Source organism: Mesoplodon mirus (genome assembly GCF_964341445.2).
Source record: "Mesoplodon mirus genome assembly, chromosome: X".
NCBI classification, from domain to species: Eukaryota; Metazoa; Chordata; class Mammalia; order Artiodactyla; family Ziphiidae; genus Mesoplodon; species Mesoplodon mirus.
In genome coordinates this window covers 40,699,868-40,821,763 of record NC_138981.1, presented here as the reverse complement: position 1 = coordinate 40,821,763, position 121,896 = coordinate 40,699,868, and the positions used below count along the sequence as shown (strand labels likewise).

Here is a 121,896-nt window from a genome sequence, read left to right as displayed (position 1 = left end):
GAAAAGAACCTTCCAGAGAGAGGCAAGTGAGACAGAAAAGGACTGGCTATGTCTGAGGATTTATAAGCAGAACTAGATGGCTAGAAGGTTCTGAGGGAGAGAGGAGGGATAGGCGAGGATAGGGAAGCAAGCAGGGGACGGAACACGCGAGGCCTTGGGAACCATGATCCATCACGTCCAAAGTGCAACAACAGCTATTGAAGGGATATCGTCTCTGACTGAGGATCAGATTTGCACTTTTAAAGAGATCACTCAGGCTACTGAGTGGTGTGGTTTAAAAAAAAAAAACAGGGCATTTTGATAGAAGACTAACGGGAGACATGATAGATAGCTAGTGGGAAGCAGCTGCATAGCACAGGGAGATCAGCTTGGTGCTTTGTGACCACCTAAAGAGAAGGGATAGGGAGGGTGGGAGGGAGGGAGACGCAAGAGGGAAGGGATATGGGAACAGATGTATATGTATAACTGATTCACTTTGTTATAAAGCAGAAACTAACACACCATTGTAAAGCAATTATACCCCAATAAAGATGTAAAAAAAAAATCACCCACCCCAAACTGAAACTTATAAACCCTATAAACCTATAAACTCTATAAACCTATAAACCCTGCCCTAATTTCTGCACTTTGAGACACTGCTGAGACCCTGTCAATGTGATATTCGCCCTTACAGCAGTGAGTCTAATAAACTTAGCTGTGCTTGATCGACATGTTTCCTGGTGGTCTTTTGGGAGGTCAACAGTTGACAAGTGTCTGGTAGGAAGCTCTGTTACCTAAAGGGAGACCTGAGAAGAAGGTTCTCATAAGAGCACAGTATTCAGTTGTGTGCAGAATCTGAAAGAATTTGGATTAGAGAATAGAAATTTATTTGGATTGGAGAATAGAAATTTCTGTTCTCTAGTTTATTAAAGGTGCAAAATTGGAGTCTAGTTTTGTGCTTATGTAAGACAAATACACTTCTCAGGACCACAGATTCCGATCTTTTTGTATCTAAAAAGCAAAACTGGGAAATGGCTATATTCAGGTGCGTGGTGGGGCGGGGGATGGGGCATTGGTGGGAGCAGAGGACAGCCCATGTGGTTTTAAATCATTCAAAGTTCTACTTAATGCTCCAAATTCAGGTGCCTGAAATAGCAGGAATTTGAGGACAGGCCAATACTGGCATTTAACTCTTCGCTTTCAAGAACATCAAGGCCCACGTGGTAGGCTGAATAATGGCCCTGGCAAAGATGTTCACACCCTAACGCCAGAACCTCATGTGGGAAAAGGGATTTTGCAGATGTGGTAAGTTAAGGATAGTAAAATAGGGAGATTATCCTGGGTTATCCGAGTGGACCCAGTGTAATCCTAAGTGTCCCATAAGAGGGAGGCAGGAGGGTCAAAGTGAAGAGGAGGTGATGCGTTCATGGTAGCAAGAGATTGGGGTGATGTGGCCATGAGCTAAGGAATGCTGGCAACTTCTAGAAGGTGGAAGAGGCAAGGAATGGATTCTCCTCTGGAGCCTCCAGAAGGAACCAGCTTTGTTGACACCTTGATTTTAGCCCGGTAAGACCCATTTCAAACTTTTGACCTCTAGAACAGTAAGATAATATATCTGTGTTGTTTTAAGCCACTAAGTTTGTGGTAACTTGCTACAAGAGCAATAGGAAACTAATGCAGCCCATAAAATTAAATGGCTGACATAGCAAAGGTATTCATGATGATTGTGAGAGAAGCTGATCTGCTCTCACTCCCTTTGGCACACTTCCCAATGAACTTGACTTCAGGATGCACATTATGGCCTGCTCTGCACAGTTCAACACCAGCAGATGGGCGCCCATCTGCACCTCCTGTGTTCCCTGGCTGATGCTGATACACTGACCCATGGTAGCTGGCTGAAGACACTTACAGGACAAGCAGAACTCCTTTACTCATTTTCTTAATAAAATCGAATTCACTGCTAGACCTATTTGGTGTCTATTTAGTCTGGGGTGCACGGTTTACCAGCTTAGGTGTCGGTCTTTTCAGGGTGGAGTGGCTGAGGTTCTTTATGTTTAGCTCTACTGAGATCCCATAAACGGAACCTACAGGACTCTTAGGCATCGTTCAACATGTCAGGCACTATTAACCATATATTTTTTGAATTCATATAGCCCAGAATAATATAGGCTGTTTGGGGGACCTCCAAGTTAATCCCAGTACAATATAATGTGTAATCACAATTTTGACTCCCAGTGCTTAGAGAGTAGTTGCAGAAGTTTATTGCACCAAATGACTCCAAGTCAAACTTCCCCAAAACCCTCCTTACATTCTGTCTCGCTAGGCTGTCAAGGCAGCTTTTGAAAACCCCTCCTTCTCTCCACCTGCACTCCAGAGCCCCAAATTGATTTTCTAAATTTTCTCTTCTTCTCCCCACTTCCCTTCTCTTGCTTTTCCCAGATTAGTTCCCTACCCGATTTAAGGTAAAAGCCATTCCACCTCTATCAGCTCACACCAATGTTCTTCCTTACCCATTACCAAGATGGACACAACAGAGGCTGAAGAACCAAGCAGTTCTAACAAAAAATCTTACTGGGAGATTAGGGCAGTGGAAAGGCTGTAGATACTAGGCATTAATATTTTTGATCCGTGTCACAACCGGAAAGTAAGAGAATCACAGGTAGATGTGTTTGGAGGAAATTCTGGAGGTGACGCCTCTTTAGTTTAGCGAAGGATGAAATTGTCTCGAACACTTTAGGTTTTCCGTTGGAAGGAAACAGCAGTGTTTGGCCAGAAGATGGCACTCTTTTAAAACAAATTTAGGCAGCCCTTTAGCACAGGGGCCTTGGGAGACAGTGAGTCCTAGTTGATAAAGATCTCGGAGTGCGGAGAAGGGCCAGGTAGAAGGGAACAGATGACTGTAGGGGTGAACAGTAGTCAGTGGAGCAAAAGGGGTTTAATATTCAGCACTTACTGATGCTTGTTGTGGTTTTCTTTAACATTTAGCCATGCCATCTGCTGTGGTCTGAATGTTTGTATCCTCCCAAAATTCATGTTGAAATTCTAACTCCGAAATTGATGGTATTCAGAGCTGGGGCCTTTGGGAGGTGATTAGGTCATGAGGGTGGAACCTTCATGAATGGGATTAGTGCCCTTACAAAGAGGCCCAGCAGAGATCCTTTGCCCCTTCCACCATGTGAGGACACAGCTAGAAGTCTATGAACCAGAAAGCAGGCCCTTATCAGACGTCAAATCTGCCAGTGCCTTGATCTTGGACTTCCCAGCCTCCAGAACTGTAAGAAATAAATTATTGCTGTTTAAAAGCCACCCAGTTTATGACATTTTTGTTATAGCAGCCCGAACAGACTAAGATACCATCTCATTATTTTTTATTTCCTTTCTCTGCCCTGTGTAGTGTTCTTACCGACTTGCTCCACAGTGATGCTTATAGAGGTGTGAGGACAGATCCTCAAAACCTCCCCTTAAATCTCATGTCCTTCTGGAAACTCCCCCTGCATTCATAGTATCTCAGGCTTTCCTGCCATAGCCACAGTGAATGTGTTGGTGTCTACAGTAGGCTGTTCTCCACGGGGTAGGCTCTATCTGTCTTGTTCACTGCTGAATCAGGGAACAGAGCCCTAAGTTCTAATAGAGGAGAAGAAATTCTTACTGTTACCCAACACCTTCCTTTGTTTCCATCCTGGTCCTCCAATGTCTCAGCCAGCTTCTCCTGGCTAAGGGCTATGTCTTGCATTTTTACCACAATCTCGGTGGAAAGCGGACAGTGTGGTTTTAAAAAATTAAGCCATTCAATATTGATGTGCTGCTTACTAGAATGATATCATAGTCAGCAGAGATTATATGCTGACAAAAGAGCTACGATTTCTATCTTATATAGTGAAGGTGCAGTTTTTCTAATAAACTTTGGCACTGCTCTTATCATCATGGCATTGACACAGCAGAAGATAAGAATTGTCTTGGGATGGGCTGCTGGAAGGGTTATTTCTTGAGGGGAATTTCTGGTCTAAGAGGGCTTTTTTCTAACTTTTTCGCCCCTATCTTTTTGCCCTTAACCAGGTCTTTCTTACCCATTCCAGGTAGTTTTACAAAATGGTTGCTGGCCTTGGTACTCATTTTTCAGGAAATCAAAGGCATCCAAAAAGAATTTGTCATTCACATGATGTAAAAACCAAACCTTGCATTTATTTGAGACCTGAGAACAATTTGGACCTGTGAGTAAAGCCTTCATATGTTTTGCTCGGTTAGGAATCTTTTAAAGGAATTTGAATATAAACATTCTTCTGAGGGGCAGATACTTCCCAGGTCAACCACAGTCCCTACTACTCCCTAATGTCTCATGCCTGCTGCTGTTCATTTTTAGCTGCCTGACTCCTGAAGACATTGGATTTTGGACTCCTGCTTATAAATGCACATTCCCCACACCTCCACCTTTAATTTTTCTATTAGTAACCTGTAGAGGGGGCTCCTTCGTTGAGACAGAGTTTGAATCATTTCCAGAGTACCTTCCAATTTTGATTTTTGATTTTTCTTCCACATAAATAGTGAAGAACACAATCTTCTATAATACAAAAATAGTGCAGAAATACAATCTTCTAAATGCAACTCTCTTACCTAATAGGGATATGTTCAGAGAGAGCTCCATTTTACCTGTAAAATCAAAGCTCAAGTCCACAATATCTTTTACCTGACAAAGGGCAACTCTCTATATTTTTGGAACGTGTAAAGCGGATACTGTGGGTGCCCCTCTCTGGATTCCCCAGCTGCAGGGATTCCAGGCGGAGCTCAGTTCACAGCTGCAGTTCCTCACCCAAGGTAACACCCCTTCCTAGAGGGGGATACAGAGGCCAGACCCCTTTGCCTCAATGGGGGACAATTCTGAAGGGCCTCCCCAGCTCCCCTTTAGGATCTGCTGAGGCCCCGGCTGCAACTGCTTCGTAGGTCAACTCCTGCCCAGTCCTGCCTTCCTCACCCCCTTATGTGTATTTCCTGAGAGCCATCCCCAATAAACTTTCTAACCTGACTCTGCATGTCAGAGTCTCTTTCTAGAAAACCCAACCTAAGACAAGCAGTGAACCGAGATACAGAAAGGCTGAGTGACTTGCCCCTGCCGTACTGATAGGCAAACATAAATAGAATTCTGGCAACAAATGCATAAATCACATAATGTTGCTGTGAAAAGAATCCTTGGAAGCTATCAAAGGCAACCCACCCTTTTCCAGACAGGGAGACTGAGGCAGAGAACCAAAGCATTTGTTCAAGGAATCATAAGCTAATTAGGTGAGAAAGCTCTGATCAAACCACATTTTCTGTGGACCAGTTGGGCAGACAATATTCTAGCATTTAATCAGCTCCCAGGAAACCTTGAAAAAAATACAAGTCAAACTGAACTTTGAGAATTTGGAGTCAATACCAGGTGGCTTTTTAAGCCCATCCTCCATGGACAAAGTCTCATTGTGACCTCCTGCTATATGAAGCCATTTAACCTTCAAACCGTCACCTAAATAGAGGAGCCAGGTCTGAATCAGAGGTGATAGTGCACTTTATTAACAAACAAAACAGTACCACACAGGCAAAATCGTACTTCAATGGCAACACATACACACATGTGTACTCCCACGTGTAGCACTGGGGCACGTTTCAGACAGAACATTAGGCGCCAAGTTCACAAACTAAACACAGTTCACAATCCTTCGATATTTTGTCTTCAGGCTAATATGTCTTTATTTAATAGCTGTGACAAAAAGGTTAACTTTTCAAATCTCATTCTCAACCTTACTATGGAGTGAGGCTGACTCAGCCTTCAGAGCTGTGAAGCGGCTGACTTAACAGGGCCAGGTTCGATCAGCTGCCTAAACTGACTTGAGTATCTCTGGGTGGAAAAGAAGACCTATGGCATCTTGGCGCTGGACCACCTCGTGTATGTTGGGAGTTCTCAGCTCCAATTTCATGCCTAGGCACACCTGGGCTGGCATTAATTTTTGATAATCTGTAGCTTAATGGGGCTGATCTAATTAGGATGAATTAATTGGTTTGCTAAAAAGTTTGAGAAGAGGGTAAATCACATACTCTGGAGTCCTTCAACATTCGAGACTTAGATATGTTAACAAGCTGATGACTGTTAAAACCATTGCCAGTTAAGTTGAAGTCAGCATTTCCCAAAAGGCATGTCAGAACCGAGTTATTCAGTAAGCAAACAGAAACGACTGAAATAGATCAGGGATGTGATTTCTCAAAGCAGTTTGGTATAAAGTGCAGCAAGTCCTTATGTATTGGAGCATATCCAAGACAATACCATAACTCCCAAGTTAGCTAAAACACTTTTCAATTGCAAGGTGAAGAGTGGCAGAAAAATCCTGCTCTTTGCTTTGAGGATGTAATTTTGGATTTACAATAAGGTTAATTATGTAATAAACTTGGGTTGGCTCCTCTGGAAATGTTTAATTCCCATTCGATAAAAAGTAGACAGCGGATTAGATTGCGTTATGGGGAGATAATGGAGATAAAAAGAATATGAAACAAAATACTGAATATGGGAGAAGATAGAAGCAGCAGACTCACCAGCTATAAAACAACTTTAGTTGTTTTAGTACAGGGGCAAAGACAAGGGTATCACTATTAAAAATGGTATCATTCTACTATAAACAGTATACTCTATGATAAAAGTATAAAATAATCCAGATGCAGAATGATTGACCTGATTAATTTTTAAAAAGGAATTTGAATCTAGCTTATATAATAAATGTGTGGAAGTAGGTCCATCAAAATTTTAATTGATTAAAAAATTTTGGCACATAAAGAATAAGCTTCAGCTAGCTAGAAACTTCATTTAAAATGAAAGGCCTCATTCATCAATGATGCAGGATAAGGTATTACTGGGTATCTACCACATGGGTAGCTGAGTCCACAGAATCTTCTCAACGGCTTTATTTGATCACATCTGTGTTGATTTCCCCCAGATATTTATATTAAAAAAAAGATACTTTATGGCTGAAACCTTTGGAAGGGGTTTTTAAAAATCTGACAGTCTTCTTTTTTTGGCTGCACCTCAGGGCTTGCGGGATCTTAGTTCCCCGACCAGGGATCGAACCCAGGGCCCCCGGCAGTGAAAGCACCGAGTCCTAAGCAAGGGACTGCCAGGGAACTCCCCTGACAGTTTTTAAAATGGGAAAGATAAGAGGTGAGCACTGTTCTGAGCCCACATTTCTCCTAAGACAGAGAACTTAGTCTTGATATATAAAATCACTCAATTTCATGTCTTTTATAAATCTTAATAACTAAGGCAAGTGGGGTTATAGTAAGAGCCCTCATTTCCTTTCAGTATTTGACAGTCTCAAGAAATAACAATCACTCTCGGTGCCCCCTCGATGCTCTTAGCTGAGTGTCCCACGGAGCCCAAAGCGTTTACTTTGAAAAAATTAGTGTTCAAAGCAGGCCCGAAAAAAAAACAGAAAGAAATAACAATCAGAAATTTGTCGTGTATTTCAGTACTTATTTGAGAGAAATTGGCATGATGGTATTTAAGGTAACCACGTCGAAGACATGTTTAAGTTAACAGATCTGCCTAATTTTACTATGGCTGTAGGAAAAAAAGAAAAAATATATGCCACTAGGGGCCTTCAGAAGGCCAGGGTGTACCTGAAAAAAGGAAACTACTGCTTCCCTGGAATTGGCAGAGAATGTTATCGACAACAAGCCAAGTGACATCTTCCTTCCAGGAGGACGAGAAGAAGCCTATTGCAGTCGGTCTCACGCAGAGCGAGTCAGGGAGGCCTCCTGGGGGACACTCTTGCCACTATTTGAGTCTGCTCACCTGGGGAGCTACAGACAAGTCACAGCAAGTCAATTTATGCATTCTACCTTGGTAAACACTGTCCTCTTTAAGAAGAAAAAGAGGACAAATACAAACAAACCAGCACGAAGGCTAGATGTCTAGAAACTTCACAGGAATTAGAAGTGGTCAGGAGATTCCTGAGGCAGCCGCCCACAAGATGTTGTCCCCTCACTGGTCTGAGGGCCTGAATCCTACCTCCACTGCTTTCCCTCATCCAAAGTGGGAGCTGCTCACCCCAGGAAGCTGTGAGTCTCTGGGGTCTGGGCCTACACTTCACCCTTTGCTAAGGACTTCAAAGGACAGTCACAGGCTAGGCCTTAACCTACTCGGCCTCTACAGGGAGAAAGTTAAATGCTTCATTTCTGCGTTCATCAGACGTTTTGTGTTAAAGGGGAGAAAAACAGGACACAGAAACTGTTTCTTATGAGCATGTCAACTTTAACTTCTTGAAATTAAGAAATTGATCACAAGGTTATCTTCTACCAATCAATACGAGCTGGTACAGACAAATCACAAGATGGAGTTTGATCTTACGGAAATTAAGGAGGTGATACACTGAGATTAAACTGAGGGGTTAAATCAGTGCACTTAAAGATGATCCGATGACACAGCCTTTCAATTTGTCAACATTTTGCTTTTGATGATGCTGGGAAAGAGTAAGCAGAAAGCATGAAGCTGAAACTTCAGCATCGGGTCAGCAGCCTGAATTTGCACACCGCAAACCACAGGGCAGTTATTGATGTGGAAAATCCGATGATCTTCAGCAGGCCTGTCACGGAAGGCAGGTTCCTCTCCCAGAAGGTGTGGGTGATTTCTACAGCTGGAACATCCTGGATGAATGAATATAGATCTTTAGCAGAAAACTCTTACACGGACAAGGAGGGGCAAAACATATCTGTAAAATCAGTGTGTGGATCTTCCCTGGAGAGTGGCATCTACAATGACATCAGAGGCTAGAAGATGAGAGATTTTTACGTGCAATTCCTGGTCTATGCAGACGGAGCTGCCAAACTTACCTCTGATTCAGGTTCTTGGACCCATATGTCTTTCTTTGCCACCTTCCCCAAAGCATTCAAGACCTGAAAGAAAGTGGCCATGGTATTATGAAATGAGGTTCTGTAGCTTCGACAGATTTAAGGCCCTGCTGGCCACAGATGAGCCTCGTGCGTGGAGTGAGGGACAGAGAAGTGGACATATAGACCATCAGTGGTAAGATCTGGAAAGAGATGCCAACTATGTTGCTGGACTCGGGAGGGAGAGCGACTCGGCTTCCTGTCTTACCTCTCTAGCTGCCCGTTCTCCGGCCTCTACTGCTCCTTCCATGTAACCGCTCCACTGTGTGGCCGTCTCCGTGCCAGCAAAGTAAATCCTGCCCGCGGGCTGGCGGATCACCCTTCAAGGGAACAGAGAGGTCACACAGAGTTACCTGGGAAGGTGCTGAGGATCAATGACCCAATCACTGCCCTCATCTACCCCGCAGAAGACAAGGAAACTCAGATTGTTTCCAAAACTCCCATGCAACTCAGCCAAAGGTGAAAGGTTCCTCCTTGTTTCCTGGGCCTGCACCAAAGGATCTGGACTTTCAAGCCAGAGAGAATCAGGCCGTCAGTTCATCAATCACTAAAGGTGATGATGACCTTTTTCTAGCCAGCCAGAATTAGAAATATAAGAATGTGCATTAAGATCACACTCAGATCTATGTGCTGCATGTTTCCGGTTTGCAGTCCATTCTGCTACCTACAGTAAGGGGTGAGTTCTTCACGAGATCACATCTGACTGCAGACCCCAGCCATGCAGATACTCCTAGGGTGCCGGGAGGAACCGTGGTGGCGAGTGGGAAGACAGGGAGAGAAACTGATTTCTAGCAAAGGAGAGACCCAAAGGATTATATGTCTATCTCCTTAAAAAACAACCTCTGGTGGGCTTCCCTGGTGGCGCAGTGGTTGAGAGTCCACCTGCCGATGCAGGGGACACGGGTTCGTGCCCCGGTCCAGGAGGATCCCACATGCCGTGGAGTGGCTGGGCCCGTGAGCCATGGCCGCTGAGCCTGCGCGTCCGGAGCCTGTGCTCCGCAACGGGAGAGGCCACAGCAGTGAGAGGCCCGCGTACCGCAAAAAAAAAAAAAAAAAAAAGATGTTAAAAAAAAACAAACCTCTGGGAGTTTGGGGTTAGTAGATGCAAACTCTTACATATAGAATGGATGGACAAGGTTCTACTGTACAGCACAGGGAACTACAGTATATTCAATGTCCTGGGATAAACCATAATGGAAAAGAATATAAAAAAGAATGCGTATAAGTGCATAACTGAGTCACTTTGCTGTATAGCAGAAATTAACAATGTAAATCAACTATACTTCAATTTAAAAAAAACCTTCTGTACAGTTAGTTTCTATGGATTTATCTAGAGACTGCCTGAGGGTAGCAAAGAAGGCCTTCTCTCCCACAGGCCTTCACCTCAACCCACTGTCACGCCTTTTTCCAACTCAGGAATCCTTAGCTTCATCTATTCCTGATCCTAATCCCATCTTCTAGAGTCCAGAAGCACTCCAGTTCATCAATACAGTTATCCCTAACAAAGGCTATTCATTCTCAGCTTGAGATTTGACACAAATAGCCGATGCTAACTGCCCTTTGGAAAAGGAATTGTAAAAAGCACCCAAGACCTAAGTAGATTTTTCCATGAATCATTTAATCTTTCATCAGATATTGATGATTTTCACTGAAATACTGCACAAGTCTAAAATGATTGATTCTGGCATAAACCTAAAATTGAACTAAAATCATTGTTTATTTAATAATTCAATCAAGAAAAAACAAAAAGCTCATGTAAGATAAGGGTTAACAAACCCTTCTTCCTTCTCTGTGGACACACGTGACCTTGAGTTAACTTTCTAGTTCTGTTCCTCTAGAAACCTGATGAAGGTATAATGCCATATATGTTGCCAGGCAGCACTGCCTATGGTAAAAATGGCTCTCTTGCATCCCCACATTGGTAAATTGTATCTGGGATGGGAAAACTGTCATGAATTGTAAATATCTGGGAAGAGTCTATAACTTTGGGCTTTCTTTTTTTTTTGCGGTACACGGGCCTCTCATTGTTGTGGCCTCTCCCGTTGTGGAGCACAGGCTCCGGACGCGCAGGCTCAGCGGCCATGGCTCACGGGCTCAGCCGCTCCGCGGCATGTGGGATCCTCCCGGACTGGGGCACGAACCCGTGTCCCCTGCATCGGCAGGCGGACTCTCAACCACTGAGCCACCAGGGAAGCCCTGGGCTTTCTTGAGTGTGGTACATCTTGTAACTGGGCATGTCCCTTGCGGGGACCCTGGACACTGCCTATGAGGCTGTTATAAGAGACCATGGCTCCTGTGACGCATGGGGCTTCTAAGCTAAGGTGAACTCTCCCATCTTGCACACATGTCAACTCCCCGTGAGTGAGGATGCTTCCCCGTGAAGAGGAATGTCTGATGCTGCTCTGCCGGCAAGACGTGTTTAGCCCATGTCCTTCTATGTAGACTGGTGTCCAGGAGCCTAGAGTAGTTGTGCGAGACTAAATGTTTAGTTGAGCTCAAGAAGGCCCCTTGGAGGACACTGCAGCTTGCAGAATTCTCACACGTAGCGCTGACATCTGAAATCCTCACCAGTGTTCTGCGATTATTTTATATGCTGTCAGCTACTGTCCTATGTACGGACATACTTCTTTTCCTGTGGACATCCAGAAGTATACAAACTATCTGGGACATTAGAAATAAGAATGCTGATTGCCATTTTTTAAATTCCCATTGAGCTTTGCTTCTCTATTTTTTTTTTGTGCGGTACGCGGGCCTCTCACTGTTGTGGCCTCTCCCATTGTGGAGCACAGGCTCCGGACGCGCAGGCTCAGTGGCCATGGCTCACAGGCCCAGCCGCTCCACGGCATGTGGGATCCTCCCGGACCGGGGCATGAACCCGTGTCCCCTGCATCGGCAGGCGGACTCTCAACCACTGCACCACCAGGGAAGCCCTGCTTCTCTATTTTTAAGTTTGGCTCATGCCTTGTATCAACTGGTATAGTGTCTGGGTAGTACCTTCCATACTGAGTCATGATCCCCGGGGGGAAGTAGGCCGTGTAGCAGCCCCCGGAGTACTGCTCCTCACACCAGTTCTTCTCTTCATAGTGCACTGGCTGCAGTTAAATGGGGAGAAAATTTCAAAGGGAAGACAAAGCTGAAAGGCCACCAGTCAACAATAAAGGCTCTTATGTGCTTTACTTTAACAGGAAGTTTACATGAAAAAAAAGCAGCACTGCTCCTGGGCTCTGCGACCACGTGTGCTAGAATATTTAGTCCCCTTCTCAGGGCCACCTCTTCCTGTCTCTCATTTACAGATTCAAGGCATGTGTATGTCTCCTTGTTAGAATCTGCACTGCTTAGGAATCTTGAGAGATGAATTTTCTCTACCTCCAGAAAGAGGGACTTTAAATGTGGGAAGTTAATAAAATATAAGGAAAGTATTCAAAGACGTTGGATAGCTACAGATGATTAAAATCCATGAGGGTGAAGATTTTAAGTGTTCTGTGAGAAATAAAATTATAGTCTGTACCAAAAAAAAAAAAAAAGCAGCGCTGTTTTTCTAACTTAAGGGGAAACACGACAGTACCAAGTAATGGCCTTTTGTGAGGTACCAACTGACAAAACGTGTATACTTTGACTTTCTCAACCTCTTGCCCAGGAGAGACGTGAAGTATTCCAATATCTGGAAGACAGGGCATCTCCATGCAGATTCTGAAGTCTTTAGGACCCCATCAACAATCAGGTTCTGGAAAGGTCTGCTCCAATCTCCGCATTCTCTAAATAACAGACTTTACTTCCCCATCTACCAAGGCATTACTGCCGAAAAAAAAGGCTGGGAGGGAGAAGGTAGAAGAAAAGCACAGTGTCTAAGAAAAAGGCTTTTTTCAGAACCCCTTCTCTCAGCTGGAAACGTGAATGATGGGAATCCTGCTAAAAAGGGAACAATTAAAGATGAAAAATGTTTCCCAAGGGACATGAGAGACCCTTCTCTGATTTCCCTAACACATTCTGCAAGTTTATTCTTTGAACAGTTCAGAGATAATCCCCTGAAAGAGCCCCCAGCTATCTGGTAGGGCCTTTAAAAAGAATTTCATTCTCATAATTGCTTTCAATGGTGGATTGAAAGCACTGAAATTTCTAAATGAAGTGTGAATTGAGTCTGCAGATAGAAAAGCAAATTAGTATGACTTTGACCTGGGCAGAGTCCAGATTCAGTCTATCTTATCAAGTATATACTACTGTGTCTTCACCAACAAATGACGATACAGCTGGGATTTTATTTTGCAGCAGTCATTTGACATTGACAAGAGGGCAGGGCCTCTGTTCTGGGAACTTATCTCAATCACCCTGGAGATAATACCTGTAGCTCCTGCCTGTCATTACAACCGGCTGCCAGTTATCCAGTGAACATTTAAACAGCCCAGGAAACTGCTGCATCAGAAATTGCATGCACTGACAGCACCTTTTAATGGTGTTTTGTGATTGCTGAAGTTAAGCCTCCAGTAAGCATATTTCTTCTCTTCGTAACACCGTCAGGAACCCAGAATCTGCTTTGCTTTACCACTTAGAGCAAACAGAGCAGAACCTGCTAGGGATTAAAGCTGGGGATTTCTTACTTGTAAAGCTTCTTGGGATCCTAGCACTTTGGCGTACAGCTCACAGATTTTCCTCTTCCTATAAAAAAGAACCAAAAAATGTTAAGGAAGTAATGACTGATGAGTATAGAATAAACACAATGAGTTCCAGGGCTCTTGCCAATGAACTAGATTTATTAAGGGAAAAATTAAAATCAGTGGCCTTCTGTATGAACAGTTCCATGAATCTCTGCACTCAGATTAACTCTTTTCCTGAATACAGTCATGTGCTTTGAAGATGCAACAGAATTTTTCTTCTCTTTTACATTTTTGCCTCTTTCACTACCTAATACCATATCTATTCAGTTAAAATGGGGAAAATGAGATTAAATTCAGTTTTAGGAATTGATTCTAAGTCACTTTTCTGGAATATGTAAAATTCTAAAATAATCTCTTTTACAAGTCTACAGTAAGTATGATGGTGTCTTTTAACTATTCTATATTTATGTTTTAAAGATCTATGAACATATAAAACTCATTTAATCTTTTTTTGTGTGTGTGGCACCGCATGGCACGTGGGATCTTAGTTCCCCAACCAGGGATCGAATCGCACCCCCTGCAGTGGAAGCGCAGAGTCTTAACCACTGGACTGCCAGGGAAGTCCCCATTTAATCTTTTAAACATAACGTAAAATATGCTACATCAGGAGAGGCCTACGGTTATTCTAAGCTAATAACCTGTCATTTGACAGAATGGTCTGTGGACACAGTACTGCGTCCAAAGGGCATCTGGGGGGTGGGTGGGCATGATGTGCTATGTGATGTTACCTCAAACAGTCTTTGGTCACCTGCATAATTCATTATGTAAATGACCAGCACAGAACATGGCACATCTTATATCTTAAAAATCAGTAGCTTAATTTATCTAAGCACTTCTTGAAACAGATACATTTTAAACTCACAACCACTCTTGGTGAAATTAAAAAGTTCTAATTTACTAAAATCACCCATTTTAGAAATGAATGGTTCTATTTCAGGAATTGTTTGAACAGATTCCCACTGATCCAGTTATATACTTTAGGTGTTTACCTTCTTTAGTCTTTATATAGTTTAAATACTGAAAGTGCTCCAACATAATAAGGAGCTACTGTATAGCACAGGGAACTCTACCCAAAAGTCTGTAATGACCTATATGGGAAAAGAATCTAAAAAAGAGTGGATATACACCTGAAACTAACACAACATTGTAAATCAACTATACCCCAATAAAACGTTTTTAAAAAGTGCTCCAAAATATTTTTTACAGGCTAATAAGCAACTGTAAAAAAATATGGCAAAGGGTTTAATTCAAATCTGTAAGACAAGCATTAGAAGCTAAAGAGACAAACGGCAAAACATTGTTGAGCCGGGAAGAAAGGGGGGAAGGGAAAGTTATAGTTATTAGTAATAAACAGATTTTAAAAGACACCAATTTTGGAATTCCCTGGAGGTCCAGTGGTTAGGACTCTGCACCTTCACTGCATGGGGCCCAGGTTTGATCCCTGGTTGGGGAACTAAGATCCTGCAAGCCATGCAGCACAGCCAAAAAAAAAAAAAGATGCCAATTTAATGTTGCCAAGTTATATTAGAAAATATTTTTTAAATGTGTCCCCAATCTCTCTGAATAATGTGGGACAAAAATGTAACTTTATAAATTTATCCAAATGCTCACACTTACACCATTTATACAGCTCCTTCAAGGAGCTGTTCATACTACAGATCAATAATGATAAAGGAAAGGCAGAACTGGAAGAAGTCTCAAGACTACTGTCCACCTGACTGTCTCCCTCTGTCTAATCCAAGCCCCTCATTTCAGACATAAGGAGGCTGAGGCTCAGTGCACTGAAGAGACTGGCTCAATATCACTCAGCTAATTAATGGCAGGTCGAGGGTCTACTCTCCTGAGCATCCCTCCTATAGTAAGTGCTCAATAAAAATTTACTGAATCAAAATCCATCCTCAGCCAAGTATGGTACCATCTTTCCTATGCTATAATAAGATAGGTGACTGATTCTTACCTACTTCACATGAGTGTTACAAGAGATAATTCTGACATTTTGAGTCAATTAGAAAACAAAAGTATTGACAATCATTATTCTGAAAAACTTAATAATGCTTAACTTATTTTCAGTATATAAAAAAATAATAAAATCTTTGTTAAAACAGAGTGAACCTTAAAATCTAATCAACCTACTTCGTAGGCAATTTTTCATTCATGAACAATAAACTAGTAATAACAGAAATATAAGCCATTATTTACTATAGTTCACATTATTAAATGAGTCAAGGATTAGTTCATACAAACACATCAGGAAATTATCTTCTCCATCCCTTCCTCCCATTAATATAAAAATTTTTTAGAAAAGTCATATAAGATAAGGATGTTGGAGCAATGCACTGATTGATTAGCTGGACTCTAAAAATATCACAACATACTTTACTATTTTTTTTAATTAATTAATTAATTAATTAATTTTTGGCTGTGTTGGGTCTTCGTTGCTGCGCGCGGGCTTTCTCTAGTTGCAGCGCGCGGGGGCTACTCTTCGTTGCAGTGCACGGGCTTCTCATTACGGTGGCTTCTCTTGTTGCAGAGCACAGGCTCCAGGTGCACGGGCTTCAGTAGTTGCAGCACGCGGGCTCAGTAGCTGTGACTTGTGGGCTCTAGAGCGCAGCCTCAGTAGTTGTGGCGCACGGGCTTAGTTGCTCCGCGGCGTGTGGGATCTTCCCAGACCAGGGCTTGAACTTGTGCCCCCTGCATTGGCAGGCAGATTCTTAACCACTGCGCCACCAGGGAAGTCCCAACAGAACATACTTTAAATGATGGCCAAAAGAGGTCATTGTGCAAGTTGAATTTACCCACGGGTTTCTAAATCTGGCTGCTCACCATAATCACTCAAAAGGCTTGTTAAAAAATACAAGTACTCGGGCCCCACCCCTAACCTACCAAATCATAATCTATCAGCCTCAGAAAAATTTTCCAAACATTCTTTAGGAAATGTTGATGCAGTTGGTCCTGAGAACCATTACTTTAGTCAATGACATTCGGAGTTCTAAGGGTTTTTGCCTTATAAGAATTTTGAGAAGTTTAGCCGCTATGTGGAATCATAACCAAATGTCTACATTCAGGCTGGTATTTATTTTACTATTAATAAGGAGGGAAAGCAGGAAATCCAAAAGAAAATGTCAAGCTTAGTGTGACGTAATGAAAAAAAGCACACATTAGATGCTATTTCTGACTTTGTCAGAAGCTAGCTGCGGAGCCTTGAACAAATCATTCCCCATCACTGGACCCCCAAATTCTTCCTCTATTGAGTGAGTAGGTGAACAATAAAAGGGTTCCCCCTTCCTGACATCAAATCTCATGGCTGCTCAAATAAACAAATCCGTGTGCAAACATGGGAACTTCTGCAGCCTTTCTCTGACTTGCAAAGTCATCAAAGTAACTCTCAAAGCAAGGGCTGGTAGTGGATTTGCTGCTTAATTTTTAAATCAAATGCAGAGAGAAGTATACATTTGCATGCGTATTGGCCCTCTTCAAAAGCTAACAAAGGATTTAGGGTTACCCTAAAGAAGGGAAGCCCAGAAATGTCCAGAGGCAGTCCCCCAACAGCCTAATGAGTGTTTCCAGGTAAGAGTTCCAGGTAAGATTTTACTTGAACAAAGGATTCCAGTGCAAAACAAAGCAAAACAAATACAACAAAACAGAAAGAGAGAAAGGGAGAAAAAAAGAAAAAAGTCATTGTCCTAAAATAATTGTTTTCTACTAGGAAGCTCTTGGGAGAAGGGAACATCAGAGCTGTATCCCAGATAATCAAAGGAGCATACTTTTATGTATACAAGTTGGAATAGGTTGGAAGACCTATGTATGGATTTGCTTTTCAGAAAAAGTACATGTCAGAGAACCTTGGAGAAGGACTAACGGTCTGGCAAGGTGATTGGGACTTGGCCTCTTAAGCTTTATTCACAGCTAACTTTTTTTTTATGATTTTTCTCCATCCATTTACTGGGAAAGCCTACCTCTCAACCACTGTAAAATGAACACAAAGATGTGACACTAAATTGATAGACGCATATGGGCAAGGACGGAGTCAAGGGGGCATAGCGAAATACAAAAAGGTTGATTTGTTGGGATTTTGAGATTAATGAATTATTGCGTTTTTCATAATGCCGTTATCCTGTTGTTAGTGCAACAAGCACAATATGAAGCTAACCTTTTATACGTTTCAGGTGTAAATACTTACCTTAGTTCTTTATGGACTTTAGCAAGGCGGTCAGCTTTTCGAGCAAGGATGAAGCTGGAGAGAGAGGTTACATTTGAATGATTAGGCGACAGTGGTTTATCTTAAGAGTTGTCTCTTTAAGTGTTCTTGCCTCCACCTACTCAGCATTAGTAAACTCTCCCACACCCTCCCATTATTTCCCTCTACTAGAGCAAATGCCAGACTGTCTTCATCTGCCTCTCTGTCCTTCCTGCTAGCCTGTGGGATCCTAAAGGACGGGTCACCTCCTACTCAATATTTTACCCCAAAAGTTTAGCACAGTCCTTGGCATACAGTAGGAAATGAACTGTCAGATGAATTAATGTTGCTTTAAATGATTATCCTGGTAATGACTGTTGCTGTCTGCCAAGTACTTGATAAAAGCTGGAAAAACAAATATCAATGAGTGCTTGTTGGGAATTCCCTGGCGGTCCAGTGGTTAGGATTCTGTGCCTCCACTGCAGGGGGCATGGGTTTGATCCTTGGTTGGGGAGCAATAAGATCCCATATGCCACGAGGCGGGGCCATAAAAAAAAAGTGCCTGTAGTGGCTGCCATGGTGGGCCACCCAGATCCCTCTTCAGGACCAAATGCTCATTACCCTCAGCTCACAACCAAACCCCTCCCTAGCAATTGCACTCTGTAGCAGAGAACTGCCTGGCGCAAGGTCCCATCCCTTCCCAGAATGACTGGCTCCGGAGTGTGGTGGGTACCAAAGCCCACCCCCTCGCCTCAGTGCAGACACCTCTGAAGGGCCATCCCCGCTCCAGAGCTTCCCAAGGGATGGCTTTGGCCTCTGTTGGGGCAACACCGGAGCCCAGCCTCTCCCTCTGCGCAATCCTGATTCCTTCCCTTTCCCCCATAGCAGTTCCTGAAGAACCTCCTGCACCCAAATCTCCATCTCGGAGTTGGCTTCCTGGAAAACTGGCCTAGCACGGTCCTCAAATTCAGTGACTCAGTAAAACTCAGTTATAATCTCTCTGCTTCCCTTTAATCAAATAGATTCTATTTATTATACTGATATTACTAATTGCATGTATATTTTAAAGAATTGAATTGTGACAAGAAATCCTTAGTTATACTATCATTAGAAAGCTTTCAAAAAATCCAAATGAGCTAAAGGACAATGAAATTATTTCTCCATTTAAAAAAAGTTTTAGGGCTTCCCTGGTGGCACAGTGGTTGAGAGTCCGCCTGCCGATGCAGGGGACATGGGTTCGTGCCCCGGTCCGGGAGGGTCTCACATGCCGCGGAGCGGCTGGGCCCGTGAGCCATGGCCGCTGAGCCTGCGCATCCGGAGCCTGTGCTCCACAACGGGAGAGGCCACAACAGTGAGAGGCCCGCATAGCGCAAAAAAAAAAAAAAGTTTTAAAATTGTATTTTTTTGTTCTAGACCGAAAAGACAAGTAGATCAAGACTGAAAATGCGAGGGCTGAAAACAGGTATTTCATCCTCTCCCTCAAGCCCCCCTCCCAATTAAACTGTTCCTCAATTTGATTGGCAATTCCTTTAGAGTTGTTATTCGAGATCATTCTGGGAAGCAAAGATACAAAGCTGTGGACTGTTTAAGAAATTTGAACCATTGAACTTCTGGGGACATAGTCATGATTTTGGTTGATTTAACTAACACTTTATGTTGTGGCTTGCTGGTAATGATTTTAGTTAAATTTTAGGTTTCTGCAAGAATCAATCATTTTAGACTTATGCAGTATTTCAATGAAAATCACCAACATCTGATAAAAGATGAAATGATTTATCTGAAAACCCTTTTAGATCTTGGGTGCTTTTTACAATTTCTTTTCTAAAGGGCAGTTAGGGTTGGCTATATCTGTCAAATCTCAAGTCATGAATGAAATAACCTCTTTGATCTAATTGTAACAATGGACAACTATCATTGAACTTTCTTTGGTGTTTTATTGGAGAAATTAAACATCCTGGCTTTGGGTTGGGAACATTTCACAGCTCTAAAGTACAAGGTCCTTTCTAGTTTCCAAAAGGCACTAGTTATCATAAACAGTGCTGGGCAATTATACCACCCCTGTCTTCAAGGCTTTCATTGCCTAGGGCAAAGAGCAGGGTAGAGGCAATATAGCTTCAAGGCAAGAACAGGGTGGAAGCAATTGTCCAGATAAAACAGATCAGAGTATCACGTTCTAGGAACTGCCTAAATAAGCCCATTACCACCTAGAAGGCTTCCGCAATACATGTCCTTTTTAATAAACGTAAAGAAACGCCAGAAGAGCAGATGCCACAATATTTAATACCCAGGGCAAGAACAACATCAATATTCTTTCATCTACAGTTGGATTGATCTTGACCGACAAGTCTCCTGAAACCTCTTCCTCAACCTCCTGCATTTCTTTGGCACATAGAAGGCGATGGCAAACTGCCCAAACAATCTATGTATTTTCTTGCCCGGGGGGGTCAGAGATGAACAGGGTGCAATGTTCCTATAGTCTTTACATTGTGAGCACCTGCCCTTACCAGGGAGGCTGGTGCTATTTCTTATATTTTATAGCCAGAGAAGTGGTTATAAAATGTCTTGTTGGCAGTCCAGTAGCATAGCCTTTTTCTAAGTCCCTAGGGTCATGGGTCTGCTCCTTTTGATTTTGTAATTTCCCTTCAGTGATGCAATGCACATGAGCTCAACTCTCCTCGGGGTGAAGGGGAAAACCACTGGTTTCTAAAAGTCACTGACTGCTATAGAAGCTGTGCTCTTTTATTGCAATGTGGTAGAATAAATAGCCCTTTTGTTTGTATTGCTTTGAGGAGGACTAAAAGACATGGCAACTGGGAGGCTACGGCACTCCTTAGAAATTTCTTTGTGGGAGCCCCGATTCCCTCTCTGGACCCCTAGTCTCCAGAGGGCAGAGCAGCTGTGTGAGGAGAGGGTAGGAGAGAAAAAGAGTCCTCCTCTTCCAGACACAGAACCTTGCCCTGGCCCATCCCTGGTGAAGTAGTCATAGAGTAACCTACTGGAAAAAGTGCCCTACACTCAAGGCCTGGCTCTCCTTTGAACTGCACTTTCTCATTAGTCATCCATCTTATCTCCCAGGGTAACAATTAACATATTTTTCTTCCCTTTTTTTTGGCTGTGCCACACAGCTTGTGGGATCTTAGTTCCTCGGCCAGGGATCGAATCCGGGCCCTCAGTGGCAAAAGCGTGGAGTCCTAACCACTGGGCCACCAGGGAATTCCAACAATTAACATATTGACATTTGCTAGGTAGTGATGTCTAGAATGGAGAAAGGAATAAAGCCCAGAAAACATAACTCTGGAAGATTTTACAGGATAAAGCAGTTCTCATTCCAGAATGGTTGTCAACATCCTGTAGGCAAGGTGGTCTACCATCCCACCTGTCTAGCTGCGCTTTTCACTCTGACCTCCACGTGTAAGTTTATGGGGGAAAGAAACATATGGGCACAAGTTCAAAGTGGTGTTAATTTTAGTAAAGTTTCTCAGTGTTCTTGTGCCACATACTCTATTACTCTAATATTTTCATACATGGAAACATGACATAAATTGTCTGTAGGGTTATTTAGCATTGCTTGAGCTCTAATCCAAAACAACATGTTCTGTCAGCACACACACCAATACACCAACAGAGTTTGAAAAATGCAGAACACCCAGCTCTAACTTACCCCATGATGGCGGGCAGCGATCCATCTGGTTTGGTGTCATCCAGGGTAATTGAAATCGGAGCTTCCTCATCTTCGATGATCATACAGCCACAGTAATCTTAACCAGAAGAAAATCAATAGGAGATTGAGTAACCTCACCAGAGATTTAAGAGGGAGATTATATATATATATATATATATATATATATATATATGTATATGTATATGTATATATATATATATATATAAAAAACTCTTTTGCTAAGAGGAAGGCAAATCTTAAACTATTGGTCTTTGCCCCAACTCTAGAAGTTATTTCCTATTAAATACGCACACTGACCATACAAGGATGTTTGGTCGGTCACCCAGACACATTAGAAAATGACCCATCTCGATGACCTTTATATAAAGGTCAGGTATGATCAGTGTATGAGTAAAATGAAGATGGCCCTGGAGTCCTGGAATACATGGGAAAGAGGGGGGTGTGTTAGAGGGAATCACCCCTGTGAAACCATGGAAGAAGTGGCAGGAAGGAATCCTTTGAGTATGAGCTGAAGGCTTAGCAACAACAGACACCATATCTGCCCAGACTCTGCCTCATTTTATCCTCACAACACCCCAACGGCAGGTCTTATTGTTACCATTTGACACAGAGGCTGAGGCTGAGAGAGGTGAAGTATCATTTGAGGCCACACAGCTAGTAAGCAAGTGGAGACCAGGGATGTGTAACTTCAAAGGAGTGCTCTTTCCATGGTGCTCCTTTGTCTCTGCTCACGAGACATATGCCGGGGTTCTGGTCAATGTGGTCCTGCGACCAGAGGGACCTCTTCCTTCCCCCTCACTGCCATCAAGCGCTCTTGGGGTCATTTTGTGTTGCCTGGGGCTATGAGGAGTGGACGGACTGAGATTTCTGATCCTTTCTCTACCAACTGGAAACACTTATCTTTTTTTCTGTTCAGTGTGTAGCATAAAATGTTCCTAAAAGAGCACGGTCTTGGCTTAATACAATTTAAACATGAATAAGTGCAACCTACCCTTTTTCTTCCAAAAGGCCTCCTTGTAATACATCATGCACTTAATGATAGCCCCCATTGGAAGACGCTGAATTAACTGGTTTCTCTCTGAAGGAAGCTCTGGTCTGAAGTGTATCTTGGCAGTCAAAGTTGGAGGGACGGCACTAATTACGTATCGGCACTAAAACACACAGACACAAGATACCATCTCAAACGTTGAGTCGCAATCTTTGCAGGGAGAGTGAAACATCACATTTGCCATTTTGAATGACAGTAAGCGGTAACAATGTATAGTATGAGGCCACTGTGAGGCAACAAAACAGAATAAGGCAGTCGACCAAGGCTGGTAATTTGGAAGACCGAGTCAGAAATACGCCAGCATTAATTACGCCACTGCTTGGATTATATTTGGTTAGAAGCTGCAGAAGACAGGAGACCTATTTAATATAAGGTTCTCTTTTTTTTCGGCCTTGATGTGCAGCATGCAGGATCTTAGTTCCCCCACCAGGGATCGAACCTGTGCCCCCTGCTGTGCAAGCGGGGAGTCCTAACCAATGGACCACCAGGGAAGTCCCATTATATACGCTCTTTTTTGACAAAACTGAATTACCTCATAAAGTTGATGATTCAACGTCTCTATCATGATGTTGTCACCTGACTGGTCAACACAGGTGACAGGACACCTCAGCTTCACTCTGTCCCCGAGGAGGTGCATTATCCGCTCGCTTACTTGACCAGATCCACCTACAAACTTCCGTTCCTACAGGAGAAGGCAGGCAGGAAAGGAAATGTTATAAAAGCCCAAGGAAGGAAGATCATATTTACTGCTGATCAGAAACCTCCAGAAAGTCACAGGCCATACCTCCACCCTCTGCACCCTTAACTACTGGAAGAACTTATTAGGACAGAGGCAGTCTACCAAGATACCTCAATCATCATGCTCTACACAGCGTCTGGTGACGAAAAGCTCTTACCAGCTTATAAAATCACAGAATGGCGGGGGAGGGATAAATGGGGAGATTGGGATTGACACATACACACTACTATATATAAAATAGATAACTAATAAGGACCTACTGTATAGCACAGGGAACTCTACTCGATACTCTGTAATGGCCTATGTGGGAAAAGAACCTAAAAAAGAGTGGACATATGCATATGTATAACTGATTCACTTTGCTGTGCACCTGAAACTAACACAACATTGCAAGTCAACTATACCCCAATAAAAATTTAAAATAAAATCACAGAATCAGAAGGAAGGTTCCCCTATACCACTGGCACCTTGACCGAATGCAAATAACAGCAAGTCTGTGGGCTTCAAGTGCCCAAGAGTGCAGTGCATGGAGGGAACCCTGGGACAGGGAGGATGCTGCGCTTCTCCCAGGGGATGCGGTTTCTTTCCTTCTTTCTTTCTTTCTTTCTTTCTTTTGATATTTTTAATAATTTAATAGTGAAAAAGTGAAATATATAAACCACTTATACGGTATAATCTTAATGAGGAAATACATTAAAATGTTAACAGTAGACGGGGCGAGATTATGGGTGAAGCTTTTGTCTTTATTCTTTATGTTCCAAGTATAAACACAAACGATAATGACCTTCTCTTTGCTAAAAACTGTTCAACTCAAGACAACAACCCTTGATTGATCTCCTTCAGTGGGCAAGGCCCTGGCATTAGGCTCATTAGAAGACACAAACAATATAGCAGACATGAAGTTGCGTGATTTTTGGAACCAAAAAGGCCCACATGTGACCCAGCAGCCAATGGGTAGGGGGGCCTTGGCTTCATAGTCTGTATGGGAATCTAAACTTTCAGAAGATTTCTTTTTTTTTAATTAATTATTTTTTTCTAGTTTCACTGAGATGGGGATGTGGTTTCTAACTCCCCTTGGTTTCTTAAAGTCCCAGCCCAGGGTTGTCTAGGCAGAACAGGCTCATGGTGCCCTCAAGGCTCACCTGGTCATCACCAAATGATGTTCTAAGAATCCAAACCTCAGCTCTTGAGAAATTTTTGCCAAAATGCCTGGAAGTTTCACTGCGGGGGCCGAAGGGTGAAGACTAAGCATCTGCCTGTTCCTCCAGACATTGTGAAACAGTTCCCCTGAGCAGCTCTGTAAGACCACAAGTGCTACACTCACCATGGTCATGCTTCCAGATTAATCTAAGGTCAGTTCTTAATACAGTGCATCTTGTAAGAACCAGGGGGAATGTTTTTAGCCTGCTGTAGAAGATTCTTTGAATGGTTACAAATACACGTAGGTAGACTGAAGAACAGCCAGACATTTGACAATCACCTTCTTCCAGAAAGCCTGTGTCAGCAGCCACAGAATGATTCTTACACTTGAATAACTGGCTATTGTTCTAATGACACAACCACAGTTCTTTATAAAAATATTCCCAAAGCAGTTTAGCCCTAAATTCATGATCCATCCTTCCTCACAAAACTGGGACCATTTAATTTATAATGTGACTTCTGTTTTCCAAGAGTTACTTTGAATGTTAGTATAGTGGAAAGACCATGAACTATTTCCATTTGTGTTCACTATCCACTCCTTCACGTCTAGTATTTCTTGAACTAAACTATTAAAGGATAAGTCTAAGTTCTTTGTAAAGATACTGTGATAATGGTCTGAGATTCATAATGTGAACTGTGCCCTCCAAAAGGTCATGTGGAGTTTGCCTAGAAGTATCTTGGCTCCCCTGAATGAGGGATGTAAATATAAAATACGAGTCATGATATCTCAGAAAGTAAAATATAGGTTAAAAAGAATAATGTGGGATTTCTAAGTGTAAAGACACTTAAAAAATGCAACTGCCTTAAGTTTGCTAAAGCTAAGGGTCAAATGGGCAATAACTCTTGGGACCACAAGAACAACTTGGGGACTTCTGGAGATCTCCCAAGGAGAGGAACATTTCATTCAGTTGACAAGGACTCTACACCTCACACTATGAAACAGAACATAAGTTAGAAGTAAACTGATCCTAATTAAACCTTAGCCCATCGAGGCATAACATTCCTAGCAAAGAGATATCCATTTTTTTCCGATAAAGGATAGCCTTGAAACAAAGAATCTCAGAATCTGGAAAATCAGGGAATTAAGAATCTGGTTTCACCACTGGTTTGCTGTGTGGCCAGCCAGTGAGTCAAATGAGTTCATTCATCAGTAATGGAAGTAGTATGGAAGCTGGGCAAATGCTAGTGGGCAGCAAAAATTTAGCAGCCAAGATGTAGAATTTACTATTGAAAGAGTAACCAATATATCACTTGAATTAGAAGGAAGAATAGTCACTTCCATTCTGTAACAGTCAACATAAAATAATAACTCCGAGACACAGAATGGGACAAAAAAGCCTCATGTCTGGAACAGAGATGACTTTAAGTACAATTTTACAAGTACAAGAAATTTTTGGAAATAAGATGATTTTAGTAATTTAGCTCCTCCTACATAAATAGTCTAATTTTACCTTCTTCCAAAAGGAAGGAACTGAATTCCTCAAACCTAATGAATTCAAAATGAAACATTCTTTAGTTGTGAACTTATTTTCAGGAACAAGAAAAGGAAATGAGAAATTTTGTTTTCAGAAAAGTTTTTTGGAGATCGTTTCAAAAATCCATGTTTCAAATTCACTTATGCTTCAAAATATAGAAGCAAGTATTAAGGCAATGAGGGCAAGATCACAAATGAAGTTTAGCGTGAGAATGGACACTCCATACCTGGCCCCCATTGGTAATGGAGAATATCCGAGTGGTGCCTCCACACTGCTTCACGTACCACAAGAACCACAGGGCAGACACCTCGTGGGGTTCAGAGGTCACATTGATATTCACAAAGAGAGATGCAAACTGCCTAGCAGTCCTGGTCACAGAACAAGAGCGGAAGTCAGGAGTAAATACGTACATGCTTCACAGGACATTACCTTTTTAAAACACAATTTAGCATGGCTGGAAAACAGTTCTATTGTTTTTGAAAAAAAACAACTCATGGACTCAATTTCTGAAGGAATGCAGATTTTAACTCTTGGGGAAAATAAACTTTTCCCTTACTTTTAGGAAATTATGGGTTAGTCCAAACATGCTATCCCAATGCAATCTAAAGGGTTAATATGCTTGTCAGAGTTCATTAAGGATATTGTCTTCATTTATTTGAACAAACTTTCTCTCCTTAACACCCCCCCTGCTCCCACCCTGGTCCAGGCTACCACTGTCCCTCACCTGGCTTAAAACAATGGTGGCTGCTCCTGGGCCCTCATGATCCTTCTCTACATTACAGCCAATTAAGCCTTTTAACAGTCCAAAACTTAAACAAACAAACAAATAAAACCCCACTCTGCTTAAAATCCTTCAGTGACATTCAGAGCAAAAGGCAAAAGTCTTGAATATGGTCAATATATCTTGCACCATCAACCTGTCAACAAGTTCTCCAAACTCTCATTCCATCACTTCCTCATGGCATCTTTATGGTCCAGGTATACTATCCACTCATTGCTAAAACGTGTCAATCTCCCCATCTCAGGGCCTTCAGAAGCTGTTCCCTGTTCTCTATACTGGGGGGGGGCGGGGGGAGCATTTCCCACACTATCCAACCTTCACATTTCCCGCCATTATCTGTGGCTAATAACTGGAAAATACCATGCCTCAACCATTTATCCTTCCATCCATCCCATCATTCAGGATTCATTCCTGAAAGAAACCATCCCTCCCCTTCATTATTTTTCCCCATCTACTAAGGCTCGCTACTGGAACATCATCCCCCCACAGTGGATGAGTGGAGATCAGACATGTGGGTATGGGGAGGATATATGTTCCAGAAATGAGTCACAATGAATTGGATAAAACAGGACCAATAGATGGTGTGGGGTGTTGGTATCTCACAGGGGTGAGCCACAGTGATGGGGGAAGACAGAAAAGATGGATGATGTAGTGAATGGTATCTTTCAGGAATAAGCCATAGTGGATAGAGGAGACAGGAGATATGGTTAGTGAGGGGGATGATGGTTTCTGTTTAAAGATTGCTTCAACAAGGAATCTCTCCTTTGCCATCAGACAGGTCAGGTTCCCAGTTTCAGTCTCTCCTAGAATTATGTAATATGTGTATAATGACAGTCTCTCCTGCTAAAAATATATCAACTCCGTGAGGTTAGGGGCCATGCCTAACAAGTTCACCACCATTCCTCAGTGCTTCATACTGTGCCTTCACATAGGAGCCCCAAAATGCTGGCTGAATGATCTGTAAGTAACTCAGCTAATAACACAGATTCTCAGTGAAAACATATAGTTTATATTTTTCATTAATATAGACTAGCTTCCCTCCAGTTCTTCTATATTTATATGAAATTACTTTAATATCTTTCCAAATTGCTTCTGTAGCTGACCTCTATATTATCTGAAAACACAATTACTTCTTTTATTGCAAAGCATACAACCGTTTCATTAAAAAAAAAGTTCAGCTTGCTTCACCTACTTTTCTTCTTATGTTTTAGATTCATTTTATGTTCAATCCTGCTCTGAGTGTCTAAAGGGCCCCCAAAGTTGCTACTGATGGAAAGGTCATTAAGTTTCCTCTTAACTTTTTTCCTATAACGTATGAAGAAAAACACTGCAGTTCAAGATAGGATAGGAACGATCTGAAGGGAAGATAAAAAAATGTTTTAAATAGTCAAGGTTACTTTGTCCAGCAGATTTTTTCGATGAGGTCTTTCATGGTCATCTTATCCCATTCCTCCGCATGTGGTGCCTCCCATGGTGCATCAGCTGGAATCTGCAGAGAAAGAAGGGCCCACATTTAGGTCTGATGGTTACTGCTCACTGCCCTGCCAAGAGGCCCTCAGGAGAACCTCTGAAAACTGGTTTCTCTGTCTATGTTGGACTGTGATTGGCATAGAATTCTATGTATAGATAGCGGTGGGTTTGGGATGGATAGCTCTTTGGATTCTATGCCTTAATGCTGTTGCCAAAATAATAATAATAATACATAAATATATGTATAAGTTAATATGTAATTATGATGGTCAACATCATAATTATTAGTGAAAGCTAACACCCATTTTAAAACTTTGGGGAAACGAATCCTTCTCTCCTTTACTATCTCAAGTGGCATAACATATGGATAAGATCACTATATGTAGGACTCCCGACAAAAATATGTCACATAAATTCTCAGTGGCAGGGCTTCCCTGGTGGCGCAGTGGTTGAGAGTCCGCCTGCCGATGCAGGGGACGCGAGTTCGTGCCCCGGTCCGGGAGGATCCCACGTGCCGCGGAGTGGCTGGGCCTGTGAGCCATGGCCGCTGAGCCTGCGCATCCGGAGCCTGTGCTCCGCAACGGGAGAGGCCACAACAATGAGAGGCCCGTGTACCGCAAAAAAAAAAAAAAAAAATCTCAGTGGCATAGGTTGAAAACACAGGCACACACATTAGTATCAGAGACATGTGGGTTTGAATCCTGTCCCTTGTTGTGTGGTCTTGAGGAAATTATGCAACCCCTTGGCACTGATTTTCTTCATTTGTAAAGTAGAAATACTAACAGCTTGGCAGAGTTGTTGGGTACACTGGAAATGATATGCATCAACATCCAGAGCAATGTTCCCTGCACTGTGGAAGGATGAATACTAAACATTTGCTATTGATATTTCAGTAACAGGTCATGTGCAAGCTGCACACACACTTTACCTCCTTTCCCATGTTATCCATTGTCCGCCACAGATTGTTGTAATCCAGATAGGCAATGGGATTCCACACTGGAGGGAAGGCACCCCGAAATGGATAAGTTCTCCCCTGTAACATTTAAAAGCAAAGGATAATACCTTAAATTAGGATGACATTCAAAAAATCCCAAACCAACCAGCCTAAGAGCCATTTTCAAGGAAACAGGATTCTCTACTGTGTCAAAAAGATCACCTTTGATGGACAGTAAATATATTTGACCTATACAGACCCCAAATTTTAATTAGATTAGCAAGATTTCCCTGGTGTTATATTACCCGTTTTTAATTTACAGGAAATAATAGCCTTGAACTTGTTTCTACTTACATAGAATAAACAAACAAACAAACAAATAAATAAAGGTAGCTCATCCTAGTGTCTCATATTGATGCCACAATATTCTCAGCTCCTGAGTTCCTATCTAATCTCTTTGAAAGGATGTTCCCACTCAGATGAGAGCAGGATGATGACATGGAGGACTGTCTTTGGACCACATACAGGACTGGAATAACAAAGTGGAATATCTCAAACTATGTCTTAAGGTTCACACAGGCTAAATAAAGACTGACTAGACTATGGACCATGCCCAAAGTCAAGAATCAAAATATTAGAAACGTAGAATAATGGGCATTTGCCGTTTTGGGTTGTCCAGCATCTGTTCCCCTTTCCTAGTAAGCACTTTGGTTTCTTCTTGGGAAACTGAATCTTCTCCTCTGTGAATAGATGTGTAGAAAGGACAGTCCTGGGTACCATCTCCCATTACAGAAGGCGATGGGTTAGGTTCTTTCTCCCGCCTCGGCCAGGCTGTGAGTCTGTGATATGAGTTTGGCCAATCACACACTCTCAGAGGACTCTGACCCTGCAATGGGTGACCCAAGCACAGAAGAAAGTTGACTCTGGGTTCTCCTTCCCCATGGCAGCATGCTGAGCAGATGCTTCCTGCTATAAAGACCATGGTTGTGGTTCCTGCCCCTAAATTGCTAGAGTTTCCCTGGTCTCTGCCCATTCCCAAGTGTGGCCCTTTAGCCTCCCATTGATTTTGTGGACCCTCTGATATCCTTTCAGTAAATCCTCTCTTGTGAGCCTGAGTTGGTTTCTATTGCTTGGTACCAAAACCTCCAACACAAAGACAGCTAATTATTAGCGGCCATTTACTTCATTTCAGTTGTGTGACAGGCACTGTGATACTGTGAGGGGAGGGTGAATCCTTAGGAAAAGAGAGCATGTCTAGATAGTTTCTAAGACTTTATTCCCTTTTTTTTTTTTTTTTTTTTTTTTTGGTCTCACCGCACAGCTTGCAGGATCTTAGCTCTCTGACCAGGGATTGAACCTTTCCCCTCTGCAGTGGAAGCACAGAGTTCTAACCACTGGACTGCTAGGGAATTCCCTTTATTTCCTAATTTAATTCCTTTTTCTTTAAAACATCCTGTAAACCTTCCTAAGGTGAAAACATTGTCTATTAATACAATTTTCCACAAGATTTTGATTTTATCAAATAGAAACATATTCAATATTTGTAGAAAGGCTACTGTGTGCACTGAACAATATTAAGAGCTGGATTTTAAAAAAAGGGCTAAAGCAAAACTCCTGACCATCAAGGTAGGGACATGAGACATAAGAGCATTTGCATTCATGTGCGCACATTCATACACACACACTCCAACTGAGTAAGAATATATGGCAGATATTAAGTGACAAAGAAGTAATTTTCTCTTCCACAGTAGCAAATTCAAATAACCTTGGCAGATTATGTGACCTGATTTCTTATCTGAAAATGCTATGCTGCAGTGCTCCAATATAACTTTTTAAGACTCCAAATCCTTTATCATCATCACTACCACCATCACCGCCATTATTACTAACATTTATTGCGATCTTTTTCCATGCCTGGTACTGGCCTAAGCTCTTCATGTGCGTTATCTCATGTAATGCTCACCCCAACCCTCTGGAGGCAAGAACTATTAATATTCCCATTTTATAAATGAGGAAACTAAAGCCCAGGGATATTATCTAGAAAACAGTAGGACAGAGATTTCCTGCTCCCAAAACCCTTGTTTATAAACCTTGAGATTTCCAGCTTCCTATATGGTTGATGGAATGTTGAGATAGCTTTGTCCTAGAGACATCTTAAACTTCCTGATTAAAAGAAAAAGAACTTTGAAATGTGAAACTTATAAATCGTCCACACATCTTTTATGTTTCTAAGGAATAAACAAGGAAACTAAGAAGCTCTGGGGTAACAGGGTCAACTTTGGAAAATGCAGAAGCATGTTCTGAGAGAAACAGGCAGACACAAAAATAACTAGGGAGAGGAGAGAGACTGGGTTAAGTAATAGATCACGGGCAGCCTTCAGAACAGTTGGTTCTTGTTATAATTCTTCCCTTAATTGAAATCGGGAAAAACCTATATGTTCCTTATGTTCAAGTAATAGTCTCATACCAAAGTGATCTTTGCTTTGAAAAAAATTGTTTAAAAAAACCTTCAATATGCTTAATCATCTGGGGACATTAAGTACTATAAATAAAATTCAACAAAATGTGTCCCACATTCCCAATGAACTTCTTCATGGGATGATACCAACCAGAATATGATTTCACACAAGGTCCTAAAGACCCCATGATCTGAGCTTTGATAAACAAAGAGAGGTGGCAGGAGAGGTGAAGAGTTCAGGGAAAGAGAAAGGTCTAGCCTGGCAATCTTTTTTAGAAATGGGAGCCATGGAATATTTTAAAGAAGATCATAAAGGCCCACCATGACATTAATTTTTATGCTGTTGACAGAGGCACCAAGTTGATAAAAGGATTTCATGAGTGTTTCACTCTTAGCATGCTGTTTTTGGTTTTTCTACTCTTTTTTGGGGGGGGGCTACGTTGGGTCTTTGTTGCTGCGTGGGCTTTCTCTAGTTGCGGCGAGCGGGGACTGCTCTTTGTTGAGGTGCGTGGGCTTCTCACTTTGGTGGCTTCTCTTGTTGAGGAGCACGGGCTCTAGGCGAACGGGCTCAGTAGTTGTGGCTCGCAGGCTCTAGAGCGCAGGCTCAGTAGTTGTGGCGCACGGGCTTAGTTGCTCCGCGGCATGTGGGATCTTCCCGGACCAGGGCTCAAGCCCGTGTCCCCTGCATTGGCAGGTGGATTCTTAACCACTGCACCACCAGGGAAGCCCTGGCTTCTCTACTTTTATTCCACAGAAAAATCTAAGTTTGCTAAAGAAATGCATGTATGTGGGAACAGGCACGTACCTCTTCCTTTCTCACAAGCTCCTGGAATGCTTATTTCCTCCATGGCCTGCGTCTAAACTAAACAACTCAAGACTACTTTTTGCATGTGTAAATCTCTAAAGTAGGGCAATGGGAGGGCCTGGAGATGGCTCTTGGCTGCGTGAGAACTGCTTGCGAACAGACCTTCTCAGTATCTTAAGTGTGGTTCTAGTTTTCTCACAAAAGTGTCAGCTGTTTTGCAATCCTAAACCACTTCTCAGCAAGAAATGCCTTTAAGACCTAAGAGTGTGAGGCAGGATCTCCTGGAATACTTCTACATGGCTACTGCTCTCTAAAAATAAAAATTAAAAAAAAATCTTGGGTAAAAGTCAAGTTCCATTTTGTGCCTATAATATGAAACCTCCCTACCCTTACTAAGTGGCCTTTAATCTCTAAAATGTCTTTGACACAGCAGAAGTTGATGTCGAGTAGAATACAGTGTCCCTGGAACTGTGCCCCAAATACTTAAGCTCCTTTGAGAAACCACACCTTCAATCTACCAGTGTTCATAATAAAGGGAGACTATTGCCAGGAGAGGACAGTTTTTTTTTTAATTTAATTTTTTTTATTTCTTGGATGCCCGCCCAATTAGGGCAAGGGGAGGGCGTTCTTAACACACTGATGCTACTGAGCAAGCTATTTTATGATATTAACATTTTATTATGAAATATGCCATATATGATAAAAATAGATAGCTTAAAGAGGAATAATAGAAATGAACAACCATGTGCACACCATCCAATTTGAGAAGCGTGATATCACCAGAAATTTAGAAGTACACCATGTGCTTCTCCCCATCACGTCCAGCTCCCTCTGCACAAGAGGGAGCCACTGTAGTGAATTTTGTGTTTACCATTCCTTTTCTTTTCTTCCATCTGCCCTGTATACATACGTAGATGATACACTGCTTTGTTTTGCCTATTTTTGAGCTTTACATAAATGGACTAAGACACACACTAATGTCCATTGTGGAGCAGTGAAAATGAATAAACTGTGAACAACACCAATCAACATGGATGTATTGATATCTTTAAAATATGTTGGTGCAGGAATTCCCTGGCAGTCCAGTGGTTAGGACTCGGCACTGTCACTACCGGGGCCCCAGGTTCAATCCCTGGTTGGGGACTAAGATCCCACAAGCCGTGCAGCATGGCAAAAAAAAAAAATGTTGGTGAAAGAAGCAAGTCAAAGAATACATGTAGTATGAGTCCATTTATATAAAGCTCAAAAATAAAGAGAGGATAGTTTGTGGCTCCCACATCATTCTTTGTTGTTGGTCCTATAAGATAAGCCAGCAAGTAGCATTCACTGATTGGCATGTTGGAGAATTTCAGCTCTCTGTACTTTTATAGTTTAGTTAAACAAAAGGAAATGAGTGTTGGGACTTCCCTGGTGGAGCAGTGGTTAATAATCCACCTGCCAATGCAGGGGACACAGGTTTGAGCCCTGGTCCGGGAAGATCCCACATGCCGTGGAGCAACGAAGCCCACGCGCCACAACTACTGAGCCTGCACTCTACAGCCCGCAAGCCACAACTACTGAAGCCCGTGCGCCTAGAGCCCATGCTCCGCAACAAGAGAAGCCACCGCAGTGAGAAGCCCGCGTGCAGCAATGAAAAGTAGCCCCTGCTCACCACAACTAGAGAAAGTCCGCGTGCAGCAATGAAGACCCAACGCAGCCAAAAATAAATAAATAAATAAATAAATAAATAAATAAATAAATAAATAAATAAATTTATATATTAAAAAAAAGGAAATGAGTGGTATTAAAGAATATCATAGGCCAGGGAGGAAAGCTGCCAAATATTTTTCTTTAATCATCTTGAAAATAAACAGATATGTTCTGCATCGATTTAGGAACATGTCTGCCCAACCCATATGAATCCCTTGGCACCCTTCTAGTCCCACTGTTTTGTGACAGGCCTGTAAGAGAAATCTTTTGGTGGTTTATTTTCTATAGTTCATAACAACGCTTTAAATAAAGAAATCATCTAAAAAGAGACCCATTAAATAATATCGTGTTGTATTAGTAGTTAAAAAAATCATCTTCTTCCTCTTTCCATATGCAGGTAGACAAACTCTTTTCAAACATTATACATAGTGCTACTTTACCCAGAAGAAGCCATCATAATCGACATGGAAGCATCTATCCTATCTTTTTTTCTTTTTTTTTGGCCATGTCACAAGGCTTGTGGGATCTTAGTTCCCCAGGGACCAGGGATTGAACCTGGGCCCTCCACAGTGAGAGTGCCGGAGTCCTAACCACTGGACTACCAGGGAATTCCCATATCCTATCTTAATGTATTGGTTCTCCCAAGTAGCCATCTGGTTCCTCTGTTCTTCTTTGCAAGACCCTTTCTTCTCTCATCTACTGACTCCCCTGGGGTCTGATCCTCAGCCTTCCTTGGCCCACCCATTTACCTGGGGAACTCATCCATCGCCTGGATTTATTATTATTATATTTGCACAGTCTCATGGTTTGCATTTTTCATGCCTCTGCTCCCTCTACCTCTCACACAACTTCAAGAGCTAGTAGCACATTCCTAAGTTCATGACCTGATTTTCATCTTATGCTCAGTCCCCTCTCTTAGGACTTGTACAGCTAAAACAATTGAGTTGTGCAATCTCATCCCTGGAAAAAGAGAACCATTACATTCGGGTATAAATAATGCCATAACATCAGAATAAAAGGTTTCAAATGCATTGTCATGCCATCTTTCCCAAGGGACTCTAGGTATATACAGACATTACAAACAAACCATTTAATATAGAAATAATATGAGTTCTTCTGGATGCTCTTGGGTAAAGATAACTGAGAGGGCATTGAAAAAAATATTTTTCCTCTTTCACAAATGCCATTAACTCAGGAGAACTAGGCAGTTAGAAAAAAGATGAAAATATTACACTGGGAGGATGAGCGGCTGTTTTTCTTTAACAGCTTTATTAAGATATCATTCACATACTCTATAATCCATCCATTTGAAGTGTACAATACAATGCTTTTTAGTATATTCACAGAGTTGTGAAACCATCACCACAGCTAATTTTAGAACATTTTCATCACCCCAAGAAGGAACCCTTACTCATTAAAAGTCACTCTCCATTCTCTCCTACCCCATTTTGAAGAACTGCCAAACTATTTTGCAAAGCAGCCGCCGCCCTTTTACATTCCCACCAGCAATGTATGAAGGTTCCAATATCTCCATATCCTAGTCGACACTTGTTATTGTCTGTCTTTCTGATTCCAGTCATCCTGGTGGATGCAAAGTGGTATATCATTGCGGTTTGGACTTGCATTTCCCTGATGATTATTGATAGCCAAAAGTCAAATCTGGCTTGGTGAGTGGAAGGTCATATTGTTGAGCCCATACATTGTCTCTGGCCTTGATGCCATGGCCACTTTGTATGTGGGCCCACTGAGCAAGTGATAGTGGAAACAGATGGTGTGATGGCTTTGTACTGTGTCAACTTGTTCAGGCTGAACTGGATTTCCCGCAGTTTTCTTTCCTATATATTTCTGGTTAGGTTCACAAGAGAGATTCTTATGGGAAATTTAGAGAGTAAAAGTGAAGCAGCCACTCATTTTGTAGTTCACACACATTATTGCTGATTTTCATGGCATGAGATAGCATCTGGGCCTGCAACTACTCCACCCTTCTGGGATCCTCCTTCAGCTTCTACAACTCCTAGGCCTGGTATATGTATTTAGGGTCCTGGCTTCTGCAAGACATCCACAGTGTCAAGATCAGAGGCAACAAAGACTGACCTGGACTCCAGCTCACACTTGTGGGTTCCAGCTTGTTCTTGCCTTCCTCCATCATACATCTATCTTCCCTTCCTGACTGCCTGCCCTTCAAGCTCCAGCATCAGATGCAAAGACAAGAGCCTTACAAAGACTCCCACAATTAGGTAAGGCCAAATCCCTACAATAAATCCTTTAATAGTTTTGCTTATCTCACTGAACTTTGACTGATTATCCTAAGGATGGATCATCTTGCACCTGATTATTAAAGCTTACTCTGCAGCAGATGGCCAATGGTCAGCATTCAACATGGGACACAAGGGCAACCCCAGCCAGTGAGGGACAAGGATAAATTATCTCAGCTTCTCTGTTCTTCATGGGGCAATTCTTTGGCACATTCCACACAGTTCCTCAGGGAGAACTAGGGGGAATTGAGCCTCAGTTGCCCACAGCTATAACAACTCATTAACCCTTTATTGGCATTTATTCCCTTCCCTCCTATAACACTGTCTTCAGGCTCTATATCTGGAGGTTGGTAAAGTGCTATATTGAGATCCCTTGGATATTCTGAGTGATATACACTCCTATAGAGAGTCTGGGGGGAAATGTGTCTTATACGGAAGTCTACGTAAGTTGCTATTGGTGTTTGATGTGTATAGCCCTTGAGTGGAATAGCTGAGACATTAGAGGGTAGGTGGACAGACCCTTTTGAGAACTTTTTCTTTGGGGACCTAGAGTTTTTAGGGAAAGGTACTCTTCACTGTTACCAGATTTGATCTAGAAAGATCAGTATCACTCTCTAGTGAGAATGAAGGGCCTTTGGTCCCGGTAGAGTAGTGGTTCTCAACCAGGAGTGATTTTGCTCCCCAGTTTATATTTGGCAATGTCTGGAGAAAGTTTGCGTTGTCACAACTGGATGGGGGATGCTGCTAGATATCCTACAATGCACAGGACAGCCCCATTACAACAAAGAATTATCCAGTTCCAAAAGTCAATAGTGCCCTGGTTGAGAAACCCTGCTGTAGAGTAACATATAAATGTGAGTGAGTATCACTAACTTTTCTGGAATCCTACCCTTTCCATTTGCAAGATTCCTGGATTTGTAGCAGAAGTTGCCTCAGAATAACTCAGGGTGCAGGGTGTAGGGATCCTGCTGTCAGGCCTACTAAATTAGGGGTGTGTGGCCAGGCTATCTATGTTTTTAACAAATTCCAGGTAATCCTAATGTTCACTAAAGCTTGGGTCTTATCACATAATAGTGTTTGTAAAAAATTCCTCTTATTCATTTAGCTATGCATGTTGTCAAATTGTTTGAATGAAGAAAAGTAAAAATAAAAATACCTACACCATTTCTTTTTAATCCTTATCTTTATTAAACTTCAAAAAAGACTAAATGAAATGGGGACTTCCCTGATGGTCCAGTGGTTAAGACACTGCACTCCCAATGCAGGGGGCCCGGGTTCAGTCCCTGGTCAGGGAACTACAGCCTGCATGCTGCAACTAACAGAGCCCACATGCCACAACTAAAGGAGCCCACATGCCGCAACTAAGACACAGCTCAGCCAAATAAATAAATAAATATTTTTAAAAAATTTTAAAAAAAGACTAAAGGAAATGATGATTTTTGTTATGGTTGTCCATTTTCTTCATTAATATTTATTTCCTCTTAAATCTTTTTCTTAAAAAATCATTTAGGGGGCTTCCCTGGTGGTGCAGTGGTTGAGAGTCCGCCTGCCGATGCAGGGGACGCGGGTTCGTGCCCCGGTCTGGGAGGATCCCACATGCCGCGGAGCGGCTGGGCCTGTGAGCCATGGCCACTGAGCCTGTGCGTCCGGAGCCTGCGCTCCGCAATGGGAGAGGCCACAACAGTGAGAGGCCCGCGTACCGCAAAAAAAAAAAAAAAAAAAAAAAAAAATCATTTAGGGCTTCCCTGGTGGCGCAGTGGTTGAGAGTCCGCCTGCTGATGCAGGGGACACGGGTTTGTGCCCCGGTCCGGGAAGATCCCACATACTGCGGACCGGCTGGGCCCGTGAGCCATGTCTGCTGAGCCTGTGCGTCCGGAGCCTGTGCTCCGCAACGGGAGAGGCCACAACAGTGAGAGGCCCATGTGCCGCAAAAAAAAAAAAAAAAAAAAAAAAAAAATCATTTAGTTACTTTACTCTTCTTCCTTACATTTTTGATTTTACTATGCCTGGATTCCATGTCTGATTTCTCTTGCTTTTCACTGCTCCAAGGTAAAATCTTGTGATCATAGTAAGTGAGATGCATCACAGGGTGGTACATTTGGACAGCTTTTGATAAATTTAGCAAGTTCACTATGTCTTTGAAGATATTCAGAGGTCCACATTATATATGTATTAAGTTTTTAATATATATGTAGGTGTACAGTAGGCATACCTTTGTTTTATTATGCTTCACTTTACTGCACTTCACAGATGCTGTGTATTTTTTTCTTTTTTTTTACAAATTGAAGGTTTATGGCAATCCTGTGTTGTCAGATGATGGCTAGCACTTTTTAGCAAAAAAATATTTTTAAATTAAAGTACGTACTTTTTTTATACATAATGCTCTTGCACACTTAATAGACTACAGTATAGTGTAAATATAACTCTTATATGCACTGGGAAACAAATTTGTGCGGCTCACTTTATTGTGATATTCACTTTATTGCAGTGGTCTAGAACCGAACCCGCAATATCTCTGAGGTATGCCTGTGTGTGTGTGTGTGTGTGTGTGTGTGTGTGTGTGTGTGTGTGTAATTTGTTTAAACCCAACTGGTACCTGGCAGAGGCAGAGTTCATGTCTTCATGCTTTTGGTTCAGGCTTCCCCAGCCCCTACCTCTGTGCCTCAGTCTCCATGTTAGAAAGATTGGACCTGCAGTGCCACTGAACTGGATCCTCCATCGAGAGCCTATTAGGATGTGCTTCTAGGCCTGGAGGTTGTAGGCATGAGTGAATATTGATCTGAGAGAGACATGGTCCCAAAGATCTCACCTAGCTGCCTAGGTTGGAAACCACTTCCGCTTCCTTTGATGCACTAGAGCACTTTGTTCATTGCCCATGGCACTTTGCCCTTTTCTACAATGTATTAAACGAAATTAAGTACATGTCTTACCTTCTGGACTAGTCTCAACACACCTGAGAAGAAGGACTACACCTCATTTCCTACATTGCCTTGTAAATACCAAGGTTCTAAGAAATGCTTATTAAATGAAGGAATAAAAAGAAGAGTGGAATTCTTGCTTTTTTATAGCCCATCTCATATCACATCTAGTTCCCCCAGGCCCCAGAAAGGGTCCAATCTCTTTCTACACAAATGACCCCCTCTTTTCCCACCTCAGACAAGACCTTCGAATGAATGCCAATTTTGCACAGATTTTTCCTTATCAATTCACAGGCATACCTTTTCTAAAATAGCCATAATCAATATTACCATCAAATTTACTAGAATGCACTATGTGTAAGGTGTGAAGGGAAGAGAAAGATGGGAGACTCACTTTCTTAGGGAACCTAAATCCCTAAAACCATTTTCTATGTTTGCATTTCTCACTCTGATCTTTCTGGGTGCTATATGAAAATGAGTTCCATGGTCATAAATCTGGGGAATCCTGGTTTATAGTTAAAGAGCTTTTTTTAAAAAAATTGCTGGTCCTCATAAGACTCCTAATTTGCTAATGGACATCTTGGCTCTCAAAGACAGGATTAGAATGTGGAGCACTTGCAAAATTTATCTGACCAACAAACCTCCTCTTTTGCAAAGCACTTTTGGGATTAATATCGCTTGGAAAATATTCCCTTAGGCATGCTTTCTTCATATTCTGGCTAGCACTGGTAGGGGCCTGAGAGAACACAGGAAAACATAGGCTAGAAAGAAGACCTACAATAACCAGAATATTTTCCAAATGCTACAAATGGGAATAAATTCTCACACATACCTCTCCTGCACAAAAGGGTACATCATCCCACAATACTGAGTCAAATAGGAGAAATCAAATGAAGTTGTTAGGGGAACCACTGACCGAAACTGCCTGCCCTGGCCAGGCACCATAGTAACCACTTGCATGAGTTATCTTACAGCAGGAGGTCCTGGTAAGGAACGCAGAACTAACAAGCTACCACCAACTAGAAGAATTCGGGAAAGGTCAAAAGGAGAGAGGAAATGACAGTCCACATGGCCTACCATCTTCCCAGAATCCTTCTCGCTGGAATCCATCTTGGCTGAGTGATGCACACGCCACCAGGAAGGACCCTGAGTCAGAATGATTAGCCAGAGACAACCGGAAATGAAGCCCATTACCATAAAACCCAAGACTGCGAGCCATGTGGCAGATCAGTTCTCCTGGGTTCCTTTACCCTCCTGCTCTTGGCCCGGCGCCCCTTCCCAATAAAGTCTCTTGCTCTGTCAGCACATAAGTCTCCTTGGACAACTCATTTCCGAGTGTTAGACAAGAACCCACTCTTTGGCCCTGGAAGGAGTCCCCCTTCCTGCAACAAAATCACTTGTACGTCTAGCTAAAACTGCAAGTGCTTTGTGCTGAGTCTCAGGTCTGGGCTCTGCCCCCTTGGAACAGGGCAGTACAGAGGAAAAATACATCAGAGCAGGTGGAGAGGGTCCAGGGCAAAGCAAACTTCTTGCCAGAGAGGCTGTTAACTGAGAGCATTCACTTTGTGTATCCCAGTGACTGGGTAGATGCAGCCCTGCCCCTCTACTGGATGGAGTTACCTCGGTGATGGCTCATGCGATCACGATGGTAGAGATGTGATAAGGGCTTGCACTGGGAGGGAGGGTGGACCAGCAGCCATAAGACTCTTAGCACAATCTTCCCAACATTGGACATCAGAAAAGTATTTTTTAATACACTACAGATTGGGGGAAAGTCACAGATACTCAGGACTTCTTGGGTGGGTGCCCAAATAATTATGTAGATTAGCGAGTGACTGCACCCATGTCTGTGTCTCAGGGTTTCCTTTTATCACTTGCTGCTGGTCAGGAAGTGCGAGCCAGTAGTGATTTCCTCCCATGTCTCTAAAGCCTGATGCTTTTTTCAGAGACATTTATCTGTTGGATATGGCTGTGGAAACTAGGCCACTGGGTACTTTGGCAAACACACAAAATTAAATCTCGGCCTGAGGTTCACTGTGTATCGTTTGAGTCTGACAAATTACATGAGAGCTATGGGAATGAAAGCAAACAGACTAATAGTTCGGTAATTATTTTCTTTGTGTGAAAAACCTGATATGAGTAAAGTCTTTTAAATGAAAAGGACCCAGTTCAGCAGCTTTTGGGATCAAAGTGTTGATTACATTTAACTATAATTAACACTTAAATTTTCTGTGATTCCACCTAGAATTTTCTTCTTCTAGTTGCACTAAACCCAAGCACAAGGCAAAAAATAAAATGAAGTGCTATGAAAACAATACTGGGCTGTTCAGATATAAAGTATCAACATTATTTCCATTATTTGTCTTGTCAGTTCCAAGTTCTGTGTCTGCTAAGGTTAATTATCAACTAGGCTTTCACATCTGTCTGTCGTCTGTCTGTCTGTCTCTGTCTCTTTCTCACTCACTTCTGTAGGACCTTGAACCAAATACTTGCATTCTTACAACTTTCTCCTATCTCTAAAGTAAGAATAACTGTCCCTAAAACTCTGAGATCCACTAGGTTTTCAAAAGGTATTCGTTCACTGAGTTTGATACACAAGTGAAAAAGCTTGGAGTCCACACCTGAGACAGAAGGCTATATAGTAGCATCGATCTTCTTAAGTGGCAGGACAGGGCGATGACAGGAAAGACTTTCTGGCAGGGTCAGTGGGACAAGAGAACTTCCCTTCTTCAGGAGGCCCAGAATGGACACGATATGGGATTTGAAACTGAGCAGGACCCTGTGGGGGGGTCCTCCCTGTAACAAATCCTTTCCATGGCTCCATTTCTACTTCGTAGGAAATAGGCTTCATTCAGCCTCCTAGACCTTCCCTAAGTTCCAAAGGGCAGATTCAAACAGTTGCTAACCAGGGAAGGAAGGGGGATGCAGAAACAAAGGAGGAGCAGCCAAGAAACAATAGTGCATACTGAACCTGCGCTCTAGAGCCCGCGAGCCACAACTACTGAGCCTGTGTGCCACAACTACTGAAGTCCGTGCACCTAGAGCCCGTGCTCCACAACAAGAGAAGCCACCGCAATGGGAAGACCGCGCACCACAACGAAGAGTAGCCCCCGCATGCTGCAACTAGAGAAAGCCCGCATGCAGCAACGAAGACCCAACACAGCCAAAAATAAAATAAATGAATAAATAAATTATATATATGTTAAAAAAAAAAGAAACAATAGTGCAGCGATGAAAGCAGGGTCCTGGTTCCTGCTCAAGGAATATACATAACAATATCTTTGAGTGCTTCTGCAGGAACTAAGGTCCCCACCCAGGTGGAGGATGGTAACTTCAGGCTGAGCACGAGATTCCCGGAGCACTGCCCTGTTTCCTCACCACCCACCCATCAGGAGAAAGTCACACACCCTGCAGCCCTCACTCTAAATTTTGCCTATGAAAGCTTCTACCCGAAAACCATTGGGGAGTTCGGGATTTTTGAGCATGAGCCACCATTCTCCTTGTTTGGCCCTGCCATCAACCTTTCTCTGCCCCAAACTCCGACGTTTCAGTTTGTTTGGCCTCACCGTGCATTGGGCCCTGGAACTTGCGTTTGGTAACAGATTCATAGGACATTAGGGGGTTTTTAAAGGTTTCAACTATTAGAAGGCTACTCTGCAAAAGTTTATGATTAAGCCTTTGGGTTGGGGTATTTGGGTGTGTGCTCTGAGGTGGGAGTAGGGGCTACAGAGGGAGGAAGTAGAAAGCAAGGACGGGGGAGGCTGGGGGAGATATGAACCTCAAACTGGCAACTACATTCTAACCTGAAAGGTCAGAACCTCTAGGAGTTGCGTAATCACAGAGACTAGAGCAGTTTCTCTTGAGGAAGCTGCTTTTATGTTTCATTCTATTCACAGGGTTCTTTTTGCCGTTAACCAAAATGCCAGGGCCCCACTTGAGGAGGTGATCGAAAAGTTCCACAGCCTCAGTGAGAGAAATGCTTTGTGTCTGACCTAATCCCCTTTCTATGCTGCCAGTGAAGGCCAGTCCAAGGCAGGAGGGTGACTTTAGACTACTTCTCAATGAATGGCTAGAAAATGCCTTCTGTAGTGAATTACTTCCTATTAAAAATGAATGAAAGGAAGATGAAAAGCATTCTGTGGATGGTAGCACAGCAACATGAATGTACTTAATGTCGCTGAATTGTCCACTAAGTATGGTTAAGATGGTAACTTTTATGTCTATTTTATCACAATTAAATAAATGAAAGGGGAAAATCGAATCATTAACCTGACTTTGCTATATATTGGGCTGTCACTTCAACTGAGTAGAAACTTCATTCTCTAGAAACTAAATCTGAGATTTACTCCTGAAAGTTTATAGGAAAAAGAAAGGAGCCTTTGAGCCTTTCCTATGATCCACAGGAAGTAAATGAGGTCTTTTAAAAATGGAGAGGAAAAAAAGAATGGAAGTTACTAGCAACTGGTTTTTGCAAGCTATGTCTATATATCTTTATACTGAATACTTGATAGATTAGAGTGAAAATATATAAACATTTTGAGTCTCTCTGCTTTTAAAATCCTATGTATAATTATAGTTTAGAGAAAAAAAATCCCTTTTGTATTACTTCATTTCTATGATCAACAAAGAATTTTTTATCATGAACACAGGCCCATTACCACTTGGCTGTCCTTACCTAATTGTCTTTCTTCATCTTCTACTCTGACTTATACAAATTACTTTAAATCCTCTTTTTTCTTTTTTAAACCAGGCAGAGTATAATGGCATAAAATAAAATACTCTTATCTAGATCATACTTTGATTATTAAGTTTACATAAGTCACTTATGAAAAAGAATATACAGCCAACAATTCCAAGCCATGCCCCAGACCTCTAGCCTGAGTATTTTAACACAATAATAGAATCCGTCTTCTTCAGCCTGCTGAGCCTAACTGGGCTGGCCTCGGGGTTTCTCAGGAGTCACTCACTCACTGAAGGCCAGAGGGGGACCAGATCTATGGCTCAGGATACAAGAGAAGAGGCCACTCTGGTGAACAGTACCACATATGACTCCTAGGCACACCCACTCCCCTCCAACCGCTGGAGTCCACAGGAGCCCTCACAGCCAAAGTAGCATCTTAGGACTCCAAAGCCTGTTGGGGTAAGGTGATTGTTGTCATATCTTGGAGCAGTTTATTAAAGGGGTTCACAAGTTAACTCTGCTCACAGAATAAGGAACGATGTGCTATAACTCACAGAACCTGGGCTCAAGAGATGGAAAGCCTCACTTTGGCTCCTAATCTCTCTGAGTCTCAGTTTTCTCATTTGTAAGATGGGAGAAATAATGCTTATTACCTCAAAGGATCATTGGGAAGCTCAAATGTAACACAGGTATAGGCACATTACAGATGGAAGGCAACACCAATGCATAGAGCCAGGAGGGATGAATTCAGGTGATTAAAAGAAAGACACGAGGGCTTCCCTGGTGGCGCAGTGATTGAGAGTCCGCCTGCCGATGCAGGGGACGCGGGTTCGTGCCCCGGTCTGGGAAGATCCCACATGCCGTGGAGCGGCTGGGCCTGTGAGCCATGGCCGCTGGGCCTGTGCGTCCGGAGCCTGTGCTCCGCAACGGGAGAGGCCACAACAGTGAGAGGCCCGCGTACTGCAAAAAAAAAAAAAAAAAAAAAAAGACACAACAATCAACATCCCTACAAGAGCCTAACACCTTTGGCTTCTTGAGTTTCCTACTGAGAGGGGTTGAAAGTGAAAGTATAATTTTCTTTGACAAAAGAAAAGAGTTCTATGAGTTGGTATGGAAAGGTGTTAAAAGCAGCTTAAAAATACATTGTCCCCAATCCAAAGGAAACACCCTATTAGAAGCAAGAGGTCAAAGACGCAGCTATATCTGGAAGCATTAAGACAAACTGATAAAAAATACATCCTCTGCTTTCAATACAGCCTACTGGCTAAAACAAAGTTCACCTCTTAGCAACAACAACAAAAATTACTTAGTATTCCAGAACACACACGTTCTGAAAAGCCTGTGATTTCAGTCGTTGGCATAGAAACATGGAGTAAATGGCTGTGGGAAGAACAGAACCAATACTCGGAAAAATTGCTTGCTGAGCTGTTACTATCAGGAAAGCCTATGTTGTTTTAAATAAATCTTTATCACACCATTCTCTAAAAACAAATGTGTGGTCTATATTTATAGTCTTGATTTTTATTTAGAGAGGATGTGAAAAGCAGGGAGAAAGTAAGAATGCATGAAAATGTCAATGTCTCCTTTAAAGTAGTTCCTGCAAAATGCCTTGCTCCATCTCTGGCAGTGTTCTCCCTCTTGACACCCTACCTGCATTATTATGATCTGGAGGAACCCATGGAAAGAAAAAAAAAAAAGAGGAATCAAGTATTTCTTTCTTCTTCTCCAAGACCTGGCACTGCTAAATTTAAGTCTCCACAACTCAATGAAACTAACTCATAAAACGATCGTAATGATGGTGCATCTTCTTTACTAATGCAAGTAATCAATCAATCGATCCAAGAGGCATTCAAGTCCACCTGCTTCCTTTACACCTTCCAAAAGAAAGGAATCCATAGAGAACATTTTAAACATATCTAGCTGACACCACTTCAAAGCCACCTTTTAGGTTAAAGACATGATTAATTTATATTAACGTCACAAATCAGATGTAGTCTCCGAAATAAAGCCGTATTGAATTCACAACATTCATAAAGCCTGCTCACTGTAGGAACCAGTCAAGAACCCTATTACATGAGAATCAGGATCTACTAAACCAGAATTAGAATAGAGATTCTATTCACAAGATCCATGAAGGATAAAGGCAGAAATGTTAGCCAATATTATTTATTTACTTATCTCCTCCCTTGAGATGGCAAGCTCCATGTGAGCAGAAACTTGGATCATGTATCCACCACTGTATTTCCAGCCTACAACAATATCTGGTACAGAGTTGATTGTCCAGTAATGACTTACTGAAACAGTGAATGAATTTAGCATAACCATACGAACCTTCTAAGAATGAAGCAGATAGACTTAGTCTCTGGGGGAAGGGACAGGTTGGAAAACACCACCTAACATCTGTCCCCAGTGCTTCTGAGGCTCAGGCTTGGAATGCCACATAGTCATGTCAAAACTTGCACTGTAAGCACAATCTAGCAAAGGTCAAGAATAGTTCTCTGGTGAATACTAAAAATCATCCTAGAGTAGGTTGAAACTGGATGCACTACAGTCTGCTAACAGAAGAAACAATGGAGGCATTCTTTAAGGCTGCACATCAGGAAAATTTAAGAGCTGAAGCAATCTGGATCATAAAGAATATGGCTTGGTTTAACTAGACAGTGGCAATCTTCCAGTGATTCACCCACTTCATTTCAGTGTTACAGAAAAGAATACACTGTATTAGATTACAGAAGCTGGGGTTGTCACGAGAGCTGATGCAGAAAGTGTCACAAAGACAATTTGCACTATTAACCCAATCCACTATCATGCCAGGGGGAAAAGTCCTTTTTTTCCCTAGAAGCGAACAGAACAGTGAGAGTTGAGATATTCTTAAATAAGTGGAATTATTTTTTGCTATACAGTTTATCATCAGTCTTACCTGGAATAGTTAGATGAATATCTTTCTGCTTTTTCCCTAATCTGGCCTCCTCGCTTTCTAGTTTCCTGGTCATTATAAAAACATCCACTACCCTGAGTATTTCTCATGGCAGAAATGATATGATTTATTAGAAACACTAGCAGAAAGGCACTTATTCAGATAAAATAAATTAACCTCTAACTGATGCAGTAGTTTTTTTACCTTAACTTTGCTGTCTACCTTGGGTGAAAATATGTGTTCCTTGGCAGGGTAAAGTATGTGAGAGGACGGTTTTAATGGTAAGTATTTATTTATTTATTTATTTATTTGCTGCGCTGCACGGCTTGCGGGATCTTACTTCTGCAACCAGGGATCAAACCTGGGCCACGGCAGTGAAACCACCAAGTCCTAACCACTGGACCGTCAGGGAGTTCCCTAATAGTATTTCTATTCTCCACGTTTTTATTAGATGAGATTGTCTTAAATGAAAAGAACAGTGTTTAGCATCTTAAATATGTGCTTATTTGTAAGTAAATCCTAAAATTCATGAAGAGCATATGCTCAGGGGGTAGGCAGACCACTACTAGTTTTATACCTTTGTTCAAGTCACGTTACCTCACTGAACCTCAGTTTTCTCCTCTGTAAAGTAGAGCATAAGTTTGCTCAGATTCCAGGATAATCATCAGACTCATATGCTTCCCAGTTGGACTAGACAGTGAATTTATACGACCGTTTAATTAGCAGTTTAAACTAAAAGCAAAGCATATTGAGTGCAAAGGATTTGGTTTCTCTCCCTACATCAAATATGATAATACAGGTAAAAGTGCTCCATAAAGGTTAGTTGCTATTACTCTTACCTTTGTTATAACTTACTAGTCCGGGTAAACAACATGCCGTGCAGAGATGACAAAGTGGGGAAGCAAAGGAGTTTTTCCTTTTTGATCATGGCCTATTGAAGCCAGCATTCGTAAACACTTTGTATAATTCTTTTGTAGTTTCTTCATTTCTCCCTTGACCTCTGAACCTAGTTTTTCTAAAGGCTACTGGTTTGTTTTTTCATGTGTCTCACTGCCAGACTTTCCCAAGCATCCCAAACCAACCCAGACCAGCTATCAGAGTTTCCCAAGATTCCTGATCTCCCTGATTGCACATCGGTGTGCATATGCTTCAAGTATCCTTCATTCCCTGCTCTGAAAGGCCCTGAAGATGCCAGACCCACATGATTGCTGGGGTGGAATGGAGGCTTAAATGTGTCCGTTGAGAGTGATGTGCTTACTGGTGTGGGAATCCTGGCATTAGAATGAGTAAATAACCCCAGTCCTGATGACTCTAGTTCCAGGAAATGGGCTACAATGTCAGATCGGAAACTTGATTTCTCAAGGCACATTTCCAGACTCCAGCTGTTCCATGTTTGGCTTCAGTAAGAAAGAATAACATGGGCAACAGCTGCTGTTTCTTGAGTGGATATCAGCACTTAGAGTTTAAACAATCTCTTGTTTAAACAGTAGGAAACTGCACAACTGAGCTAGACTTCCCAGGAGTCATGGCTAGGTGCAGAGAAGATTATCAAAGTGTGCAAAGAAATGTCAGGTAAGGATGAGGATGAATGACCCATTCAAAGTCTTAAGAAGTGGCCTCAAACTGTTGTGTTCCTTGGGGCCTTAGAACTGCCTCATAGGTGCCTCAGGGGCTGCCTGGTGTGTGTGTGTGTGTGTGTGTGTGTGTGTGTGTGTGTGTGTGTGTGTGTGTGTGTGTGTGTGTGTGTGTGTGTGTGTGTGTGTGTGTGTGTGTGTGTGTGTGTGTGTGTGTGTGTGTGTGTGTTTCTGGTGCCTCCCCCACCTCCAGAGGGAGGGGAAGGAAGGAGCCTTCCACTCCTACTCCAGTTGGACTAGAGGTGGGGCTGTAGCCTTCAAGGGCCACAGTGGGTGAGGTGGAGGAGAACCAAGCTGAAGCATGACCACTTGCAGTGATTCCAGGAGTCTGAAGGGATTTTTTAAAAAGAAGAAGAAAAGAAAGGCAGAGTACTACTTTAAAGCTGAGAACCTACTTTTATGATTGCTTTGAGAAAAAACAACTAAAAGCAAAACCAAATGCTTTCCCAAATAAAATGCTCCCCTATTGGTCAGTTGAGTAAAACATCAGGCTTACCTTGACATATTGAACAAGACGCTCATTTACGTTCACTTTGTAAGTTTCTAAACCCAGTTCCTTAGATAACCGTAAGATCCTGTTCTGGGTTGGTCCCACATAAGCCCCGCCAACGTCTACGTAATCAACATGTTGGTTCTGTAGAAACAGAAAAAGTGTCCAGAAGACTTTAGTTAGAACTCTAAAACAAATGTTTCTATGTCTTATAAAAAATAACCCTGTTTATTTTTTACAATTTAAATGTGCCTTACATCTCTCGTATAAAGTGCCACTGAAAATAGCAAATCTTTCTCCTCCACTCTAACCCTATAGTACACTCATCATTAAGCAATCCCATTTGTCGAGTTATTGGTGAGGCTGATTCAGCAATAACACGCATAAAGAATAAAGAACACTATAGTAAGCCCTGACGATCCAGATCCTTTTCAAAGCATTTAGCTTTATTTTCTATGCTTTTCTTTGGGGTTGTTGCTGGAGGGGTCACCCAGAGTTTTATTAGACCTAATTCTCTGATTTCCAGCAGATGAAATCTTCAATCAGCCCACACTGGTGGGCTCCTGATCCTATTTTAAAACACTTGCAGGGAAGAATGCATCATAGGAAAAGAGTACCAAAAGGTATGAAAAGATTCATATACCTAAAAAATATTTTATAAATATGCAAGCCTTCCTCCATAAACCAAAATTTACTTTCCACTTCTTAAATGCACTTTTCCATTTTCCCCAGCTTTTTTAGTAACACATTTCCCCATGATTTAACCAATAAATTGTAAAAAAAAATTAATAAATAAAATAAAATAAAATTGTGCATTGGTGAGTAATAATTCCTCCATGTGTTTGTAATAACTTCTTATGGGTCTGTTTCTACTTTGTTGTTTATACCAGTTCTAATTCGCATTGCTGTTTCTCCTTGTTTGCCTGATTATTTTTTATTGCGCCCCACTGACTGAATTTGAGAAAATACAGAAATTATCTGAATCCTGGGAGGATTATATCTTTCTCAGAGAGGATTTATGTCTGCTTCTGCCCAGCATCTGGGGACGCTAACAATACTAGATAACTTTATTGCATTTTGTGTGCCTGAGACAATTTGAAGGCAGGTTGAAATGCAACGTGGCCTAGTCCGTTTGCTGTTCACCCTTAGCGCTAGGATGCAGTCCAACCCAAAGCACAAGTTTACCAACACATCCCTCCATATACACACACTTTGGTGGGCTCTGGACTTGACCTTCAGTTGCCCTAGCTTTGTAAGACTTTTGAAAAGTACTTCTCAGTCTCTCACTTGCGTCTTCAGTGGTCAGCAAACTCCCACCTCTCCACCCCCAGGGGAAAATGCAGGTCAATGTTTTCTGGATGTTGGTCTAGTGATTCTTCACTATCTTGTTAGCTCTCTGATGCTTTGAAGGTGTGTGTGTGTGTGTATGTGTACACAGTGTAATTTGTCTAGTCTCCTTATATGTAGTGGGAGGGTTGGGATAATTTACCTAATCTGTTATTTCCAGAAAATCGATTGTCTAGAATTATGCAACCTTGCCTTCCTGGGGTAATATAACCTGATATTATCTTTCCGTTGCAAGATATGCTTTGCTAACATTTTGTTTAGAATTTTTATATCTGTGTTTATAAGTGAGACTGAGATTGCCCCATGATCCTCCTTTCTTCTTCAGCCCTTGTCTGTTTTCTTGTATTACAGTACTGTTAATCTCATGAGTTAGAAATCATACTTTCTTCTATTCTCTAGAAGGCGTTCGTATATAAATAGAATAATCTCTTCTTTGAACATTAGGTAGAACACACCTGTAGAGCTATCTAGGCTTAGTGTTTTCATTGTGGGAAAAATTTAATTTACAGGTTCAATTTATTTTGTGGTTAAAGCACTACTCACATTTTCTATTTCTTGAATCAGTGTTATTTTTTATAAATTATATTTTCTCATCATATATACATTTCATATGTTTCAAAACTATTGCTTTAAAGTTCATGACCTCTTCTTTTCATTTATTTATTGTTTATTGTATCAGTAGTTATATCTTCATTTTCATCCCTTTTATTGTTTAGAGATGTCTCTTTTTCCTTTTCCTTGAAAAATCTTATCAGACACTTGTCTAGTTTTAATAGGACTCTTCAAAGAATCAACCTTTGTTTCATTGATCATCTTTATTGAGTATTTTCTATACCATTGATTTATGCTCTTTTTTCCTCTTTTTTGGATTTTTTATACTCTTAATTTTCTAATTCCTTGCATGCTTAGCTTATTCATATTGAGTCTTTTGTTCTTTTCTAATAGAAAAATTTAGGCTATGAATCTTCCTCTAATATGGTTTTAGCTACATCCACAACTTTATTTTAGTATTTCCATTATTGTGCGGCTTTAAGTATTTTCAAATTTCCATTACAATTTCTGTCTAGATCTATGTTTCTAAAAGTTTTGTCATGTTTTAATTTCTACAACTGGAATTTTTTTAGTTATCTTTCTGTCATAACTGCATTGTGGTCAAAGAATATGGATTACATGATATCAATCCTTGAGGCTTACTTTATGACCTAGCACATGGTTGATTTTCAAAATTTTCCATTTCTGCATGAAAAGAACATAGTCTTCTGTTAGGTAATATGCATGTTTTATACATGTCCATTAGAAAAAGATTAACTGTGCTCAGCCTTTGTTTGCTTCATTTATTATTGACTTAGAAAAGTATGTTAAAAATCCCCTACACTATTGGGCATTTATCTTTGATTCCTGTCAATTTTGCTTTATATTTTGAGGCTACATTATTCAGTATATACAAGTTTAGAATTGTTCGGTCTTCTGGGTCTTTTATCACTATGTATTGAAACTTAATTCAATGAAACATTTTTTTTGTTTAAACCTTATTTTGTCTGATATTAATATAGGTAAAACAGCTTAGATTAGTATTTGTATACTATCTTTTTCTATCTTTCAGTTAGAGTTTTCTTTATTCTGACATTTCCCCCCTTTTAACTGAGACATCTAACCCATTTATATTATTATTTCTTTTAAAATGTCTTAACTTTACTTATTTTATTATGGCTTTCTATTTGTCCCACTTTAACAGTTTCACGCCTGATTTCTTTTCTTCTTTTGGATTAAGGGTTTTCTTCCCTTTGTTTTAAGTTTTTCTTCTACTTGTTTGGAAGTTATACTGTCAGGCCTATTTTTTTTCTAGCTATATTAACATGCATACTTAATATATTCTAAAGTTTATCAATATATTGTCTTTCTATTGAAAAATACAAAACCTTCATGCATCAACTGTGATCACCCTTCTTCTAATCTGTAAACCATAAAAGTACCTTGCTTCAGGTTTATTTGTCTCCCAACAAATTTGACATTATTTTGTTTTATTCTGTTGATGTTGCTGAATTTTATTTAAATATTTACCAGTATCTTTGCTCATTGTCTCCTCTTAAATTTCAGACCTTTTATTTGTTATCATTTTCCTTCTTCTTAAAACACAGCCTTTATAACTTCCTCTAATCTGGGTCTTAAACTCTCTATTTTTGTCAGTCTGATAAAAAGATAGTTCTAGCAAGTAACAAATTCTGGTCATTTTCTCTTTCTCTCTCAGAACAGTGAAGATATTGTTTATCTTCTGGCATCTATTTTTGCTGTTGAAGGGTCACTCATAAGTCTAATTACTGATTTTTTCAGAGTATGCATAATTTGTCTTTCTCTTTTTTAAAAAAAATTACTTTTAGACTTGAATTTTTTTAAGATCTCTTTTCTTTGGTATACTGCAGCTTCTGTGTCCGGGTGAGAATTTCTTTTCCTTTTTCATGCTGTGGATTTGTTAGGTTTCCTGGTATCTTCCAACAATGCTGGAAAATCCTCAGCCATTATTTTTTCATACCATCATAACACTATCTTTCATGTCTTAGCTGCTCCTGCCCTTGCCCCACATAACGTATTTTCCAATCTTTATCTCTGAACTGCATTATAGATAATTCCTTCTGATCTAGTTCACTCATTCACTTCAGCTGTGTCTAATACACTGTTTAATCTGTCCCTGAGTTTTTTCATTTTAATCAGTACATTTTCATTTCTAGAAATTATTTTTAAACTACTTGATCATTTTTTTAAGTTTTTTTTCCCTGCTGCTAATTTTAAGCACGTCTTTTCTTTAAAACATGCTACAGTAATTTTTTATTCTGTGTATACTTCAACTATTGCAAAATCTTTCTGGATCATTTTTTCTATTTATTTTCCTTTAGTGCCTTGTTTCCTTGTAGGCTGTCACTTTTGACTATGAGTTGCTGATTTTCCTTAGAACTTTTTCTGTGTAAGTTATTTGAGGCCTGGGTGGAAATGATTTGAGTCTATTTCTGCCAGCCACCTTGGCACTTTAAATATTCTGTCCAAGGTTTTTCACACCATATAGGTAGTGTAAATTTAGATTGAAGCCATGGATGAAGGCAAGCTTTATTTTTCTCCCTTTTAGAATGGTAAGGTTTATTTCTCTTTCACTTTCATGTACAGAATATAGCACAGGGGATTCCAATTTAGAGTGTTTCCTATTAAATTTGCTACCTTCAACAGGTTCTGGATTTTATTTCCTGTTCCCTGCATGCCATACAGTCATCACAGTGGAATTGCAGAGTCTTCAGGGTTCAGTAGACATTCAAGGTGAAAGTCAAATTTTGAGCTCATTTAATCCCTAGGCTTCATGTTTTTACTTTGCTTTGGGGATTCATTAGTTCATTCAACAACTATATCTTGAGTGCCTACAAGGTGCCAGGTACTGTTCAAGAAACTTCTGTTACATCAGTGAACAAAATAAAAATCCCTGCTCTCAAGGGGCTTTCAGTTAGTCGGAAGAGACAGAAAATGAACCACAAACATAATAAATAAGTATCTTAGAAGTTGATAACAACAGTGAAAAAGAAAAAAAAAAACTAGAGAAGGACAAGGCAGATTGAAACTGCAGAGAAGTTTCAGAAGATTTCAGCTTCAAATACAAGGGACAACATGTAGGCCTCTGAGAAAAGGTGATATTTGCGTAAAAGACTTGAAGGAGGCATGGGAGTTATCTATGTGCATATTTGGGACAAGAGCATTCCAGGCAGAAGAAAGAGCCACTGCAAAGATTCTAAGGGAGAAATCTGCCTGGTGTGTTCAAAAAACACAGGCCAATGTGTCTGGAACAGAGTGAGCAAGGAAAAGAGAACTGGAGATGAGAGTAGAGAAGTTGCAGGGCAGGGGTGGGGGGGGAAGGGGGCAGATCATGGTACGCGTCACAAGACATTGAAAGGACACTGGCTTTTACTGTGAGTGAGAACGGCAGCCTTTGAAAGGTTTTGAGCACAGAAGTGCCAAGATCTGACTTAGGTTTGAAAGGCTCATTCTGGCTGTTGCACTAAGGCTAGATTATAAGGGGCAAGGGTAAAAAGCAGGGAAATTATTTAAGAGGCTATTGCAATAATCTGCCCTAGAGATCATGGTGGCTCCCACAGGTGGGCGTCACGGAAGCAGAGGGAAGGGTTGAATTCTGGGTATATTTTGAAGGCAGAGCCAAAAGAATTTCCTGACAGAATGAATGTGGGGTCTCACAGTGTTGAACATGACTCCCGAGTTTTTTTGGGAGTTGCCATCCTCCTTTACCAGGAAGGCTGCTGGAATAGTGTTCTTTTTTTTTTAAATCAGTTTATTGGATTTGTTTCTTTTTTTAATATAAATTTATTTACTTATTTGTTTGTTTATTTTTGGCTGTGTTGGGTCTTCTTTGCTGCACGCAGGCTTTCTCTAGTTGCGGTGGGAGGGGGCTACTCTTCGTTGCGGTGCGTGGGCTTCTCACTGTGGTGGCTTCTCTTGTTGCAGAACACAGGCTCTAGGCACGCAGGCTCAGTAGTTGTGGCTCGTGGGCTCTAGAGCGCAGGCTCAGTAGTTGTGGCACACAGGCGTAGTTGCTCTGCGCGGCATGTGGGATCTTCCTGGGCCAGGGCTCGAACCCATGTTCCCTGCATTGGCAGGCAGATCCTTAACCACTGCGCCACCAGGGAAGCCCCTGTTTCTTTTGCTTTATTTTGCTATTGAGTTGTATGAGTTCCTTATAATTTGTTATTAACCCCTTATCAGATAGATGGTTTCCAAATATTATCTACCATACTGGTTGGCTGCCTTTCATTTTGTTCATGGTTTCTTGTGCTGGGGATAAGCTTTTAATTTTTATTTTATTTTATTTTATTTATTTAGGCCATGCCACACGGCATGTGGGATCTTAGTTCCCCAACCAGGGATCGAACCCGTGACCCCTGCAGTGGAAGTGCAGAGTCTTAACCACTGGACCACCAGGGAAGTCCCTAGAATAGTGTTCTTGATGAAGAAGAAAAGAAATTCAGTTTGGATGTGTGAAGTTTGAGATGTCTGTTCAACATCCAGGAGATCTGCAAACTTCTAACTTCAGGGCAGCACAGTATATATATATATATTTTTTTTTTTTTTGCGGTACGCGGGCCTCTTACTGTTGTGGCCTCTCCCGTTGCGGCCTCTCCCGTTGCGGAGCACAGGCTCCGGACGCGCAGGCTCAGCGGCCATGGCTCACGGGCCCAGCCGCCCCGCGGCATGTGGGATCTTCCCGGACCGGGGCACGAACCTGTGTCCCCTGCATCGGCAGGCGGACTCTCAACCACTGCGCCACCAGGGAAGCCCCCCAGCACAGTATATTTTATTCAGCATTTTATTTTAAGAGGGAGAGTCAATCAGGCTTCCACTCTGCCATAATACCAGAAGTGATCTGTTCCTTTGACTTCTTTCATCTGTCCCTCATATAATCCTAACTCTCCCTTTTACTGACTATTGGTGTTGTGCTCCAAACCTTCTCTAGTCTCCAACATCCTTTTTAAGACAGGAAGCACAAAACTGAAGTCAGTATTCTAATAATATTTAACAAAGACAGTAATAGAATTCTTGGGAGTTTCCAAAAAAGATGTCTTTAGAACACAGACACTATTTAAAGTAAATAATCCTAAGTGAAGTAGTAAAAAGCATGAGGCGTTTTACAGAATGCTTCTTTACAAAGTCGAAACATTTGAAAGGAGGTGCCCCAGATTCAGCATGAATATACTGGAACTGTAATACCATATTCTGCTATGTTGCCCCTCAGTCTTTAGGGTCTTGCGTTTGATCTCATTATTCAGTCTTTGAAGAGGCCACAAACATGCAACTATATTAGGAAACAAATACACCAACCCTGTGGTAGCCTTGCAGGCATTTCAACTTAATTAATTTGGTCCTGAAGAATTATGGGGGAATCACACTAGGAAAAATTGGGAAGCTCTGAACAAATAGAAGATCTATCTGAACAGTTGCCAAGTGACAATATCAAATTTGACATTTCGATACTTAAAGATCCAGAGTAATTTTTATGGTATCTCCTCCCCAAATCCTAATTGATTATGCTAGTAGAAGCAACTGTAAGAATATTAAATTCAGTTTCTGATTAAATACCATTTCTGTCCCTGCTTTGTAAAGCCCCCCCGCTTTTCCCTTTTATTTATTTGAAATCTTATAGATGTCAAGTCCTACTTTCTAAGCATTTCAGAGTTCCTCTCTCACATACCTAAAGGGAATTTTAATATGATGCCTAATACGCAATAGTTCCTGTATGGTGCTGACATATATAAATGATGTAGCAAGAAAAAGCAGCCTGGAACAATAACATAGATGGGGCTAAGCATGTTGGAATTCTCATTTCCCTTGTACAAAGAAACTTGTTCTTAACTGAAAAATCCGTAACACGACGGATGCTCCTATGTAATAACCAAACGGTTTTAGAGGTAAGAAAAGTAGGGCAAAGGGACAACTTAATACCTATCTCCAAAATAAAGGAATGTTTTTCAGAAAATGACAGGAGAAGCATATCTAACAAGCTGGTACAGGCAGAATATGCAATCTTTCTTTTGCACTACAACACATTGCCTTCAATTAGAACTTGAAGTTGGAGGGAGCTTCAAGTACATTTAGATTATATCTCACTGCCCAGATGAGAAAAGTGACATGTAAAGTGCTAATAGTACTTACCCAAGGTATGACAGTGTGTTGGGCCAGTACAGGGGCCAGAATCCCAGTCTCCTCACTCCCAGACCAATAGTCTCTCAGAGGACTACATCTGAGGAGGTACTCAAATTCTCCAAATGCAATTAATCTGGATTCACATTAATTTAAAGCAAGCGAGCATACACCAAAGAGCTGTACTTCTGTAGCATACCCTATGGATCTTATCAAAATGCAGAGTCAGATTCAGCAGGTCTGGGACAGGACCTGAGATTCTGCATTTCTATCAAGTTCCAGGGTGATTCAGAGGCTGCTGGCCCACAGGTTACTTTGAGTAGCAAGGCTGTAGGGTACTCTTAGAGCTGAGCAAGGTAAAAATAGGCTTATGATACATCCCTGTACATCTAAAAAGGCAGAAAGTGAATGACAGAAGGGGAGCTTGGCTTGGTGTGACTGAAACGGCTGGTACAATATCCTAGTTCAGATGTTGGTTGGCTATTTCATATCCATTAGGCTTATGATACATCCCTGTACATCTAAAAAGGCAGAAAGTGAATGACAGAAGGGGAGCTTGGCTTGGTGTGACTGAAACGGCTGGTACAATATCCTAGTTCAGATGTTGGTTGGCTATTTCATATCCATTTATATTCCCCCTTTCCCATGCCTGCTTCTATTATGCAGCCTGGAAATGTTAAAGACTTGCTTTCCCAGGCTCCCTAGCAGCTCAGGGTAGCTGTGTGCCCCAAACCTAGCCAATGAGACTAAAGCAAATGTCTGCTGGGGTCTTCTGGTAAAGGAAAGGCTTTGTTGCAGATAAGACTGGGCCCGCCTCTTCACGCTCTTTGCTGCCTTGAATGAGGACTTGATGCTGACAGATGCTGCAGCCATCTGGTTACCATTAGGCAATAAGCCAACATTAAAAGAATGGCTGAGCAGAAAGACAGAAAGAGCCTAAAGATCCGATGACAAAGCTGAACCCCTGCCCCAGCCTGGACTACCTACCACCAGACTTCTTCTTATGTAAAATAACTGAATGTTTGTATCGCTTAACCCATTGTTATTATCACTGCATAAGCCACTCTGTTATAAATCTGACACATCTTCTAATTAGATAGAGGCTTCCTCTCCTTCCAGTCACTTCAACAGTCTGGTTTTGTCCTTACTGCCATCCCCAGCCTTGAGCGCTCTGTTTCTGTGCTCTAGCAAGGGGGCTCATTAGTGACCTTCTCAATGCCAAACACAAGGGCCGTACTCAGCCTTCATCTTGTGTCAAATGCCCCTGGCATCTGATTCGATTTATCATCCCTTCTCTTTCCTCTGCTGATTTTCATGGCACCGCCCTAATCTGGTCTTCCTCCCCAGCCTCCACTGCTTCTCTCTGGCTCCTCTGCCTCTGCACCCCCTTTAAATCTGCATGTTCCCCAAACTTCCATCTTTGTCCATACTTCCTACCTTACATCCTTCCCTGTGTACTTTCATCAGTTCCAGATTTTAACATCCTGCAACCATTTCTTCAAATAGTAGTAAACACCAGTTGGCATGCATTTTTCCAAAATGGTGATGTAAGCCCAAGTATAAAAAGGCAGTGATGTAGCAAGAACTGGGCTTCCTTATGTCTAGCTGACCCCACCGGAGCAGCACACCTCTTAGGGAACAAGGACTAAAGAAAAAGCTACACAGAAATATGCTACATTTGCCTCTGCTTACTGTGGTCACACTTCTGTTAAGTTGTGGATTCTTGGATAAATAAATAAGGAACCTATACTGTGTGTGTGTGTGTGTGTGTGTGTGTGTGTGTGTGTGTGTGTGGTGAATGTACAGTCACTTCAAGTCCAGCCAAACCGTAACCTCACCTGAGACGCTATATACTCTATTTAGGTCTCTAGTATGGAAATGATGACGCTGTATTGAAGTTATTTGTTCACGTTTGTTTTCTTCACTAGAATGTAAGCTACTGAAGGTCAGAAGCTGTCACTCTTTGGTGGGTGCTTGTTGAAAAGAACAGATACTTATTTAATGCAGTAGTTTAGGGTTATGGAGGACCAACGGCTTAACTGCATAAACTCTTGAGATTTCCTCCAGCTCTGTGACTTCCAGTGACCCCCATCTCTAGTTTGTGTGAGATTTTATACGTAAGTATTAAAATCATTTACCCTCACTGTGTATGTTCTTCCTCCAACTCTGTCCCGGGCTTCTAAAACCAAAACATTAACTTCATGTTCTGCTAAGAGTTTGGCGGCAGATAATCCTAAAAGGAAAAAAAAGGAAAACAAAGTCGAGGAACATACTAACACCTACATGTGAAACATTCAACATTTAAACAGGTCTACATATAATATAAATGCAGGTATCAGACACAATTCATTGATTGTGCTATCTAATAAATTCTGAGCACACTGTGATGAACTAAGCCACCAATTTTATAATCTAGCATATATTACATTATGTATCATAAGTTAATTTTATTATCTATCATAAGGTTGGTTGAAAAAATGTAATAATTTAAAAAATATATTTTGGGGTTTTGGTGATAATCATATGTAAGGGAATTTGTTGAACCCCTAAATCAACCCTTATCATGCCACTCTTCTAGAAATCCTGATTGTATAAACAGAAGTATGTTTTCCTGGAAATTCCCCCTGGCTTACACCAGCCCCCAGTATCTCTGTGCTTTTTTCAATTTAAAACCCCCCTATAATGACCTCCTATCATTTATACCTGGATTACATGCTTGCTATATCATGTTTTCCCCACTAGATTAAAAGTTACCAAAGGCAGGAACCATGTTTCATACTTTATTTATTGGCTCAAAGCTGAGTACAGCCTTTCACTCATAAACAAAAACCTTCATAAAAGATAGATTTTTTTTTTTTTTTTGTGGTACACGGGCCTCTCACTGTTGTGGCCTCTCCCATTGCGAAGCACAGGCTCCAGACGCGCAGGCTCAGCGGCCATGGCTCACGGGCCCAGCCGCTCCACGGCATGTGGGAATCTTCCCAGAACCGGGGTACGAACCTGCATCCCCTGCATCAGCAGGCAGACTGTCAACCACTGCACCACCCGGGAAGCCCGTAAAAGACAGGTTTTTAAACCCAGTATAGTAAGGGAATCCCCTGGCAGTCCAGTGGTTAGGACTTGGTTCTTTCACTGCCGTGGCCGTGGTTCATTCCCCGGTCAGGGAACTAAGATCCCGCAAGCCACACAGTACAGCCAAAAAAAGGCAAAAAACAAACAAACAAAAGTATAGTAATACCAGAAAAGTAGAGGAAAATGTTGTGGATTAACATTATATCAAGGGTACATGCTATCAACATGAGTTATCACTGATGTTAATCTTGCTCACCTGGCTGAGGTAATGTTTGCCAGGTTTCTCCACTGTAAAGTTATTCTTTTTTTCCCCTTCCATGCCATACTCTTTGGAAGGAAGTCTATGTACAGCCTGCACTTAAGAAGTAGGGAGGTATGTCCTACTTCCTTGAGGGTGGAGTATTGACATAAATGATTTGAAATTCATCTGCACAGGAGATTTGCCTCTTCTCTCCCATTTATTTATTTATTTAACCACTGACTTATATCCCCATGGAGTCATACATAGTTGTTTTATACTTTGGGTTATAGTCCAATACTATGTTATTTATTTTGTTGCTCAAATTGTTTCAGCTTTGGTCACTGGGAGGCTCTTGTGTCCCTTTGACGTGCCTTCATCATTTTGTGTGTATGCGTGTGTTTGAGCACTTCCTTACTTTCTGGCATTAAGAGATGTTCCAGGCTCATCTTGTCTTTCTCTGCCCAGCCCTACTATCAGCTATTTCTTCAGTGAGTCTTGGTTCCTTTTATTGGAGAACAGTATTAGAAATCAAGATCTGGGGGGCTTCCCTGGTGGCGCAGTGGTTGAGAGTCTGCCTGCCGATGCAGGGGACGCTGGTTCGTGCCCCAGTCCGGGAAGATCCCTCATGCCGTGGAGTGGCTGGGCCCGTGAGCCATGGCCACTGAGCCTGGGCGTCCGGAGCCTGTGCTCCGCAATGGGAGAGGCCACAACAGTGAGAGGCCCGCATACCGCAAAAAAAAAAAAAAAAAGCAAGATCTGGGCTCTAGGTGTGCCCATCACTACTGGGCTATCATTGCTTGTGGGACTGCTCAGCTCACAGAGTAAGGAAATAAATGTCTGTATACACATTTTAAAATCTATCAATACATTTTTGCACTTCAAATGCTATCTTATACCTAGTTATCTTTATCCTCCTATTACAAAAAATACGAAGCAGACTACACAGATAAATATACTTCAAGGAGAAAAAAAAAGTTAGAATATTAGGGTGAAAGAGAAATAAGAATGACACCAGGGATAAGTTTAGTAAAATGATACAAATGATACCTAAATATGTATACCAGTGGTTGAGGAGAGGAACTATTCTTAGTGATTTTAAAACTCAGTAACTTGACAGTTCTAATGGTATATATCCTAAAGACAAAAAAGAGCTGCAAACATTTTGTTCAGTAATCATTTTGTGGGTGCTAGGATTAGAACTATTATTTTGAGGCCATTATGTATGTAATGTGGAATAAAGCAAATGAGTAATCAGGCTGCTGTCACTGAGATCCAGGGTTTTGGGCCTGGAGATCAGGAAATTTAGATGAAAGAACAATGAAATTAAGTGCAAATTTAGGGCAGGAAATGTACAAGATGGGTCTGGAATCTCAAGTCACCAGAAAGCAAGGAGGCTAACAGAGACCACGAGGAGTATGACAAAAAGGCTCAGAAACCTACCTAGGTGAACTCTCACTGGCTAGAGATGGAACAATTTGAGTATCAAGTAAAAATAACAGGGACTTCCCTGGTGGCACAGTGGTTAAGAATCCGCCTACCAATGCAGGGGACTCGGGTTTGAGCCCTGGTCTGGGAAGATCCCACATGCTGTGGAGGAACTAAGCCTGTGTGCCACAACTACTGAGCCTGCACTCTAGAGCCTGTGAGCCACAACTACAGAGCCCGTGTGCCACAGCTACCGAAGCCCGTGTGCCTAGAGTCCGTGCTCTGCAACAAGAGAAGCCACCACAATGAGAATCCCGTGCACCGCAACAAAGAGGAGCCCCCACTGGCTGCAACTAGAGAAAGCCCGCGCGCAGCAAGGAAGAGCAAACGCTGCCATAAATAAATAAATAAATAAATAAATAAATAAATAAATAAATAACAACAAAGGCAATGACTTAAATCCACTCGTAATAATACTAAACAAACAAACAAAACCTCTCACTGGTCACCTTTGGAGAATGCTAAGGAACCAACTTATCATTAAAAAAAACAAAAAAGGAGCTTCCCTGGTGGCGCAGTGGTTGAGAGTCCTCCTGCCGATGCAGGGGACACGGGTTCGTGCCCTGGTCTGGGAAGATCCCACATGCCGCGGAGTGGCTGGGCCCGTGAGCCATGGCCGCTGAGCCTGCACATCCGGAGCCTGTGCTCCGCAATGGAAGAGGCCACAACAGTGAGAGGCCTGCGTCCCGCAAAAAAAAAAAAAAAAAAAAAAAGAATTTGGCATTCATTCTACCCTACTTATTTGCACCAAACCTTGAAGCAACCAAATAGCTAACAAAGGGAGGTTTCGCCGTATAAAAGTATGCTAGCTAATAAGTGAAGACAGGAATAATTAGAACATCAGCATTTTGCAACCCCTAATGAATTAATAGATCTGGTGCAATGATTGTCAACAGCTGCTAACATGACAAAAAAAAGAGATAACCACATGTTACTTGCCTCTTAATGGAAGCACATACCACCATGTATGAAGTAGTTAGAAAGAAGGAAGGAAGGAAGGAAGGGAGGGAGGGAGGGTGGGGAGAAAGGGAAGGAGCAAACAAACTAAATTCTAATGTGATCCAGCCTCTAGATCTGATACTTAGGGGCCAGAAAAACATGTTAAATAATACCACTGGGATGCAATCAACAAAATCTAGATTATAGGATTTATACAGGAGTACCCTGGGTTTTTCTGTTTGTTTGCTTTTTAAAACAACTTGCCCCCTCCTGCTCTCTCTCTCCTTTACCCTTCACCAGCTTTTCCTACAATAAACCTCTTACATGGCTAGTTATGTCTTGATGTCTGCTCTCAGAGAAGCCAGACTGATAACAGTATTTTGTTCATATGCAGAATGGTATGAAATATACATAGCCAGAGTCAAGGATGAGTTTGGGTCTGTAAGATCTAAAATGCAGGGAGGCGGGGCCTCCCTGGTGGCGCAGTGGTTGAGAGTCCGCCTGCCGATGCAGGGGACGCGGGTTCGTGCCCCTGTCCGGGAGGATCCCACATGCCGCGGAGCGGCTGGGCCCGTGAGCCATGGCCGCTGGGCCTGCGCGTCCAGAGCCTGTGCTCCGCAACGGGAGAGGCCACAACAGTGAGAGGCCCGCGTAATGCAAAAAAAAAAAAAAAAATAAAATGCAGGGAGGCTAAACCATAATATCCAGCACTGCTGTCTGCTAATGTTTGACTCCTTCAAGTACAGTGTACCCTTACATTGCTGACATCCACCCAAGATTTAGGTGTGCAACGAATATTTGGAATCTGCTCACAAAGAAAGGCATCCCGTGACCGTTTAAATAAATGCAAACTAATGTCTGCAAACCTTGGTGCAATGTGTTTTCTGGGACACAGCCAAAGGCTTCTTCTGCTGACCATGATAAAAAAAAAGGATGAAGGTGTGATGAAAAACATGTTTATGCATAAATCTTTGTTGTTATGTCTGACTATTTCTGTAGGATTAAGTCTTAGAACGGAGATTACTAGGTCAAAAGATTTGAATAATTTTTAGGCTCAAAGCACCACTCTATATTTAAAAGCAGAGAAATTCAAGATGCAAAAAGTTGAATTTCTTCCCAGTTCCCCTTAGTCAATCTAACCATAAACCAATTAGATAGATAAAAACACCCTTGGGTTTGCCAGAATTACTCGAGTAGCTCCTCTTCTAAAGAGAAGCAGAGGTGGCTCTGAATTCCAGCCGCGGTGGGACCTGCAGCTGTCCAGCCCCCAGAGGCAGCCTGGCAGTTGGTTTAGCACTTTACATCCTACAGATCAATTTCAGGTGCCTTTCCTGTTGCCTCTCACAACCATTCTTCAGAATAGATTTCATTACCCCATGTTCCAGATAAGGATACCAAGTGCCTGATATGCCCACAACAAAGTCTCCTGAAAAGTGAAAATTTTTACTTCTTACACCCTCACTTATAAGGCTGCAGCCTTAATAAAATTGAATCTACTGTGTAATTCTCAACAAGTTTGGTGAGTGGGGTTCAGTGCCAATAGTAAATAAACACTACTCCAGAGGCTAAAGGAGGAGAGGGAAGCAGGGCTAGCTGAGCCAGGACAAATGAGCACACCAGTGACACAGGTCGTTTTGCATTTTGGCATTTAAGGATATAAACAAAATTAAAAAGGTGGATGGACCTAGAGTCTGTCATACAGAGTGAAGTAAGTCAGAAAGAGAAAAACAAATACTGTACGCTAACATATATATATATATGGATTCTAAAAAAAAAATGGTTCTGAAGAACCTAGGGGCAGGACAGGAGTAAAAACACAGACGTTTTAGAGAATGGACCTGAGGACACGGGGAAGGGGAAGGGGAAGCTGGGACGAAGTGAGAGAGTGGCATGGACATATATACACTACCAAACGTAAAATAGATAGTTAGTGGGAAGCAGCCACATAGCACAGGGAGATCAGCTCGGTGCTTTGTGACCACCTAGAGGGGTGGGATAGGGAGGGTGGGAGACGCAAGAGGGAAGAGATATGGGGATATATGTATACATATAGCTGATTCACTTTGTTATACAGCAGAAACTAACACACCATGTAAAGCAATTATACTCCAATAAAGATGTTAAAAAAAATTCCCAAAATAACAAACAAACAAACAAAAAAGCTGAAAAAAAAATGGTTGTCTCTGCATTACAGGAAAATGATTGGCCCTATCTTGGCAAGGAAAGTTTAAGCTCTTAGTTTGAGAAATAAGGAACATGTTTAAAACATTTAAAAGGGATTCCAGAAAAATGGTTTCCAAAAGGTCTTGGAATTTGAAGGGGGAAGATTTAAGTCATTTAGAAAAATATTTTTTTTAAGATGCTGAATAAATTGGGGGGGGTAATGTTTCTGTTTGCATGTTTATTGTGAAGAAGACTCTGATAAGGAACTTCCATGATAATTTAAAGCTAGAAAATACAGAATATGGAAATACAATCAAGATGCCATTAGAAAAAGTTATTTTTGAATAATAACTAATAACTAATTTTGAATAAATAACTCAGTAAGTCATAAATAAAGCACAGGCAAACACTTGCAGTCCAGAAAGGCTTTTTCTAATATATTGACTGTGGCTGTCTGTTGATTCGAATGGAAAAAAAAAAAAACTAAGATAATGTCTGCTTACATCTTGAAGCAGGCATCTTGAATTATATTCCTTAATTCTTTTTTGTTATTATTCTGTGTATCACTATGCATTCTACCCTCCCCTCACTACAAACTTCAGTAATCACTTATAGAAAAAAAATCATATGTCAACTCCACAGATTAGTTTAAGGGCTTTTGACATAAATTTCAAAATAAATAAATAAAAGCCTGTCTTTTTTTTTTGGTAAATGGGATAAAATTGTTAGAAAAGAAAAAGTTTTTAAGTCTGAAGATAAGTCACCAAATACAATGTAGCTACTAAAAAACAGATTTTATAATCAATTATTTTTTTACTTTCAAATCAAATATTTGTTATGAAAAGAGAAAATCTCATATTAAACCTATTTCATCTTGTTCCAAAGAAATATAGATTAGCCAAAGTTTAGAGCACTGTGCATTATAGCTCTTCCTGTCATTCATTTTCTATCATTTAATGGCCACACAGAATCTAGGACAATAGAAGAAGCCTGCTTCCCACCCACCTCTCTTGGCACCCTTCCCCACCTCCAAGACAGGGAAAGGGTTTAGTACAGGGGCATGCTGGTAAATGGTTAACAACCATCCCTGGCCTCAGGGGATGGAGGGGACTCCTGATTTGCAGCATTTGGATTTCCATGGTGTATATACACTCTCCACATGGCTGATTCAAAATCACCAGTGTGATTACTACCAATGTGATATCATTGACCGTGAAACTGGGAAGAGAAGTGTTCAATCAGGATCAGTCCTTTCATGACAGTAGAAGCTGGCTCCAACACACACTGTCAGACCTATAGACTCCTGGCCTCAGGTCAGAGAGGGGAAGGATAAACAAGTTTGGGAGAGAGTCTATTAGATCAGCAAGTGTATGAGATTCATTGGTGTCCTAGACTCTCAAGTGCCCTAGTGTCTAGCCTGTGAATCTCCCATGGGTGTGTTTGAAGGAAGAGGTCTAAGTGGGCACTGGCAAAATATCCCTGCCCCTGCACCAAGAGCTCTTCCTCTCCCAAATCATGGCAAACTGAGCCCATTAGGAGGAAAAGAGCCCCGAACTCCCAAATGTCCTGTGGTTTTCTGTGACAGTAGAGAGCCTGGAGAAGCTAAATGCACAGAGTTTGTTAAACCCCTATTATGTATATAAGGATCTGATCACTTTCAAAATGCAAAATCCTGAAATAGGGAAAATAGCAGATTATGGCACAAGAGAAACTTTCATCACTTTGCAATTAAGTATTTTAAATAGGAATAATGAGTTTAAAACAATATGGGCTTCCTTGGTGGTGCAGTGGTTAAGAATCCGCTTGCCAGTGCAGGGGACACGGGTTCGAGCCCTGGTCCGGGAAGATCCCACGTGCCACGGAACAACTAGTCCCGTGCGCCACAACTACTGAGCCCGCGCTCTAGATACCGCGAGCCACAACTACTCAAAACCGTGCCTAGAGCCTGTGCTCCACAACAAGAGAAGCCACCACAATGAGAAGCCCGCACACCGCAACGAAGAGTAGCCCCCGCTCTCTGCAACTAGAGAAAGCCCGCACCCAGTAACGAAGACCCAATGCAGCCAAAAATAAATAAATAAAATACATAAATTTATTAAAAAAAACCCAACAATATAATTCCTCTTCTGATTTCTCTCTCTTCAACCATTTGGGTTTTAGAGAAACCAACATAAAATAGGTCAATGGATTTATTAGAGAGGCTTAAAAAAAACAAAACCAAGTCTGCTAAAAGCACACCTCATATGAGAGTTCAGGCAATTGTTAATCCTGGTTTATTAGATCAGGAGAGCCTGGGTGAGATGATGTATCCAGCCAGCAGTGCTGTTGCCATGGCAACCTCAAACCAAGCTCCAGCTTCTTAAAGCCACTGCCCATGGAAACTGTGTTTCCACAGATTCTGCAGTGCTTCCAATGTCCTGAGATGGTTACATCCCCACAGAAATGGGATAGGAAATGATTTAAGCCACACAGCACACCTGGAGAAGGAATTAATATCAGCAACAAAGGCTTTGAGGAAATGGTCCTTTGCTTCCTGGGCTATAAATCTGTACCCCTGCCTTCTCTACCTCACCAAGGGCTCTTTCCTTTACCTTACTTCTTCAAGTACATTCACATTATGAAAAAAGAGAAATTTGTCCATTTGACTCGTGCTACCCTTCAACTATTGATTTTCCTTCTACAACAAATGATTAGAACAAACCTTGAAATGTAGCATATTCCCCATGAAAAATGTCCAGTGACCCCACTTTCAATACAGACAAGTGATATAATCATCTGTCACAAGCTGCTGTATTTTTCTTCTTAGCACACATCACCACCTGGCACTCTATATACATCAGCTGCTTCCAACCACTGCAATCTTAGCCACTCTTGTCCAAACCATTGTGGCCTTTTGCCCTTGTCCAAGGCAACATGACCTCTTGCCCAGAGATCTGCCTCTTAACTAGTGTGTTATATGTGTTAGACACCTTTGCATCCCTAGAATAGAGCCTACCGTGTTGCAGGTGCTCAAACACTCATTGCAATGAACAGAGGAACCACATACCAAGAAAAGAAAACCATGCTCACCTGGATGAGGGCAACGGGGAAGTTTCTAATGCTACTTAGATTATATTTATCTCAAGCAACTAAGAAAGACTGACAAGGACAGGGTGTCTGGTCATTTAAACCTTTATGCCCAAGTAAATTCGCAGATTCTTCATACTACTAGTACATTTTCTGGTCTCTGAACCAGTATTATGCTTTTTTAGCAAAAGACAATGGAGAATATCAATGTGCATACAAACTTGTCCCCAATACCTACATACATACAATACAGCCATTCTTATTATCTATCACCTATCTATCTATCTACCTATATCTATATCCATCTGTATTTTGTGCTTCCTTTCAGAGAAATAATTACCTGCTTTTGAAAATGCCAAATCTTCTGATCCCTTTGATAAGCTAAAAAGACAGAACTGTCTCAAATGATAAATAGATAAAAGCTAACAATTAACTTCAATTTGCCCTGAATTCACAGACTCGTTGTCTAGACAGTCCTAATTTATTTGATTATTGTTCAGCATTCATCTTCACTTTAGATAAATGGATCTCACACGACTTAGGGAATGCAATTACTCCTTAATTTATTATTTGCCCCATTCTTTCACTGAAACTGAAAATACACCAAGGGCACTCCACACTGCTGTCCTCAGATGCTGCACACTAGGATGCACTGTGGTTAGGAAGCAATTTCCAAAATGTTTTATGGAATACTAGTCCTCAAGATGCTCTGGGGAAAAGTATCAATGTTCATGGAAGTTGGGACATATGCTGTTTCTCCTTCTGGGAAGTGTATGGTGCACACTGGCATATTAAAGGCTCTGGTAAGTCCTGCAGGGAAGAGATTCGTTTAATTTAGCATTTCTCCACCTTTTGCCTTAAAAAAAATTACATCTCAAAAAATGCACTTTGGGAAAGCTGGTTTCAGCTCTTAAAATACTGTCAAATATTTACAGTAATAAACTCACCTGGGCAGGTCCCAAGTGAACAACGCCTAGAGCACAAGCTAAGTGTTGAAGCAAAGTTTTAGTGTAGCTATGGCTTATGTTCTGCTGGCTCTCCTAGTTCTTCCTGTTTATTTCTTAAAGTGGTATTTTTCTTCAACTTTGACGTTCACCGCCACCTATGAATGTGTATAGTGTACATCACATATTAAATATTTTAAGTTAATTTTCTATTATTCAGTGAAGTGATCTCTGACCAACAGAATTCTTACCTAACTGCACATTTGGACTCTTGGACTGAATACTCCGAGGAAAATAAAATGTACAGTCAAACAACAGTTCATACTAAAGTTTTAGAAGCAATGTTCCCAAAGAAGGAAAAAAGCAAAACCCATAAATTTTGCTCAAATCACATAGTGAGTGCTCGATCAATATTTATTGAATGAATAAATAAATGAATGAATGAAGAATACATGCAGACATGCAAGAAAAAGGTCTTTCACGTAAGCCACAGCTCACAGCTAACTCATTTAATCTGAAAAAAAAAAGTCACCTGAAAGGTCATCCTTGTTACATTTCAGAATTTATCCAAAATCCACAGCACTTCTGTCAAGCATTATTTTCTCCATGAAACCCTTTCCTGTCTGTCATTTCCTTCTCCTTTTTTGTGCCACCACTGAAGCCCTGAACCAACCTCAAACACCAAGGGCACTTCAGGTTCATGGTTGTAACCCCTGCTACATAGAGGGGTCCCATGCCTCACACGGTCACTGGAGAGACAAATGGACTAACATAAATTAAGAGAACTTAACTCCTCCATTTGGGTCTGAATTTTGTCAGATGCCTTCAATGACCAATGTTCTTTATAAAGTAATTACAAATGCATATTAAATTGAAATGCGTATTTAATATCGATGGCTTCAATTCAGTACGTAAAACCTGTAAACACCAATCTTAGAAAACTATTTAAAACTCACATTGACCACCATAGCCTTCCATTTTCTTCACCAATATCGTCTCCCCAAATTCTTTCTTTTCAAAACATGGCAGGTTCACTGTTATATTTATCATGGTCTTAAGGTAGTAAATGCAGGTGCCTTATTTTTCAGCCTAGATTTCTTGACTGTTTTTATTATTGTCTATTTACATATTCATTACTGGTAACTGTCTAATGACCTAATAAATCCTTTGAATTCTTATTTTTCTTATTTTTCACCATTCTGTGAGTCTCAGGATCAGCCCCAAATCTTTATATTATAGGGACAGTGACAATGAAGAGGTTTCCATAATATCAGATGTTGGCCTGGTGCAGGGAAAAAAAGGCTATGCATAAAAATATGCTTTTAGGGCTTCCCTGGTGGCACAGTGGTTGAGAGTCTGCCTGCCGATGCAGGGGACACGGGTTCGTGCCCCGGTCCGGGAGGATCCCACATGCCGCAGAGCGGCTGGGCCCGTGAGCCATGGCCGCTGGGCCTCAGCGTCCGGAGCCTGTGCTCTGCAACGGGAGAGGCCACAACAGTGAGAGGGCCATGTACCACCAAAAAAAAAAAAAAAAAAAAGCTTTTATTTTTGGTGAAAAGGTCCAATAGCTTTCATCAGATATTCAAAGGGACATTTGCTCCAAAAGGTTAAGAACCACTGATCTAAACTATTCAAATAATTGCTATACATTGTCCTAAAACCACCAGGAATGGACTTTTCAAAAAGGAAATAAATTCTTCATATAAAAGTCATCCATCCTAATAGGGTGCCTAATATTTTAAAATTTAAATGTTCACGAAGCAGGGGAATTTCCTGGTGGTCCAGTGGTTAGGACTCCGTGCTTCCACTGCAGGGTCACAGGTTCAATCCCTAGTCGGGGAACTAAGGTTCCACAAGCCAGGCGGCCAAAAAAAAAAATGTTCATGAAGCAGTCACATGCAATGTAATATAGTCTAAAACATGAATTACTGTGAAACAACAAGTCACTAGTTTTTAGAGCGTCAAGCCTCAAAGTAAAACAATAATAAAAGTTTACTGCAGTTCTATGAATGAGCCTATAAAGCAAGCCTAAGTGAGGTGGGGTATATTCCAAGGTCAAGTTATGCCACTAAGAATTTTGTGGCATTTGGTAATTCATTTGACCCTCCTGAGCCTCCGTTTTGGTCCCTTTGAGCTATTACAGGCTGCAATTCTGTGACCCTTGAACATGGTGAATATGTAATTAACTCAACTCTCAAAGCTTATCACCTGGTTTTTATGTTCTTATTGACAGTCTTACCTAATAAATCAACTGAATATTGCTGTAAAGTAGGATTTCTTTCCTTTGGCCTGGCAACAACTAGAAAAGGGCTTTTAAACTAAGGCTCAGAGGAGCCATGGGAAAGGTGTGAACGAGCACCTGTAAGGCAGACCCAGATCCTGATTTAAGTTAGTGTAGGATGTCAGTATGATGGATGATGAAAACCATTTCCAGAATGCAACATGGAAGGAAGAAGTGTTGGGGAGAGGGTCCAAAAGAGAAAGCTGAAGACATAGACCTTTAAGAAGCCAACTATACTGAAGAAGATACTGGAAGATATATCATACATAACGTAATCCAACCTCTCATTTTACAGCTGACAGAACTGTGGTTCAAAGATTTGAAGCTGCCTTAATTCATAAGACTAGATGAGAACATAATAAAGAACAGATCACCCGAAGGAGAACACAAATTGCTGATAAAGCTGTAAAACATTTTTCAAACAAAAGGAGAAAGCAGTCCTAACAATCAACTTGTCTCAAACACTTACAACATTTAAAAATGTAACTGACCTCTTTTGGTTCATTTTGTGCAGTTCTGATCACTCAAATTTAAAATGAAAAGTAACTGTCATTATGAAATCTATCTCATACATGCAAATGTAGTCTTCAAACCAGTGCTCATTGCATGTCTACACTCTTGCAAACCCCTGTATGTGACATGAAACTACAATATTACCTCAGTCTTTTTGGGTATACCTGCATCCAAATACTGGCAAGATTTATCATATGTAAAATATGTGTATGTCACACCTGTACAAAGATCGTATGACCCAATATTTGCCAATAACAGACTTCCACATTTCCTTTTCTTAATTATTGGTCTCTATGATCCAATTATACTATAGTTATACTATACTTATACAATTATACTATACTTAGATCTATTGGGTTTTGTTTTGTTTTCCTTTTTTGGCTGCACCACGTGGCCTGCGGGATCTTAGTTCCCTGACCAGGGATAGAACCCATGCCCCCTGCAGTGGAAGCACGGAGTCTTAACCACTGGACTGCCAGAGAAGTCCCTAGATCTATTGTTAAATATATTTTTCACATTAGCTGAGTATTATGTATAGATTCATATCAATTAGTATAGGCCAAATGCTAAAACTGCCCATTAAATGTCAGATAAACCCCAAAGCTCATTCAACTATGAAGATATCAAAGAATCAGAACCCAAATAAATGTAATTCTTATATTCTTTCTTCAACATTAAAAGTTAATAAAGTAAAAGAATCCTCACGGGCTTCGCTGGTGGCACAGTGGTTGAGAGTCCGCCTGCCGATGCAGGGTACACGGGTTCGTGCCCCGGTCCGGGAAGATCCCACATGCTGCGGAGCGGCTGGGCCCGTGAGCCATGGCCGCTGAGCCTGCGCGTCCGGAGCCTGTGCTCCACAATGGGAGAGGCCACAACACTGAGAGGTCCGCGTACCGCAAAAAAAAAAAAAAAAAAAAAAAAAAAAAAGAGTCCTTGCTTATTTTTTTGAGAAAACAAAATTAGGGCCAAGAAGTGTTCTGAAAGGCAGAAAATTCATGCTTAGCTGGCAGTGAACCTCAGAGTACCTAAATAACCAAGGCACTGAAACTAAGTGGCATATTTTTTAATGTAAGCTTTCCTTAATCACTACAAAACTGTACAGTATGTGTTGCCAAGTTCTGAGTTAAAATGCCTAAATCACTCCTAGCAGAAATGATTCTTCAGGGTGATGTATTTCAGCAAAAAGGGAAACTGTGGTACGTTGTGGACTCGCTGGCAGGATTCAGAACATTAGTCAATCTTCTTACGAAATAGCTTTTCTGTCTCCGATGATGAGAAAGATTCCATCCCAGCTGCTCTTACACAGCACAGTGTTCCGGGCGGCTATGCTCTCAGTTCTTTTAGTGGAGCTCAGCTCGTGGATACAAATATAGGGAGGTTCTATTGCTTAGTCACTATTTGGAAAAAGCTCTCTCTCCAAGACACTTGGAATTTAATTTCAAAAAAACATGGAAAAATTCTGATCACCCAGGACTATCTGGTGTTATGATGAAAGCGTTTTTGCTGTGCCCTGGCTAACTGTGGGGCAGATGTGGCACACTGGGGTAATCTCAGCAACTACCAGGATCACATCGCTAGAGGCACAGTAGGCAACTGTCTTCCTCCAGTAGAACTCGTCATGGGTTTAAGTTAAACACTACTCATGTATGACTTAGGGCTTCCTGACTCTGTATCTGTGCTCCTCCATACTCTCTTGTTTGGTGTGTCTTTTTTCCACCCTCTTATCTCTACCTGTTAAAATCATACTTATCTCTCAAGGCCCTGGCATTTTCTTCAGATTCATAATATTAATATTTCTCTCATTCTATGCATGTCAATTATTTTCTCACTTGATCACTTCTTGCAAGAGGATGGGGCACCTTGTGGGCAAGGACACTTCTTACTCCTCATTATATACTTCTTGCCCCGTGATCTAGCTACTGCCTGGCATATGGTAGAGGCTCCCAAAATGCTTGAATGAGTCCAGGCCCCAGGGCCACCCCTACCCATAATGAGCTGCTTTGAGGGGTACAGAATTCCCTTTCCCTAGATGTGTTCAAAGCTACAGCCAGATAATTACTAAGGAGATGCCGTCGAGAGGATTAAAATCTTACATGATTGGACTAGACTGTCTTTTAAAAACTCCTTTGGCCCAAAGACTCTGAAGTATGCACTGTCCCCTGGAGGTGGGCGTTTTCCCCCCCTCTTTTCCTTTTATTCTCTCTTCCTAAAGAGAGCTAATTCAGAAATTCTCAGTTAGGAGCAGATTTTAAAATCTTATACCACTGGGTTTCTGTCACTTGTTGTATCCGTGTCAGCTTATGAGTAAGAAGTAGCATGTAAAGTCAGTGACTCAACTGCTATATTTAAAATAACATCAAGAAAGAGGACATAAAATAAGTTCAAATGGTCAGATATAGATTACAAGCTCCACAAGAGGAGAGAAAAATCAAGAGAACCACAATGATCAAGGAAAAGAGCGTTAATTGGGTATTGAAGAATGGATAGGATGTAAATGTTCAGAGAGAAGCACTTCCGTGTTAGGAAAAAAACAAAAACAGGGAAGGAATGGAGGGACAAAATAAACATGGTGTAGTACTGGAGACAAGAGAGCAGTGTGACTAAAGCTATGTTAGGGATGGTGGGAAATGCTACTGGTCCAACAAGGTGGGACTAGATATGTGGAGGGGTGGGTGGAGCTTGAAAGGCTGGCAATATACTATTGAACATCCTGAGCAGAACAAGGTGATGAAAGAAGTGTTTAAAACAATCAAGTCTGGGATGGACATGAAGGGAGAGCCCAAAGTGTGGCCACTGGGAAGATGGTCATAACCTGGTGAGTTGAAGGGGTTAAGGGTCTGTCCGGGGGATGGGGGAGACACAAGAGAGGAAACAGCCCAAAGGAGGAGTTAGAAGGATCTGTTGACTGGGTATATAAGATAAAACAGAAGGATGTGTCAAAAATGATGGAAAGGAAGGTGGTACCAAGAACAGAGTCAAGGAAGTGAGGAAGAGAAGCTAGGTTGGAGGGCAAGGAGGCTTTTGAACATGTTGAATATGAAGTAAGAATAAGACAGTCAAGTGTGAAATACCCAAGAGCAGATAAGCTATGGGACAGGAGTTGGGAGAAAGTAAAGGACTCAAACTAGAGACTTAACAGCTTCCTATAGATAAAGGGAAAGGTGAGGCCTTAGAATGAAAAAGAGAGGGAGTGCATAAGAGCCCCAAAGTGATGAATAGCTGAACCTCGAGGTCATTTCAAAAGTAGAAGGTCGGTCGCAAGAATATGGGCACAATGAAAGGAACGGAAAAGGAGCAAACAGTGTGGGATAAAAATTCAGGATCCAGTAGTGTCACAGAAGGCATGAAAGAAGTTTCAAAAAGGACTTGGTGATAGATGATGGATGATGGATAAGGACCAGAGCATGTTGAAGGTACCATTATACTACTTACAAATGAGTGCGGGGTGGGGGCTTCCCTTCTCAATTATTAATAGAGTACATAAAATTACTTAATTGGTGAGTGGGAGGAAAAAGGGATTTTGTGGCTGTAAGACATGCTGTTCCATGATTTTTAATGACAAAAGGGAGATATATTAAGATGCTGCTATTCTTTGTGCAGAGATAGTTATAAAAAATGAAAGATAATTCTGTTCATATGGACTGCTTTTGAGGAATTGAGGATGTGTACGCTTCTGGGAGCTATTTTGTTATATAATAGGAATAACACTGCAGATGCAAAGTATTGGCCATATATTATAAGTATGTGGGTAACATGTTAAAATGTGCCAGTTCTGACAGAAGAAATATCCAAAAGCATTTAAAACTGATATGGGGACTATTAAGTAATTCATGGGATACTGCTAAGCACACACAAAGATGAGGTGTTTCTGAGCTCGAGAACCCTTGGGAAGTAATGCCTCTCACCTGCTCGTGAAACACCCAGTCTGTGTGCAGGGTTTATCCTAAGCCAGACTTGCATCTACTTTCATTTTAGTTGTGAACCATCTGGCAAGACACCACAGCCAGGAAGCAATGTTTCTGGTCAGTTTGGGTGTTAAAATCAAATCTGACTGATAAGAGATGATATTAAAGGAATCCCAGTGCCTGTTCCACTGTCACTGATGAAGTGGAAGTTGGGTTCTGGAATAGGACTGTGAACTACTGTGCAAGAAATGCTCTCTTCTTCCCCCAAGTGGAAATGAACAAATTAATAATTAATAGTGACCGTGGAAAGATCCAGGTTTTGAGGAGCCTGAAGCTTATATAATTTGGGTGCCCTCTTCAAGAAAAAAAAAGAATGCAAAAAGACAAATACAAGATTCAGTATGAAACTGGTTATTTATTTAGAATGAGAACCAGAAGCGACCTGCAGTTGTAAGGCCATAGAGCATAAGCATCATCAGCTACATGGTAAATCCAATTCTGCTCACGATCAACTACTTGGAGTAAAGTGTGGAAAGGGAGAGACAGCCAGTCATCAGGCAGAGAAAAAGTAACAGACAAAACGCTCCTTAAGGAATACTGGAACACAGAACAAGAAAAAGATAAGAATAAAGTCCCAGAAAGAACCCTGAATTGTGAAATATGAATGGTATAGAGATGGGAATAGAGACAGAACTCCTAATCAATTTACACAACACATTATCATCATAGTTATTTTCCAGTGATGAACAATCCCATTGCTTCTAGGAGGCTCACATACAAGAACTAGGCTTTTAGAAACACCAGTCCACTTCATTGCAGGCAGTCAACAAGTGTTTGTTGAATGAATAAATAAGCTAATAAATAAGCTAATAAATGAATGAAGGGAAACAAGAGAAGTACTTCTTTTTCGTACTCTCCACAAGGATCTGCTTTCCTGATGCTCCGACATACATGCATGTTTTTGTTGGCACTGGCTGGAGTTGTCAAAGCAACAGCTCATGCCAATCTCTTCTCTGGTGATTAGGACTGTTATCCGAAACAGGCCAAGTCAAAAGCTATCTTCACCCAAAAGAGTCTCCTCAGAAGGATTATACATAAAAATGGCTACTTTGGGGCACTCTACTTACTCCCTCCCACCTTATTTTTCCTTCTTTCAGGTATATTTCAGAAATGATTAACATTCTCCCAGGTTGTGGACAGACTAGTGTGGGACTCTAGTTAGAACTGAAACACAATTCCTAAATTTCAGACATTTTACCAATTATGACAACATGTGAAAAATTTAATATATCAATCATGATGAGGGTTCCAGGAAGATATGGGAAAGCCTTATGCATCACTCAGCTGGTCAGCTACAAACCCAAGCCAGGACCAGAGGAACCCAGGCTTGCCAGCTGGCTCATCACAGGGTAAGATTCAGGCAGTGGGGAAAGACACAAACAGGACATTCCCTTATCTGCCCTCAGCCCCTGCTTCACAGAGAGATTCCCTTTGGATAATAAATGCCCTACACTTTCTGCAAGTTCTAAAAAAAAATGGCTGGAGTAGGTTAAAACTAAGAGCCCACCTCTCTCCCCCCGCCCCCACTTTTTTTTTTTTTTAAAAAAAACCTTTTCCTAAAAGATTCTTCCTCCTTCCTCTCCAGTTACCAAATTTTCTAAGGAAAAGCGCTTTGAGAAGAGGAGGACTGGAATAACACTCAATACTACCAAAATCCGTATACTGATGTTCTGTTTAGGGCAAAGGGCATGAAATCAGGAAGGCAAAGCAGCTACCTCAGGAATTAGGAGTGAGGGTCTTAAATGGGAGAAAATCATCGCCACTTCCCCGGTTAGGTGATTTGACATCTGCAGAGTTACCTCCGTTTCTAGGTTTTGTAAAATAGGGACGAATAAAGTACCCACCTTACAGGACAGCTGAGGATTGAGAAAATCCACGTAAACTGCTAAATATAACTGCACGGCAAGAGCTAATTAAATGTTAGTATTTCATAGTAGTAGTAAAATTATTGTGCCTGCCTCCCCCAGTTCACACCACCAGCAAACCCGGCTCAACCCCACCCCCTCCTCGCAGGATCCGGGGCCGGCCACCGTTGCACTCTCGCATGCACAAGAGAGACCCCCACCAAACGCCACCTTGCGGCTGCAAGTCCCTCACCCCAGGCCGGCCAGGGTCCCTCAGGCTATAGCGCTACGGTCCACACTGACCTGAGATGCCGCCTCCTATCACGACTACGTCGAACATGCGTCCCGCTCTATTCGCCTTCTCCTGACTCTCCATGCTCTGGTCGAGGCTCTCCGGGGTCGTGGGTAGAGGAGTGGGGCCGGCCAAGGGCGGAGCGGACTTTTCTACCGACTCTCGGGGGGAGCCCGAGGGCGGAGCCGATTCCTCCACCGATACCCGGGCGGAGCCCGGCGCTGAGGGCGGAGCGGACCCTGGTACTGGTACTCCCGGGGAACCCGGGGGCGGAGCCGATTCTTCCAGCGATGTTCGGGGGTAACCTAGCTCTGAGAGCTGGGTGGACTCTTGTGTCGACACTCGGGAGGAGTCCGAAAGCGGGATAGATCCTCGTACCGACCTCTCGGGGGGGGGGGGGCTGAGAACCGAGGTCGGGGCAGACCCTTGTACCGATTCTCAGGAAGAGTCCAAGAGCGGGGCAGATCTTGGTGCAGATAGCCGGGGCGAGTCGGGCATGGAGACCTGGCTGGACTCTTGTACTGACAGTTGGGGAGAGCTACTGGGTGTAGGAGGTCCTCGTACCGAAACCCAGGGGAAGCCGGATACTGAGGGCGGGGTGAACCCAAGTAGTGACACTTGGGGAGTGTTACTGGGTTGTGGAGGTGCTGGTACCTATATTTTGAGGAAGCTGGGCATCGAGGGCGAGATGGATTCTTGTACCGAACCTTTGAGGGAGTTCTTGGTTGTAGAAGTTCCTGGTATTGATACCCGGGTGGAGTCGGGTACTGAGGGTGGGGCGGACCGACGTCGGGACAATCGGGGGGATACTGAGGGCGGGACAGATCCTTGTATAGATGCCCGGGGGTTGCTGGTGTCCGAGTTAGAGGCTGGGGCGGCTCCGTCCGAGGTGGTTGAGCGGGTCGCAGACATAGGGATCCGGTCGGTCTGGAGGCGGGCGCCAAAGCCCCAGAGGCCAACCTTGGTGTCTGTGTCAATTCTTAGGCCAGGAGCGTGGCTGAGTTGGGAGGGCGCGCTGTGTCTCCGGGAGCACCCCGCGTCCGCTGCGGACGCGTTCGACAGGGGGTTGGAAAACTGACGGGAGAAGGTCCGCCACTCTGAATGGATGCTCTACATGCGCGTAGAGGACGAGGCCGCGCACAGGCGGAGGCCGGGTTCGAGATCTGCGCAGCGGGGTCCCCGACTCTGGGAGCGCGCTGTGCCTCGCGCCCGCTCCCGCCGCCGCCACCTCCGCCGCAGCTGAGTTGTGTGCGCTCATTGTTCTGGAGCGCGCGCGGGGGGAGGGCCTGGGGGGCGATGTTCTGCTCTCCTCCGCCCCTCCCTCACGGGCGCGCGTCTCTCCCGCCCAAGCTGGCCTGGATCCGCACCCTCGGAGACCCGCCCCGAGAGCCGGGCCCACTGCGGGGTGGGGAGACGAGGCGCTGAAGCGGCCTGGCTCCGCTTTCCCCGCCTGTACGCGGCGCACGCGCGCGGGGAACCCTCCCGCCAGGTGTGGCCTGGCGGCGCCACCGAAATAGGGGGTGTGGCCTGGCGAGAGTGTGGGCGTGGCCACATGGGGGTTTCAACCTGGTGATTTTATTCTTTAACTAAAAGAGGAGGACTGGGGGGGGTAGGGGGTGGGCTTAGGGAAGCGGGTACTGAAGGAAGCGGACCGAGAAGTGGTCGCAGGGCCACCCCCCCACCTGGTTTGGCTCTTTTGTGACGTCACAAGGAGCCTGTGCGGTCTGCGCAGTCGCACTCCCTCCCTCGGGAGGGGGTTGGGGTGGGAACTGCCCCCAGGGGGAGACTTTGCAGTTATTGGTTGTCTATGGGGTTTTTCAAGCTGAAGTTCTTAACCAAAATCGAAGCAAGTAGGCGAGAAAATTAAGAACTCAGCTATCACAGATTAAGTGGGACCTGCAGTTTAAAAGCGAAGGTCAATGGATGACTAAGGTGCAGAACCAAATTAACACGTGTTTCCCCATCCTACTGAAAAGAGGACTATTTAGTGCGTATATTTTATTGTGCAGTCAGCCTCTTGTCTTGCTAGTTTTGTCCCTTCCTTAAATTTCCACCTTATCCTCCTAGAGCTGAATTTGTCATCACTAGAGCCCTCAAAAAGATGTAATTTTGACATGAATTCAGAGTAAGTGTTGAGAACTCTAGGAAGTTAACTAGTATCCATTCCCACTTAAAAACATTTCTCTTGCTCACCTGCCCACCTCCCCCCTCCATTTGTATCAAATAGTATCTTGTTGAAGAAACTGTAAAGAAATACAGATTTAGTTTTTTCTTTATACAGTTTTAATAGCTTTTACTTTCTAGCAAAGGGGTTGAGACATGACTAAATTGTCTTAGACTTTGAAACAAAGAGGAAATAATAAAGAATTCAGCCCTTTCTAATGTGATTCTGTCCAACTTTCTCATTAGTCCCATTGCTTTATTTTCATTCAAATATTTGATTTCATACTACGTGCTAGGCACAGGGCAAGGTACTTGGGATACACATGTGACACAAGACAGCTGGAGACCTTCAGTGACCTACAGCCTACTAGAGGAGCTACAGAGGAAATAAACCACATGCTTGGTGTGTCAATTCAAACTCTGATAAATATTATTTTGGAAAGGTCCATAGTGATAAAGTGTTTGGGCGTCTAGATCATTCTGGAAGTTAACTTTGGGAGGGGGGTATGTAAAAATGTCCTAGAAAGAGAGAACAATGTGGATGGAGGCCCTGTAGTAGAAAGAAACATAGTTCATTGGAGTAGCTGAAAGGCAACCCATGGAGCTATGGCAAGGGGACAAGCGCAGGAGGCAAAGCTGCTGAGATCAGCTGGGCCAAAGTGAGATCCTCAGTCTGTATTCTAAAGCAGTAGGAGTTCAGCTAGAGATAAAAATGTGGGAATCTTATTAAATAAATAATGGATGGAATAGATGGGCAGAAATATGAGTATTTATCTCTTCATTTTACTTGTTTGTATTGTATGTTTTACCTTTTGTAATAAAAACAGTACAAGTTATTTTAAGATAGATATGTAAATAATTGTGACATATTCTACAAGTATTATTTCCTCCCTTTGAGGCCTTAGGCAAATTACTTAACTTCTCTGTGCCTATCTCCTCAACCAAAGAATCTCTTAAGTTGTTGTATCAGTCAAGGTTCCAGCAGAAAATGGCACACCTCATTTGAAGAGAATAGCACAAAGGAAGTATTTTAAAAGATGTGGGAGGGGAATTCCCTTGTGGTCCAGTGGTTAGGACTCTGAGATTTCACTGCCGAGGGCCCGGGTTCAATCCCTGATTGGGGAACTAAGATCCCACAAGTGGCACAGTGTGGCCAAAAAATAAATAAATAAAAATAAAAAGATGTGGGAAGATGGAGAGAAACCACAAGGAATCGTGCAGTACCCGCAGGCTGGTGACAGCAAGAAGGCATGACTATAAAGGGGTAGGGGGAGAGAGCAGTAATCAGAACCTGGTGGCAGAGGTGTTTAGAAAGGGCTACCTGACACTAGCTGTGGCCTTTAGTTCAGAAAGGCAGTCAGTCCACAGGAAACCCAGAGAGAGGGAGCCAGGACATATAAACACCCAACCTCCCTCTCCTCCCTCCCTCCAACAGTCTCCTGCTGGTCCTCTCCATTGACCCAAGCCAATCAGAAGTTAGAAGGCAAGGAAGCCTGTTGATGCAGTCCATACAGGTCAGCCTTCAGGGAACATAACAGGTTAGAGAAAAGTGGTGGGTACACCTGGAAGGGCCAAGAGAATCTCTGTAGTGAGGTTTCAATGAGCAAATGAATATAAAATACCTGGATAATTAGTCAATACTTGCCCACATTTTAATTTCTAAAAACTACACTATATTCATGTCACGGACTGTTATTTACTTAACCATTATCCTCTTACATTAAGCATTTAGTACCTTCCATTTTTTATATAATACATAACATGGGGTTGAACATTTTTGTGACTAAAATATTGTACATATTTCTTAGAATTTCCTTGAGATAGAATCCTAAAAGTAGAATTATGGGTAAGAGAGTGGTGGCATCTTTAAAGCTCTTTGATTGAAATTACCAAATTTCTTGCCCAAGAGATTGTCCAGATTTATACCTCATCAGCAATGTCAAAGAATGGCTGTCTTCTTACCACCTCAACTCCAACATTAAGCAAGTTAACTTTTTAACCTTTAACTCGAAAGTTGAAAGTCAACATGGTATTGCTATTCTAATCAGTGTTTCTTTGGTTATTAATAAAACATTTTCTTCACATATTTAATAGCCATTTCAATTTCTTCTGTAGTAGATGATCAACTCCTGTCTTTCTGTAGTTGATTTCTGTAAGTGCTTTATATAATAACGTATTAACCACTTGCTTGGTATTTTCACTGCAGATAGCTTTTACAACTTATATTTTAGTATTGTTTATGGCATTTTACATATGCAAACATTTTAAATGTATGTGAGTCTATCTATTCTTTAGTGACTTCTTCCGTTGCTTTTAAACAAATTTTATTTATTTATTTATTTACTTACTTACTTACTTATTTATTTTTGGCCACGCCACTGGCTTGCAGGATCTCAGTTCCCCGACCCGGAATTGAACCCCAGCTATGACAGTGAAAGTGCCAAATACTAACCACTAGGACACCAGGGAACTCCCTTCCGTTGCTTTTAAACTTAGAGAGCTGAAGGGATAAAATCTATGTTTTCTTTGGTTTTTTGACGGTTTGAAATTTTAAAACTGAATTATTTAATCCTAATCTATTGGTGTGTATTTTGTTATGTGCTGTAAGGTGAGGGTCTAAATAACACCCCTCCCCCCCACAAACACACAAATAGTTAATCAATCATAACAAAACTATCTGTTGAAGAATCCTTGCATTCTCCACTGATTTGTTTTACCTCATATAACACATATACTGAGATCTGATTTTGAACTCTTTCTTTTGTTATATTGACCTGCTTATTTTGTCACATTGCCATCAATGCCACATTGATTTACTTACTGTTGCTTTTTAGTAGGTTTTACCAGAAGGAAGGATTAATCCCTTCCCAATGCTCTTCCTTACAAATTATTTACTATATTCTTATATATTCTTTCTGTTAATATATTCTTATATATTTAAATGAATTTTAGAATCATTTCATCAATTAAAAACTCTGTTGGTGGGACTTCCCTGGTGGCACAGGGGTTGAGACTCCGTGCTCCCAATGCAGGGGGCCTGGGTTCAATCCCTGGTCAGGGAACTAGATCCCACATGCATGCTGCAACTAAGAGTTTGCATGCCACAACTAAGGAGCCCACCTGATGCAACTAAGACCCAGTGCAACCAAAAATAAATACTAAAAAAAAATCTCTTTTGGTTAATTTAATTGGGATGATGATTATTCCTAAACGTGGATCTAGGAAATTTATATTTGGCAATCTCTTTTAACATCTTTTTAAAAGATGTCTTTATTTTCAGAATACTTATAGGAAATTGTTTTATTTATCTCTGAAATTAAACAATTTTGTGAGAATAATATGAGTCTGAGAGTGTGAGTGTGTGTGTGCATATGTGTGTGGTATAAATACTTTCAATCTGTGGATTTTTAATTTTGGGTTTTTATTAATCCCCATGCTAGGACAGTTATTCTTCTACTCTAACTTGTATTACTACATCTGTTTTAAGTGGTTTCTTCCTGAGAAACACCTGTAATTATGTTATTAGAGCATCCTTCTATGTCCTTTATCATTATTGTCATCTCTTTGTCCGTTTCCTCTGAATTCTGAGAGAGCTAATCATATGTATCCTTCATATTACTCATTTAATTTTCTGCAGTTCTAATTCATTCTTTACTGTTTCTACTGTAGATTTTGACTATGCCATTTCAGTTAGGTTTTTTAAAAAAAAAATAAATTCTTATTTCATCCAACTCACTTTCTATTTGCCATGTATATCTCAGTATAGTTTTTTTTCTTTTGACTTCCTAATTTTGTTTCACAGAGATCTAGTTTTATGCATTCAGCATCAACTGTTTTTGAAAAGGCTCTTCTCTGTCTGCAGATATGGATTGCATTCTCATACACTGCTAATTCAAGTGCAAAATGGTACAACCCCTGTAGAGAAGAATTTGGTAATATCTAACAAAATCACTTATGCTTTCACCCTTTGAACGATCAGTCCTAAATCTAAGTATTTACCATAATGATACACTTCCACAAATAGGAAAAAAACATAATTTATTGTGGAATTACTTTTAACAGCAAAATATTCAAAACAATTTACATGCCCATATGTAGGAAACTGGTTGCATAAACTTTGATATGTCTACACAATGAAACACTATGCAGCCATTTAAAAAAAGAATGAAGATGGTCTCTAGGAACTGATATGAGTGATTTTCAGAATATAAGTGATAAAATCAAAGTATGAAAAAATACATATCTTTATGTGTATATATATGTGTGTGTGTGTATGTGTGTATTTGTACCTTCATGTAAGAAAAACATTAACTTATATTTGCAAAAAGAAACACAGGAAGGATAAATCATAAATGGAGAAATGTATGACAGTGCAGTGGAGGGGGTAGGGATGGAGTAAGATTTCTCTGAGTATTCTTTTTTAGTGCAACTTCCATTAGGGGTCTTCATGGGTTCAACTAAAACCTTCAGACTCACAAAACTACCATGGGCCAAATTTGGCATCTCACACCTAACTTTTGGGAGAGTGGATTGGTACTCAGAGCAACTATACACGCAACAATAAGGAAATGCATAGTAATATGTCACAAATATGCCAGTGGAGATCATGCAGTCTTCAAACATTATGCTTACAAGGAATTTTTTCATGGCATATGAAAATTATTATATTACATTGAGTGAGAAAAGCATGATAAAAATGTAAATGGCATGTGGTCTCAATTGTATAAAGCAAAATGTATAGGGTGGAGAATCACTGAAACATTAAGCTAAAAATTTTAGTTTTTTTTTTTTTTTTGCGGTACGCGGGCCTCTCACTGCTGTGGCCTCTCCCTTTGCGGAGCACAGGCTCCGGACACGCAGGCTCAGCAGCTATGGCTCACGGGCCCAGCCGCTCCGCAGCATGTGGGATCTTCCCGGACCGGGGCACGAACCTGCGTCCCCTGCATCGGCAGGCGGACTCTCAACCACTGCGCCACCAGGGAAGCCCTTTAGTTTTATTTTGAAATAATTATGGACTCACGGGAAGTTGCAAAAATAGTGCAGAGGTCCAGTCTACCCTTTTTTCAGCTTCCCCCAATGGTAACATCTTATGTAACCATAGTACATTATCAAAACCAAGAAATGCATTTACAAAGGTTGGTACATGCTCACCAGCAGCACTGAAGTTATTTCTGAATGATAGTACTCATAAACCCTTAGCAATAAGACTTGATTTATATACATATCACTACTGAAGTGCTAACAAACACTTTAAGTTTTTAAAATATTTATTTATTTATTTGGCTGTGCTGTGTCTTCGTTGCTGCATTCAGGATCTTCCTTGCGGCATGCGGGATCTTTAGTTGTGGCATACGAACTCTCAGCCGTGGCATGTGGGATCTAGTTCCCCGACCAGGGATCAAACCCAGGACCCCTGCATTGGGAGCATGGAGTCTTAGCCACTGGACCACTAGGGGAGTCTCTAACACTTTAATTTTTAAAATACTGTTATTAGGTATAGTCTGAGTAAGATATGTAGTCTAGTTAATTGTATTGTCAATGTCAATTTCCTGGTTTGGCCCTCCACTCTCCTCTCCACTCTCCCTCCCCATCCCCAGCTCCCAATACACACACACATTCTATGCACCAGCAAGAGCAGCGCAATGATTCATAATTTTTTTTTTTTTACTGTGCTGCTTCTTGGGCTTCATTCTCCCTCTATATGAATTTTTGCCTGGATATTCTCTATCCATTCTTCTAGACCAAATCCCAAATGAGGCTGCCACAGGTTGTGTTCTCTGTGAAGCAAAACTTAGTTGGAGCTAGGAATGCAAAAGTTTTATTAGAAAAGGAAAAGGGCAGAAGCAGGATAGGTCAGGAGCCAGCAGGCAGCAGTGCAGCTCTAACAGTCTCTGCCGGCTTAGTGGGAGCTCCAAGCAAAGGGTGCCCACTAGAGGAGCCCCACATTGGGTGGGAATGGCCAGTCTGGAGTACCAGCGCCTTGCTCAGTCATCACTGGGAGTTGCCCTAAGACTGCTTTTCCTTAATTATTGGCTTGTGCTTCCCCAAGAATATTGTCAAGGAGGCTGTAAAGTTGAGGCAGATCCTGAAGAAAATCACACCTAGAGCCCATTAGCTAACCACACTCCTCACTTCTGGGCAGAGGGTCCTTTCTTTTTTTTTTTCTTTCTGTCAATTAAAAACAATTTTTTTATTGAGGTACAGTTAATTTATAACGTTGTGTTAGTTTCAATTGGACAGCCAGGTGATTCTATTATATATATATATATATATATTCTTTTTCAGATTCTTTTCCGTTATAGGTTATTACAAGATATTGAGTATAGTTCCCTGTGCTATACAGTAGTACCTTGTTATTTATAGAGGGTCCTTTCTTGAAGGGGAAAATGAGTGGCACATGTCTGCTACAGCACCCAGGTCTGGCTTCCTAGGCATGTGACCTGGTCAGTCCCACATTCAGAAGGACCCTGCCATTGTTTTAAAGTCCTGCTGTCACTGTCTTGAAACAATAATTTTATCTTTGAACTTGTGTTTTGTAAATGAAGCCCAAGGAGACAATGGTGCATGCACGTGAACTGAGGAGATAAGCACAAAATGCATGTTCTCTGTTCTTTATCGCCACATTTGCATGTAGCATTAGTGATGCCCTTTTTGAACAAGGGGCTTTGCATTTTCATTTTGCACTGGGCCATGCGAATTATGAAACTAGCTCTGACAACAGCCCTCCTTGACCAGGCTCCAATCTTGAATAAGTGTCTATCTTCTGATCCTATTGTGAGCATTACATCTTCTACTGCATGCAGTATAAAAGTATTAAAATATATATCTGTTGCCACATTATGGGTTCTGATTTTTTTTTAGTGTACTCCACTCTTAGAAAGAATAAATGCTAAGAATTTATGCATTGTTTCTGTTATTTTATCTGTGTTTCTCCCTCTAATTTTCTACCCATCTCTTATTCCATTGTAAATTGTTACAAAACAAGATTCAACTGAGTAAATTTTTAAGATCTTATTGGCTTTATTCAATTATTCATGAATCAGGCAGCATCCAATCTAGCAAATAGAAAGGATCTCCAAGGCGCTGTACAAAATTAAAGATTTTTTTAGGCAGAAGGGAACAGGAAAAAGAAAGTTATACTAGGCAAAAAAACGTAATGGTGATTGCAAGGTTACTTTTCCTTAGGGGATGACAGGGGTCTATCTTGCTAACCTAACTAGTGTTTATCAGGCAACTTCTGATTGACTAGTTTAAGATTCCATTTCTAGGATAGCTGAAATTGTAATTAAGTCTCAGTATGATGACGTGGGGCTTAGCATAAGTGATCCCATTTGGGACTTGTTGTCTTGTTTTTAACAAAATGAAAGAAAATCACTGTGATTATCTTTGTGGAAGAGACAGTTATCCCCCAATATCTGTTTTCCATTTCTTCCTTAGGAATAGAACCCACAGTTTTTGCTGCCCAGAATAAAGACTATAATTTCCCAGCCTCCCTTGTAGCTAAGTGTGACTAAGTTCTGGCAAATAGATATAATTGGAAATATCATGTGAAACTCACAGGACGTTTTCTTAAAGGGAGGGATTGTCCCCTCATCTTTCCTTCCTGTTACCTGGAATACAGACATGAAGGCTGGAATTCACATTGTTATCTGGGACCATGAGATAAAAGGAGGCTGGCAGAGTAGTAAGATGTAAGGAGTATGTACATTTCTAGACTTGTTTAAAATATAAATGTACTTTATTTATTTATTTTTGGCTGCACTGAGTCTTCGTTGCTGCACATGGGCTTTCTCTAGTTGGGGTGAGCAGGGGCTACTTTTCATTGCAGTGCACAGGCTTCTCATGGCAGTGGCTTCTCTTGTTGCGGACCATGGGCTCTAGGCGCGTGGGCTTCAGTAGATGTGGCAGGTGGGCTCAGTAGTTGTGGCTTGTGGGCTCTAGAGCACAGGCTCAGTAGTTGTGGCGCAGGCTCAGTAGTTGTGGTGCAAGGGCTTAGTTGCTCCACGGCATGTGGGATCTTCCTGGACCAGGGCTTGAACCTGTGTCCCTTGCATTGGCAGGAGGATTCTTAACCACTGTGCCACCAGGGAAGTCCCTTCCAGACTTCTTTACATGAGAGATACACTTCTTTTTGTTTAAGCCATTATTATTTAGAGTTTTCAGTCACGAGCAGCTGAGTTTAATCCTTCTGATATAGTTCTTTTTTTTTTTTTTTTTAAACTACTTTTTTTTTTTTTTTTTTTTTTTTTTTTTTTTGCGGTACGTGGGCCTCTCACTGCTGTGGCCTCTCCCGCTGTGGAGCACAGGCTCCGGACGCGCAGGCCCAGCGGCCATGGCTCACGGGCCCAGCCACTCCACAGCATGCGGGATCCTCCCAGACCAGGGCACGAACCCGCGTCCCCTGCATTGGCAGGCGGACTCCCAACCACTGCGCCACCAGGGAAGCCCCTGATATAGTTCTTTAAATGAATGCGGAACAGTAAATATGTGTCTACTGTTGCCCTGCTCAAAAAGGATACTCCCAACTGTTTCTGTTTAGGTCCACCTTACCAGGGGCAAAGATTCTCCTTTCTTGCCTCCCATCCCCAACTTTTGATCAAGGATGGGGTGGAAAAGGAAACTTATAAACGTCCAATATTGTTGAAAGTTGTTTGTCTGGAGGTTATCAGTTGGCAAGGCGAGGGGGAGGGGGATTCCTTTTACTCAGCACTCTGGTTATTGTGGCAGAAAAATTCATTCCTCCCATTCTTTAGTCCTTCTTCCATTTGAGCCTCTACTTTGCCATCTCTTTCCACTTTGCCTAAACTCTGTCTCATCTAATCTCTGGGAGAAGAAAAGCTGGTACACACATTTCTGAGACTCTTCCATTGACACAAAAGTTAGAAGTTTCTTTGAATATATTTTTTAAATATTTTATTTATTTATTTATTTATGGCTGCATCAGGTCTTAGTTGTGTCACTCGGGATCTTCTTTTGGCAGGCGGGCTCTTCGTTGGGGTGTGTGGGTTCCAGAACGCATGGGCTCTGTAGTTTGTGGCACGTGGGCTTAGTTGCCCCAAGGTATGTGGGATCTTAGTTCCCCGACCAGGGATCAAACCCATGTCCCCTGCTTTGGAAGGTGGATTCTTAACCACTGGACCACCAGGGAAGTTCCGAATATTTTTAGTGTATCTTTTTGTTTTGTTTTGTTTTGTTTCTTGTTTTGTTTATTTATTTGGCTGTGTCGGGTCTTAGTTTTGGCACGAGGGATCTTGGTTGAGGCATCTTTCATTGCAGCATGTGAACTTCTCCCTAGTTGTGGTGCGTGGGCTCTGTAGTTTGTGGCACATGGGCTCTCTTGTTGAGGCACGTGGGCTTAGTTGCCCCGCAGCATGTGGGATTTTAGTTCCCTGACCAGGGATCGAACCCGTGTCCCCTGTATTTGTAGGCGGATTCTATACCACTGGACCACCAGTTAAGTCCCTTAATATATCTTTATTTCATCTACAGTGTAGACTGGAGGAGTGAAATTGGCCCTGAGTGTATCAGTGAGAGCAGAGGGGGCAGGGAAAATCATAGAACACAATCAGAATAATACTTTGAGTTATAGCCCCACTGTGGGAAGGAACCACACTGATTATCATGGTAATAACCAGAGATGGTATCACTGAGATAGGACATATGTGGGCCGAATGAAATTCTCAGAAGAGTGTACCACATACAAGAAGAAATAGAAACGTTTGTGGTTGAGTTTCTTAATAAGTGACAGGTGACTTAACTTCAGAGTGGGGCACTGAATGTAGAGCCGTGAGATAGGAACTAACTGTCATCTCAGCTGGTCAAGGGCTGAAGTTAAGTTTCTATACTCAGACCACAAGAGCTGCTGGCCCCTTTAAAAAGGTTCTTGTGTGCAGTGACAGAGGATCAGGGAAAGGTAAGTCTTCCCAAGCACATCAACATCAGTTCTTTCCCAGACTTCTGGTCAGCAATGATATTGAATCAAGCCCTTTGGATAATTTTTTTAATGCCGTCTCTGGCTGTCTGCATCAATAGCCCCTAGAGGGGCTGTGTCTGACATTTATAAACGTGTTTACTCTTCCCTTCACCTAAATAGACGAAGAGTCGGAGAACCCTCTGAATCACGTGGCTCTAGGCAATTTGAAGTCCAGGCTCTTTAAATCATTCCCTTAACTTTCAATATTTCAAGACAGAATTTGAACAAGATGATTAAAACAACAACAACAACAACCAAACAGGCAGTGCTCTCCTTTGAGCAGATAAACAATTAAGCTCAAATCAGCCTCACTTAAGAGATGCAGCTCCAGGCATTCCCACTGACTGGGACCAGGAAGGCAATGTAAAATGGTAAGGTAAACAAACAATTATCTCTACAATTTGATCAATATGGAAGTGGAACCACAGGCAAACAAGACTTCCTTAGAAGCATCATCTTAAGAGGGACTTGAATTATAAACCGTATAACTGCTTTCAATTTCCTCAACTTGTTCTTTTGTGTAAATACTGTTCAAAAAAGCTGAGGCCATGTGCTGGTTATTCTCCATTTCTCCCTTATCCACTGTGATTTTCCACCCTTCTCTGCCCTGCTCTGATTCCCATGGAATACATGGCCTGGGCACCCCTGCCTTTTAGCTTCTGGTTGGGTTGGGCCATAGGAGTGGGGGTTACCAAGAGAGTGAAAGGCAGGAGAGAAAGTTCAGGATGTTTATTCCATCAACATCAACATCTCTGCCCACCCGCCCCCCTCCCCCCCCCACCGCAAGTTGTGTGAGGTCATGGCCATGGTTGCCTCCCTCTAACCCCTTCTGTCCTGCCATCTTTCACAGCTCCAGCTGTCAGCTGGGATCACTTAACCCTGTTTCTTCCCCATGCCCATTCAGGCCAAATAATGGCTCTCCATCATTGCTAGTCCCTGCATGCTTTAGCATCCCTTGTTGGTTCCCTTAATCCAGCTCATACTTTTGTAAATGCTCCCTTCTTAAAAAGCCTATTCAAAAATCCCATCTGAGTTTGTCATGTGTTTCTGATCAGGATCCTGATTAATAGTCAACTGCATCAATGACCCTCTGATAAGTGAGACTTTGGAGCTATGTTTACTTCTATGTTCTATTTGTGAACGAGTGCCTTAAAATATTTCAAAAATGAGGTTGTAATCCCAGTGTATATGCATGGTGAGTATACCATTCTAAATTTGCTGAGCTGGAAAAGAATGTTTAAAAAGAGAAGGTGTGACCTGATATCTGTTATCAGTCACCACAATCCTTTGCGTGGAGGTGAAAGTATGAGCATGAGTCAGCCTCATTATTTTCAATTGCTTCATGTTCCAAATTAAAAAAAAAAAAAACTGGAGTTAACAGCTCTTGTTACAAGCACAGAGCACCTGTGTCCACGGAAATCCTTTCAGTTTACATCTGTGATACATTAAGATAAATTTTTAAAAAATTTCCTGAGGGAACTAAAATCTGAAATGGTGATTATTATAATAATTTATTTAAAAAAATGATGAGAGTCTCAAAAAAAAAAAAACAAAACAAAACAAAATGATGAGAGTCTCATAGGGCCATCAGAGACAGGGCAAGCTGAGAGAGTTATGGATAAAAAGTTGTGAACAGAAACTATGCAAATAGCAGAGTTGCCAGATACTGCATAGTCTTCGGACCACTTCTCTATGATTTGAAGAGGGGAGGGCTCTAGGAAGCCTTGGGTATTGTCTCTAAGCATGTAGTTTGGTACATAATGGGGATTTTTCTCAGTACACACTAGCAGACCCAGTGTGGGGAGCATACAAGAAGACCACAGATTTTTAGGACAGGGGTTCTTAACTGTGGGTCAACTAATAGAATTCAGGAAGATCTGTAATCTTGAGAAGGGAAAATCTTACATCTTCACTTTTGATGCAGAAAACTCAGCCTCTGTATACCAGCGCCACATCGAATCTTGGAGACAGAGTTTTGGGTGAAGTAGACAAGAATAGCTTTTTTGCTTTGCCAGGCAAAGGGGACACAGTGGGTTCTTGCCCTCGAAAATGTGTGTCCCAACCCGGGAGGATTTGATGAGGAGTTTTATAGCAATGGTTCAAGGATGGAGTTGCTGTTAAGGATCAGGGTATGCGCAGGGCCTGCACTCCTTTAATGTGGCCTCAGGTAGTCTCTTTTTTGTTTAATTTAATTTAATTTATTTATTTTTGGCTGCACTGTGTCTTGGTTGCTGTGCGCGGGCTTTCTCTAGTTGCGGAGAGTGGGGGCTACTCTTCGTTGTGATGCGTGGGCTTCTCATTGCGGTGGCTTCTCTTGTTGCAGAGCACGGGCTCTAGGCACATGGGCTTCAGTAGTTGCGGCACACAGGCTCAGTAGTTGTGGCACACGGGCTTAGTTGCTCCAAGGCATGTGGGATCTTCCTGGACCAGGGCTTGAACCCGTGTCCCCTGCATTGGCAGGTGGATTCTTAACCACTGTACCACCAGGGAAGCCCTCAGGTAGTCCCTTGATGAGCTTCTCTGGTTCCTTTAATCTGGCCTCAGGAAGATGCTAACATCTTCCATTTGTTGGGGGTTTTAGTTCTGTAAAGAGCTCAAAGATATAGTTATGTGTTTCACTTGAGGCGGAACCATGACCTTGACCCAAGGCTGCACTATTTGCTTTTTCTTTTCTTTCCTTTTTTTTTTTTTGGCCACACGATGTGGCATGTGGGATCTTGGTTCCCTGACCAGGGATGGAACCCCTGCCCCCTGCATTGGGAGCATGGAGTCTTTTTTTTTTTTAAGTAGTATAAATACTTCATCTAAACCCTCTTTCTATGACAGCTGCCATAGAGCATGGAGTCTTAACCACTGGACTGCCAGGGAATTCCCAAGGCTGCACTATTTTCTTGGCTGCTCCTCAGTTGTCTCTGCATCCCCTCCCTTCCTTGATTATCAACTGTTTGAAAGGCTTATGTGCCCAGGAGCCCCACAGGGTCCTGCTCGGTTTCACTTTCACTAACCTCTAACTGAAATTAGCATTTTTTTCAATTTTGAATGTGGGTAACTAACAATAGAAGTATTAGCAATACCTGTGACTTTGTCACCAACAAGAATCACAAGCATTGCTATATCATATAGTAGTTCTTGCAGCTATCTTGTAAATCCTTTACATTACTTACAATACTTCAAAATTAGTCACAAAGTCCACAGCTAGACCTTACTATTTAATGCACTGATAAAGAATTGCCCGTATTATTGTATTATAAAAATTTTAATACTTTGATAACTGTGTTTTGATGTAATTGGTTTCCTTTGTACTCTTAGATCTTTTACTTTATTAATCTAGAAAGATTATTATCCAGATTGCCAAAAGGTCCATGACACAAAAATCTTTAAGATCATCTGCCTTAGTCAATAGCTCTGACTTAGAAGTCATTGAAAGTTTTCTAGTCTCTATTGATTTTTAGGTCCCAACGACCATTTCAGTCATTACCTTTTTTAAAAAACTAAATTTATTTATTTTTGGCTGCGTTAGGTCTTTGTTGCTGCGCGCGGGCTTTCTCTAGTTGCGGCGAGCGGGGGCTACTCTTTGTTGCTGTGCTCGGGCTTCTCATTGCGGTGGCTTCTCTTGTTGCGGAGCATGGGCTCTAGGCACGCAGGCTTCAGTAGTTGCGGCACACGGGCTCAGTAGTTGTGGCTCTCGGGCTCTAGAGTACAGGTTCAGTAGTTGTGGCACACGGGCTTAGTTGCTCCAAGGCATGTGGGATCTTCCTGGACCAGGGCTCGAACCCGTGTCCCCTGCATTGACAGGTGGATTCTTAATCACTGCACCACCAGGGAAGCCCTTCAGTCATTACTTTTTGAATGATCAGAACAGATGTTTGGCTTCTGCTGAGTCTAGGAGGGAGTAAATTCCATGGATAATGCTCCCAGGAACACTGTCCCTGGGGACAGAGAAATCCATTCTCTATTACTTTTCCTGTTACCATCGAAGGGTAGCAGAATATGGCACACCAAAATGTCACTTTGGCATAAAGATTATTTTGATCTGGAGGCAAATGGGAATCAACAGAAGCAAAATGAAGGCTTCCAGAGCTTTCCTTATCTAAATAAAAGCAGACACTTCTGAGAAATGAGGACTGCCATAAATCCCCTCTCCCAGGAGAGTTTTATGGCCATGAAGAAGATGGAAAGTCAGCACCAAAATGGACCCCCCACAAATAACCCTTACCTTCCATTAGTTTCTGCCCTGTATTTACCTTCCAACAGTTTGCTACCCTGGGAAGCCTAAAATCCTGTTTCTTTGTCTTGTCAAATCTCTGCAAATTTATTGTTCTGTTCTTAAGGGACTATATAAGCCCAAGTTTTAACCACTCCTTGAGTTTCTCATTGCTGAGTGCTCCCATGTGCATGCATGATGCACATGTTAATAAATTCTGCTTGTTTTTTCTTATTCATCTGTCTTAGTCTATTTTATAGGGCCTCCTCTGGAGAACCCAAGATGGGTAGAGGAAAAACAGTCTTTTCTTTCCCTACACCATTTTGGAAAGCTCACTTGCCTGCAATCGAGGAGCAAAGGACAAAGCTACCAAGTTTGATAGGTCAAAGTCATGGTTTGCTTATAAATACCTGATGTCCCAGCAGAAACAGCAAGCAGCCCTTTGAACACTTAGACTAAAATTTTTTTCTGCCCTATTATCTGTGGGCTACATGGAGTTACCACTGCAGGCAAGTTTCCAGTTGTTCCAACAGGACTGCTTCCACCTTGAACTCTTATCAACAACTTAGATTGTGTATTCATTTCTATTTGCATTGTTCAGGTTCCCAAGAGGATTGCATACTTCCATATGACAGGAGCTGTCTGAGTTTCATGCCAGTAATTATACTTACATAGGTTAGCACATGCTCACCATCATCACTGAAGTTATTTCTGAATGACAGTCCACACAAGCCATTAGCAATCATCCTTGACTTATATACATATCACTATTGAAATGTTAACACTTCAATTTTTAAAATACTGGTATTTGGTAAATTCCAAGCAAGATCAGTAGTCTAGTTAATCATATTGCCAGTGTCAATTTCCTGTTTGGCCTTCCACTCACCAGCCCCACTCTCCACCTCCTACACATACATTCTATGTACCAGCAAGAGCAGCACAATGTTTCATAATGTCACCCCTTTGTTTGTGCTGCATCCTGGGCTCCATTCTCCCTCTGTATAAATTTCTGCCTGGATGGTCTCATTTGTTCTTTTAGGCCGAATTAATCATTATCTCCTTATGAAGCTGTATCTATCAGTAAATGTTGTAGAGTCCCATTTGCTTCAAGGGTCTGCCTTTCTAGGCAATCCACTTTCCTTTCTTTTCCCCTACCCCCAAATAATCAAATTTAGGGTTTTTCTTCCCTTCCTCTCATTTCTTTTTGTATTGTTTGTCTTTCTCATCATCTTCTTGCCTGTTTCACACTTGCCACTATCCATGTCAGAACTTTGAGGTGTGAACCTATTCTTTCTGTTTTGTCATTATAAACAAGATCCAAAGCTCATTCTCGTCATGTTATCTCAAAGCCATTTGCCAAAAGGATCCAGAGAATATTTAGGGTGAAACAACAGTTCCAAAGCAGCCTCAGAGGGAAGATATATTCAGTAGGATTAATCCCTTGCTTCGAGGAAGAAGACAGATCCAATATTCCTAACTTGTTTAGGATATCTGCTTCCTTGGCTGGCACATTAAATCAGGGATAGCAGACCCTCAGGCTTCTGGCCTTTCTTTGCTATCACTGTCTCTCTCTCATTCTTTCTCTCTCTCTACTTAGCTCTTACCCAAGTGAAATGTAAAATCTTTCAATTGGGTTTAAGTTTTAAATACTAATGGATGCTTGGGGAAATTGGCCATGGGTGGAGTTTTATGAAAAGAAGAGATTCTGCAGGATGATATGTGCCCTCACATTCACTTCCTAGCCACCTTTCCTTGCCTACAGAATAGGCTGCAATTTGTTAGGTCAGTGCCTGCTGTGTATTCTAGGGGCCTTTTAATTTTTTATATCCCTCTCTCTTGGATGGAGGAAGTTTAGATTATATTGGAGCCAGGATTTTATTTGCTCAGTGTCCTACTTTGCTCTCCCCAAATCTCTGAGGGAGAGATTGTTATTGTTGATATTTTACTAGAATATCTCTATCTCTCCCAGGGGTATTATTACATAGCTGATGACTCATTGACTAGAAAGTCACTAAGTAACTGTCCCTTCCATAAGATTCTTCCAGCTCTGCTGCTAGTCCTTATGTAGCTTTCCAAGCAATTCTTTAAAAGACAGGATGTATAAATTTTATATCCCTTTTGAAAGAAATTCAGTCATCATATCTTATTGTTTTTTACAACCTTTGTTCTACTGAATATTATTCCTTTTATTACTTATTTATTTTATTTGTTTTTGGCTGCACTGTGCTGCTTGCAGGATCTGGGGGCACGTCAGTGAAAGCACCAAGTCCTAACCACCAAGACCACCAGGGAACTCCCAATTTTTAAGGGCTTTATGGAGGTATTATTGACATATAATTGACATATTATTGACATATAACAAACTGCATGGATTTAAAGAGTATAATTTCATACGTTTTCACATATGTATACACACCTGAAACCATCACCACACTTAAGAAAATGAACATATCCACCAGGCCCCAAAGTTTCCTTGAGCCACTTTACCATCCTTCTCTCCTGCCCCTGCCAACTCCTAATTCTTAGGCAGCCATGGATCTGCCTTCTGTCACTGTAGATTAGTTTGCTTTTTCTAGAATGTTGGATACACGGACTCAAAATAGAATGTATTCTTTTTTATCTGGCTTCATTCATCATATTATTTTGAAATTCATCCATGTTATTATGTGTATCAACAGTTCATTCTTTATTGCTGATATGGGGTATCTGTAGATATTGGACAATTGTAGATATACCACAGTTTCCTTATCCACTCACCTCCTGATGGACATTTGGGTTGATTCTAGTTTTTGGTTATTACAGATGGAGCTGCTATGAACATTCATGTGCAAGACTTTGCATAGTTTTATACTTTCATTTCTCTTGGATAAAACCTTCAGGTGGAATGGCTGTATTGTACAGTGGGAACATGTTCAACCTTTTAAGAAACTGTCAAACAGTTTTCCAAGTGGTTGTACTATTTTACATCCCTACCAGCAATGTACAAGAGTTCCAGTTCCTCCACGTCTTTGCTATATTCTGTTGAATACTGAGTGCTGTCTTGACAACATGGACTTGCTCTAATTATACCTAAGGAGAAAGTCGGTTTTTTGTTTTTGGCTGTGCTGCGCACCTTGTGGGATCCCACTTCCCCGACCAGGGACTGAACCCAGAACCTCCTTGGCAATGAAAGCGCAGAGTCCTAACCACTGGACCACTAGGGAATTCCCTTTGTTTTCGTTTTTGGTATAGGAGTGCATGTAAATCTGTGGTTGAGACAAACAATCATACTGTTATAACAAATGTTATCTGCTCTTAAAATCCAGGTTCCTATTACCTTCTTACAGAAAATCACATCCCACTGAGAAGAAATAAGACAATAAAATTCAAGTATTAAAAAATAAGAAAACCATTGACTTCATATTTCATAGCCAAGGTATTTTAACACATATTCTCCGTGTCAGTGCTGCTGTTTCGCCCTAGGAGCCCCAGTCTTAAGTGCTGGGTGCAAGGACTCTGCATGCGGAATAGGAATAAGTTTTGCAAATTTATATTTGCAAATAGATGATACATTTCTCATCACATTTTTTGGGTTTGAAATGTAAAATTAAACAGTCAGATTGTTTGATGATGAACGCTTTTTTTTTTGATAATACATAAGTGATTTGCCAAGTACTCCTCTGGTAAAGGAATAGACTTATATGTATTAAACTCATCCAGGGCAGTGATGCTAAGGAATTAAGTCACAGACCAAGCTATCTGATGAGCATTTCTTCCCTCAAGAATTACTATTTGAAAAATGCAGACAAATGCAATAGAAGTTTTTCTGTGTTTCTAGTCCCTCACTGTAGATTTTGCTCTGGAACATTTGTACAAAACATAAAGCCATTACTATCACTTCTGGCTGTACACCACTCAGATAACACAGGGACTAACTAGTTAATGATGAATCAACTCTTCCTGCCAGAGCTAACACCAGCAGGATGCAGTCTCGCTACTAGAAAGTCCTTGGGCTCTACTGTTGATGGCTTTATGGGTTGAGTCACCTTGAGGCAAATTCCCTTTGGTAGTTCAGTAAATAAAATCTTTTCACTGCATTTGCTAGAGCAAATACAGTTAGAGCAATGATCCAGGGTTTTGGACTATTTAAAAACCCTAAAATTCTTGAAGTCATCCCACAGTGGTACAGTGTTTTAACCTTCTATTGTATTGTGTTCCAATCAAAGTTTCAGTGAACCATTCTGTCTGATTGTTAGAGATGACAGATGTGAATGAAGCCATGTCCAAGACAACAGGGATCATCTTAAAATTAAGTAAAACTGAGATACACAATATGTTTCCAGTATCTTAAATTGCTGAGAAAAAAATATTTTAAATGAGGGATATAATTGTTCAAAAGCGATATCAGGTGGAAGAGAAGTTTTCCACTCAAGAGCAGAGAGGAAATACAGAATGTATGTATCTTTTTAAATTTCACTTAGCATTAAGTTATGGGCATTTTCCAAATTTGTATGAACTCCTTGTAATCATTTATGATTGCATAACAGCCCATCAAATGTATATATAGACTTAATGTCTCACATTTGTTTTCATGTTTTTGCAAATTGAATTAATGTTGTGATGAAAAAAATATGTAGAACAAAGCTTTTTCCATATTTGGAAATGTTTCTTGAGGATAGAGTCCAAGAAATGGAATTACTTTAACAAAGGATATTAATCTCTTAGCTTTACTATCAAACGTTAAAGTACTTCCCAAAAAGATTGTGCCAATTTGCACCTCACTGGCAGTAAGAACTTGTTTCATTGAAACCTCACCAGGGTTAGGCGTTTTATAATTTTTTAATATATGCTAATTTAATAGAGAAAATATTACTGTGTTTTAATTGCATTTTAAATTACTAGAGATTGTTTGTTCTTAACATTTGCTTGCTTCTGAATCATCTACTCGTACCATTAAACATTTATATCTTTTGAAGTATCCATGCTTTTATTTATTGATGTATATGAGCTTCTTAGACATTAAAAATATCAACCCTTGGTCTATCCATGCACAATTTACCACAAACGAAAAATCAGCACTTCTGCCTGGGTCTCCAGTTCTAAAATAGCCGTAGGTTGAAACATCCCTAAAAGCAAAACTAAGTCTAAGCTAAATCTTTTTTTTAAATTGCAGTTTTGTTACCGACCCTCCAGAGTTGGTCCCCAACAAGGGTCCTTCTGCCTGGCGTCCTTGGAGCCAATGGAAGGAGACAGAGCTCAGTTCAGAAGCAAAAGGAAGCTTTTATTCTTTTTTTTTTTTTTTTTTTTTTTTTTTTGCGGTACACGGGCCTCTCACTGTTGTGGCCTCTCCCGTTGCGGGGCACAGGCTCTGGACGCGCAGGCTCAGCGGCCATGGCTCGTGGGCCTAGCCGCTCTGCGGCATGTGGGATCTTCCCGGACCGGGGCACGAACCCGTATCCCCTGCATCAGCAAGAGGATTCGCAACCACTGCGCCACCAGAGAAGCGCTGTTTTTTTTTTTAACATCTTTATTGGAGTATAATTGCTTTACAATGGTGTGTTAGTTTCTGCTTTATAACAAAGTGAATCAGTTATACATATACATATGTTCCCATAGCTCTTCCCTCTTGCGTCTCCCTCCCGAAGCTTTTACTCTTGAACAAAGACGGGAAGTAACCGCTCGCACATGCTCTCCTGGCCAGCCCCCGCTGTGGGCGGGGCTGCTTTGTAGAGATCTGTGCACCGGGAGGCGGGTGGAGTTCTCGCGAGGCGGGTGGAGTTCTCGCGAGGCGGCGCTGGCGTGTTGCTCACAGTCCAGATCGCAGGGCGGGGCGCAGCATCTCTGCGCACGACCCACCACCACCATCTTGAATCCCCGTGTCGGTGCTGCTGTTTCGCCCTAGGAGCCCCGGTCTGAAGTGCTGGGTGCAAGGACTCTGCACGCGGCACCCTCTGAGCAAGCGAAAGTAGACAAAGCACAAAGGAAAAGAAAAAGGTTAGACTTTATTACCCAGAATTCTATTTGTATTTCCTTGGCATTGTTAATGGGCTTTGCTGGTGACAGTTTAACTTTGACCTCCTTTCATAGTGTCTCAGTTTACCGCTGCCAAAACAATATTCCAAGGAAGATATTTTCCGCTGCGTTCGTATTTTAGCTATTTGCACTCATGGTCTTTCTGTTTCCCAAACTTATAATACCTTCTGTATTTTGTAACAGTTTGTTTGAACCCTGTTCCCAGAAAACTGACTGAGCCAGAGCTTAGTGTATAGCTTATCTCAGGATCACAGTCTGCGGGGAAGTGAAGGAAGCAGGACCAGGTGGGGGTATATATACCTGTGCTGCAGACACAGCAAAGGTCTCAGCTGATTTTCCAGGGAGCTCTGAAGCTGGGATGGCCCTTCAGAGTTGTTATCCTGCCCTGAGATAATGGGACTAGGCTTTCCACCCCAAGCATAACTGGTCTTTGGATGAAGTTTGCTCCTAGAGAGGGAGTGTGACCTTGTGGCAGTTGGCTGTTTTTTTGGCTTTTGGCAATTCCTGGACTGGGACTTAGCTAAGAACTATCAGCCACCAGCATTCCTGGCCACGGGGATAATGAATGTCTCAGTTCTCAAGGTGGAATTTGGGCTGATGGATCACAGCATCTGCTACAGGGTTGAAAACACTGGCAAGACTTGCAGTTCTTTGGGTCGACTGACTTCTTCTCTGACATATCTGGTCTTCTATAGGCCTGAGAAGTTGAGTATGGCTTTGTTAAACCTAATCTGGTCTCAAGTCCAATCAATTCTGGGTCTTATCTAGTGCTTTATCTTAGAACTTTGGATCAGGTTCATGCTCTTCCTGGGACATAGAACTGCCATATCTGTGTGGCTATGTAGGTTTTAACTGAATTACACATACTCACCTTATTGGCCCAAGGAGAGGCCTGCACCAAGCCCTCCAGACCTGATAGGATTCTGGGAAAACTGGACTCCCTGAGACCATTATATACCAAAGTGGGTCTCACTTCTTCCTTTTCCTCTAATGTCCCACATTCTCATTCAATCTGGACTTGATAGTCCTTGATTGGTTCATAAATCAGTCAGTCTTGAACTTAGATGTTGACAGAGCGGTTACCCAGGCATTGGCTTGAATGCTTAAATCAGCTTTGAGGTGAAATCTGTAGGCCCCAACAGAGGATATTCGTTTTGCAGGGTCATTTCTCTTTAAATATATATTACGATCTACAACTAGGGAACAGATGTGCAGAGGCCCCTAGAAATAAAAGATGGCAGTGCTCAGAACCTAGCTATATCTATGGTAAGGCACGGTGAATGCCTAATGAAGAATCATAGTTTCATTGCTCAAAAAAATGCCAGTGCCACTCAAAGCAGGTGAGGAGGAGTCAAGGGATATGTTAAGTCCTGCCTTGAAGATTGGCAGGACTCACAGACCATCTTCTTATCTGACCCTTCTCCCTGAGATGGCCCAACCCCTTTGGCTTTGCCTCTTCTCTTCCACATTACCATGTACTCATACAAAGAGTAGTGAGAAGCATAATTTAACTGCTCCTGGAGTCAGAGGAACTTGACTCTAGGCTTTCTGCATGTGCGACTATAAAGAAATCAGGTAACTACCCTGAGCCTCAGTGTTCTCCTCTGTAAAATGGGGGCAGTAGTCCTGGCCTGGTTCTTGTGGTTGTTCTAATGGCATTAATGTATTAATACTTTATTTCTTGAGCATCATGGAAGTACAAGGTGTTCCACTTAAGTCAATTTTTTCAGATAATAGACCCACCTCGGTGGCATAGTATTAACTATTTTTAGCAGAAATCTTTTAAAAACTATGTTATACACTTGAAGTTTTGGAAAGTAGTTCACAGTGAGCATAACTTAATCTTTTTGATCACTTAGGCCACCATTATGAACATCAGTTGTACCTTGATGTCATATGGTCCATATAAGCTATGTTTTTCTTCAATTTTAACTTTTTTTTTGAAATATAGTATACATCCAGAAAAGTGCACAAACTGAACACAACTGGGTAATTAGCACTCAAATAAAGAAGCAGAACCTGCACCCCTCCAAGAGAAAGCATCATCCTGACTCCTAGTAGCATAGATTAGTTTTGCCTTAAACACTATCTCACTATAATTATATTTATTTAACAAGGAGAATTTCTCATCTCTTCTTATATGCTCTCACAAATTTTATCTTATGTGTAATTCAGTATACTTTCATTCTGCCTTGTTTATTGGTTAGTTTTTGAGCAATTCATTTATTCAGGCTACGTTTTTGAATATTTGCTATATGCCAGGCACTGTTCTAGGAATTGGGGACAAGACACTCATAGTCCCTGCCCTCATGGAATTTACATTCTATTGGGAAATACAAACAACAAAAGTAAACACATAAAATTACTACAGATTGTCTTTAGTGTTATGATGGGAATCACTAAAGTGCTATGATGGGTGGTAAAGTGAAACACTTTTAGTGAAATTATCAAGGAAGGTCTTTTTCAGGAGTGACGCTGAGGTTGAGTAAGAGCCAGTCATGCAAAAGCCAGGGGAAGCATGCTCTAGGCAGAGGAACAGCAAGTTCAAAGCCCCCAAGTTGAAAAAGAGTTTAGCATATTCTAGGAACTAAGATGGGGCCTATGTCCCTGTCCCTGTGTGGAGGAGGTGGTTTTTTTTTTTTTAAGGTTACGATAACTTCTTTTTTTTGGAGGAGGTGTTTTGAATGAGGGAAGTGTGGAAAGGTGGTCAGGAAAACATGTAAGGTCTTTCAGGGCATGGTGACAATTTTGGATTTTATTTTCCGAGCAGTTGGAAACCATTAGAAGGTTTTACATAGGCGAGTATAATGATCTGATCTACCTTCTAGCTGCTGGATATCGGGAAGAGACAAGTTAGAAGGTGTTAAAGACTAGACAAAAGGCTCAAAATGGAGTCGCTTATGCTAAGCCCCACATTACCAAACTGAAATTTAATTTAATTACAGTTTCGGCTCTCCCAGTAATGGAATCTTAAACCAGCCAATCAGGAATCTCCTGATCAGCACTAGTTAGGTAATCTGACTGATAAACCCCCGCCATCCCCTAAAGGAAAGTAATCTTGCAATAATCAATCTGCTTTTTTGCTTAGTCCAACTTCCTGGTTTATGCTTCCTTCTGTCTATAAAATCTTTTACCTTGCATGACTCCTCAGAGCTCCTTTCTATCCTGCTGGATTGGATGCTGCCCAATTCATGAATTGCTGAATAAAGCCAATAAGATTTTAAAAATTTACGCAGTTAAAGTTTTATTCTTTAATAGAGGCTACTGCAATAGTCTAGCTAAAAGATGCTAGTGGTTTGGATCAAGATTGAGGCAGTGGAGATGGAAATACCAGACAAATTCCAGATCTGTTTTGGAAATAGAATTGACTCGGCTTCCCAGTGAGTTGGATATGGGATGTGTGTGTGTCTGTGTGTGTGTGTGTGCACACGCGCGGAGGGTAGGTGAAGGAAAGGAAGGAGTTCATGTTGACTCCTGGGTTTCTCCTCCAAGCGACTAGATGAATGGTGGCATGGTGGGGTCACTATTTAGTGAGGGGGGAAGCTTGTTTTTTTTCACCGATTCATATAAAATTAAGACAATGTTTTTTTCATCAAAGTATTCTCATAAAACCTATTATAGTACTAGGTGAATGTTTGTTAAATAAATGAATTGAATATCCTTTAAGATCAACTGTTACTTTTATAATGGTCAATGTACTTGCCCCTAATAAGTCCACACCTTTTAATTTCTTATTTTTAATCTTATGCGGCCTGGAAACCCCATAATAAAATCCTCTCAACTTCCTGCAATTACATCTACAAACCTTTCTCAGCATTTGCACCAGTCTTTTCCTCATTCCTTCCAGTTGCAGTAGAAACTGAGCTCTGAATTCTCTCTCCTTAGTATTCTCATTATTTCTGGCCATTGTCATTCCTTCTCTTCCTCTTCATCTCCATCTTCTTCCCCCACTTTTATTTTTAACCCTTTCTTTTCTACACTCTCTTTCCCATCAAAATGTAAATCTGCAAATATCTCCCATTCAAAAGACAAAGGAAAAAAAGCTCTCTCTTTTAAAAAATTGAATTATAGTTGATTTACAATACTGTGTTAGTTTCACAGACATAGAAAACAACTTATGGTTACCAAAGGGGAGAGAGAGAGGGGAAAGACAGAAAAGTTTCTTTTTGTCCCATCTGCTTCACCTATTGCTTATTCAATCCATTCTCATTTTCTTGCCCACTCACTGTCCAAGCTCTCTCAACTCCCTTGCACAACCAAACTTCTAGAATGAATTGTCTGTACTTGATGTTTCTCCTAATTCAGCTCCCACTCTAGCAATCTGTATTCTGTCTCTGCCACTCTGCTCAAACTGGTTTTGCCAAGTTTATCAGTAAGTGTTTTGTCACTAATCTAATTAACATTCCCCAGTTGTCATTTAATTTGGCACTCAACGTTCCCTCCCTCCCTGAGGCACTCTTTTCCCTTTCCTTCTGGAGCAGTACACTCTTGGATTTCTATTTACTTTTCTGGTAGCTCTCTCTCCGACTCTTTTTCTTCTCCCTCTTTCTGGATGTTTTTGTCTTTCATTATATTGCCCTAGGCATCCTCTCTTCCATTCCATGTCCTCTGACTGGATAGCTCATTTACCCCTGTGGCTTCCTTTACCAGCCATACGGTGGAGACTCCCAAGTCAGACGTCTCTTGTGAGCTCCAGACAAGGTTCATCCAACTGCCACCAAAATATCATAACTTGTGTGTAGGCACCATAAGCTCACTCAACAGGCCTAGAATAAAACTCTTCATTTCCCTGCCATCACTGCTCTCCCTCCTCTATCATCTTAATGAATGACATCATCTTTTACCTGGCTGGAAAGTCAGCCTTCCCTGATTGCCTTCACTGGTTTAGGTCTCCCTGCCACGTGTTCCCTTAATTCTCCTCCAATAATGACACTACATTTAAAAATTTGCTTTATAATACTACATATTTTATTAGAATCATTTGTTCAGTGCAAGATTCATGAGGGCAGGAACTGTTTCTATTCTGTTGTCATAATCCCAACAACTAGCATAAGGAGCTGACTTATAGTAGGTGTTCAGTATTTGTTTAATGAATGAATGAAATATGTTAGAATTGTGAATTAACTCAGAATGATAGTTTGGGGCTGTCTCATATGAATAAGTTACATGGGACTTAGTGCATGAACTTTCTTTTAGGTGATTAAAGGGAAGGTGAGGAAAAGGCATAGATGTTTCCTGTGTATTGTTAGACATTTCTTCAGCAGTCTTCCTCTGATACTCATTAAAAAAAATGTTCCAGGCCTGAAGTGAAGTAAATGCTATCCTGGTTTAAACCATCACTGCCTACCAAAGTAGTTAAGCATTAAATAGACAACCTAAATTTCGTGGAAAAATACGCTTTTCTTTTAATAAGCAATTCTGCTAATTGTTCTAGCCAGTTCTTCCATTTTCAAAACCTAGTCTCGTAATCAAAAGTGAATTTGACAGTCCTCCTGTGTTTAGAGAGTTTTAAGTTATTAAAGTCAGTTTTTATTACGATGTTTTCCTATAGTTGTTTACATGTATTTTTATTTGCTTCTGTCTCTTAGTGTGAAGTAATAGAAAAAATATATATTGGCCTCTGCCCCCGGTTCCTGGCACAGAGCTCTTAAAACCCTTGTAATTTCCTAAGTGATAAGAGTACTAAAAGCATCTTTTGTTCTAATGAAGCAATGCTTGCTGGGCTCCTGGATGGGGACTGGTCACCAGAAAGACCAGGCTATGACTACGAGCTTGGAACGTTCAGGCTCATCCCCCATCTTCCAGGAAGGGGAGGTGGGCTGGAAATTGAGTTAATGATGAATCTTGCCTAAATGATGAAGCCTCCATAAAAATTCCAGTGGTATGGGGCTCAGGGAGCTTCTAGGTTGATGAACACATGGAGGTGCTGGGAGAGATCCTGGAAGCTCTATGCCCTTTCCTACATACCTTGCTCTATGCATCTCTTCTATCTGGATGCTCATCTGTACCCTTTGTCTTATCCTTTTTATAATAAACTGGTAAGTAGTGTTTGCCTGAGTTCTGTGTCATTCTAGCAGATTACCCAACCCAAGGAGGGGGTTGTGGGAACTCAATTTATAGCCGGTTGGTCAGAAGTACAGTTGATAACCTGGGACTTGTAATGGGCATCTGAAGTGGGGGTGGGGCAGTCTTGTGGGACTGAACTCAGACCTTGTAGGATCTGATGCTAACTCTAGGTAGATAGTGTCAAAATTAAATTGGATTGAATTATAGGACACCCAGCTGGTGTCTCAGAGAATTGCTTGGTGGGGGAACCCCCCCCATTTGGTGGCGGGAAGTGAAGTGTTCTGTGTGAGTAATAAAGAAGAGACACACAAGACAAGTGAGTTTTTCCTACTCACTTAGCAAGTCATAGAGTTGAAGTGAGAAAATAAATTCTAAAAAAATCAATGCTAAGTGAGTATTGCATAATATTGGTGGACTATCACATGAGGAACGTTGTAATCTAAGACTACTAATTCCTTTAGAGCTCAACAATGTAGGCTTCGTTTCATCTTCTTCATTTTCTATATTTTTAAAATCCTTAAACATGTATGAAAGATTCATTGCAATATGAAATCTCTGTTTAAAAACTACAAAAGCAGCTCTTATGTAACACACATTTTTTATAAAGAAATCCTTGCACCATTATCTAAATACCACAGCTGTCACTGCTTTCATGGACTTTATTTCCTAAATATAGAACAGTTATTAATCACACGATGGGTGCACATACTGTGCAAATGTCTGGAAGAGGAAAATGAGACCAACATACATATTTGACATTATAAATATATCGCAACTTGGCATATTGACATAGCTCCTTAAAAACATAGAGTAAGAAAAGAATCTCAGGTTTAAGACTAATCCTGAAATTACATAACCTTGGCCTTTCTCAGTGATTTGTAACTTATAGTAAGGCAGTTCTGCATACATACATGCATAACACAACCTTAATAATTGCACATTTCATCTAGGGTTAGGTATCTTGGTATATCAGGATATGAGTTATTCACTTAGGAAAACTTCCCAGGAAAGCCTGATCACTGACAAACAAATGCATCTTTTGTTTTCCTTAGACTTCAGGATTCTCAGATTTGCCAAATTCTGGAGTTAGTCCTAGACCCATGGAAACCTGTCTTTCTCTTCTGAGAACGTCTTGTTCACTGCCAAGTTTACTCCATGGTACTGTTAGTCAGGGAGAGAGACTAGAACAAAGTTTACACCATTTATTATACTCCAAAACCATAATGCTTTCCACCTAACCTGAACATGATTGAATTAGGATATGTCTGTAATAAGTGCTTATGCTTTACTTACAACAGATCTGAATACAGATCAACTAATTTTAGATTAATGATCACCTACCAGTAGTATATTAGTTATGTAATGCCGCATTACAAATCACCCCAAAAGTTAGCTGAAAGCAACAAACATTTATTACCTCCCAGTTTCTGTGGGTCAGGAACCTGGGTGCTCCTTAGCTGGCTCAGGGCCTCTCATGAGACTGCAATCAAGGCCTTGGCAGGGGCCACAGTCATCTCAAGGCCCAGCTGGAGGAGGACCCACTTCCCACCTCGTTCATGTGGTTGTTGGCAGGATTCAGTTCCTTGTGGGCTGTTTGGACTGGGGGCCTCAGTTCCTCCCTGGCTGTTGGCTGGAGGCCATTCTCAGTTTCCTGTCACATGAGCCTCTCCTTAGGGCAGCTCACAACTTGACAGCTGGCTTCATCAGGGCAAGCAAGCAAGAAAAGCCAGAGAGAAAGTAAGCAAGGCAGAAGTCACAATCTTTTTGCTCTAATTTCTGGGAGACTTCCTCATCTATATTTTCCAAACCATCTATTGAATTTTTAAACTTTTGCTATCTTGTTTTTGAGTTCTAATAACTTCTTTTGATTGTTTTCTTTTTTTAAACATCTTTATTGGAGTATAATTGCTTTAAAATGGTGTGTTAGTTTCTGCTTTATAACAAAGTGAATCAGTTATACATATGTCCCCATATCTCTTCCCTCTTGCGTCTCCCTCCCCGCCACCCTCCCTATCCCACCCCTCTAGGTGGTCACAAAGCACCGAGCTGATCTCCCTGTGCTATGTGGCTGCTTCCCACTAGCTATCTATTTTACATTGGGTAGTGTATATATGTCCATGCCACTCTCTCACTTCATCCCAGCTTCCCCTTCCCCTGCCCCATGTCCTCAAGTCCGTTCTCTAGTAGGTCTGCGTCTTTATTCCCGTCTTGCCCCTAGGTTCTTCATGACCATTTTTTTTTAGATTCCATATATATGGGTTAGCATACGGTATTTGTTTTTCTATTTCTGACTTACTTCACTCTGTATGACAGACTCTAGGTCCATCCACCTCACTACAAATAACTCAATTTCGTTTCTTTTTATGGCTGAGTAATATTCCATTGTATATATGTGCCACATCTTCTTTATCCATTCATCTGTTGATGGACACTTAGGTTGCTTCCATGTCCTGGCTATTGTAAATAGAGCTGCAATGAACATTTTGGTACATGACTCTTTTTGAATTATGGTTTTCTCCGGGTATATGCCCAGTAGTGGGATTGCTGGGTCATATGGTAGTTCTATTTATAGTTTTTTAAGGAACCTCCATACTGTTCTCCATAGTGACTGTATCAATTTACATTCCCACTGACAGTGCAAGAGGGTTCCCTTTTCTCCACACCCTCTCCAGCATTTATTGTTTCTAGATTTTTTGATGATGGCCATTCTGACTGGTGTGAGATGATATCTCATTGTAGTTTTGATTTGCATTTCTCTAACGATTAGTGATGTTGAGCATTCTTTCATGTGTTTGTTGGCAATCTGTATATCTTCTTTGGTGAAATGTCTGTTTAAGTCTTCTGCCCATTTTTGGATTGGGTTGTTCGGTTTTTTGATATTGAGCTGCATGAGCTGCTTGTAAATTTTGGAGATTAATTCTTTGTCAGTTGCTTCATTTGCAAATATTTTCTCCCATTCTGAGGGTTGTCTTTTCGTCTTGTTTATGGTTTCCTTTGCTGTGCAAAAGCTTTGAAGTTTCATTAGGTCCCGTTTGTTTATTTTTGTTTTTATTTCCATTTCTCTAGGAGGTGGGTCTAAAAGGATCTTGCTGTGATTTATAGAGTGTTCTGCCTATGTTTTCCTCTAAGAGTTTGGTGGTGTCCGGCCTTACATTTAGGTCTTTAATCCATTTTGAGTTTATTTTTGTGTATGGTGTTAGGGAGTGTTCTAATTTCATTCTTTTACATGTAGCTGTCCAGTTTTCCCAGCACCACTTATTGATGAGACTGTCTTTGCTCCACTGTATATTCTTGCCTCCTTTATCAAAGATAAGGTGACCATATGTGCATGGGTTTGTCTCTGGGCTTTCTATCCTGTTCCATTGATCTATCTTTCTGTTTCTGTGCCAGTACCATACTGTCTTGATTACTGTAGCTTTGTAGTATAGTCTGAAGTCAGGGAGCCTGATTCCTCCAGCTCCGTTTTTCTGTCTCAAGATTGCTTTGGCTATTTGGGGTCTTTTGTGTTTCCATACAAATAGTGAAATTTTTTGTTCTAGTTGTGTGAAAAATGCCATTGGTAGTTTGACAGGGATTGCATTGAATCTGTAGATTGCTTTGGGTAGTAGAGTCATTTTCACAATGTTGATTCTTCCAGTCTAATAACATGGTATGTCTCTCCATCTATTTGTATCAACTTTAATTGCTTTCATCAGTGTCTTATAATTTTCTGTATACAGGTCTTTTGTCTCCTTAGGTAGGTTTATTCCTATTTTATTCTTTTTGTTGTAGTGGTAAATGGGAGTGTTTCCTTAATTTCACTTTCAGATTTTTCATCATTAGTGTATAGGAATGCAAGAGATTTCTGTGCATTAATTTTGTATCCTGCTACTTTACCAAATTCACTGATTAGCTCTAGTAGTTTTCTGGTAGCATCTTTAGGATTCTCTATGTATAGTATCATGTCATGTGCAAGCAGTGACAGCTTTACTTCTTCTTTTCCGATTTGGATTCCTTTTATTTCTTTTTCTTCTGTGATTGCTGTGGCTAAAACTTCCAAAACTATGTTGAATAATAGTGGTGAGAGTGGGCAACCTTGTCTTTTTCCTGATCTTAGTGGAAATGGTTTCAGTTTTTCACCATTGAGGACAATGTTGGCTGTGGGTTTGTCATATATGGCCTTTATTATGTTGAGGAAAGTTCCCTCTGTGCCTACTTTCGGGAGGGTTTTTATCATAAATGGGTGTTGAATTTTCTCAAAAGCTTTTTCTGCATCTATTGAGATGATCATATGGTTTTTCTCCTTCAGTTTGTTGATATGGTGTATCACATTGATTGATTTGCGTATGTTGAAGAATCCTTGCATTCCTGGGAGAAACCCCACTTGATCATAGTGTATGATCCTTTTAATGTGCTGTTGGATTCTGTTTGCTAGTATTTTGTTGAGGATGTTTGCATCTATGTTCATCAGTGATATTGGCCTGTAGTTTTCTTTTCTTTGTGACATCTTTGTCTGGTTTTGGTATCAGAGTGATGGTGGCCTTTTAGAATGAGTTTGGGAGTGTTCCACCCTCTGCTATATTTTGGAAGAGTTTGAGAAGGATAGGTGTTAGCTCTTCTCTAAATGTTTGATAGAATTTGCCTGTGAAGCCATCTGGTCCTGGGCTTTTGTTTTTCGGAAGATTTTAAATCACAGTTTCAATTTCAGTGCTTGTGATTGGTCTGTTCATATTTTCTATTTCTTCCTGGTTCAGTCTCGGAAGGTTGTGCATTTCTAAGAATGTGTCCATTTCTTCCAGGTTGTCCAGTTTTTTGGCATATAGTTGCTTGTAGTAATATCTCATGATCCTTTGTATCTCTGCAGTGTCAGTTATTACTTCTCCTTTTTCCTTTCTAATTCTATTGATTTGAGTCTTCTCCCTTTTTTCTTGGTAAGTCTGGCTAATGGTTTATCAATTTTGTTTATCTTCTCAAAGAACCAGCTTTTAGTTTTATTGATCTTTGCTATCTTTTCCTTCATTTCTTTTTCATTTATTTCTGATCTGATCTTTATGATTTCTTTCCTTCTGCTAACTTTGGAGTTCTTTTGTTCTTCTTTCTCTAATTGCTTTAGTTGAAAGGTTTGGTTGTTTATTTGAGATGTTTCTTGTTTCTTTTTTTTTTTTTTTTTTTTTTTTTGCGTTACGCGGGCCTCTCACTGTTGTGGCCTCTCCCGTTATGGAGCACAGGCTCCGGACGCGCAGGCTCAGCGGCCATGGCTCACGGGCCCAGCCGCTCCACGGCATGTGGGATCCTCCCGGACCGGGGCACGAACCCGTGTCCCCTGCATCGGCAGGCGGACTCTCAACCACTGCGCCACCAGGGAAGCCCTGTTTCTTAAGGTAGGATTTATTGCTATAAACTTCCCTCTTAGAACTGCTTTTGCTGCATCCCATAGGTTTTGGGTCGTCGTGTTTTCATTGTCATTTGTTTCTCGGTATTTTTTGATTTCCTCTTTGACTTCTTCAGTGATCTCTTCGTTATTAAGTAGTGTGTTGTTTAGCTTCCATGTGTTTGTATTTCTTACAGATTTTTTCCTGTAATTGATACCTACTCTCACAGCGTTGTTGTCGGAAAAGATGCTTGGTAAGATTTCAATTTTCTTAAATTTACCAAGGCTTGATTTGTGAACCAAGATATTGTCTATCCTGGAGAATGTTCCATGAGCACTTGAGAAGGATGTGTATTCTGTTGTTTTTGGATGGAATGTCCTATAAATATCAATTAAGTCCATCTTGTTTAATGTATCATTTAAAGCTTGTGTTTCCTTATTTATTTTCATTTCGGATGATCTGTCCTTTGGTGTAAGTGAGGTGTTAAAGTCTCCCACTAGTATTGTGTTACTGTCGATTTCCTGTTTTAAAGCTGTTAGCAGTTGCCTTATGTATTGAGGTGTTCCTATGTTGGGTGCATATATATTGATAATTGTTATATCTTCTTCTTGGATTGATCCCTTGATCATTATGTAGTGTCCTTCCTTGTCTCTTGTAACATTCTTTATTTTTTATTTATTTATTTATTTTTTGCGGTACGTGGGCCTCTCACTGTTGTGGCCTCTCCCATTGCGGAGCACAGGCTCCGGACACACTGGCTCAGTGGCCATGGCTCACGGGCCCAGCTGTTCCGTGGCATGTGGGATCCTCCCGGACCGGGGCACGAACCTGTGTCCCCTGCATCGGCAGGTGGACTCTCAACCACTGCGCCACCAGGGAAGCCCCATTCTTTATTTTAAAGTCTATTTTATCTTCACCCCACTGCCCACCCCCGTCTCCGCCCGTGAAGGGGCTTCCTAGTGTGTGGAAAGCTTTCCTCCTTCACAGCTCCCTCCCACTGGTGCAGGTCCCGTCCCTATTCTTTTGTCTCTGTTTTTTCTTTTTTCTTTTGCCCTACCCAGGTATGTGGGGAGTTCCTTGCCTTTTTGGAAGTCTGACGTCTTCTGCCAGCATTCAGTAGGTGTTCTGTAGGAGTTGTTCTACATGTAGATGTATTTGTGATGTATCTGTGGGGAGGTAGGTGATCTCCGCGTCTTACTCTTCCGCCATTTTGAAGCTCCTCTCTGTTTGTTTTCTGAATGTTCTTTTGTTATAGTATCCTAGTGTTTTTTCACACATGCCATATTTTCTCTTAACTCCCTGGGGACATTAATAATTAAACATTTATATTCATTATTGTTCAACTAGAGAGGCAGAAGACGAGGATGTGTGTGTGTGTGTGTGTGTGTGTAAATCTTTGTGTCTGATGCTAGAATGTGAAGCCCACAGGGCAGGGAGTCAGGAAGGAAAGATGACTGTAAAGTGAGGAAGAGAAAAGGCAGGGTAGAACCCCACAAGGACAGACTGAAATCCATGTTAGTTTTTGTTGACCCTGACCTTAGTGGGTGTGGCTGTGATGCTTCCTCGAAGAGTAAAACACACACACACCTGCCTCAGGAATTGGGGATGCTACAGGAGAATCCGGGGAAAGGTAGAACAGTTGCAGGTCCAGCTGCTGCCTCACACCAATGAGTGAGTCGACAGATCAGCAACAATATGTATGAGCTACAAAATGCCTGCTGCTTCCCTTCTGTGCTCCAGATTTCCCAAGACTCTCCCCTGTTGCTGACCCTAACTGGAAACATACAAGAAAGGGAATTCTGGAAAATGTAGTTCAGCCTAGCCAAGCTGACACGTTGTAACGCCACCACAATTACCAAGCCGTTCCTATAGATTGCTAGCTAATCAATTATACCACAATGCTTGAAAATGCATCTCATAGAGATTTACTTAGTCATCCAACATTTATTGAATCCCAGTAGGTACAGTCCCTGCTTTCAAGGAATTCACAGTTCAATGGGAAAAACAGAAAAATCAATGGAGAGCAAGAGTTCAGAGGGAGTTCCAGAACTCTACATTCTCTGGTTACAATAATCTATTCCTCAGTCTCCGTATCACCATTGACAGGAATGAAAAGGAGACCAGAGCTCTGCACGTTTCTGGCAAAACCTCCATGTCCAAGCCCTCTTACCCGCTCACTATCTGCCTTGAGAGCACCAGGAATGGTCTCACAGTGACGTGAAGCCCACGACAGCTCCCATCTCAGCTCCCATTTGTCTTCCTTGCTTTGTTTTTCTCTGTAGCACTTACAACATTTTGACCCACGGTTTATCTCGCTGAATTATTTGTTTGTCTATCTTTATCCATTACAATGTAAGCTTTAAATGGGCAGAGAATTCTTCTGTGTGATCACTGTTAATGTGTTCAGAAGAAACTGCCTCACACTTAATATATGTTCAATACATATTTGGAAGTAAATCATCTACTCATCTCAAGGAGGCAACCACGATACCTATCATGGTTTTATTTAACTGAGAAAGAGATGGAATGAATAAAAGGTATTCAGATGCCATATTTATCTATCAGTTTAGATGACATGAATGTTCTGGAAAAATTCTCTTTATTCATATATTTAGAAGAAATGATCCACAGAAACAGCCTCAGTGAGCTACCTAATCTTATCTTCTGAGGAAGAGTGTAGAAGAATGCTTATCTTTTTTTTTTTTTTTTTTTTTTTTTTTTTTGCAGCGCGCGGGCCTCTCACTGCTGTGGCCTCTCCCGTTGCGGAGCACAGGCTCCGGACGCGCAGGCTCAGCGGCCATGGCTCACGGGCCCAGCCGCTCCGCGGCATGTGGGATCTTCCCGGACCGGGGCACGAACCCGTGTCCCCTGCATTGGCAGGCGGACTCTCAACCACTGTGCCACCAGGGAAGCCCCAAGAATGCTTATCTTGCTCTTTGGTGTTTTTGACAGACCACCAGTCCTCTATTGATTCCGGTTTTCTTAAAATTGTGAAGATTTTTTCTAAAATATTATTTGAACCTGAGCATATTTATATAGTTTTTCCTACTCATCATTTTTAATACCCCAGCAGTTTCAAGGTTTATAGATAAGCTAAGACAATAGTTCCTAGATGCCAGTTGGTCTCCAAAGTATAATTTAATGTCTTCTTCCCCAAAGCAGTTGTTTGGCGTTGCTGGTATGCAGTGCCAAATCTGGGATTATTTAAGCCAGATGAAAGTAAGAGTAACTGAGAAGTGGGTTTTAAGGGTCATCAGGATTTTCTTCAGAACCAAACAGCCATCTGTTCCTCATTACATAAGAAGCAATGCTCTGTACTCACCAAATGCCATTTCATTTTCTACTGTCTGGACACACAGGAAGGTTACAATTCCCAAATTCCATTGCCTTGAGGTTGTAGCCGCGGCACTGGATTCTGGATAATGAGTTGGCATGTAGAAGTGGGTGGAGAACATGTTTTCTAAATGGCATAGTTTCAAGATGGTGGAGCTTCTATACCTTGGGTGACTGAATGTATAGCACAGTCTCCCACTGACTGTATTGACGGTGCAACGTGAGTGAGAGGTAATCTTTTGTCGGGTTAAGCCCCTGAGCTTTTAGGGTTTGTTATTGTTTCCTGACTAATCTGCCCACCTTTGATAGGAACCTGTGACTGAACTGAAAAATTCAGAATTTAGATTAGAATTATATTCTGGTTCCTAGGCACACATCTCAGAAAAAGCTACTTTACTCCACAATGTCGGAAGTTCCTAAGTAAACTAGGAGTTTGCTGGGATCCCTCCCTTCTTTCTTAAGAGGTGTCATCTGCTTATCTATAACCATAGCCAAAAGGTTTGGTCTTATTTTCTGCATATGCTCTCTCCAGAGCATTTCTCTTAGGGGCTTGGTGCTTTCTGCTACCTTTGGCTTAACTGCGGGAAACTTTCCAGGGCCGGAAATTGCCACAGTGTTCTCTCTCAGAGATATGGGGGATTCCCTCTGGCTGCCCTGTCCCTAAAGGGATAAAGTGTTTTTAGAAAAGAGGAACAGAGAGTAGAGATATAAATCAAAGTTCTTGTTTCATTTGAGTTTCTTTTCCATCTCCCAAGGGATGCACCCAGAGCCATAGGTCTTCCCTTGGAGAAGGCCACCCTTCGCCAGCTCCCCCTGATTCCTAATTGGCTTTTCTCTCCTTAGTTTTGGCCTCTGCTTCCCAAGAATACTATCTTTCAAATCTTTCAGTCTGAATAGTCTCTCCTCCCTATCAGGAGAACCACATCCCATCCCACAGAAGATTGGTGTGGCTCCGTATTCAACAAAGGGGTGCACCACCCAGCTCTTTCTTCAAGGAAGGCTTTGCCTTCAGGGTCTGTCTCATCTGCAGAAAGCAGCCTCGTGGGAGCTCGTGCCCTTCCAGGGCAGCCCATATCCAATGACTAAGGGTGGCAGTGGTATAAAGGTCCTGCTCTTTTGTCCTGATAGGAGACAACTCTGATGAACAATCCTATCTTCAGAGATCCTCACTGGATTGAACTGGGCTGTATTGGGCCTGCACTGTAGCTCAGCTTCTCCCTCTGCTCCCCTTTCTTGTAAACATATTGATCTCTAATAAGCATCTTGTACCCCAGACTCTATCACAGCCTCTGCTTCCAGAGAACTCAACCTGCAAGAGGTTCTCTGGATCCTGTCCAGTTCCTGAAGTCATCACTAAATCTCCTGCGTTTTGCCCGATAGATCTTGATGTTTGTTACCAGTTGTTCTGCAGGCAGTGGTGGGGGAAGGCTGTGTGTATGGGTAGAGATCTACTACTGACCAGGAGAGCTGTCAGCTATGCAGCTCCATAACTCAGTGACTTACTCACGTCTTTTAAATGCTATCACTCATTTCTTTTAGAGATCATATAATCCAAATACATATTGAGAAAAAATATTCCCTCAATTAGCAAAGAGCTGTCTCTGCTTTTAGATACACTGTAATATGTCTCTTTTTTTGGTATTATTTTGAGAATAATACAACTGCTATCATTGATATTTCTGCTATAATTCAATAATTCAATTCTGCTATGGAAAAGAAAATTAAATGGGACAGATGAAAGCCACGAGAAGTGTTAAGCATAAATAGTAATAAGTTAGAAGCTCATTAGATATATGCAGAATTCACAGGATCTGTTAAGTATAGATAATGAGTAAGCATGTAGCTTGTGAGACAGGCAGAACATATAAGAGGTTTTAAATTTAGACAGTAAGTTAGTAGCCTAAAAGATATGTTAAAAGATAGATAGAATAAATGGAGTATGGAATAGAATAGACAGGGGTGTTCTTATGGATAGAAAGTAATGGAAAAACCAAGACCAAATCATGATGATGCTACTTCTGGTTGACAGTTATGTCACCCCTAAACTGGCCACCTGTTGGTGGCATCCTGTAGGGTACAATTATGGCTTCACACGTGCTCTTCCCAAACAAAAGAAATCAATCTCATAGCTGTTCTGCAAGCTTATTGACAGGCTACATCTGTGTCTAGGAGTGCCTGTCTCTGGAACCCACAATACATAGTTTTCTAACTGCATCATCAGTGGGCAAAGGCTGAGAGCACAGAGAAGGAGAGAGAGAGAGGACATTCTGAAGATTCAGGTGTGTGGTTCTTCCACCCTGCTTGTCTTATCTTAAGTGTATTAAACTATCCCATCTTTTCCTTCTTGCTTCTCATTGTGTTTCAAATAGATTTAATAAACTATATGTTTATTATTTGCTTCATAATTTGATCTGTGAACCTTCCTGTTCTGTAACCTCTGGGATTCTGGAATAGCTTGCCTGATATCGATGATGGCTACCATTGTATCAGAATGATTTCCCACATGATACAGCAGGTCACCATTATTTTGTTTTCTTACTAAGAAACTCATTGCTCTTAACAGGCAGTCACAACAGAGCACCACTAATATTTAATAGCAACTTTTTCTGTTTCATGGGGAAGCACATTAGTTTTTTACTTCAATGACTATGGTGGTTTTAAAATAAGTTCACAGATTCTTTGATGTTTCTCCTTTCAAGACAAGATGTGGAGTTTAATTTCCTTCTCTTTAAGTGTGCACTAGATTTAAGAGACTCACTTCTAATGAATAGCATATGGCAAAAGTGGTACTATATAATTTCCAAGACTAAGTCATAATCGCACTGTGGCTTCCTCCTTGCTTTACTCTGTCTTGGATCATTTCCTCTTAGGGAAACCAACTGCCATGTTTTGAGGACACTCAAGCAGCCCTATGGTATGACCAGTCTGGTGAGGAACTAAGGCCTCTGGCGAACAGCCATATGAGTGAGCTTGGAGTTGGATCCCCCCAGCCCCAGGCTTTCCTTCTCTTTGAGTGTAGGATGACTTCGGTCCTGGCCAACATTTTGATTATGACCTCACAGCAGACCCTGAATCAGAACCACCCACTAAGCCACTCAAATTTTCGACCCACAGAAAGTGTTGGATAAATATTTGTTGTTTTAGGCAAATTTTGGGGTAAGTTGTTACTCAGCCATGGGTAACTAATGCAATAACCCACTATGATGGGTAGCTGAGGGTGAGGGCTTCTTACATATGAATATTCATGGGAAAAGGGTCTTTTATTTCCTTCCAAAATTTTGACTTTATCTTGTGACACACAGAGAGCAGTGAAACCAGCAATCTATAGAGAATGAAAAACAACATCTCTAGGTTTTGTGGAAAGAATTGCAGGAAACTCTGCATTTAAAATTGTTTAATTTTCATGAGTCTGTGCCACCTTCATGATATTAAAAAACTTGGAATAATTTTCTTTGCCCTTTCTGTGTTTGAGTGATGAATGATCTCTCTAAGGGAGTCAACGCCTCGTCAGAGGCAAAAACCTCATGTGGATTTCATGCCTTATCATTGCTCCTCAAATTTGTATTTAACCTAAAGTTGTATTTAACGTGTCAAAAACCAAACCTACCCCATAGAAAAAATATGTTTACTTAATTTAGTATTAGGCTTAAGTCAAACTTCAGGGAACCTCGAAGATTCAGTACTTGCAGCAAAACTGATTTGCAGTCCTGCAGCAGATTTACTTCACAACACAATCGAGTTTATGCCCTTCTTGTTACCATGGCCTGTATATCTTGTGGTCATGCCAAAGTCTTATTGTTTTCTGGTGGACTTGATAAATGGTCCAAAATGTTGGGAGACAGAAATAGTTTGGCTTTTAGCAACTCTTTTACAGTCTTACCTTTCCATCAAGGATTAGCAGGAAAATCTTGAGAGAGGACTGTATGCCTTGATTTTCTGTACCAGTACACCCACACAATTGGAATTGTTTTAGAAATTTGTTTCTACATTTTATAGTACTTATAAAACTTTGTGGCATAAATATACATATACGTTTTTGTCCTAAGCTTCAAATGCCCTCACTGGTTTGTAAATTCCTTGTGGGCTGTTTGGAACAAAGAAGAAAGCACAGACAGGCTTTAGAACCAGACAGACGTGGGCCTAAATGCTGGCTCTACTGCTTACCAGCAGCATGACTCAGGCACGGTACATAATGTCCTTGAGCTTTGGTTTCCTCCTCACTAAGATGAACACAAGGATTTTAGTCTCACTGTGGCCTTGTAAGGGCTCAGTGAAGTACTGTATGCTAACAATCTGTCACACGGTAGACACTCTTTCCTTTTCCACCTTTATTCGTCACTCTGGGCCATCCATCACCCATGCCTTCCACCCATGCATGCTTCAGAATATTTCATGGTACCTACTGCAGTGTTTCTCCGGGGATATTTATTGGATGTAGGTATTATTATTTTATTAATTATATCAATAATACTTCCTTTCCTCAGCCCATACATCTAATCCACAGGAGAGTCTAGTACTTTCTTCAAGATATATCCTGCATCTGCCCTCTTTTGTCACTCACCCTTGGCACCATCCTAGTCCAGGTATGGAGCACTGCAGCCGAACTGGCTTTCCTTTTCCACTCTTGATCTGCTTTAATGCCTCCTTCCAAGTAGCAGCAAAAGTAATCTTCTTAAAGTCTGAAACCAATCATGTCACCCCATAGCTCAAAGTTCTTCCTTGGCTTCTCTCTGTATCTGGAACAAAAGCAGACCTCCATCCCATGACCTACAAGGCCCTGCATCACTTGTCCCTGCTCATTTCTCCAACCCAGTCGTAGACCACTTGCCCCTGCTTGATGTGCTGCAGCCCCACTCATTTTCACTTGCTCCGACATGCCCAGCTTTTCCACCCCAGGGATTTACATAAGCTCCTGCCATGCTCTTCCCCTCTGATCTTTGATCTTTGTGGAGCTGCTTCCTTCTTACTTTAGGTCTCAGCTCCGACGTCATCTTCCCAGAGAAGCCTCCCCTGACAGTCCATTCCAAAGTAGATTTCCCTTTCCTTCTACCTTCTTCCCTATATCAGCCCCTTATTTCTCTCCTGCATAGTATCTATGATGACTTATTTTACTGATATCTATGTTTAATTAACTTTTATCTCTCTCCCCTGCAACCATGTAAGCTGCATGAAGGCAGGGTGCTTGTCTCATTCATCATTATTTTCCCAGTGCTCCTTGCATCTTATGGTGAATAATACAAAACATTAGCCTGTCCCTCCTTTTTTACTCTTCAGTAATCTTCATATTACCTTCCTTCCATCTATAGCTGATGGATAAAGAATAATATAAAGTTTTGGATAAATTGAGAACAAACAGTTGATTGATTTAGTCTGTGTGATTTGCCTTTTCAGTAAAAAGCTTTTACTGCGTCTCCTGGACCGCTCAGTAATGGAGCTTGCAAATAAATACAGCTTAACCAAGAGGCTTTAAAACTCCTTTAAATATTAAGAAAGGCTACAGGATATATTGAGGAAGGGGAGCAGAGAATGTTAGCTTTAATACATCCCAAACTTGAGTCAAGAACCCTATGGCAAAGAGAGGGTAAATAATCTACTGTCTTAAGGAAGTAATTAGCTAAAAAATCATCTAGCACATAATACCCCTACCTAGTAAAATACCCACTAAGGTCTTTTTAAAAATTAAAAAAATTTAAAAAAATTTTTGGTCACACTGCACGGCATGCGGGATCTTAGTTCCCCGACCAGGTATCGAACCTGTGCCCCCTGGAGTGGAAGTGTGGAGTCTTTCCTGCCTCCTGGACCGCCAGGGAAGTCCCACCACTAAGGTCTTTTACAGGGTTCATCTCATTAGATTATTATCATGAATCCTTAGCAGGAGTGCTTCAATACAAGGGTGCTAAGGATATTGCTAAGCATCCCCTAGGTCTGCCTGAGCAGAAACTCCAGTCATCAAAACAGACTGCCAACGTGTGTCAGTGGAGAGCTCTGCCTGCAGATCAACATGGCAGCGTGTGTCCCACATGCCAGTGGAGTAGCAGATGAGCTTTCCTTCAAGGAGCATTTGTAAGAGGAGAGAAAGTGGTAACAGTCTGTTCTGTAGTAAAGGTTTCTGTGACAGTCACATTCCTTCTGAGACCCTCTAGATAACTCCAGGATCCAGTTGATGCTGGAGGGGGGTGGGGGTGAGACAGGCAGTGACGAGTCTCTCAGAATTCTTTGTTCCCTCCCACTGTGGACAGAACTCTGCTCCTAGAAATATCCCTCCTCCTCATCAGAGGAGTCAGTTTCCAGAGCACAGGTGCAGGGTGAGTTGGATGTTCCCTTATATTCCTGAATTGTAGAGGCTGTACAGTTGACAGAGTAAGGGCATATCCAGCTGTTGGCAGTGCCAACCACAGCCTTGTGGAGCACAGTGCTGGCACACAGCAGGCTTTTTTGGTTAATATTTTTTAAAATTTTGAAATTATTTTATTTTATTTTTATTTTTTTGCGGTACACGGGCCTCTCACTGTTGTGGCCTCTCCTGTTGCGGAGCACAGGCTCCAGACACGCAGGCTCAGCGGCCATGGCTCATGGGCCCATCCGCTCCGCGGCATGTGGGATCTTTCCGGACCGGGGCACGAACCCGTGTCCCCTGCGTCGGCAGGCGGACTCTCAAGACACTGCGCCACCAGGGAAGCCCCTGAAATAATTTTAGATTTAGAGAAGAGTTGGAAGATAATACAGAGAGTCCCTGTATTCTCTTTGCCTCGCTACCCCTAATGTTAACATCTTACATAACCATGTGTGGTTATCAAAACTAAGAAATCAACATTGGTATAATACTAGTAACTAAAGACTTTATTAGGATTTCATCAGTTTTTCCCACAATAGGCTATTGATGGCTATGATTTCCAAACAGGAATACCTTTGAGTCAAAAAATAAAAGGGGGGCTTCCCTGGTGGCGCAGTGGTTAGGAATCCGCCTGCCAATGCAGGGGACATGGGTTCGAGCCCTGGTCCAGGAAGATCCCACATGCCATGGAGCAACTGAGCCCATGAGCCACAACTACTGAGCCCGTGAGCCACAA

General features: G+C 41.6%; 1 protein-coding gene across 1 annotated transcript; it reads right to left on the bottom strand.

The window, feature by feature from the left end:
• Positions 1-5,496: 5,496 nt before the first annotated feature.
• Positions 5,497-77,854, bottom strand: MAOA (monoamine oxidase A). Its single transcript, XM_082609848.1, has 15 exons — positions 77,736-77,854; positions 59,058-59,152; positions 48,895-49,032; positions 29,036-29,140; positions 28,035-28,126; positions 26,083-26,224; positions 22,975-23,124; positions 22,386-22,545; positions 21,374-21,470; positions 17,716-17,769; positions 13,479-13,536; positions 11,878-11,975; positions 9,092-9,203; positions 8,827-8,889; positions 5,497-8,640 (listed from the first exon to the last, which is right to left on the bottom strand). Exons 1-15 carry the CDS (start codon positions 77,806-77,808, stop codon positions 8,494-8,496), a joined length of 1,584 nt encoding a protein of 527 aa, XP_082465974.1. The 5' UTR covers positions 77,809-77,854; the 3' UTR covers positions 5,497-8,493.
• Positions 77,855-121,896: the final 44,042 nt, after the last annotated feature.

Bases quoted from the DNA above. Each gene is read 5' to 3' on its own strand.
- MAOA (XM_082609848.1), bottom strand. From the start codon at position 77,808: ATGGAGAGTCAGGAGAAGGCGAATAGAGCGGGACGCATGTTCGACGTA. The intron at 49,033-59,057 runs GTAAATGATTTT...CTGTTTCTACAG, and splicing joins GAAGAACATACACAGTGAGG to AACCAACATGTTGATTACGT. The intron at 22,546-22,974 runs GTAATTCAGTTT...TGTGTGTTTTAG, and splicing joins TGAATCATCAACTTTATGAG to TGCCGATACGTAATTAGTGC.